The sequence below is a fragment of the Somniosus microcephalus genome, chromosome 28, assembly GCF_052327205.1.
Source record: "Somniosus microcephalus isolate GS21.2 chromosome 28, FLI_Smic_1.0, whole genome shotgun sequence".
NCBI lineage: Eukaryota > Metazoa > Chordata > Chondrichthyes > Squaliformes > Somniosidae > Somniosus > Somniosus microcephalus.
This window is the reverse complement of record NC_141014.1, coordinates 38599347-38743525: the sequence shown is the minus strand read 5'-3', so window position 1 is coordinate 38743525 and position 144179 is coordinate 38599347. Positions and strand designations below refer to the sequence as shown.

Genomic DNA, 144179 nt, shown 5'->3' with positions numbered 1-144179 from the left:
CGCTCCCTCAGTACTGCCCCTCCGACAGTGCGGCGCTCCCTCAGTACTGCCCCTCCGACAGTGCGGCACTCCCTCAGTACTGCCCCTCCGACAGTGCGGCGCTCTCTCAGTACTGCCCCTCCGACAGTGCGGCGCTCCTTCAGTACTGCCCCTCCGACAATGCGGTGGTCCCTCAGTACTGACCCTCCAACAGTGCTGCCCTCCCTCAGTACTGCCCCTCCGACAACGCGGTGGTCCCTCAGTACTGCCCCTCTGACAGTGCGGTGCTCCCTCAGTACTGCCCCTCCGACAGTGCGGCGCTCCCTCAGTACTGCCCCTCCCACAGTGCGGCGCTCCCTCAGTACTGCCCCTCCAACAATGCGGCGCTCCCTCAGTACTGCCCCTCCGACAGTGCGGCGCTCCCTCAGTACGGCCCCTCCGACAATGTGGCGCTCCCTCAGTACTGCCCCTCCAACAGTGCGGCACTCCCTCAGTACTGCCCCTCCGACAGTGCGGCACTCCCTCAGTACTGCCCCTCCGACAGTGTGGCGCTCCCTCAGTACTGCCCCTCCGACAGTGCGGCGCTCCCTCAGTACTACCCCTCCGACAGTGCGGCGCTCCCTCAGTACTGCCCCTCCGACAGTGCGGCGCTCCCTCGGTACTGCCCCTCCGACAGTGCGGCGCTCCCTCAGTACTGCCCCTCCGACAGTGCGGCGCTCCCTCAGTACTGCCCCTCCGACAATGCGGCGCTCCCTCAGTACTGCCCCTCCGACAGTGCTGCCCTCCCTCAGTACTGACCCTCCAACAGTGCTGCCCTCCCTCAGTACTGCCCCTCCGACAGTGCTGCCCTCCCTCAGTACTGACCCTCCAACAGTGCTGCCCTCCCTCAGCGCTGCCCCTCTGACAGTGCTGCCCTCCCTCAGTACTGCCCCTCCGACAGTGCTGCCCTCCCTCAGTACTGACCCTCCAACAGTGCTGCCCTCCCTCAGTACTGCCCCTCCGACAGTGCTGCCCTCCCTCAGTACTGACCCTCCAACAGTGCTGCCCTCCCTCAGCGCTGCCCCTCTGACAGTGCGGCACTCCCTCAGTACTGCCCCTCTGACAGTGTGGCACTCCTTCAGTACTGCCCCTCCGACAGTGCGGCGCTCCCTCAGTACTGCCCCTTCGACACTGCGGTGCTCCCTCAGTACTGCCCCTCCGACAGTGCGGTGCTCCCTCAGTACTGCCCCTCTGACAGTGTGGCACTCCCTCAGTACTGCCCCTCCGACAGTGCGGCGCTCCCTCAGTACTGCCCCTCCGACAGTGCAGCACTCCCTCAGTACTGCCCCTCCGACAGTGCGGCGCTCCCTCAGTACTGCCCCTCCGACAGTGCGGCGCTCCCTCAGTACTGCCCCTCCGACAGTGCGGCGCTCCCTCAGTACTGCCCCTCCGACAGTGCGGCGCTCCCTCAGTACTGCCCCTCCGACAGTGCGGCGCTCCCTCAGTACTGCCCCTCCGACAGTGCGGCACTCCCTCAGTACTGCCCCTCCGACAGTGCGGCGCTCTCTCAGTACTGCCCCTCCGACAGTGCGGCGCTCCCTCAGTACTGCCCCTCCGACAATGCGGTGGTCCCTCAGTACTGACCCTCCAACAGTGCTGCCCTCCCTCAGTACTGCCCCTCCGACAACGCGGTGGTCCCTCAGTACTGCCCCTCTGACAGTGCGGCGCTCCCTCAGTACTGCCCCTCCGACAGTGCGGCACTCCCTCAGTACTGCCCCTCCCACAGTGCGGCGCTCCCTCAGTACTGCCCCTCCAACAATGCGGCGCTCCCTCAGTACTGCCCCTCCGACAGTGCGGCGCTCCCTCAGTACTGCCCCTCCGACAATGCGGCGCTCCCTCAGTACTGCCCCTCCAACAGTGCGGCGCTCCCTCAGTACTGCCCCTCCGACAGTGCGGCACTCCCTCAGTACTGCCCCTCCGACAGTGTGGCGCTCCCTCAGTACTGCCCCTCCGACAGTGCGGCGCTCCCTCAGTACTACCCCTCCGACAGTGCGGCGCTCCCTCAGTACTGCCCCTCCGACAGTGCGGCGCTCCCTCAGTACTGCCCCTCCGACAATGCGGCGCTCCCTCAGTACTGCCCCTCCGACAGTGCTGCCCTCCCTCAGTACTGACCCTCCAACAGTGCTGCCCTCCCTCAGTACTGCCCCTCCGACAGTGCTGCCCTCCCTCAGTACTGACCCTCCAGCAGTGCTGCCCTCCCTCAGCGCTGCCCCTCTGACAGTGCTGCCCTCCCTCAGTACTGCCCCTCTGACAGTGCTGCCCTCCCTCAGTACTGACCCTCCAACAGTGCTGCCCTCCCTCAGTACTGCCCCTCCGACAGTGCTGCCCTCCCTCAGTACTGACCCTCCAACAGTGCTGCCCTCCCTCAGCGCTGCCCCTCTGACAGTGCGGCACTCCCTCAGCACTGCCCCTCTGACAGTGTGGCACTCCTTCAGTACTGCCCCTCCGACAGTGCGGCGCTCCCTCAGTACTGCCCCTTCGACACTGCGGTGCTCCCTCAGTACTGCCCCTCCGACAGTGCGGCGCTCCCTCAGTACTGCCCCTCTGACAGTGTGGCACTCCCTCAGTACTGCCCCTCCGACAGTGCGGCGCTCCCTCAGTACTGCCCCTCCGACAGTGCGGCGCTCCCTCAGTACTGCCCCTCCGACAGTGCAGCACTCCCTCAGTACTGCCCCTCCGACAGTGCGGCGCTCCCTCAGTACTGCCCCTCCGACAGTGCGGCGCTCCCTCAGTACTGCCCCTCCGACAGTGCGGCACTCCCTCAGTACTGCCCCTCCGACAGTGCAGCACTCCCTCAGTACTGCCCCTCCGACAGTGCGGCGCTCCCTCAGTACTGCCCCTCCGACAGTGCGGCGCTCCCTCAGTACTGCCCCTCCGACAGTGCGGCGCTCCCTCAGTACTGCGCTGGAGTGTCAGCCTAGATTTTTGTGCTCAAGTCTCTGGAGTGGGACCTGAACCCACAACATTCTGACTCAGAGACAAGACTACGACCCACTGAGCCATGGCTGACACTCTTAAGAACAATAGGAGAGAAGATGAATTAAATGAAGTGTTTCAGTGACACCAAATGTTTATTTGAACAGCCTGTTGGAAGATTGAGGGAGGTTTGGGATCCCGGGAAGGAAAGATTTAGATGCTGGAATTAACCTTGATCTCAACATAGTGAAGAGAACAAGAACAAAGGTATAGAGGAACGTGATGTCTATGGTACTTGCATATTGCTAACTGAACACTAGATGTTCACACCATCCTGACTTGGAAATATATCGGCCGTTCCTTCATCGTCGCTGGGTCAAAATCCTGGAACTCCCTCCCTAACAGCACTGTGGGAGCACCTTCACCACACGGACTGCAGCGGTTCAAGGCGGCGGCTCACCACCACCTTCTGAAGGGCAACTAGGGATGGGCAATAAATGCTGGGCCTCGCCAGCGACGCCCACATTCCGTGACTCAATAAAAGATCTCGATGGCCTCCTGATCAGGGTAAGCACGTTGCAGCAACGACACACCAAGGTCTCTCTTGTGGTGCCTTTGTTATTCTCTTATGGAGAGGGTCTGGAAATTGAAAAAAAGCAGCTAGTTATTACCACACAAATTCGAGTGTTTATTCAGATGTAACAGAAAGCTCAGACGAGCAGTGACTTCAGTACAATTGACAAGAGAGTGAGAGAGACTGTAATTGAGGGAGAGGCTGGAGACCAGAAATGAGAGAGGAATCAACTATCAGACGATGAGCTTTTCCTTGTAATTGATGATAACACAAAGGGGGGGAGGGGAATCGCTGGGGGGGAGGAGAGCAGGTTTGTCAAATGCTCAGAATTAAAATTTAAGATTGTCTGTCACAAAACAGCATTGGAATCAAGAGCATCTTGCATCTCTCTCTCTCTTAGGCAGTCCCTCGGAACCGAGGATGACTTGCTTCCACATTAAAAATGAGTTCTCAGGTGACTGATGAGTCCAATGCGGGACCTACAGTCTCTGTCACAGGTGGGGCAGACGGTGGTTGAAGGGACAGGTGGGTGGGATGCTTGGGTTGACGTGCGCTCCTTCCGCTGTTTGCGCTTGGCTTCCGCTTGCTCCCGGCGAAGAGACTCGAGGTGTTCGGCGCCTTCCCGGATGCTTCTCCTCCACTTTGTGCGGTCTTGGGCCAGGGATTCCCAGGTGTCGGTGGGGATGTTGCACTTTTTCAAGGAGGTTTTGAGGGTGTCCTTGAAGCGTTTCCTCTGCCCACCTGGGGCTCTCCTGCCGTGCATTTATATAGCGCCTTTAACGTAGTAAAACGTCCCAAGGTGCTTCACAGGAGCGATTATCAAATAAAAATTGACACCGAGCCACATAAGGAGATATTAGGGCAGATGGCCAAAAGCTTGGGCAAAGAGGTAGGTTTTAAGGAGCGTCTTAAAGGAGGAGAGAGAGAGGCGGAGAGGTTTAGGGAGGGAATTCCAGAGCTTAGGGCCTCGGCAGCTGAAGGCACGGCCGCCAATGGCGGAGCGATGGAAATCGGGGATTCGAAGAAGTCAGAATCGGAGGAGCGCAGAGATCTCGGGGTGGGGGGCTGGAGGAGGTTACAGAGATAGGGAAGAGGTGAGGCCACAGAGGGATTTGAAAACAAAGATGAGAATTTTTTAATCCAAGGCGTTACCGGACCGGGAGTCAGCGAGCATGGGGAGGGGGGGGTGGTGATGGGTGAACGGGACTCGGTGCGAGTTAGGACACAGGCAGCCGAGTTTTGATTGAGCTGAAGTGTGGAAGCTCATAATGTGCTTAATGACGAAAGTGAAGATATCGATCTACCTACAGCCGTGCCTGTAGCGTGCACTTCAGGAAAGCATCACACTTACTTCCTGTCACATTTTAGCCGTCACTCCCTCCCATATCCTCTGGCTCACTATGAGCAGAGTTTACTTTACTCACTGCACCAACGAGTTAACAGTCAAGTGCCTCTGACTCCTCTAAGCATCAACGCTTGAGAAAGACAAAGCACGTTTCCCAGACACCGTCATTAGAGACACCGCATTAATTACACAGCACCAACATCCCCAGCCCAGCCTATTAACTCTGACTTTACCCCAAAACCTCTCAGACAATCAGCTGCTGAATTATTTAAACTTTAATCTTTACAATCCCCGAGATATAATATGCTCAGGCAGTTAAATATAACAAGTGTAATTATGATTCTCTGACTTTCTTTCCAGCGCTGATCAAAGATTATCCATTTTTAGTGAATCCTTCTTTCATTTAAGGGGAATAGAGTTGAGCTGCGCTGCCTCTGCAATGACCTGTAGCTGCCTCATAAAGCTGGCACATATTTTTCTCAGTGAACTCTATGTTGTACTCATCGGGTTTATGGGATGTTAGCGCTAAGCAATGTCAGGTCATGTTATGATAGCAAAATACTGCGGATGCTGGAAACCTGAAATAACAACAGAAAATGCTGGAAAAACTCAGCAGGCCAGGCAACATCCGTGGAGAGAGAAACAGAGTTAACGTTTCGGGTCGAAACCCTTCGTCAGAACTGAGGAAAAAAAGGCAGGAAATGAAAAGATTAAAAGGCAGTTTGGGGGCTGGGAAATGGGGGAGGGGATGAAAGAACAAAGGGGAGGTCTGAGAGGTGAAGAGACATTAAGAGATATTCAAGGCGAGACGAGATGGTAATAGGACAGGTAAAGAGACAAAGGATGGCTCTAGATGAAGTGTGAAATGCACTGGCAGAGTGAGAGACAGCTGCCATGTGGGAGAGAGAAAAAAAAAGGAAAAGGCACAAACTAAAAGTGTGGATAAAAAATATAAAAATATAATTGGGGCCGAGGTTATGATCTGAAATTGTTAGTATGCAGGTGCAGCAGGTGATCAGGAAGGCCAATGGAATCTTGGCTTTTATTGCAAGGGGGATGGAGTATAAAAGCAGGGAAGTCTTGCTTCAGTTATACAGGGTATTGGTGAGGCCACACCTGGAATACTGCGTGCAGTTTTGGTTTCCATATTTAAGAAAAGATATACTTGCTCTCGAGGCAGTTCAGAGAAGGTTCACTCGGTTGATTCCGGAGATGAGGGGGTTGACGTATGAGGAAAGGTTGAGTAGGTTGGGCCTCTACTCATTGGAATTCAGAAGAATGAGAGGCGATCTTATCGAAACATATAAGATTGTGAGGGGGCTTGATCGGGTGGATGCAGTGAGGATGTTTCCACTGATGGGTGAGACTAGAACTAGGGGGCATAATCTAAGAATAAGGGGCTGCCCTTTCAAAACTCAGATGAGGAGAAACTTCTTCACTCAGAGGGTAGTAAATCTATGGAATTTGCTACCTCAGAGAGCTGTGGAAGCTGCAACATTAAATAGATTTAAAATGGAGATAGACAGTTTCCTAGCAGATAAGGGAATTAGGGGTTACGGGGAGCGGTCATGGGAAGTGGATGTGAGTCTAGATTCAGATCAGCCATGATCCTGTTGAATGGCGGAGCAGGCCCGAGGGGCCGTATGGCCTACTCCTGCTCCTACTTCTTATGTTCTTATGTTCTTATTAACTCGATATCACTATCTCGTCTCACCTTCTCAGAACCCACGGGGCTAAGGGAAGCTGCAAGTCTTGCTCACACCGCTCTCTTGTGCAATCGCTGTAACTGTAGGCAGGTCACAGTATTGATTATTGATCTGTTCTCGGGATATCGGCGAGGCTGGCATGGCGCATCGCGCCCCCCACCCCCTGGTCACCCTGAGATGGCGGTGGTGAGTTGCCACCTTGTGTGTGCAACTGGGTGACTTGCTCGACCACTTCCGTGCGTATTAAGGTCGGTCACTTATTGTTGGCCAGACTCTTGGTCTGGGCGGCAGGTTCCCTCCCCTGAAGGACACCAATCAACCAGTTGGGCATTTACGACAGTTCAGTAAATGGGTGAGAGCACCAGTAAAAGGGGGAATTAGAGGAGGGGATCAGTAAATGGGGGAATTAGAGGAGGGGATCAGTAAATGGGGGAATTAGAGGAGGGGACCAATAAACGAGCTCTTTGCTCTAGCAAAGAGAAGACAGGTGACCTGAGAGGTGTTTCAAATGAAAGGGTTTGACAGGGTAGATGTAGAGAAGATTGTGGGGGGAGTCCAATCACTAATAAATCCAATAGGGAATTCAGGAGAAACTCCTATACCCAGAGAGTTGCTAAAATGTGGACCTTATTACCACAGGGAGTGGTTGAGGCGAATTGCGTAGATGCATTTAAGGGGAAGTTCGATTATATGAGGGAGAAAGGAATAGAAGGATATGTTGACGGGGTGAGATGAAGAGGGGTGGGAGGAGGCTCGTGTGGAGCATAAACACTGGCACGGACCAGTTGGGCCGAATGGCCTGTTTCTGTGCTGTTCTATGCAATTCAGGCCCCAGTGACATCGCCAACCTATACAGTAGTGTAGTGAGTATGTTACTGGACTAATAATCCATAGAAGTTCAATTTCCACCATGTCAGTTTGTGAATTTTAATTCAGTTTAAAAATATCTGGAAATATAAAGCAGTATCAGTGTCTGTCGGATTGTAAAAACCAAACTGGTTCACTAATGTCCTTCAGGGAAGGAAATCTACCGTCCTTACCCAGTCTGGCCTATATGTGACTCCAAATGTGGTTGACTCTTAACTTTATTTTTTATTCATTCATGGGATGTGGGTGTCGCTGGCAAGGCTGGCATTTATTGCCCATCCCGAGTCGCCCTTGAGAAGGTGGCGGTGAGCCGCCTTCTTGAACCGCTGCAGTCCGTGTGGTGAAGGTGCTCCCACAGTGCTGTTGGGGAGGGAGTTCCAGGATTGTGACCCAGCGACGATGAAGGATCGGCGATATACTTCCAAGTCAGGACGGCGTGTGACTTGGGGGGGAACTTGGATGGGGAAACCGCCCTCTAAAGTGGCCGAGCAAGCCTCTCAGTTATAGGAAACTGCTATCAATGGATGAAGAAGAAGGCCCACCATCACCATCAAGGGCAATTAGGGAATGGGCAGTAAATGTCGGCCTTGCCAGCGACGCCCACATTCTGAGAACGAATTTTTAAAAGCTCCCAGATCAGGCAGGTGTAGCGCGATGCTCCCTCTACTCTACCCCCAAAGTAGATGTTATGAATCTTATCATGATTCATGAAGTAACACTGGGCAGCCAGCTGGTGGCGCCGTCCAAGGAGTATAAATACTCGGGCATGGGCCCAGCTTGCTCAGGATGTTTCTGTAACCAGGAACTAGTGATGTAACTAGAATCTCATGGTTGTGAAACAGTTGATTAAAGCCTTGTTTTATACTCAAACCAAGCACTCAGTAGTCTTTTTACATCAGATGTCTTAGCTGCAACCTCAGAGCAACGTCCTGACTGCACCTGCCTGAAGCTTCCACTGCCCACACCAGCCAGTCTTGTAGCCTCTCTGGGTGAAGCTGCCAATTTGACCCAGTTTCTAAGCTATGGGCTCATCAGGAACTGTGGGCTAGGGCTGTCTAAACTCACTTGATTCGATGGGGGTGGATAGAAACTATTTCCTCTGGTGGGGGGGAGTCCAGAACAAGGGGGGACATCACCTTAAAATTAGAGCCAGGCCGTTCAGGGGTGATGTCCGGAAGCACCTCTTCACACAAAGGGTAGTGGGAATCAGGAACTCTCTCCCCCAAAAAGCTGGGGGGGTCAATTGAAAATGTCAAAACTGAGATTGATTGATTTTGTTGGGTCAGGGTATTAAAGGTTACGGAACCAAGACGAGTAGATGGAGTTAAGGTGTATTTCAGCCATTGAATGGCGGAACAGGCTCGAGGAGGGCTGAATGGATTCCTCCTGTTCCTATGCTCCTGAACTCACCAGTCATTCCCTCACCAATTGCTACAGATTATTCACCACAGCTTAGAAAAGCCATCACATTTCATTACACTAAGTGTGATCTTGCCTTATTAATCAAACGTTGTAATATGTAATATAAATGGGTGTAGCAGATGGTTGAGATTGAATTACCAAAGTGTACGTAGATGCTCAGAATGCACTCCTCAAGCGCACACCAGCCACCCACCAACTCAAGACAGCATGTTACTTTTCAATGTGTTTCTCAGCTGCTGCTGTTGCCGATTTGCACTGAATCACCGGCTGTTCCTCCACTCGAGGCCCTTACTCAGGACAGGCTCAGTACTTCACCGGGATCCTTCAAATCAAACCATCAAACCCATCAGAAATATTCCCCCAAACCAAACCTGAAATACACCAGTGCCACCAAACAGAGATACACCAACAAACACAGCCCAACACAGCAGTAAACCCGCATCTAACGCAGGTGCAAATCGAACTAGACAATGTCGAGCATGACGAGTCGCTTCACCGTGTCCAGAACAGGAGATCCAGAGGACACAGCCTGCGCTCGAAGGGGGATAAACTCAAAACTGATCTATGGAAACATTATTTCGGTGAGCGAGCGGTCAGTCTATGGAACAGGCTCCCCGGGGAGACGGTGGAAGCAGTTAGTGTCGATTCATTCAAATGCAAGTGAGACACATTTCTTTCAGGAAATAACATTTTGGGACACAGTCTATGAGTAATTGGAGACATGTCGTGTGGGGAGTGCAGCGAGCTCAGGAGGAACAGGTGACTTTGGACCTCTGATTCCCCAAAGCTCTCCACCACTGGGGGTTTTCCTCGCCTCGTGTCTGGGTCTGTTCTAGACTCACTGATAGAGATCGATCGCTGTGATTAGTCAACAACTCCATTATCGTTGGATCATGGGACTACCAGGATGGGAGAAGGCGGATTGGATGGGCCCTGGTCTATTTTCATCCAGCAATTCCTATGTTGCTTATCAAAAATACTCCAGCACACCCACCCAAATATTATACTTTCCGAAATACAGGGGTGTGCGGCAGATTATAACACCCCCACTACTGCCCGAAAAATGAGTTCACTGTGTGCAGATTGGCTGCTGCAGTGACCCACATCACAATATTTCAACAGTAATTCATTTGCAGCAAAACACTTTGGAACATTTTGAGGATGTGATCAGACACGACCTAATTCCAAATACCTTCAGTTCTCTGAACCTGGGTTTTAATAGATTTCTTCCAACTAGCTCTGCCGCTTCGTTTAACATGAACTTTAGGTCAGTCACGACCCAGTTCCTGCTATACAACAACAACAACATCTTCATATAGCGTCTTTAATGCAGTAAAACATCACAAGGCGCTTGGATCAACAGTTCAAAATGATCCCCAATCTGCAATCAAATGGTTAATGTCATTCAGCAAGACCTTCAAGGAGGCTAGTGAGGAAAATCGAAAGATTTCTTTTGCAGTGAAGGGCTCGGCGTGAGGTATATTCTTGCCACAGTGTGGAGGGAACTTTACTCTGTATCTAACCCGTGCTGTACCTGCCCTGGGAGTGTTTGATGGGACAGTGTAGAGGGAGCTTTACTCTGTATCTAACCCGTGCTGTACCTGCCCTGGGAGTGTTTGATGGGACAGTGTAGAGGGAGCTTTACTCTGTATCTAACTCGTGCTGTACCTGCCCTGGGAGTGTTTGATGGGACAGTGTAGAGGGAGCTTTACTCTGTATCTAACCCATGCTGTACCTGCCCTGGGAGTGTTTGATGGGACAGTGTAGAGGGAGCTTTACTCTGTATCTAACCCGTGCTGTACCTGCCCTGGGAGTGTTTGATGGGACAGTGTAGAGGGAGCTTTACTCTGTATCTAACTCGTGCTGTACCTGCCCTGGGAGTGTTTGATGGGACAGTGTAGAGGGAGCTTTACTCTGTATCTAACCCGTGCTGCACCTGCCCTGGGAGTGTTTGATGGGACAGTGTAGAGGGAGCTTTACTCTGTATCTAACCCGTGCTGCACCTGCCCTGGGAGTGTTTGATGGGACAGTGTAGAGGGAGCTTTACTCTGTATCTAACCCGTGCTGTACCTGCCCTGGGAGTGTTGGATGGGACCGCCAGACAGAGTAAAAGAACTAGGAAGGTAGTGCAGGAGTCCCCTGGGTCCATCTCCCTCTCCAACAGATTTTCCGTTTTGGATACTGCTGGGGAGATGGTTTCTCAGGGGAATGCAGCAAGAGCCCAGTCCGTGGCACTACGAGTGGCTCAGCTGCACAGGAGGGGAGGAGAAAGAGTGGGAGAGCAATAGTGATAGGGGATTCTATCGTAAGGGGAACAGATAGATGTTTCTGTGGCCGCAGACGTGACTCCAGGATAGTATGTTGCCACCAGGGTCAAGGATGTCACTGAGCGGCTGCAGGACATTCTGAAGGGGGAGGGCGAACAGTCAGAGGTCGTGGTTCACATTGGTACCAACGACATGGGTACAAAGAGGGATGAGGTCCTGCAACAAGAATTTAGGGAGCTAGGTAGCAGATTAAAAAGCAGGACATCAAATGTTGTAATCTCTGGATTACTCCCGGTGCCACATGCTAGTGAGTATAGGAATAGGAGGATAGAGCAGATGAACGTGTGGCTAAAGAGTTGGTGCAGGAGGGAGGGCTTTAGTTTCCTGGATCACTGGGTCTGCTTCTGCGGAAGGTGGGACTTGTACAAGTCGGACGGGTTGCACCTGAGCCGGAAAGGGACCAACATCCTTGCGGGGAGGTTTGCTAGTACTGTTGGGGGTGTGGGGGGGTTTAAACTAACTTGCCAGGGGGATGGGATACGGAGTGGAGCTATAGTAGGGGGTGATGCACAGCCAAATATAGAGGAAAAAACAAGTCAGCCTGGAAGGCAAAGCAAATATGTAACGGCACAAGGGAGTAGGGCAAAGCTGGATGGCATTTATTTTAATGCAAAGAGTCTTGCAAGTAAGGCAGATGAATTGAAGATGTTGATGAACACATGGGAGTATGATATTGTTGCTATCAAGAGACATGGTTGAGGGAGGGGCAGGACTGGCAGCTCAATATTCCAGGGTATAGAATCTTCAGGCGAGACAGAGGGGGGTGTAAAAGAGGAGGGGGTGTCGCAATATTAATCAAGGAATCAATTACTGCTGTAAGGAGGGATGATATCGTAGCAGGTTCCTCTAATGAGGCCATATGGGTAGAACTTAAAAACAAAAAGGGGGCAAGCACTTTGCTGCGAGTGTACTATAGGCCCCCAAACAGTCAGGGGGAGATAGAGGAACAGATATATAGGAAATCTCAGAGAAGTGTAGAAATAATAGGGTAATAATAGTTGGGGATTTCAACTTCCCCAATATTAATTGGGATAGTCAGAGTGTGAAAGGCTTAGAAGGTGCAGAACTCTTAACGTGCATCCAGGAGAGCTTTTTGAGCCAGCATATAGAAAGTCCTACAAGGGAGGAGGTGGTACTGGACCTAATTCTAGAGAATGTAGCCGGGCAAGTGGTAGAAGTGTTAGTAGGTGAGCACTTTGGTGACAGTGACCATAACTCAGTGAGATTTAAGGTAGTCATGGAAAAGGACAAAGATGGACCGGAAATAAAGGTTCTAAATTGGGGGAAGGCCGATTTTAATATGATAAGGCAGGATCTGGCCAAAGTGGACTGGGATCAGCTACTTGTAGGAAAATCCACATCAGAGCAGTGGGAGTCTTTCAAAAAGGAAATAGAGAGAGTACAATGCCAACATGTTCCCATAAAGGTCAAAGGTGGGACCAACAAGCCCAGGAAACCCTGAATGTCAAGGGATATACAAGAATGGATTAGGAAAAAAAGGGAGGCTTTTGGCAGATACAAAGGACTAAAAACAGTGGAGGCCCTAGAGAAGTATAGAAAGTGCAAGGGGGTACTTAAAAAAGAAATTAGGAGAGCGAAGAGGGGGCATGAAAAAACACTGGCGGGCAAAATAAAGGAAAATCCCAAGGTGTTTTATAAGTATATTAAGGGCAAGAGTAGGGCCCATTAGGGACCAAAGTGGCAATCTGTGTGTAGAGCCGGAAGATGTAGGTGAGGTTTTAAATGAATATTTTGCATCTATGTTCACTATGGAGAAGGACGATGTAGGCATAGAAATCAGGCAGGGGGTGTGTGATATACTTGAACAAATTAGTATTGAGAGGGAGGAGGTACTAGCGGTTTTAGCGGGCTTAAAAGTGGATAAATCCCCAGGCCCAGACGAGATGTATCCCAGGCTGCTGTGTGAGGCAAGGGAGGAGATTGCAGGGGCTCTGACACACATTTTCAGAACCTCTCTGGCCACAGGGGAGGTGCCAGAGGACTGGAGAACAGCTAACATAGTACCATTATTCAAGAAGGGTAGTAGGGATAAACCAGGGAATTACGGGTCAGTGAGCCTAACATCAGTGGTAGGGAAATTATTGGAAAAAGTTCTGAGAGACAGAATTAGTCTCCACTTGGAGAGGCAAGGATTAATCAAGGATAGTCGCATGGCTTTGTCAGGGGGAGATTATGTCTAACCAATTTGATTGAATTTTTCGAGGGGGTGACTAGGTGTGTGGATGAGGGTAGTGCAGTTGATGTAGTCTACATGGACTTCCGTAAGGCTTTTGACAAAGTCCCACATGGGACACTGGTCAAAAAGGTAAGAGCCCATGGAATCCAGGGCAATTTGGCACATTGGATCCAAAATTGGCTTAATGGCAGGAGGCAGAGGGTGCTGGTCAAAGGTTGTTTTTGTGACTGGAAGCCTGTGTCCAGTGGTGTACCACAGGGATTGGTACTGGGTCCTTTGTTGATTGTAGTGTACATTAATGATTTAGATATGAATGTAGGAGGCATGATCAGTAAGTTCGCAGATGACACGAAAATTGGTGGAGTGGTAAATAGCGAGGAGGGAAGCCTCAGGCTACAGGACGATATAGTTGGTTAGATGGGCGGAACAGTGGCAAATGGAATTTAACCCCGAAAAGTGTGAGGTGATGCATTTTAGGAGGACTAACAAGGCAAGGGAATACACAATGAATGGTAGGAACCTGGGAAGGACAGAGGATCAGAGGGACCTTGGTGTGCATGTGCATAGATCCCTGAAGGCAACAGGACAGGTAGATAAGGTGGTTAAAAAGGCATATGGGATACTTGCCTTCATTAGCCGAGGCATAGAATATAAGAGCAGGGAGGTTATGATGCAGCTGTACAAAATGCTAGTTAGGCCACAGCTGGAATACTGTGTGCAGTTCTGGTCGCCACACTATAGGAAGGATGTGATTGCATTGGAGAGGGTGCAGAGAAGATTCACCAGGATGTTACCTGGACTGGAGCGTTTCAGCTATGAGGAGAGACTGGACAGGCTGGGGTTGTTTTCCTTAGAGCAGAGAAGGCTGAGGCGGAACCTGGTTGAGGTGTACAAAATGATGAGGGGCATAGATAGGGTACATAGAAAGGAACTTTTCCCCTTAGTAGAGGGGTCAATAACCAGGGGGCATAGTTTCAAGGTAAGGGGCAGGAGGTTTAGAGGGGATTTGAGGAAAAACTTTTTCACCCAGAGGGTGGTTGGAATCTGGACCTCACTGCCTGAAAGGGTGGTAGAGGCAGGAATCCTCACAACATTCAAGAAGCATTTAGATTAGCACTTCAAATGCCATAGCATACAAGGCTACGGACCAAGTGCTGGAAAATGGGATTAGAATAGACAGGGCTTGATGGCCGGCGCGGACACGATGGGCTGAAGGGCCTCTTTCTGTGCTGTATAACTCTATGGCTCTATGACCCAAGTGTAGAGGGAGCTTTACTTTGTATCTAACACCATGCTGTACCTGCCCTGGGAGTGTTTGATGGGACAGTGTAGAGGGAGCTTTACTCTGTATCTAACCCGTGCTGTACCTGCCCTGGGAGTGTTTGATGGGACAGTGTAGAGGGAGCTTTACTCTGTATCTAACCCGTGCTGTACCTGCCCTGGGAGTGTTTGATGGGACAGTGTAGAGGGAGCTTTACTCTGTATCTAACCCGTGCTGTACCTGCCCTGGGTGTAAAGTCTGTGGGTTGTGCAGTTAATAAATACACAGACTTCAGAAGTAACAAACAAAACAGGTCTTTACTATTCGAAGGTCCGGGCGAATCTGCCCCAGCAATCCTGCTACAACACTTATATACTGGTGTGGTCACTATCGGTATTACAGTATACAGAAGCCAAACAAATAGTGCCACACCAAAAGTAGTTCCATTAAAGGTGAACGGTTACATTCAATAGTTCCCTTAAAGGTAGACGGGTACATACACTACAATCCTCCCTTTTTAGCTTATTACTTACAGAGTCCCCGTTAAACATACATATCTTCAACTTCCTATAAAACAAATTACAGATATAATCTCGGTGGAGTCAATGTCATATAAAACAATTTACAAATACAATCCCGGTGGAAACAGTTCACAGGTTCAGTCTCTGCGGAAACAGTTCATAGATTCAGTCTCTGATCTTGACTCATTCCGAACAACATTTCTTTGGTGTAGCCGGTTCACCTGGCTAGCGTGACTCCTCCATAGCCTTTTTCTTGACGTAACAGCTTGAACTTTCGTCCTGTTGAACCAGCAGTGCGGACTTTTACAACCAACTGGCTGTCTTGACATTTTCCAGTTTTTCAACTAATTTAGCTCCTTTCGTAATGTCCCGCCTGGAATGGTAGAAGTGCTAATATTTTAGACAGTTATTATCTTCTGCTTCTTCTTTTTCTTTTCTGCCTTTTTGAAACTCTCGGAGCTCCTTTCTCGGCTGCCAGCTGTAGCGCCACCAACTCTCTATGTTCCTTAGACCTTAAGTGCTTCATCCGGATTTCAGCACTTTGAGAGTTTTCATCACAAGCTGGGCAGACCACATCCTCATAATATTCAGTGTCACTCAACAGGTCATGGTAATATTCAGGTTCGTCCTGAGTTAGGCCAGCGAGAGAGACTTCTTCTTCCTCCTCACCCGTCTGGACGTTAGCTGACGGTGGTTCCTTCCCTAAACATCTTTCTTGAAAAGCCTTCTTCATGCCTTCATATTCATCCCGCTCTTCCTGGGTTATCTGCCATTCCTTCACGACGGACCTCATTTGTGAGTTCAATACCTTCCTTTCCATCGGTAATTGCGTTATCAGGCTATTTAACCCTTCTACTGAAGTAACGGTTTCCACCTTCTTCTGTCCACCTTGACGTGATTCAACGTACTTTTGGCATCCTTGTAAAATTTGTGTTGCCACCTCAGCTATCTCCGTGACTTTTGAGAGCTCCGAACTCGTTCCCCCTGAAGATTGAAGCTCGTGTTCAGATTGTTCCCCTTGCAGAGTCTTGTCCTTCAGCATATGAAGGAGTTGGCCGACCGTTAACTCTTCCCTGGGAACACGGTGGATCAGAGTCTTCTCCATTTCATCCACCTCTTTCTCCAATACTTCCACCTTACGTTCCTCTTGAACTTTGGCTTTCAGCGCTCGGAAAAGTTGCGCCCTGATGCTCTCTAGTTCATGTTCAGGGACCATTCTTACAGTGTCCTGTTCTTCCACTGAAAGGATTCCCAGTTGAATCTGTTCTTCAAGTTGTTGAACCTCGGTCATTGCCGCCTCATATTTGTCTTGGGTGTCCTTCAATGTTTTTATAAGTTCTTGGACATCCTGTCTTTCATGCTCTGCCGTGATTTTCACCTCTAATTGCTCATCTATGGATGGAGCTTCTATCGATGAGTCTGTCTTGGCCTTGAGCTCATCAAGGATTTCCTGCAGCCTTTGGACTTCTTGCTCATGTTCAACCTTTAGTTGTTCATATGCTTCTACTGAAACTAGCTTTTCGGAGGCTGCCGAGTTAACCCCCTCCAAAATTGTAGCCTGGGCCTGTTCATACTGTTCTTTCAACTTCTCACACTCTGCTTGTAAGGAGTCGTAAAGAAGAACTGGAATAAAATCCTGGCTCCCTGAAGATTCCTCTTCCTTTGGTTCATTCTGTAAATATTCTAGTTCCTGAACAGCATCAGGGGAATGTGATTGGTATTTGACCATGATGGCTCTATGGTCGCTCTCTGCTTGAGTTAGCTGTCTCTGTAGTCTTTCCAGGTTCCCCCATTCGGTGTCCCAGAACTTTTCCATATTGTTCATCTCCTGTACGAGACGGTCACTCAACTGTTCTAATTGTTGTCGTACTTTGACATAAGTTTGCGTCCGAGCTCGGTGTTCTTCCGTCATGGATGAATCCTTTGCTTGAACAGGCTCAGAATTCTCTGTCAACCTGGAGTTCTGCTCTGCAGCTTTATTCTTCTTGGTACCATAAGTCCTTCTGCATGTCTTCGTTTTCTTTCCCATCGTCGGCAAGTCCCTTTTAGCCTTGTCTTCCATTTTCGACTTGGTCTTATCATCATCCATTTCAGAATCTGAGCTAATAGCTTGCACCGAGTCCTCCCTCATTATGGCTTTTAGGTAATGCCATTCCATGTCTATTTTCTTAATCCACTCCCGTCCTAGAAGTGGTGGTCCTCCCTCAGGTAATACGTACAAGCTCATTCTTGGGTGTTCTTTACCCCTATCTCTCACCTTGACTCTTATTTTCCCCACGGGGTATACGTTATGCCCCGTGTATGTCTGTAATACGAACTTGGTATTTCTTAAAGGTATGTGAGAGAATAGCCGGTGGTAGTCCCTTCGGTTGATGACTGATAGAGCTGATCCAGTGTCCAGCTCCATTCTTACTTGGACTCCAGCTATTTTTAGTATGACCCAGATGGCCTGTAGATCCGTTTCTTTACCCACATTGTGGATTCTCAGACTACCCAGCTCCTGGTTGTTTGGGTCTGAGTCTGAATTCTGTTCGTCTGAACTCTTCTCAGCCACCTTGTGTACCTTGTTGTACTTTTCTTGTGGTGGCTTCCTTTGATTATTGGTCTTTTTCCCGGACCGGCATACCTTCGTGATGTGACCGAGTTTGCCACATTTCCTACACTCTTGGTTCTTAAACCAGCATTGATTCTGGTCATGCGTGGTCTTCCCACAACGGTAGCATTTTGTTGTGCTTGAAGTAATTTGGTCCACCCCAAGTGCCGCCGCCTTTAGTTGCATTTCCGCCGTTCCTTTCGCTGCGGCTTCATGCGATGCAGCTATAAGGACAGCCCTGTCCAGTGTGAGGTCGTTCTCTTCCAGTAGTCGCTTCTGCGTCCCTTCTTTGGACAATCCGCATACGAACTTGTCCCGCAGCGCTTCTGTCAGATTCCCTCCGAACTGGCAGTATTTCACTAGCCTACGCAGTTCGACCAAGTATTCCGCATTGCTTTCGTCTTTCTTCTGCGTTCTTGCGTAGAATTTGAATCGTTCAGCCAGCATCAGCGGTGTGGGGTTCAAATGGTCCTTCAGCACAGCCACAATCTCTTCGAAGGTCTGATCCGCTTGTTTATTTGGTGCTATTAGATGCTTCAAGAGCCCGTATGTTTTTGCCCCCATCGAGTTTAGCAATGTTATCGCCTTGTCGTCTTCCTCTATTTTGTTGGCTTCGCAATAGATCTCTATGCGTTCCACGTACGTGGCCCAGTCTTCTATTTCCGAATTAAAGTCGTTACTATTCCCTCGCTTAGGCATTTTTCTTCCCTTGGGAGCAGCACCAGTATTTCTTTAAGTATTCTTATTTATTTGTTTGTTTCTAAGATGGCGGTTTTCCCGCAAAATCGGTGGTTTCCCGCTCTTTCCATCTCTCCCCGCCCACTTCAATGGCGGTATGTCAATCAAGATGGCGGTTTTCCCGCGAAAATGGCGGTTTCCCGCTCTTCCTTTCTCGCCCCGCCCACTTCAATGGCGGTTTCCCGCTTCTGGCGTCTTCTCCGCCTAATGGCGGCTTCCCGCGTTTCTTCCCGGTGGAAGGGGTACGCTTCCCCCACAGCGGACAGGTTCAGCCGCTGGCTGGCTTCCGCACAGCTCCCCTTACTCGGCTATGTCTTTTCCTCCCACCCGCACGGCCCAACCGGCGCTGGGTACACCCCGTTAACGGAGGACAGTTCAGCCGCTGGACTGGCTCTCGCGCAGTCTCTCTCTCCGTACCCAGCTCTGTCGCTCTCTCACCCGCACGTTCGGTGCTACCGGCCCTGGGTACCCCGTTGGTGGAGAACAGTTCAGCCGCTGGACTGGCTCTCGCGCAGTCTCTCACCCCGTTTTCGGCTGTGTCTCTCACCCACTCCCGCACGTTCGGTTTTGCCGGCTCTGAGCACCCCGTTGGTGGAGAACAGCTCAGCCGCTGGACTGGCTCCTCGCAGTCTCTCTCTCCGCACCCGGCTCTCACCCGCACGGTTCCCGTTCGCCTCCCCAGCCCTCTCGCAGACCGGTGTTTCCCTCCCCGGCTGCGGCTGGGTTTCTCTTCCCGCGCCTACTTGCAGGCTCAGCGCTTCGTGGCTGCGGTCGCTGCCCGGATTTTTCCCGCCGATCGTGGTCCGGCTGTCACCCGACGCCGTTGGACCCGACTTTTGGCCGGCACAGCTCCCCCTCGACCGAGGTCGAGTGCTCTGCCCTTATCCTCCGGATATTCTCTACACTTTCCCCTACTCACAGTCTCTTCGGCCGCCTTGTTCCCTGCTGATCGGCTCACTCCGCACCGTGGTAGAAGGGTAGTCAGTGCCTGTTGCTAATGGAAGCTTTTGTTGCTAAAGTCATCCACCTTTCTCCTGCTGCAGCCTCGTGTTTTCTTCCAGCAGCACGACGAGGGCGGTTGCCTCTCTTCGACGCTCTTCTTGCTTTGGTAATGTTGCCGCAGGGTACGATCGGACTCGTCGCCACTGTAAAGTCTGTGGGTTGTGCAGTTAATAAATACACAGACTTCAGAAGTAACAAACAAAACAGGTCTTTACTATTCGAAGGTCCGGGCGAATCTGCCCCAGCAATCCTGCTACAACACTTATATACTGGTGTGGTCACTATCGGTATTACAGTATACAGAAGCCAAACTAACAGTGCCACACCTAAAGTAGTTCCATTAAAGGTGAACGGTTACATTCAATAGTTCCCTTAAAGGTAGACGGGTACATACACTACACTAGGAGTGTTTGATGGGACAGCGTAGAGGGAGCTTTACTCTGTATCTAACCCGTGCTGTACCTGCCCTGGGAGTGTTTGATGGGACAGTGTAGAGGGAGCTTTACTCTGTATCTACCCCGTGCTGTACCTGCCCTGGGAGTGTTTGATGGGACAGTGCAGAGGGAGCTTTCCTCTGTATATAACCCGTGCTGTACCTGCCCTGAGAGTGTTTGATGGGACAGTGTAGAGGGAGCTTTACTCTGTATCTAACCCGTGCTGTACCTGCCCTGGGAGTGTTTGATGGGACAGTGTAGAGGGAGCTTTACTCTGTATCTAACCCGTGCTGTACCTGCCCTGGGAGTGTTTGATGGGACGGTGTACAGGGAGCTTTACTCTGTATCTACCCCGTGCTGTACCTGCCCTGGGAGTGTTTGATGGGACAGTATAGCGGGAGCGTTATTCTGTATCTAACCCATGCTGTACCTGCCTTGGGGGTGTTTGATGGGACAGTGTAGAGGGAGCTTTACTTTGTATCTAACCCATGCTGTACCTGCCCTGCGACTGTTTGATGGGACAGTGTAGAGGGAGCTTTACTCTGTAACTAACCCGTGCTGTACCTGCCCTGGCAGTGTGTGATGGGACAGTGTAGAGGGAGCTTTACCCTGTATCTAACCCGTGCTGCACCTGCCCTGGGAGTGTTTGATGGGACAGTGTAGAGGGAGCTTCACTCTGTATCTAACCCGTGCTGTACCTGCCCTGGGAGTGTTTGATGGGACAGTGTCGAGGGAGCTTTACTCTGTATCTAACCTGTGCTATACCTGCCCTGGGATGTTTGATGGGACAATGTAGAGGGAGCTTTACTCTGTATCTAACCCATGCTGTACCTGCCCTGGGAGTGCTTGATGGGACAGTGTAGAGGGAGGTTTACTCTGTATCTAACCCATGCTGTACCTGCCCTGGGAGTGTTTGATGGGACAGTGTAGAGGGAGCTTTACTCTGTATCTAACCCATGCTGTACCTGCCCTGGGATGTTTGATGGGACAGTTTACAGGGAGCTTTACTCTGTATCCACCCCGTGCTGTACCTTCCCTGGGTGTGTTTGATGGGACAGTGTAGAGGGAGCTTTATTCTGTATCTAACCCATGCTGTACCTGCCCTGGGAGTGTTTGATGGCACAGTGTAGAGGGAGCTTTACTTTGTATCTAACCCATGCTGTACCTGCCCTGTGAGTGTTTGATGGGACAGTGTAGAGGGAGCTTTACTCTGTATCTAACCCGTGCTGTACCTGCCCTGGCAGTGTTTGATGGGACAGTGTAGAGGGAGCTTTACTCTGTATCTAACCCGTGCTGTACCTGCCCTGGGAGTGTTTGATGGGACAGTGTAGAGGGGGGTTTACTCTGTATCTAACCCGTGCTGTACCTGCCCTGGCAGTGTTTGATGGGACAGTGTAGAGGGAGCTTTACTCTATATCTAACCCGTGCTGTACCTGCCCTGGGAGTGTTTGATGGGACAGTGTAGAGGGAGCTTTACTCTGTATCTATCATGTGCTCTACCTGCCCTGGGAGTGTTAGATGGGATAGTGTAGAGGGAGCTTTACTCTGTATCTAACCCGTGCTGTACCTGCCGTGGGAGTGTTTGATGGGACAGTGTAGAGGGAGCTTTACTCTGTAGCTAACCCGTGCTGTACCTGCCCTGGGAGTGTTTGATGGGACAGTGTAGAGGAAGCTTTACTCTGTATCTAACCCGTGCTGTACCTGCCCTGGGAGTGTTTGATGGGACAGTGTAGAGGGAGCTTTACACTGTATCTAACCCGTGCTGTACCTGCCCTGGGAGTGTTTGATGGGACAGTGTAGAGGGAGCTTTACTCTGTATCTAACATGTGCTCTACCTGCCCTGGGAGTTTTAGATGGGACAGTGTAGAGGGAGCTTTACTCTGTATCTAACCCGTGCTGTACCTGCCTTGGGAGTGTTTGATGGGACAGTGTAGAGGGAGCTTTACTCTGTATCTAACCCGTGCTGTACCTGCCCTGGGAGTGTTTGATGGGACAGTGTAGAGGAAGCTTTACTCTGTATATAACCCGTGCTGTACCTGCCCTGGGAGTGTTTGATGGGACAGTGTAGAGGGGGGTTTACTCTGTATCTAACCCGTGCTGTACCTGCCCTGGCAGTGTTTGATGGGACAGTGTAGAGGGAGCTTTACTCTATATCTAACCCGTGCTGTACCTGCCCTGGGAGTGTTTGATGGGACAGTGTAGAGAGAGCTTTACTCTGTATCTATCATGTGCTCTACCTGCCCTGGGAGTGTTAGATGGGATAGTGTAGATGGAGCTTTACTCTGTATCTAACCCGTGCTGTACCTGCCGTGGGAGTGTTTGATGGGACAGTGTAGAGGGAGCTTTACTCTGTAGCTAACCCGTGCTGTACCTGCCCTGGGAGTGTTTGATGGGACAGTGTAGAGGAAGCTTTACTCTGTATCTAACCCGTGCTGTACCTGCCCTGGGAGTGTTTGATGGGACAGTGTAGAGGGAGCTTTACACTGTATCTAACCCGTGCTGTACCTGCCCTGGGAGTGTTTGATGGGACAGTGTAGAGGGAGCTTTACTCTGTATCTAACATGTGCTCTACCTGCCCTGGGAGTTTTAGATGGGACAGTGTAGAGGGAGCTTTACTCTGTATCTAACCCGTGCTGTACCTGCCTTGGGAGTGTTTGATGGGACAGTGTAGAGGGAGCTTTACTCTGTATCTAACCCGTGCTGTACCTGCCCTGGGAGTGTTTGATGGGGCAGTGTAGAGGGAGCTTTACTCTGTATCTAACCCGTGCTGTACCTGCCCTGGGAGTGTTTGATGGGACAGTGTAGAGGAAGCTTTACTCTGTATATAACCCGTGCTGTACCTGCCCTGGGAGTGTTTGATGGAGCAGTGTAGAGGGAGCTTTACTCTGTCTCTAACCTGCCTGGTGGTGCCTGATACTGGCATTAGCGGTCTGAAGTGAAATGGTTGGTTTTCCAAAGCCTATTCCTTACAAAAAGTAAAACAAGAACCTTTGAAGAGACTATAAATACCGACAGTGGTATCATTTTTCCAGGTCAGTAACAGCGTGTTCCCTCACTCAGTGGAATGGGCCAGGTGATTATAATAATCAGTTTCAACGTGATTTTTTTTTTGCAACCTTGTGCACTCAACCTGTCTGTGAAGTTTCCAGCTAACTCCGGGGAAGATTCCACTGACAGTAAGACTCTAATCATCCCATTACCCATAGAATAAACATAAGAACATAAGAATTAGGAGCAGGAGTTGGCCATTCGGCCCCTCGAGCCTGCTCCGCCATTCAATAAGATCAGGGCTGATCTTCAACCTCATCTCCACTTTCCCGTCGATTCCCTTAGTGACCAAAAACCTATCGATCTCTGTCTTGAATATAATGAGAAACCACAGCCCGCTGGGCTACCCCCTCTCTCCAAACCCCATTCCCCTCTTCCCGACACCTATTCCCCTTCTCTCTGACCCCATTTCCTTTCTCCTGACCCCCAGTCTCCCTTTCTCTCCCTGACCCCATTTTCCCTCTATCTCTGACCCCATTCCCCAGTCTCCCCATCCACCGATCGCCCCCTTGCCCCTCTCTTCCCCCGAGCCGCCGGTCTCCCCGTCCAAACTCATTCTCCAGGCTTCCCTTCTTCCCCCGACTCCCGAGACTCTCAACGGCCGCTCACGCTAAACAGCACTAAAAAAATAATTAGAAGGATGCTGCAATTCCTTGTTGCCCTCCCCTCCGTCACCCATCAGAATGGCAAAATTGTAGTGTATGTACCTTTAAGAGGAACTATGTTTTTGAAGCCCCTGTATACTGTAGTACCGGTAGTGACCACTCGGGTATATAACCCTGTGTGGCGTCTTGTATAGTTAGTTCACCTCCAGACTTTGTTCAGTAAACACTTGTTAAATCAACTCCTGCATTCCGTGTCTCCATTAACACACGGATCTAACAGTGGCGACGAGTTAGAAACGAACTTACCTGCAATTCGGCAGCACCTCAAGGGGATCGATTCCTCAGACGAAGGTCGAAGCCAGAAGAAGAGAAAAACAAAACAAAACTGTGGTTTCACCAGCTAAACGGGCTGGTGGCAGGTAGTGCACTGATCCTTCCTGGGCTGCGGCGGGCTAGAGCTTGATCGGGTGGCTCTGCAATGGGGCCGGGCAGCGAGTCGGGAAGCAGAAGCAAAGAGAGAGAGAGGGTGGATCACTCAGGGCGCGGCCGGTGCTGCAAAGCAGGTCGGCGTTCGGACCGAGCAGAGGGAGGGGAAAGTCCCAGAGGGTCCGCTCCACGACGGGAACGGTTCTCCAAGTAATGGAGAAACTATTGAAGAGACATATATAAAAAAAAAATAGAAATACCACAAAAAGCTGCAGGTCGCAACGGGAACCGCGGAGAACAGTGTTGGCAGCAGCGGCAGCGGCGGGAAAGCGCGGGAGGCGCTATCTTAACTCGGCGGGGAAGAAAGAAAAGCGCGGGAGGCGCCATTTTGATCCATCGGGGACGGAGGAAAAGCGCGGGAAGCGTCATTTTAGATTTTCAAGATGCCGAAGACTGGCAATATTACTGCTTTCGATAGTGATATAGAAGATTGGACCACATATGTGGAAAGAGTGGAGATATATTGCAAGGCGAATGAAGTAGCGGATGATAAAAAGGGATCGGTACTTCTAAATCTGATGGGCGCAAGGACATATGGGCTGTTACGAAACTTGATCACTCCAGCCAAACCGATGGACAAGAATTTTAAGGAGATTGTTGATATCTTACAGGAGCACTTAAACCCAACACCGCTGCTGATAGCAGAATGATTCAAATTCTTCAGGAGGAATCAGCACAAGAATGAAAGTAACGCTGATTACCTCACCGAAGTACGAAAGCTGTCAAAGCACTGCCAATTCGGGGCAGGACTGGCAGATTCTCTACGAGACAAATTCGTCTGCGGTCTCCTAAGCGAAGGAACACAGAAAAGACTACTTTCTGAGAAAGATTTGACACTGGACAAGGCTTTCAGTGTGGCTGTATCATACGAAGCAGCAGCAAGAGGAGCTGCAGAGATACAGCAAAAGCCACAGGACTTCGGCACCCATGAAATGACACGGGGTTTCGAGAGATGTTATCGCTGCGGCAGATCCACCCATGACCAGAAGGACTGCTGGTTCAAGGACAAAGCATGCAGGCAATGCGGAAAGATGGGACACATTGCACGTGTATGCAGATCTGGAAAAAAATCCGCTGACAGTAAAAAGGTCAATAAGAAAAAGTACAGAAAGGTACAAATGATGACGGACAGTAGCTCCGAAGACCAGAAGAGCGATAGCGACTCCGGAAACAAGAGACTAAGCTGTCTCAAATTACATAATGTAATTGCCAAAGAAGATTACCAGACCATTTGGGTTACCCTCACGATAGCGGGGTCCCCAGTCAAAATGGAGCTAGATACAGGATCAGCTCTGACCGTCATGAGTCGACGGGATTACGAGCGGCTATTTCCGCATATACCTTTGAAAGACACATCCATTATCTTGAAGACATATACGGGGCAGAAAGTATACCCCAGAGGGAAAATAAGGCTGCCTGTTGTATACAACAGCAAGGAAATACAGAAGTTGTATTTATACGTTCTGCAAGATGGTGGTCCACCGTTGTTGGGACGTGAATGGATCAGAAAGATACGTTTAGACTGGCACTCCATTCAGGCACTGACGGTGACCAGTAAGAAAAAAAATGATGATGACGTCATACCTGGACGATTAAAAGAAATCTTGGCTAACGCCAAAGAAGTGTTTCAACAGGAACTAGGAACCCTGAAAGGCGCCACCGCCTCAATAAAAGTGGAAGATGCGGCAATTCCCAAGTTTTTTAAGGCAAGGCCAGTGCCATACGCAATTCGTCCAGCCATCGAGGCAGAGCTGGAGAATTTGGAAAAAGCAGGCGTGTTATCCAAGGTAGATTGGAGCGAGTGGGCAACACCCATCATCCCGGTCATGAAGAAAACATTGAATAATGATAAATCTGAAGAACAGAGAAAAATTCGCATCTGTGGGGACTTCAAGGTGACTGTAAACCCGGTCCTTCACACGGTACAGTATCCTCTTCTGAGGATAGAAGATATTTTCGCCTCACTATCCGGAGGGAAACGTTTCACCAAAATTGACTTAGCACAGGCATATCTACAGATGGAGGTTGAGGAGGCCTCTAAAAAGTATCTCACAATAAACACACACAAAGGCCTGTACCAGTACAATCGACTAGTTTTCGGAGTGGCATCAGCTCCGGCTATCTGGCAAAGAGCTATGGAGCAAGTCCTGCAAGGGATTCCGGGGACTCAATGCTACCTAGACGACATTCTTGTAACAGGAGAAAACGACAACGAGCACCTTGCCAACTTGGAGCAGGTGCTCACGAGGCTGAGAGAACGGGGCCTACGAGCAAATCGCCCGAAGTGTGAATTTTTCCAGAAACAAATATCATATTGTGGCCATGTCATTAACGAAGAAGGGTTGCATAAGTCACCTGAAAAAATTGAAGCGGTCATAAAGGCCCCAGCGCCTGAAAATGTCTCACAATTAAGGTCGTTCCTGGGATTAATAAATTACTGTCATAAATTTTTACCAAACTTGTCAACGGTTCTGCACCCTCTTAACGCACTGCTACAAACGGGAGTAGTTTGGAAATGGAGCGAAGACTGTAAACGTGCCTTCCATAAATGCAAAGGCTTGATCACGTCCAGGGAAGTGTTGGCAGTGGTGCAAGGGAGAGGGATTTAAATTCTTGAGGCATTGGAACCAGTTCTTGGGGAGGAGTGACCTGTACCAAGGGGACGGTCTACACCTGAACTGTGAGGGAGCCGATGTCCTCGGGGTAATATTTTCTAGGGCGGTTCGGGAGGATTTAAACTAATTTGGCAGGGGGATGGGAACCTAGGTAGTGGAAAAGAGGGAAGTCATATGAAGTCAGAAATAGATGGTAGAAAGGTGAGAAGCAATAAGCAAAGGAGAGAAACACAAAGGGCCAAACTAATTCATAATGAGAGTGTGAAAAAAGCAAGCCTGAAGGCTTTGTATCTTAATGCTAGAAGCATTAGGAACAAGGTGGATGAATTAGTTGTGGAAATAGAGGTAAACAAGTATGATTTGATTGGGATTACAGAAACGTGGCTGCAGGGTGGGCAAGGCTGGGAACTTAACATCCAGGGATATACAATATTTAGGAAGGATCGGCAAAAAGGTAGGGGAGGTGGGGTAGCATTGCTGGTAAAGGAGGGGATTAATGCAATGGAAAGGAAGGATATTAACTCGGATGAAACGGAATCTGTATGGGTAGAAATGAGAAATAGCAAGGGGAGGAAAACGTTAGTGGGTGTGATATATAGGCCTCCAAATAGTAATATGGAGGTGAGGGAAGGCATAAAAAGGGAAATTAGAGAAGCGTGCGATAAGAGCACAGCTGTCATCATGGGTGACTTTAATTTACATATTGATTGGACTACCCAAATTAGTAAAAATTCTGAGGAGGAGGAATTCCTGGAATGTTTTCGGGACGGTTATCTGGACCAATATGTCGAGGAGCCGACTCGAGATCAGGCCATTTTAGACTGGGTATTGTGCAATGAGAAGGGACTTATCAGCAATCTTCTTGTACGAGGCCCCTTGGGTCAGAGCGATCATAATATGATCGAGCTCTCAGTCGAGATGGAGAGTGAGGAAATTGAATCAGAGACTAAGGTCCAGAACTTAAATAAAGGGAATTACGAGGGTATGAGACGGGAATTGGGTAAGATTGATTGGGTGGTGTTTCTGGGGGGATTGACAGTGGATAGACAATGGCAAGCATTCAAAGATAGAATGGAAGAATTCCAGAACATGTTTATACCGGTTTGGCATAAAAATAAACCTAAAAAGGTGACTCAACCGTGGATAACGAGGGAAATTAGGGACAGCATAAAATCAAAAAAAAGGGCATATCAACTGGCAAAAAAAAGCACCAGACCGGAAGATTGGGGGCAGTACAGGATACAGCAAAAGAGGACAAAGGGATTAATCAGGAAGGGGAAAATAGAATACGAAAGTAAACTTGCAGCAAACATAAAGACAGACTGCAAAAGCTTTTATCGGTATATCAGGAGGAAAAGACTGGTAAAATCCCAAGTCGGTCCCTTGCAGTCCGATTCGGGAGAATATATAATGGAGAATAAGGAAATGGCAGACCAATTAAACTCATACTTTGGTTCTGTATTCACAAAGGAGGACACAAATAACCTCCCAGGAATATCGGCAAACATAGGGACTAATGAGAGGGAGGAGCTGACAGAAATTAGTATCTCTAGGGATATGGTGTTGGGTAAGTTGAGGGGACTGAAGGCCGACAAATCCCCGGGGCCTGATAAACTACATCCTAGGGTACTTAAGGAGGTGACCCTGGAGATAGCAGATGCTCTAAGGATCATCTTCCGGAACTCCATTGACTCGGGAACAGTACCCGTGGATTGGAGGGTAGCTAATGTTACCCCAATATTTAAAAAGGGGGGTAGAGAGAAAGCAGGGAATTATAGACCAGTAAGCCTTACATCGGTTGTGGGCAAAATGCTAGAGTCCATTATTAAGGATAAAATAGCGGAGCACTTGACAAATGGGGAAAGGATCGGACAGAGTCAACATGGATTTACAAAGGGTAAATCGTGTTTGACTAATCTGCTGGAATTTTTTGAGGAAGTAACTGGTAAAATAGATGGGGGAGAGCCAGTGGATGTGGTGTACCTTGACTTCCAGAAAGCCTTCGATAAGGTTCCACACAAAAGATTATCATGCAAAATTAAGGCTCATGGGATTGGGGGCAAAGTATTAACGTGGATAGAGAACTGGCTGGCGGATAGAAAACAGAGAGTTGGAATAAACGGCTCGTTTTCGGAGTGGCAGGCAGTGGCCAGCGGGGTGCCGCAAGGATCTGTCCTGGGACCCCAGCTGTTCACAATATATATAAATGATCTGGATCAGGGAATTGGATGCAATATTTCCAAATTCGCTGACGACACTAAACTAGGAGGAGGGGTGGGCTCTGATGAGGATGTCAGGAGGCTACAGTGCGATTTGGACAGGTTGGGGGAATGGGCGGATACGTGGCAGATGCACTATAATGTGGATAAATGCGAGGTTATCCACTTTGGGGGTAAAAACAGGAGGGTAGATTATTATCTAAATGGCAATAGATTGGGAGATGGGGAAGTGCAGAGGGACCTGGGTGTTCTTGTGCACCAGTCACTGAAGGAGAGCATGCAGGTGCAACAGGCGATTAAGAAGGCAAATGGTATGTTGGCCTTCATATCAAGGGGGTTCGAGTATAGGAATAGGGATACCTTACTACAGCTGTACAAGGTGCTGGTGAGACCGCATCTGGAGTATTGTGTACAGTTTTGGTCGCCCCATCTGCGGAAGGATGTTCTTGCCATGGAAAGAGTGCAACGGCGATTCACCAGGCTGATACCTGGAATGGCGGGAATGACCTACGAAGAGAGATTAAATAGTTTGGGCTTGTACTCACTGGAGTTTAGAAGATTGAGAGGGGATCTCATCGAAACATATAAAATTATGGCAGGCCTGGACAGGCTGAATTCAGAGAGAATGTTTCCAATGGCCGGGGAGCACAGAACCAGGGGCCACAGTCTAAAAATAGCGGGCAAATCATTTAAAACAGAGATGAGGAAGAATTTCTTCACTCAAAGAGTGGTGAGCCTGTGGAATTCCCTGCCACAGAGGGTTGTGAAGGCTAATTCAATAAATATTTTCAAGAGAGAATTGGATATATTTCTGAAGGCTAAGGGGATTAAGGGTTACGGAGAAAAGGCGGGGACGGGGTACTGAACTGGTAAGATCAGCTATGATCTCAGACGAAGATCAGCCATGATCTCATTGAATGGCGGAGCAGGCTCGAAGGGCCGAATGGCCTACTCCTGTTCCTATCTCTATATTACAACCCATCATTGCCAATCAGACTGGCGTGCGATGCATCCCCTTACGGTGTGGGAGCAGTATTATCGCATAGATTCCCTGATGGCTCGGAGCGGCCGATAGCTTTTGCGTCACGCTCATTGAACTCAGCTGAGCGTAACTATGCCCAGATCGACAGGGAGGCACTCAGCCTGGTGTGGGGGGTGAAGAAATTCAACCATTATCTACACGGACAAAAATTTACCTTGTTGACTGACCATCAACCCCTCGTCTCCATATTCAACCCTAAAAAGGGCGTTCACATTATGACAGCACAAAGGCTACAGAGGTGGTCCCTTTTCCTAGGGGCACACCAATATGACATAGACTACAAAGGAACAAAACAGCATGGAAATGCTGACGGGTTATCGCGCCTACCGTTGCCAACGGTAGAAGAGGCACCTACAGTGAACCCAGTGGAGATGTTCCACTCGACCATAGTGGAATGTCTACCGGTGACAAATTCTACCATTGAAAAGGAAACGAGAAATGACCCGACTCTCTCACGAGTCTACGATTTAACGGTGAAGGGATAGCCAGCACATGGCGAACCACTGTTGCCAGCATTCTCGCAAAGAAGAGAACAGCTGTCAGTGTGCCGAGGAACCTTGATGTGTGGATCCAGAGTGGTGATTCCACCCAAACTCAAGGATAAAGTGCTAAAGGAGCTTCACGAGGGGCATCTGGGTGGAGTGAAAATGAAGAACTTAGCCAGAGCGTTTGTGTGGTGGCCAGGTATCGATGGAGACATCGAAGAAATGACCAAGAGCTAGGATGCCAGAAGGTCCAAAACGCCCCACCACAAGCCCCTCTACATCCATGGGAGTGGCCCTCATCTCCATGGCAAAGGGTACATATCGACTTTGCTGGTCCATTTATGGACTCAATGTTTTTAATCGCGATGGATGCACACTCCAAGTGGCCGGAGGTAATAAAGATGTCCTCCACCACCACGGAAAAAACCATCACAGTATTAAGGACCATATTCGCCAGGAATGGGCTGCCTGAACAGATCTGTTCTGATAATGGACCGCAATTTGTATCCGAAGAATTCAGGAAGTTCTTAAAAAACAATGGGGTTAAGCACTACACGTCCGCCCCATACCATCCTGCCACCAATGGATTAGCTGAAAGGTTTGTCCAGACCTTCAAGAAGGCCATTAGGCCATGGGTAATGAAGACATAAATCTACAACATAAGGTAGATAACTTCTTGTTTGCGTACAGGAATGCAACACATGTGGTTACAAACCAAACCCCCGCCATGATGTTTTTCAATAGAAGACTAAGATGCCGGCTGGATTTGGTCAAGCCAAACGTCAGAAGGGACGTAGAGAACCGGCAATTTCAAAGCATGAATGAAAGGCCAACTAGAACCTTCCAAATAGGTCAACCAGTTTAGGCCCGGGACTACCGTACCGAGAAATGGCAGCCTGGAACTATTTGCACACGACTAGGACCGCTGATGTATACCGTGGACATTGGAGAAAGCATAATAAGGCGCCATGCTGACCAGATCATAGAGTCATCCGAAAAAGGACAACCTACACCACAACTCTATATGCCTAGTGATGAAGCAGAGATACCCATAGTATCTACCTCCGATCCGGTGATACTGGAACCAGATGAACCCGACACTGGCATGGAAGCCGAATCGACCTTGCCAAAAGAACCTACTACACCACCGAAACCTACTACACCACCGAGGCGTTATGCGGACCGAGTCAGGAAGCCTCCAGAGAGACTGAATTTGTAATTGATTAACTTCAGCAAATGTGTAGATTATTGTTCTTGAAAAAATGTTATTTAATGATTACTTAAAATGTTATGTACTATTTATCTAAAAGGGGAGGAATTGTAGTGTATGCACCTTTAAGAGGAACTATGTTTTTGAAGCCCCTGTATACTGTAGTACCGGTAGTGACCACTCGGGTATATAAGCCTGTGTGGCGTCTTGTGTAGTTAGTTCACCTCCAGACTTTGTTCAGTAAACACTTGTTAAATCAACTCCTGCATTCTGTGTCTCCATTAACACACGGATCTAACAAAAATGTAGATACCTGGCCTACGATTCCCTGAGTTTCTCAATCTCAACCTTTTGGGGAGGGGAGGGGAGGAAATACAATAAAAGTGAAGACAGAGAGTTCTCATACTGTGTCAGCTTGGCTCAGTGGGCAGCACTCTCACCCCGCACTGTCGGAGGGGCAGTACTGAGGGAGCTCTGCACTGTCTGAGGAGCAGTACTGAGGGAGAGCCGCACTGTCGGAGGGGCAGTACTGAGGGAGCGCCGCACTGTCAGAGGGGCAGTACTGAGGGAGCGCCGCACTGTCGGAGGGGCAGTACTGAGGGAGCACCGCACTGCCGGAGGTGTTGTCTTTCAGATGAGATGATAAACCGAGGCCCCGTCTGCTCTCTCAGATGATAACCAACATACGAAGAAACAACAGGAAAATACCAGCTGGTCCATCAAGCCTGCCCCACATGATGCTTGAAGCATCCTCCCTTCATCTCACCCTATCAACATATCCTTCTATTCCTTTCTCCCTCGTGTGTTTATCCAGCTTCCCCTTAAATGTATCTATACTATTCACCTCAACCACTCCCTGTGGTAGCGAGTTCCACATTCTCACCACTCTCTGGGTAAAGAACTTTCTCCTGAATTCCCTATTGGATTTATCAGTGACTATCTTATAGTGATGGCCCCTAGTTCTGGTCTCCCCCACAAGTGGAAACATCTTCTCTACCTCTACGATATCGAATTCTTTCCTAATTTTAAAGCCCTCGATCAGTTCACTCCCTCAGCCTTCTCTTTTCCAGAGAAAAGAGCTCCCGCCTGTTCAGTCTTTCTTGATAGTTATAACCTCTCAGTTCTGCTATCATCCTAGTAAATCTTTTTTTGATATGAAGTTCTTCCATTACATGCTGAGGTCGAGCCCTCAGAGACTAGTTTATCATCAAAGCTCTCAACCCGTGAAGGGAGTTCGCCCCGAAGTGAGGAAAAAGGTAAGAAAAATTAAATTAAAGCTACAGGAACAAATAATGTATTTGCTGCAAGATAAACAATTTTTTGATTAGTCTTGGGGTCTCCCTCAGGAAATCAGTCTTGGCGAGATCACTAGACCTTTGTAATTTAAATTACATTAACCACTTGCCTGCAATAATACATGATGTTCATTAATGTTAGCTTTTGTATTAATATTAACTGTCACTCTGTACAAGGGACTCTGAGGGATTCGCGCCCTCCTCTCCAGACCCTGGTTGGAGGGTTGCAAACATCGACGGGTCGGGGCAGACTGAGGGAAGGGGCCAGAGGATGCGTTGGGAGCTCGGGTGCTCGAAGCTGATGAAATGGGGATCCAGTCGCCACTTTTCCAAGAGCCAGGCTGTGAGAGGTGGAATTTCCTCTCCAGTATCAGGGTCAAAGGGATTGGTCAGAGCAGAAACCTGTATCGCAAGAAACAGGCGTAAATAACTCACAATTTACCGCCACTCTCTCAAACCTTTTTTAAAAATCGGAAAGTGCTTTTAGGAGATCGCAGCCTTGTTAACAATAACAACTTACATTTATAGAGTGCCTTTAAAGTAGTAAAACATCCCAAGGCACATCACAGGAGCATAATCAGTCAAAGTAATTGACACCGAGCCACATAAGGAGGTATTAGGACAGGTGATCAAAAGCTGGGTCACAGTGGTCGGTTTTAAGGAGCGTCTTAACAGAGGAGAGAGAGGCGGAGAGGTTTAGGGAGGGAATTCCAGGGCTCAGGGCCCAGGCAGCTGAAGGCACGGCCGCCAATGATGGAGTAATGAAATCGGGGATGCGCAAGAGGCCAGAATTGGAGGAGCGCAGAGGATTGTAGGGCTGGAGGGGGTTACAGAGATAGGGAGGGGGGGCGAGGCCATGGTGGGACTTAAAACAAGGATGAGATTTTTAAAATCGTGGTGTTGCTGGACCAGGAGCCAATATAGCGCATGGGGTGATGGGTGAACGGGATTTGGTGCGAGTTAGGATAAGGTCAGCAGAGTTTTGGACGAGCTCAAGTTTACGTAGGGTGGAATGTGGGAGGCCGGCCCAGGGGAGCGTTGGAATAGTCGCGTCTGGAGGTGACTAGGGCATGGATGAGGGTTTCAGCAGCAGATGAGCTGAGGCAGGGATTGGAGACGGGCGCTCAGGCCAGACTCAAGCTTGGATGTGATGCCAGCCAACTCCCAAAGAATGGATGAGGCAGACTGGAGGGTTCCAACACCCGAGGGAGCCTTACAGGAACCAGAACTTGCCCCTTCGTGGCTGGAGGTTGGGGGGGGGGGGGGCGGTGGGGGAATCAGTGGGGCGGGGAAGAGAAGAGAAAAATTCTCCAATATCACGGTTAAAGTTATTCAGAGAACCTTCAGTGATGAGATCAGAGTAGGTTCAACAAACCTAATCATCTCGGTGGAATGGAAAGGATGTCAGTAATTTAAAAGTGTGAAGTGTGGCAGTTACTGTAAACTAGGTCAATAGAGAGAGCTCGGTCCAATAGAGCAGATAGACTGCAGTTTACTGCTCATCCACCTCTATCACAGAATCTCAGCACTGATCGTCTCACCCCTATTAAAGAAAGGATCTAGCCATCAGAATCCTTCCACTCTTCCACCCCTCCCTGTCCTGGACGCACTGACTTAAGCTAGGCTGTAGTTCCATGGATGCCACGCACCCATCAGGTCCCACCCGTCCCCCTTCAAGTGGTCGCCAACCCACCAGGATTGGCCCTAGAGTCTCCAGGAACGGAGGATTAATCTCCGGGATAACAACAGGAAACGCTGGAAACACTCAGCAGGCCCGGGCAGCACCGGTGGAGAGAGAAACAGAGTTAACGTTTCAGGTCAATGACCTTTCGTCAGAACTGGGAAAGAAGCAGGAAATGTAAAGCAAGTTTAGGGGCTGGGAAAAGGGGGAGGGGATAAAAGAACAAAAGCGAAGGTCAGTGATAGGATAGAAAGCAGGAGAGGTTAAGAGACATTGCTGCGAGCGACACCCTGGAGAAAAATCACAGGGGTGTTGAAAAAGGTGTGTTTTGAATTTCTTAGTTATAAAAATATTGGAGATGGGGCGGGGGGGAAAAAAGGCTGTTTGACCGACAATCCAGATTAATGCAATTGGGTAGCGAACAAATCTGTTCGCTTTCCAATTGTCCGTGGGGAGGCGGGGCGCCTGGTGGACGGGCCAATGGTGGGAGTGTGGGGGCGGGGCAGGGCGGTACGAGGTGGGAGGTCATGTGATGGAACCTCCAGGACTATGTCCGACCAGAGCTGGTGACCCGAGCGCTGACAGGCCAGTCAACCTCAGGAGAGCCCAGCTGAATTCTGTCACCACCCAACATCGAGAATCACCCACTTTCCAGTGAAGGTCACTGGATAGCGATCAGGAGGAGGAACTCTGGTAATCTTTGATGCGCTATCGATTCTAACAAAAGGCTGAGCAGAGTTCAGAACAACAGGCTTTTATTAACTACTGAATGCAACCACAAACAGATCAGGACTATGCCTCTAGTGGACGACCGAATGGCAGAGAGCTGCCGTGCAGCCGTCCTTATACCAGGTAGCCAAGGGCGGAGTCAGCTGAGGCATAGTCAGGTATAACAGTGAAACAAGAGTGAACGACAACAACAACAACAACAACAACAATAGTGAACACAGTGAACGACAGTGGTTTACCACAATCTTATTCTCCCTAGCCCAGTGAGACAGGCCCCAATCATTCCTCCCCAACTGGCGCTCTGGCTGGGATGGACTATCTCCGCCCAGAGCTCTCGATTTGGATGGTTCAGTACAACACTGTTAACCTCTGCATGATGGAAGGAGCTTCAGATCCCTGTAAATAGCGGATCTCCACACTCAACATCCCTTTAAACCCTTTCAACCGGTTCACGGAAACTCCAACAACAACTGGCATTTATAAAGCGCCTTTAATGCGGTAAAACCCCCCAAGGCGCTTCACAGGAGCGATTATCAAACAAAATTTGACACCGAGCCACAGAAGGAGGTATTAGGGACAGCTAACCAAAGACTCGGTCAAAGAGGTCGGTTTTAAGGAGCGTCTTAAAGGAAGAGAGAGCGAGGCGGAGAGGTTTAGGGAGGGAATTCCACAGCTTCGGGCCCAGGCAGCTGAAGACACGGCCGCCAATGGTGGAGCGATTAAAATCAGGGGATGCTCAAGAGGCCAGAATTGGAGGAGCGCAGAGATCTCGGAGGGTTGTGGGGCTGGGGGAGATTTTGGTCATAAGTCAACTGGATTTGCTTGTTTTTGGATTCGCCATCATAACACAGAAACATTACAGTGATGAAGAGATTAAAACAACAGCAACAGATTCATTACAGATTATAAGCCCCATTGAACATCTGCAAAACAGCCTTAAGTTAGACATATTTTTAGGTGCTTGTTGACCAGCACACCGGGGATAACTCCCCTGCTCTTCTTCGAAATAGTGGCAACGGGATCTTTTACGTCCAGCCGAGAGGGCAGAGGGGCCTCGGTTTAACGTCTCATCCATAAGACGGCACCTCCGACAGTGCGGTGCTCCCTCAGTATTAGCCCTCCGACAGTGCGGCGCTCCCTCAGTACTGCCCCTCCGACAGTGCAGCGCTCCCTCAGTACTGCCCCTCCGACAGTGCGGTGCTCCCTCAGTACTGCCCCTCCGACAGTGCAGCGCTCCCTCAGTACTGCCCCTCCGACAGTGCGGCGCTCCCTCAGTACTACCCCTCCGACAGTGCGGCGCTCCCTCAGTACTGCCCCTCTGACAGAGTAGTGCTCCCTCAGTATTGCCCCTCTGACAGTGCAGCGCTCCCTCAGTACTGCCCCTCCAACAGTGAGGCGCTCCCTCAGTACTGCCCCTCTGACAGAGTAGCGCTCCCTCAGTATTGCCCCTCCGACAGTGCAGCACTCCCTCAGTACTGCTCCTCCGACACTGTAGTGCACCCTCAGTACTGCCCTTCCAACAGTGCAGCGCTCCCTCAGTAATGCCCCTCCGACAATGCAGCGTTCCCTCAGTACTGCCCCTTCGACAGTGCAGCGCTCCCTCAGCACTGCCACTCTGACAGTGCGGCGCTCCCTCAGTACTGCCCCTCCGACAGTGCGGCACTCCCTCAGTACTGCCGCTCCGACAGTGCGGCGCTCCCTCAGTACTGCCCCTCCGACAGTGCGGCGCTCCCTCAGTACTGCCCCTCCAACAGTGCAGCACTCCCTCAGTACTGCCCCTCCAACAGTGCAGCACTCCCTCAGTACTGCACCTCCGAGAGTGCAACTCTCCCTCAGTACTGCCCCTCCAACAGTGCAGTGCTCCCTCAGTACTGCCCTCCGACAATGCAGCGCTCCCTCAGTACTGTCCCTTCGACAGTGCAGAGCTCCCTCTGTACGGCCCCTCCGACAGTGCGACGCTCCCTCAGTACTGCCCCTCCGACAGTGCGGCGCTCCCTCAGTACCGCCCCTTCAACAGTGCGGCACTCCTTCAGTACTGCCCCTCCGACAGTGCGGCACTCCTTCAGTACTGCCCCTCCGACAGGGCGGCTCTCCCTCAGTACTGCCCCTCCGACAGTGCAGCGCTCCCTCGGTACTGCCCCCCCAACAGTGCAGCGCTCCCTCAGTACTGCCCCTCCGACAGTGCGGCGCTCCCTCAGTACTGCCCCTCCGACAGTGCGGCGCTCCCTCAGTACTGCACTTCCGACAGTGCGGCGCTCCCTCAGTACTGCCCCTCCGACAGTGCGGCGCTCCCTCAGTACTGCCCCTCCGACAGTGTGGCGCTCCCACAGTACTGCCCCTCTGACAGTGCAGCGCTCCCTCAGTACTGCCCCTCCGAAAGTGCAGCACTCCCTCAGTACTGCCCCTCCGACAGTGCGGCACTCCCTCACTAATGCCCTTCCGACAGTGCGGCGTTCCCTCAGCATTGCCCCTTTGACAGTGCGGCGCTCCCTCAGTACTGCCCCTCCGACAGTGCAGCACTCCCTCAGTACTGCCCCTCCGACAGTGTGGCGCTCCCTCAGTACTGCCCCTCCGACAGTGCAGCGCTCCCTCAGCATTGCCCCTCCGACAGTGCAGCGCTCCCTCAGCATTGCCCCTCCGACAGTGTGGCGCTCCCTCAGTACTGCCCCTCCGACAGTGCAGCACTCCCTCAGTACTGCCCCTCCGACAGTGCGGCGCTTCCTCAGTACTGCCCCTCCGACAGTGCAGCACTCCCTCAATACTGCCCCTCCGACAGTGCGGCACTCCCTCAGTACTGCCCCTCCGACAGTGCGGCACTCCCTCAGTACTGCCCCTCCGACAGTGCGGCGCTCCCTCAGTACTGCCCCTCCGACAGTGCGGCGCTCCCTCAGTACTGGCACTGAGAGTGTCGACCTAGATTATGTGCTCAAATCTCTGGAGTGGGACTTGAACCCACAACCTTCTGATGGAGGCGAGAGAGAGTGTGACCCACTGAGCCAGGGCTCACACGATACAGAACAGTAGCTCATCACCTCAAACACACAGTAACTCCCCTGTGCGTAACCTCCGCACTGGCCTTTTTTTTTACAAAGATTAATATTTCCCTTCAAATTTGCTGCACCCCCCAACCCCATCTGTCCGTCAAGAGCCAAGCGTTTGGAATATCAACACCAATATAATGACTTTATAATGGGACTTGTCTCCTTTGCATTGTCAGTCTACAGATCTGATCCTACAAAGGAGCCTGGGCTGTGATTTAATACAAGAAGATGTCAGGACTGAATTGGATATCTAAATGAAATTCAAAATGAGTTTCACTTTCCCTGTTAAAGGACACACTGTGCATTGGTCCTCGACCACCTGAGCACCTTCAATCTATTTCCAAACCATATCTCACAGTCAGTAGTCATTCTAGTGAGGTTTACGGTATAAAGTGCTTTTGTATTGCTTGACAGTCAACAAGATATTCCATTTCTCTTGTGTAAATTGTCCTGGTTTCGCTGTATGATAATTCAGCTTTAAGAATAATCAATCCTGTATTTTAGATGAACTGGCTGCTTCCGATTCTTAAGAAATGTGTTACGAGCGGAATGGATGTTAATTGGTTTTTTTGATAAATTCATTCCACGCTTCAATGTTGGGCTAAAATCACACGGGGAAAACGCACTCGGAAGCTGCTGAGCGAGGTTATTGTGCGGGCACTCAACGCTCCTCTCTTCGCTATTGAGCTGTCAGCCGTGGTTCAGCGGGCAGCACTCTAGCCTCTGATTCAGAAGGTCGTGGGTTCGTAGAACCCCCCTCCAGCTACAACATCCAGGCTGACGCTCCCAGTGCAGTACTGAGGGAGCGCCGCACTGTCAGAGGGGCAGTACTGAGGGAGCGCCACACTGTCGGAGGGGCAGTGCTGAGGGAGCGCCGCACTGTCGGAGGGCAGTGCTGAGGGAGCGCTGCAGTGTCGGAGGGGCAGTACTGAGGGAGTGCCGCACTGTCGGAGGGGCAGTACTGAGGGAGCGCCGCACTGTCGGAGGGGCAGTGCTGAGGGAGCGCCGCACTGTCAGAAGGGCAGTACTGAGAGAGCGCCGCACTGTCGGAGAGGCAGTACTGAGGGAGCGCCGCACTGTCGGAGGGGCAGTACTGAGGGAGCGCCGCACTGTCGGAGGGGCAGTATTGAGGGAGCGCCGCATTGTCGGAGGGGCAGTACTGAGGGAGTGCCGCACTGTCGGAGGGGCAGTACTGAGGGAGCGCCGCACTGTCGGAGGGGCAGTGCTGAGGGATCGCCGCACTGTCAGAGGGGCAGTACTGAGGGAGTGCCACACTGTCGGAGGGGCAGTACTGAGGGAGCGCCACACTGTCGGAGGGGCAGTACTGAGGGAGCGCCGCACTGTCGGAAGGACAGTACTGAGGGAGCGCCGCACTGTCAGAGGGGCAGTACTGAGGGAGCGCCGCACTGTCAGAGGGGCAGTACAGAGGGTGTGCTGCACTGTCGGAGGGGCAGTACTGAGGGAGTGCTGCACTGTCGGAGGGGCAATGCTGAGGGAGCGCTGCACTGTCAGAGGGGCAGTCCTGAGGGAGTGCTGCACTGTCGGAGGGGCAGTACTGAGGGAGTGCCGCACTGTCGGAGGGGCAGTGCTGAGGGAGCGCCACACTGTCGGAGGGGCAGTATTGAGGGAGCGCTGCACTGTCAAGAGGGGCAGTACTGAGGGAGCGCCGCACTGTCGGAAGGACAGTACTGAGGGAGCGCCGCACTGTCGGAGGGACAGTACAGAGGGAGTGCTGCACTGTCGGAGGGGCAGCACTGAGGGAGTGCTGCACTGTCGGAGGGGCAGTACTGAGGGAGCGCCGCACTGTTGGAGGGGCAATGCTGAGGGAGCGCCGCACTGTCGGAGGGGCAATGCTGAGGGAGCGCTGCACTGTCGGAGGGGCAGTACTGAGGGAGCGCCACACTGTCGGAGGAGCAGTACTGAGGGAGTGCTGCACTGTCGGAGGGGCAGTGCTGAGGGAGCGCCGCACTGTCGGAGGGGCAATGCTGCGGCAGCGTCGCACTGTCGGAGGGCAATGCTGAGGGAGCGCCGCACTGTCGGAGGGGCAGTACTGAGGGAGTGCCGCACTGTCGGAGGGACAGTACTGAGGGAGTGCTGCACTGTCCGAGGGGCAGTACTGATGGAGCGCTGCACTGTCGGAGGGGCAGTACTGAGGGAGCGCCACACTGTCGGATGGGCCGTGCTGAGGGAGCGCCGCACTGTCGGAGGGGCAATGCTGAGGGAGCGCCGCACTGTCGGAGGGGCAGTACTGAGGGAGCGCCGCACTGTCAGAGGGGCAGTACAGAGGGAGTGCTGCACTGTCAGAGGGGCAGTACTGAGGGAGTGCTGCACTGTCGGAGCGGCAGTACTGAGGGAGCGCCGCACTGTTGGAGGCGCAGTACTGAGGGAGTGCTGCACTGTCGCAGGGGCAGTACTGAGGGCGTGCCGCACTGTCAGAGGGGCAGTACTGAGGGAGTGCCACACTGTCGGAGGGGCAGTACTGAAGGAGCGCCGCACTGTGGGAGGGGCAGTACTGAGGGAGCACCGCACTGTCGGAGGGGCAGTACTGAGGGAGCGCCGCACTGTCGGAGGGGCAGTACTGAGGGAGCGCCGCACTGTCGGAGGGTCAGTACTGAGGGAGCGCCGCACTGTCGGAGGGGCAGTACTGAGGGAGCCCCGCACTGTCGGAGGGGCAGTACTGAGGGTGCGCCGCACTGTCGAAGGGGCAGTACTGAGGGAGCGCCGCACTGTCGGAGGGGCAGTACAGAGGGAGCGCTGCACTGTCGGAGGGGCAGTACTGAGGGCGCGCCAACCTATTGGAGGGGCAGTACTGAGGGAGCGCCGCATTGTCGGGGGGGCAGTACCGAGGGAGCGCCACACTGTCGGAGGGGCAGTACTGAGGGAACGCTGCACTGTCGGAGGGGCAGTACTGAGGGAACGCTGCACTGTCGAAGGGGCAGTACTGAGGGAGCGCTGCACTGTCAGAGGGGCAGTACTGAGGGAACGCTGCACTGTCGGAGGGGCAGTACTGAGGGAGTGCTGCACTGTCAGAGGGGCAGTACTGAGGGAGCGCCACACTGTCGGAGGGGCAGTACTGAGGGAGCGCTGCACTGTTGGAGGGGCAGTACTGATAGAGCGCCGCACTGTCGGAGGGGCAGTACTGAGGGAGTGATGCTCAGTCGAAGGGGCAGTACTGAGAGAGTGCCGCACTGTCGGAGGGGCAGTACTGAGGGAGCGCTGCACTGTCGGAGGGTCAGTACTGAGGGAGCGCCGCACTGTCGGAGGGTCAGTACTGAGGGAGCGCCACACTATTGGAGGGGCAGTACTGAGGGAGCGCCGCATTGTCGGAGGGGCAGTACTGAGGGAGTGATGCTCTGTCGAAGGGGCAGTACTGAGAGAGTGATGCTCTGTCGAAGGGGCAGTACTGAGGGAGCGCTGCACTGTCGGAGGGTCAGTACTGAGGGAGCGCCGCACTGTCGGAGGGTCAGTACTGAGGGAGCGCCACACTATTGGAGGGGCAGTACTGAGGGAGCGCCGCATTGTCGGAGGGGCATTACTGAGGGAGCGCTGCAGTGTCGGAGGGGCAGTACTGAGGGAGTGATGCTCTGTCGAAGGGGCAGTACTGAGGGAGCGCCGCACTGTCGGTGGGTCAGTACTGAGGGAGCGCCACACTATTGGAGGGGCAGTACTGAGGGAGCGCTGCACTGTCGGAGGGGCAGTACTGAGGGAGCGCCACACTATTGGAGGTGCCGTCTTTCAGGTGAGACGTTAAACCGAGGCCCCGTCTGCTCTCTCAGGTGGATGTAAAAGATCCCATGGCCACTATTTTGAAGAAGAGCAGGGGGAGTTCTCCCCGGTGTCCTGGGCCAATATTTATCCCCCAACCAACATCACTAAAACAGATTATCTGGTCATTATCACATTGCTGTTTGTGGGAGCTTGCTGTGTGCAAATTGGCTGCCGCGTTTCCTACATTACAACAGTGACTACATTTCAAAAGTACTTCATTAAAATAAAAGAAAGACTTGCATTTCTATCGCGCTTTTCACGACCACTGAACAACCCAAAGCGCTTTACAGCCAACAAAGCACTTTTTGAAGCACTACTGGAGCTAAATTGGAAATTGGATTGCAGCAGATAAAATACATGTACATACAGTCAGGCCAATCTGTGGAGCGCAAGTACAGTCTCGGAACCAACAAACATCTGCATGTGCGTCTAATTTGTTCCCTACCAATATTTTAAAGACAATTTTTAAAATTTTGCATATAATAGGTTTTTTTTTTAATGTGCACGTGAGCAGCTATCTGTAAAGAAGACTAATTGTAGAACGATCCAATGGTCATATGACAAGAGTACAGAGAAATAATTCAAACATGCATAGTGTGAGCTATATAAATTTATTTATTTACATCTTAAACCTAACCAAAAAAAAACTTTGAAATTCTGCACGGACTGAGATTATCTTGATATTTTCATATAACTGCTGAGTCGCTGTAACCTTGAGCAGTATTGTTGTTTTTCTTCAGTCCTTTGAATTTTGAATGTAAATTATATTTTTCATTTCAGTAATAGCGTATATAATGCATTTTCACAGTCATCCTTTACAATATACAGTGCTGAAAATGAGCAGTTCTTTTTGATATGTTATGCAAAAGAAAATTTGCACTTGATGAGGTAACAGAGAGGGTTGATGAGGGAACTGTGGTTGATGTAATGTACATAGACTTCCCAAAGGCATTCAACAAAGTGCCACATAATAGGCTTGCCAGCAAAGTTGAAGCCCATGGAATAAAAGGGACAGTGGCAGCATGGATACGGAATTGGCTAAGTGACAGGAAACAGAGAGTAGTGGTGAACGGTTGTTTTTCAGACTGGAGGAAGGTGTACAGTGGTGTTCCCCAGGGGCCGGTACTAGGACCACTGCTTTTTTTGATATATATTAATGACTTGGATATGGGCGTACAGGGCACAATTTCAAAATTTGCAGATGACACAAAACTTGGAGGTATAGTGAACAGTGAGGAGGAGAGCGATAGACTTCAAGAGGACATAGACAGGCTGGTGGAATGGGCGGACACATGGCAGATGAAATTTAATGCAGAAAAGTGCAAAGTGATACATTTTGGTAGGAAGAATGAGGAAAGGCGATATAAATTAAAGGGGACAATCCTAAAGGGGGTGCATGAACAGAGACCTGGGGGTATATGTGCACAAATCGTTGAAGGTGGCAGGGCAGGTTGAGAAAGTGATTAAAAAGCAAACGGGATCCTGGGCTTCATAAATAGAGGCATGGGGCTAGAAATTCAGTTTGGGCCCGCCAGCTCGCTTGCGCCCAGAAGTTACCGCTGCGCGCGGAGCCACTTGTGCCCGCCGGAAATTCAGTTTCAGCGCCCCAAGTCGAAGCCGGCCACTATTCAAGGGTGTGGCCGCCCCCGCTTGGGGCGCTGAAACTGAATTTCGGCGCGCTAGGTGCCGCAGCGCCACCCGCTGCGGAGCGGCAGGCTGCGGTACTGCAGGCCTTCCTCCCTCTCTTAAGGGGGAGGTGCCTGCAACAGCGAGATCGCCGCTCGCTAGTGCCGGCAAATGAGCCCGGCACCACGGAGAAGTGCCGGCTCCCGGAAAACAGCCGGCAATGCCGCGGGGGGGGGGGTGGTGGAGGAGGCCGGGGAAGGAGGTGCGGGCAGGCGGTCGCCGAAAAAGCGGCCGGCCGCACCTCCGCCTTAACTCGCCCCACTAAGGCTGCAGGACGGCCCCGTTTTCAGATCGCTGTTTGCGGCCACTGCGGAAGAGGCGGCCGCAACTAAATATGGCGGTCGGGCCGGTAGCGGGGCGGTAGCGGGGCACTGCGCACACCGATGATGTCATCGGTGGCGGCGCAGCACTACTGGCTAACGCCGCCATTACCGCAGCGCTGAATATCGGCGCAATCTCAGCAAGTGGCGCAAAAGCCCTCTTTGGGCGAAAACTGGGCGCAAAGCCTACTGAATTTCTAGCCCATAGAGTCCAAAAGCAAGGAAGTTATGATGAACCTTTATAAAACACTGGAGTATTGTGTCCAATTCTGGGCACCGCACTTTAGGAAGGATGTGAAGGCCTTAGAGAGGGTGCAGAAAAGATTTACGAGAATGATTCCAGGGATGAGGGACTTCAGTTACGTGAGAGACTGGAGAAGCTGGGGTTGTTCTCCTTGGAGCAGAGAAGGTTGAGAGGAGATTTGATAGAGGTGTTCAAAATCATGAGGGGTTTGGACAGAGTAGAGAGAGAGAAACTGTTCCCATTGGTGGAAGGGTCAAGAACCAGAGGACACAGATTTAAGGTGATTGGCAGAAGAACCAAAGGCGAGATGAGGAAAAACGTCTTTTACGCAGCGAGTGGTTAGGATCTGGAATTCACTGCCTGAAAGGGTGGTGGAGGCAGATTCAATCGCGGCTTTCAAAAGGGAGTTGGATAAGTACCTGAAGGAAAAAAATTTGCAGGGCTGCGGGGAAAGGGCGGGGGAGTGGGACTAGCTGAAGGGCTCTTGCAGAGAGCCGGCACGGGCTCGAGGGGCCGAATGGCCTCCTTTCTGTGCTGTCACCATTCTTTGATTCTATAAGCCTCTGGAGGGGGACTGGAACCCACAACCTTCTGACTCAGAGGCGGCGAAGCGCTTTGGGACGTCCTGTGGTCATGAAAGGCCGCGGTATAAACGCAGGACCGCCTTTCCGCCAGACTTGCGCCGCCCTTTCCCCTGCGAAGGTGGCGGCTGTACCTCCGGCGGCCGCGGGGAGGCGGTGCCCGACCGTTCTTGTCAATGGCTTTGAAAGTGACGAACCCAGCAGTCTGTGTCATTGAGGAATGCGGAAAAGCGACTCTTGCAGTCTGTGTCTCACTCACCTCGCCTGCTACTTCCGACAATCCCAGTTTTTATTGCACACCATTATTTTGCTAAAGTAATTGTTCCTGTCCTGCAGGGAAGGCGAACTTCCCAATCCCAGAGAGGGGCAGAAACAACCCAACAGAGCGAGGTCCGCCAGGCATCTTATGTGTTCACTCGGATCGTCATAGCAGGTGGTCGCTTAAAGGGACTCTCTCTTATTTAAGCTTCGTTCTCAGCTTGCAGTTGAAAGAAAAGTTATGTCTGCAGAAAAGGAAAGGATTTTCAGAGCTCTTAGGGATGTTGTGCAGAAGCCTGGGAATGGGATCTGCGCTGACTGTGGGTTGCCAGGTAAGTTACATTTTACGATTGCAAAAATCAGACTTACCTGTGTATATAATGAGGGAGTTACAAGGCGAGTGCTCTCTCTCTCTCTCAGTGAGACAGTCACAAGTGGGCAGCATGCTCAGTTTCAAACTTTATTAGAAAGTTTTTCCGCAACAGTAGTTTGTACCCAGGGGATTCAGACACTGAGCTGGGGGCGGGGGGGACAGATTTAGGAGTGTTGGGTCATTGCAATGAGCAAGCTCCTGAACAGAAGAATGGTAAGCAATAAGAGCAGGAGCAGGCCATACGGCCCCTCGAGCCTGCTCCGCCACTGAAGAGGAGGCGAGGTCCAGGAGGAGGATTCCAGAGGGAGGTAGAACGCAGGCCAAGTCAGAACGCTTGTGGGTACGAGCCCCCACTCCCAAGACTTGAGCCCGTAATCCAGGCCGACACTCCCAGCGCCAGTACTGAGGGAGCACTGCACTGCCGGAGGGGCCGTCTTTCGGATGAGACGTTTAACCGTCTGCTCTCTCAGGTGGATGTAAAAGATCCCACGGTCACTATTTCGAAGAAGAGCAGGGGGGAGTTCTCCCCGGTGTCCTGGGGCCAATATTTGTCCCTCAACCAACATCACTAAAAAACAGATGATCTGGCACTATATAAATGCAACTTGTTGTTGAACCAGGCTGGGTAGTCCTGCCCAACAGCAACTTGCATTTCTATAGCGCCTTTAACATAGCAAACCGTGCCAAGGCGCTCCAGGAGCGTAGTCAGACAAAATTTCACTCCGAACCATGTAAGGAGATATTAGGACATGTGACCAAAAGCTTGGGTCAAAGAGGTCGGTTTTAAGAAGCGTCTTAAAGGAGGAGAGAGAGGCGGAGAGGTTTAGGGAGGGAATTCCAGAGCTTCGTGTCCAGGCAGCTGAAGGCACGGCTGCTATTGTGTGCAGTTTTGGTCGCCTTATCTGAGGAAGGATGTTCTTGCCATGGAGGGAGTGCAGCGAAGATTCACCAGGCTGATACCTGGGATGGCAGGAATGACGTATGAGGAGAGATTGGGTCGATTGGGCTTATACTCGCTGGAATTTAGAAGAATGAGAGGGGATCTCATTGAAACTTATAAAATTCTAACAGGACTAGACAGACTAGATGCAGGAAGGATGTTCCCTATGGCGGGGGAGTCCAGAACCAGGGGTCACAGTCTAAGGATAAGGGGTAAGCCATTTAGGACAGAGATGAGGAGGAATTTCTTCACCCAGAGAGTGGCGAACCTGTGGAATTCTCTACCGCAGAAGGCAGTGGAGGCCAATTCATTAAATATATTCAAAAAGGAGTTGGATATATTTCTTAAGGCTAAAGGGATCAAGGGATATGGGGAGAAGGCAGGGACAGGGTACTGAATTTGGATGATCAGCCGTGATCTCATTGAATGGCGGAGCAGGCTCGAGGGGCCGAATGGCCTACTCCTGCTCCTATCTTCTATGTTTCTATGTTTCTAATCAGGGGATGCACAGGAGGTTCAGGTATCAGTAAATCAGGTATATCGGGCAGCGTTTTAGAACGTAATTATTATTTTCTTGCATTAAAAAATATTCCTCGATATATTTGAGAGCGGTAACCTGGAGCAGTTTGATTAATACGGCTCAAACTGGGTTTATCACCAAAAAAATAATCATTATTAATCAGTGTCTCGTCCACCAACTGTGAGTAACCCGACTTCAAATCACGCAAAATAACTTTAAACATTTTTGCAGAACCATTTACCAGTTTCATTAGTGTACAGTGGTCAGTTTCTTAGTAAATGATGTATGTTTTATTAATTATTTAAAAGGTGCCTATTGGCGCTGGCAAACGGCCAAATTTGCTGAAACTCACCGCGGTGATTCATTCGATCTGGGGTCATGGCCGGTTTGGAGGGTGGGTCTGGTTTCCAGCGGGATTTTTTTTTAAACCAGCTCAAAAGATCGCGGAAACTCGGTATGCGCTGGAGGTAACTTGCACTTGAGAATCCTCGGTCCGCGCTGGTTTGGCCAATTTTGGGCGAATTGCACTGGAGAAACCGGCGCGGCCGAGCGGAAACTCGAGTACAGCCTGAAGCCAACTTGTTCCCGAAGTGACCCCATTGGACCCCGCCGCCACCCCCCCTGCCTTCCCCCATACACAGGAGGTTAGTCACTACTTGACCATTGGAGAACTGCAACAAGACCGACATTTACCTCCAGCAATCTGTCATTGAGCATTAGCCTTCTCCTCATTCAACTTTCAAGTGCCTTCCAGACCAGCCCCTGCACGGACTCCAGTGGGCACAGGTCCAGGGCACAACGCTGCCCGACTGCGACGGAGCATCACTTTGGCTCAGCACTCTCGCCTCTGAGTCAGAAGGTCGTGGGTTCAAGTCCCACTCCGGGACATAATCCATGACGACACTCCCAGTGCAGTACTTCAGGGAGCGCCGCACTGTCAGAGGGTCAGTACTGAGAGAGCACCGCACTGTCAGAGGGGCAGTACTGAGGGAGCACCGCACTGTCAGAGGGTCAGTACTGAGAGAGCACCGCACTGTCGGAGGGGCAGTACTGAGGGAGCACCGCACTGTCAGAGGGGCAGTACTGAGGGAGCACCGCACTGTCAGAGGGGCAGTACTGAGGGAGTGCCGCACTGTCAGAGGGGCAGTACTGAGGGAGCGCCACACTGTCGGAGGGTCAGTACTGAGGGAGCGCCACACTGTCAGAGGGTCAGTACTGAGGGAGCGCCGCACTGTCAGAGGGGCAGTACTGAGGGAGCGCCGCACTGTCGGAGGGGCAGTACTGAGGGAGCGCCGCACTGTCGGAGGGGCAGTACTGAGGGAGCGCCGCACTGTCGGAGGGGCAGTACTGAGGGAGTGCTGCACTGTCGGAGGGGCAGTACTGAGGGAGCGCCACACTGTCGGAGGGTCAGTACAGAGGGAGCGCCGCACTGTCAGAGGGTCAGTACTGAGGGAGCGCCGCACTGTCAGAGGGGCAGTACTGAGGGAGCGCCACACTGTCGGAGGGTCAGTACAGAGGGAGCGCCACACTGTCAGAGGGTCAGTACTGAGGGAGCACCGCACTGTCAGAGGGGCAGTACTGAGGGAGCGCCACACTGTCGGAGGGTCAGTACAGAGGGAGCGCCGCACTGTCGGAGGGGCAGTACTGGGGGAGGGCCGCACTGTTGGAGGGGCAGTACTGAGGGAGCGCCGCACTGTCGGAGGGGCAGTACTGAGGGAGCGCCGCACTGTCGGAGGGGCAGTACTGAGGGAGCGCCGCACTGTCGGAGGGGCAGTACTGAGGGAGCGCTGCACTGTCGGAGGGGCAGTACTGAGGGAGTGCCGCACTGTCAGAGGGGCAGTACTGAGGGAGCGCCGCACTGTCAGAGGGGCAGTACTGAGGGAGCGCCGCACTGTCGGAGGGGCAGTACAGAGGGAGCGCCGCACTGTCGGAGGGGCAGTACTGAGGGAGCGCTGCACTGTCGGAGGGGCAGTACTGGGGGAGCGCTGCACTGTCGGAGGGGCAGTACTGAGGGAGCGCTGCACTGTCGGAGGGGCAGTACTGAGGGAGCGCCGCACTGTTGGAGGGGCAGTACTGAGGGAGCGCCGCACTGTCGGAGGGGCAGTACTGAGGGAGCGCCGCACTGTCGGAGGGGCAGTACAGAGGGAGCACCGCACTGGCGGAGGTGCCGTCTTTCGGATGAGACGTTAAACCGAGGCCCCGTCTGCCCTCTCAGGTGGACGAAAAAGTTCCCAAGGCGCTTATTCGAAGAACAGCAGGGGAGTTCTTTCCCGATGTCCTGGCCAATATTGTTCCTCAACCAACACCATCAAAACAGATTAACTCAACAGTGATCTCATTGCTGTTCCTTAGGCTTGGAGCAAAATTTAAGACTAGGCCGTGAGAAAATTGTCTGCCATGTTTGCCGACAAGGCAGCAGAGATTACACTTCAGCAAGTAGTTCACGAGCTGTGAAGCTCTTTCGGACGGCTTGAAGAGCTAAAAGGCTCTTTTCTAGAGACAAGTTCTTTTTTAGTACTGTGCACTCATACTGAGAGAGAACTGTGTTCAAAATAACTGCTGACTGTGAAAGACCTCTGGCCAGCGATGCTGCACCGTGTGGATCAGTGAGCAATGCAAACCACAGCATACCGACACCGAACTGAGCTGTTTAATTTGGGCGCACGGTTTCTTGCAAGGTCATTAGGTGAGAGGTGTGACACCAGCCTCAGTAGTTCTTTGAGCCAAATTTAAACTTCCGTATTTAATGTGGCAGAGAGTCATAGAAACATAGACGATAGGAGCAGGTGTAGGCCATTTGGCCCCTGGAGCCTGCTCTGCCATTCAATGCGATCATGGTTGACCATCCAAATTCAGTACCCTGTCCCTGCTTTCTCCCCATATCCCTTGATCCCTTTAGCCTTAAGAAATGTATCTAACTCCTTCTTGAATATATTTAATGAATTGGCCTCAACTGCCTTCTGTGGTAGAGAATTCCACAGGTTCACCACTCTCTGGGTGAAGAAATTCCTCCTCATCTCAGTCCTAAATGGCTTACCCCTTATCCTTATGTAAGAAGTCACACGACACCAGGTTATAGTCCAACAGCTTTATTTGAAATCACAAGCTTTCGGAGCGCTGCTCCTTCTTCAGGTGAAGTGGAGAAATGCATAAAGACACAGCTTATATAGTCAGAGAATCATGTCAGATGTTTACAAGTAACCTTTCCAACTGCCATTTATCACACCTCGGCAGAGAGATAATCACAGCAGTCAAAGGTGTGAATGGTGTCCAAACAGGTCAGTCAGGGAAACATTACATCAAAGAACAATGAGGTGGGGTCACAAGGGGTCAAATACTGCAATATTTGACCCCTTGTGACCCCACCTCATTGTTCTTTGATGTAACGTTTCCCTGACTGACCTGTTTAGACACCATTCACACCTTTGACTGCTGTGATTATCTCTCTGCCGAGGTGTGATAAATGGCAGTTGGAAAGGTTACCTGTAAACATCTGACATGATTCTCTGACTATATAAGCTGTGTCTTTATGCATTTCTCCACTTCACCTGAAGAAGGAGCAGCGCTCCGAAAGCTTGTGATTTCAAATAAAGCTGTTGGACTATAACCTGGTGTCATGTGACTTCTTACATTTGTCCACCCCAGTCCAACTCCGGCATCTCCACACCATGGCCCTTATCCTTAGACTGTGACCCCTGGTTCTGGACTCCTCCGCCATCGGGAACATCCTTCCTGCATCTAGTCTGTCTAGTCCTGTTAGAATTTTATAAGTTTCAATGAGATCCCCTCTCATTCTTCTAAACTCCCGCGAATATAAGCCCAATCGACCCAATCTCTCACGAGCCCTGTCAGCTCCCTCCGACATCAAAACCATAACCCGCATTTGGATGAGAGTTGTGTGTCACCCATCTGTATTTTTATGGCCTGTTGTTCCATTTTTGTAGCATGCTTTAACGTTAGCCGGCCATCAAAGTATGGTCTTCATTTGGTTTTCCAACCCATACAGAAACACTTTACATTTATATAGCGCCTTTAACACAGTAAAACGTTCCCAAGGTGCTTCACAAGAGCGATTATCAGACAAAACTTGACACCGAGCCACATAAGGAGATATTAGGGCAGGTGACCAAAAGCTTGGTCAAAGAGGTCGGTTTTAAGGAGCCTCTTAAAGGAGGAGAGAGAGGCGGAGAGGTTTAGGGAGGGAATTCCAGAGCTCAGGGCCCAGGCAGCTGAAGGCACGGCCGCCAATGGTGGAGCGATGGGAATCGAGGATGCGCAAGAGGCCAGAATTGGAGGAGCGCAGAGATCTGGGAGGGTTGTGGGGCTGGGGGAGGTCACAGAGATAGGGAGGGGCGAGGCCATTGGTTGTCTTAGCGCAGAGAGCTCGATCTTAGGAGGAGGTCGATGTATTACAGCATTGGCAACCCCACCCCCTCTTCCTGACGGCACTACCTTCTCCACCTCTGGTGTCAGCCGTGGCTCAGTGGGTCACACTCTCGCCTCTGAGTGAGAAGATCGTGGGTTCAAGGTCCCACTCCAGAGACTTGAGCTCATAATCCAGGCTGACACTCCACTGCTGAGGGAGCGCCGCACTGTCGGAGGGTCAGTACTGAGGGAGCGCCGCACTGTCGGAGGGGCAGTACTGAGGGAGCGCCGCACTGTCGGAGGGGCAGTACTGAGGGAGCGCCGCACTGTCGGAGGGGCAGTACTGAGGGAGCGCCGCACTGTCAGAGGGGCAGTACTGAGGGAGCGCCGCACTGTCGGAGGGGCAGTACTGAGGGAGCGCCGCACTGTCGGAGGGGCAGTACTGAGGGAGCGCCGCACTGTCGGAGGGGCAGTACTGAGGGAGCGCCGCACTGTCGGAGGGGCAGTACTGAGGGAGCGCCGCACTGTTGGAGGGGCAGTACTGAGGGAGCGCCGCACTGTCGGAGGGGCAGTACTGAGGGAGCGCCGCACTGTCGGAGGGGCAGTACTGAGGGAGCGCCGCACTGTCGGAGGGGCAGTACTGAGGGAGCGCCGCACTGTCGGAGGGGCAGTACTGAGGGAGCGCCGCACTGTCGGAGGGGCAGTACTGAGGGAGCGCTGCACTGTCGGAGGGACAGTACTGAGGGAGCGCTGCACTGTCGGAGGTGCCGTCTTTCGAATGAGACGTTAAACTGAGGCCCCGTCTGCCCTCTCAGGTGGACGTAACAGATCCCATTGCGAAGAGGAGCAGGGGAGTTATCCCCGGTGTCCTGGCCAATATTTATCCCTCAATGGATTACTTCTGAGCCCCTGGGCAGGGGGAAATTAAAAAAACTCTGGCTCCTGATTGCTATCCAGTTACCCCTTACATGAAAGTGAGAGTGTGAAAACGTTAGGTGAGGTCAAGTTCAGGTGCAGCTGTTGTGAAAATGCCAAAGGAAATGAGTTCTTGGGAGTCTGTAAAATTAAGCTCCACCTTGTCTGAGTTGACACATGTAGAGATACCAGAGAGCAGACTACAGTTGGTGGAACTCTGCCCAAACAAGACACAGCACAGAGGGAGAATGAAATAGAATGACAGAGCAATGCCTGAACTCACGTAGGGACCAGAAGGAGACCGTTCAGCCCCTCAAGCCTCTTCCACCATTCAATGAGATCATGGCTGAGCTGTATCTTAACTCCATTTTCCCGCCTTGGTTCCGTATCCCTTAGCAGGTCAGAGGCTAGGTATTCTGCGGCAAGGGTCTCACCTCCTGACTCCCCAAAGCCTTTCCACCATCTACAAGGCACAAGTAAAGGGTGTGATGGAATACTCTCCACTTGCCTGGATGAGTGCAGCTCCAACAACACTCAAGAAGCTCGACACCATCCAGGACAAAGCAGCCCACTTAATCGGCACCCCATCCACCACCTTAAACATTCACTCCCTCCACCACCGGCGTACCGTGGCTGCAGTGTGTACCATCTACAAGATGCACTGCAGCAACTCGCCAAGGCTTCTTCGGCAGCACCTCCCAAACCCGCCACCTCGTCCACCTAGAAGGACAAAGGGCAGCAGGTGCATGGGAACACCGCCACCTCCAAGTTCCCCTCCAAGTCACACACCATCCTGACTTGGAAGTATATCGGCCATTCCTTCATCGTCGCTGGGTCAAAATCCTGGAACTCCCTCCCTAACAGCGCTGTGGGAGCACCTTCACCACACGGACTGCAGCGGTTCAAGAAGGCGGCTCACCACCACCTTCTCAAGGGCAACTAGGGATGGGCAATAAATGCCGGCCTTGCCAGCGATGCCCACATCCCAGGAACGAATTTTAAAAAAATACCCTTACCCAACAAAAATCTATCAATCTCAGTTTTGAAATTTTCAGCCTCAATAGCCTTTTTGGGGGAGAGAGTTCCAGATTTCCACCACCCTTTGTGTGAAGAGGTGCTTCCTGACATCACCCCTGAACGGCCTGGCTCTAATTTTAAGGTGTGGAGATGCCGGAGTTGGACTGGGGTGGACAAATGTAAGAAATCACACAACACCAGGTTATAGTCCAACAGCTTTATTTGAAATCACAAGCTTTCGGAGCGCTGCTCCTTCTTCAGGTGAAGTGGAGAAATGCATAAAGACACAGCTTATATAGTCAGAGAATCATGTCAGATGTTTACAGGTAACCTTTCCAACTGCCATTTATCACACCTCGGCAGAGAGATAATCACAGCAGTCAAAGGTGTGAATGGTGTCCAAACAGGTCAGTCTGACTATATAAGCTGTGTCTTTATGCATTTCTCCACTTCACCTGAAGAAGGAGCAGCGCTCCAAAAGCTTGTGATTTCAAATAAAGCTGTTGGACTATAACCTGGTGTTGTGTGATCTCTAATTTTAAGGTTATGCCCCCTTGTTCTGGACTCCCCCCCACCAGTGGATGGCCTAAAGAAAGAAAGAGTTGCATTTCTATCGCGCCTTTCACGACCTCAGGACGTCCCAAAGTGCTTCACAGCCAATGAAGTACTTTCGAAGTGTAGTCACTGTCGTAATGTAGGAAAGTGGCCCAGCTCTGAAGCAAAGGTGCTTCTAGGCGGCTCACACAAGTTACAGGACCGAGAACATATCACTGGATTAATTTGATGCCTCGAGGGAGGAGATACTTTGTAAAGTGTCAGTAATGCTTATCATTCCTTCGCTTTATGCAGCGAGATGGATTTGGGCTTGAGCAACCCAGGCTCACCCACTTGCCCGGACACGCCAGTAGTTCTCATGTGGCAATCAGGTGAGGGCGGGAGGGGCCCACTCGTCTATACTCACACAGGTACTCGTTTCAACCCAGCACCAGCTGCAAAAGCAGCTCCCAGTGAATCATCGCTCCGCTGGTTTAAGGTGCCCCTGCTGAAGGGTGATAATTCCAAGTCCCCCCACGCCCCCCCACTGTTGCCATCGTTACTTGTTCCTGGAACGGGTTTGCCATTGTGGTTTTGGGCGTGTTCCATGGCGTCTTCAAAGTGTATGGTAAACAATAAACAGTGAATTATGGTGTTCATCAAAGTGGTAGAAATTAAAGCTCGGGAATATAAAGTTTACCCTTTTCAGGAACCTAGTGTCAGCATTTCTGTCCCATCAAACACTCCCAGGGCAGGTACAGTACGGGTTAGATACAGAATAAAGCTCCCTCTACACTGTCCCATCAAACACTCCCAGGGCAGGTACAGCACGGGTTAGATACAGAGTAAAGCTCCCTCTACACTGTCCCATCAAACACTCCCGGGGCAGGTACAGCACGGGGTTAGATACAGAGTAAAGCTCCCTCTACACTGCCCCATCAAACACTCCCGGGGCAGGTACAGCACGGGGTTAGATACAGAGTAAAGCTCCCTCTACACTGTCCTTACAAGCTCAGAGTACCGCCCCCTACTGCACCAGCCTGTCAATTAGTGCCAACTGCAGTCGGCTGTGCCTTGTGGCTCAATGCCCACATGAAAGTGATCCCAGATTGTCCACACTCAGTTCATGTAGGACCTTCACGGTCAAAAGTGAGGAGACTTTCAGTCCATCAGTGTGAACTGGATTGAGGGGATGCATTAGGGGATATAAAAGGACCCATCTCCCAGACTGTGGCAGTCAAGTGAGTTAGCAAATTGCACTCGGCAGTTAGATACGGGGTTCTGATCCCCATCCCCCTCGCCACAGATGGTGTGAGCAGGCGGTATAGCGCGTCGGTCCCCTCGTGGATGGCTGTACAAATAGTTTGGGGCCTTCAAGAGGGGGAGTCTCTTGAAGCCACCACCTCGTAAAATTATTTAGCTTCTGCTGTGTGTTCATTGTGGCTTCTTTCTCTCAGAACCTGAGTGGGCCTCAACCTCGCTTGGAATCTTCATATGTGTCAACTGCTCGGGGATTCATCGGAACATTCCGGATGTGAGCAAAGTCAAATCTCTACTCCTGGACCCCTGGGATGATTCCCAAATTCAGGTAAAGGCCAACTGGGTAATGCTCATGACATCATCTGACACCCAATCCTTCCCTCACATCGTTTATTCATTCCTGGGATGTGGGCGTCGCTGGCGAGGCCCAGCATTTATTGCCCATCCCCTAGTCGTCCCTTGAGAAGGTGGTGGTGAGCCGCCTTCTTGAACCGCTGCAGTCCGTGTGGTGAAGGTGCTCCCACAGTGCTGTTAGGGAGGGAGTTCCAGGATTTTGACCCAGCGACGATGAAGGTATTGGCGATATACTACCAAATCCCAGTGTACCATCTACAAGATGCACTGCCGCGACTCGCCAAGGCTTCTTCGGCAGCACCTCCCAAACCCGCGACCTCTTCCACCTAGAAGGACAAGGGCAGCAGGCGCATGGAAACACCACCACCTCCAAGTTCCCCTCCAAGTCACACACCATCCCGACTTGGAAATATATTGGCCGTTCCTTCATCGTCACTGGGTCAAAATCCTGGAACTCCCTCCCTAACAGCACTGTGGGAGCACCTTCACCACACGGACTGCAGCGGTTCAAGAAGGCGGCTCACCACCACCTTCTCAAGGGGCAACTCGGGATGGGCAATAAATGCCGGCCTTGGTAACAATGCCCACATCCCATAAATTCATTAAAAGTCAGAATGGTGTGTGACTTGGAGGGGAACTTGGAGGTGGTGGTGTTCCCATGCGTCTGCTGCCCTTGTCCTTCTAGGTGGGAGAGGTCGTGGGTTTGGGAGGTGCTGCCGAAGAAGCCTTGGCGAGTTGCTGCAGTGCATCTTGTAGATGGTACACACTGCAGCCACGGTGCGCCGATGGTGGAGGGAGTGAATGTTTAAGGTGGTGGACGGGGTGCCAATCAAGCGGGCTGCTTTGTCCTGGATGGTTTCGAGTTTCTTGAGTGTTGTTAGAGCTGCACTCATCCAGGCAAGTGGAGCATATTCCAAAAACTTTCTTGATCCTCTCTGTGGCCTTCTATTAACTTTCCTCTCTTCACCCTCCTAAATTGGAAACCGCACATCCTTCCACTCTTCCTCCTCCCTGTAGCCTCACTGCTTTAAAATCAAGATCGTCGCACTACTAGTACTCTCGGGGAAATATTCGGTTGCTTTGCGCCATCGTTAGCGCCCTAAGAGGGCGCTAAAGGGACGCAAAGCAACTAGCGCCCGGGCGAGGCTCCGCTAATGCCTCCCGCGAAATTCAGCGGGAGGTTAGCAGCAGCGCTAACCGTTAACACCCCACGGCGCCAGCGTCCCGCTCCCACTCCGGCCGCGATCTTCGGTAGCACCCCCCGACTTACCGCCGGACACTATGTAGCTTCCAGTAGCAGCCCGCTTCCCTCTTGGTGCACGACCGATGAATTTCGGCTGCAGGGGACGAAGTTAGCGCCCAAACGGGTCACGACTCAATTTTTCCCCCTCAGTCTCTCTTTCCCAGGACCTCAAAGTTATGGAACTCCTCACTACCCTTCCTTCTACAATCTGCAGGATTTTAAAGTTACGGTGTGAGCCGTGGCTCAGTGGGCAGCGCTGTCGCCTCTGAGTAAGAAAGACGTGGGTTCAAGCCCCACTCCAGAGACTTGAGCATAAAAATCCTGGCTGACTCTCCCAGCACAGTACTGAGGGAGCGCTGCACTGTCAGAGGGGCAGTACTGAGGGAGCGCTGCACTGTCAGAGGGGCAGTACTGAGGGAGAGCCACACTGTCGGCGGGGCAGTACTGAGGGAGTGCCGCACTGTCGGAGGGGCAGCACTGAGGGAGCGCCGCACTGTCAGAGGGGCAGTACTGAGGGAGCGCCGCACTGTCGGAAGGGCAGTACTGAGGGAGCGCCGCACTGTCGGAGGGGCATTACTGAGGGAGCGCTGCACTGTCGGAGGGGCAGTGCTGAGGGAGCGCCGCACTGTCGGAGGGGCAGTACTGAGGGAGCGCCGCACTGTCGGAGGGGCAGTACTGAGGGAGCGCCGCACTGTCGGAAGGGCAGTACTGAGGGAGAGCCGCACTGTCGGAGGGGCAGTACTGAGGGAGCGCCGCACTGTCGGAGGGGCAGTACTGAGGGAGCGTCGCACTGTCGGAGGGGCAGTACTGAGGGAGCGCCGCACTGTCGGAAGGGCAGTACTGAGGGAGAGCCGCACTGTCGGAGGGGCAGTACTGAGGGAGCGCCGCACTGTCGGAGGGGCAGTACTGAGGGAGCGCTGCACTGTCGGAGGGGCAGCACTGAGGGAGCGCCGCACTGTCGGAGGGGCAGTACTGAGGGAGCGCCGCACTGTCGGATGGGCAGTACTGAGGGAGCGCCGCACTGTCAGAAGGGCAGTACTGAGGGAGTGCCGCACTGTCGGAAGGGAAGTACTGAGGGAGCGCCGCACTGTCGGAGGGGCAGTACTGAGGGAACACCTCACTGTCGGAGGGGCAGTACTGAGGGAGTGCCGCACTGTCAGAGGGGCAGTACTGAGGGAGCGCCGCACTGTCGGAGGGGCAGTACTGAGGGAGCGCCGCACTGTCGGAGGGGCATTACTGAGGGAGTGCCGCACTGTCAGAGGGGCAGTACTGAGGGAGCACTGCACTGTCGGAGGGGCGGTACTGAGGGAGCACTGCACTGTCGGAGGGGCGGTACTGAGGGAGCGCCGCACTGTAGGAGGTGCTGTATTTTAGATGAGACATTAAACTGAGGCCCCGTCTGCTCTCTCAGGTGGATGTAAAAGATCCCACGGCCACTATTTCATAGAAGAACAGGGGAGTTCTCCCCGGTGTCCTGGGCCAATATTTATCCCTCAACCAACATCACTAAAAACAGATGATCTGGTCATTATCACATTGCTGTTTGTGGGAGCTTGCTGTGCGCAAATTGGCTGCTGCATTTCCTACATTACAACAGTGACTACACCTCAAAAGTACTTCATTGGCTGTTAAGTCTTTGGGAGATCCTGAGGTCGTGAAAGGCGCTGGAGAAAGTCAAGTCTTTTCTATCTTTTAGCTTTTTATCAAAAATACTTCTCTTAAAAGTGTCAGGCATTGTTGTCCATCTCCAGATACCAACAAATGCCCCTCTGGACGAGTAAATCCGTCTGTGGCACATTGCGGTGAAACCGCAGGCCAAGATTTGGTATCAGTGATCTGTCAGGAGGGATCCAAGTATCTAACACTTCCTCACGCCGCACTATCTGGTCAGCACACGCCTCTCGCACACTCCTCACACACCACAGCTCAGGACCGCACGCCTCTCACACACTCCTCACACACCACAGCCCAGGAGCACACACCTCTCGCACACTCCTCACACAACACAGCTCAGGACCGCAGGCCTCTCGCACACTCCTCACACAACACAGCTCAGGACCACATGCCTCTCGCACACTCCTCACACACCACAGCTCAGGACCGCAGGCCTCTCGCACACTCCTCACACAACACAGCTCAGGACCGCATGCCTCTCGCACACTCCTCACACAACACAGCTCAGGACCGCACGCCTCTCGCACACTCCTCACACACCACAGCTCAGGACCGCAGGCCTCTCGCACACTCCTCACACACCACAGCCCAGGAGCACACACCTCTCGCACACTCCTCACACAACACAGCTCAGGACCGCATGCCTCTCGCACACTGCTCACACAACACAGCTCAGGACCACATGCCTCTCGCACACTCCTCACACACCACAGCTCAGGATCACAGGCCTCTCGCACACTCCTCACACACCACAGCTCAGGATCACAGGCCTCTCGCACACTCCTCACACACCACAGCTCAGGATCACAGGCCTCTCGCACACTCCTCACACACCACAGCTCAGGATCACAGGCCTCTCCCACACTCCTCACACACCACAGCTCAGGACCGCATGCCTCTCGCACACTCCTCACACAACACAGCCCAGGAGCACACACCTCTCGCACACTCCTCACACACCACAGCTCAGGATCACAGGCCTCTCGCACACTCCTCACACACCACAGCTCAGGACCACATGCCTCTCGCATACTCCTCACACACCACAGCTCAGGATCACAGGCCTCTCGCACACTCCTCACACAACACAGCTCAGGATCACAGGCCTCTCGCACACTCCTCACACAACACAGCTCAGGATCACAGGCCTCTCGCACACTCCTCACACACCACAGCTCAGGACCACATGCCTCTCGCATACTCCTCACACACCACAGCTCAGGATTACAGGCCTCTCGCACACTCCTCACACAGCACGGCTCAGGACCACAGGCTTCTCGCACACTCCTCACACAACACAGCTCAGGACCACATGCCTCTCGCATACTCCTCACACACCACAGCTCAGGATTACAGGCCTCTCGCACACTCCTCACACAGCACGGCTCAGGACCGCAGGCCTCTCCCACACTCCTCACACAACACAGCTCAGGACCACATGCCTCTTGCACACTCCTCACACAACACAGCTGAGGACCGCACGCCTCTCGCACATTCCTCACACACCACAGCTCAGGACCGCACGCCTCTCGCACACTCCTCACACACCACAGCTCAGGATCACAGGCCTCTCGCACACTCCTCACACAACACAGCTCAGGATCACAGGCCTCTCGCACACTCCTCACACAGCACGGCTCAGGACCACAGGCCTCTCCCACACTCCTCACACACCACAGCTCAGGATCACAGGCCTCTCCCACACTCCTCACACACCACAGCTCAGGACCGCACGGCTCTCGGACATTCCTCACACAACACAGCTCAGGACCGCACGCCTCTCGCACATTCCTCACACACCACAGCTCAGGACCGCACGCCTCTCGCACACTCCTCACACACCACAGCTCAGGATCACAGGCCTCTCGCACACTCCTCACACAACACAGCTCAGGACCGCACGCCTCTCGCACATTCCTCACACACCACAGCTCAGGACCGCACGCCTCTCGCACACTCCTCACACACCACAGCTCAGGATCACACGCCTCTCGCACACTCCTCACACAACACAGCTCAGGACCGCATGCCTCTCGCACACTCCTCACACACCACAGCTCAGGATCACAGGCCTCTCGCACACTCCTCACACAGCACGGCTCAGGACCGCATGCCTCTCGCACACGCCTCACACACCACAGCTCAGGACCGCATGCCTCTCGCACACTCCTCACACACCACAGCTCAGGATCACAGGCCTCTCGCACACTCCTCACACAGCACGGCTCAGGACCGCATGCCTCTCGCACACTCCTCACACACCACAGCTCAGGATCACAGGCCTCTCGCATACTCCTCACACACCACAGCTCAGGATCACAGGCCTCTCACACACTCCTCACACAACACAGCTCAGGACCGCACGCCTCTCGCACACTCCTCACACACCACAGCTCAGGATCACAGGCCTCTCGCACACTCCTCACACAACACAGCTCAGGACCGCACGCCTCTCGCACACTCCTCACACAGCACGGCTCAGGACCACAGGCCTCTCCCACACTCCTCACACAACACAGCTCAGGACCGCACGCCTCTCGCACACTCCTCACACAACACAGCTCAGGACCGCACGCCTCTCGCACACTCCTCACACAACACAGCTCAGGACCGCACGCCTCTCGCACACTCCTCACACAACACAGCTCAGGACCACAGGCCTTTCGCATACTCCTCACACACCACAGCTCAGGACCGCACGCCTCTCGCACACTCCTCACACACCACAGCTCAGGACCGCACGCCTCTCGCACACTCCTCACACAACACAGCTCAGGATCACAGGCCTCTCGCACACTCCTCACACACCACAGCTCAGGACCACAGGTCTCTCGCATACTCCTCACACAACACAGCTCAGGATCGCACGCCTCTCGCACACTCCTCACACAGCACGGCTCAGGACCACAGGTCTCTCGCATACTCCTCACACACCACAGCTCAGGACCGCACGCCTCTCGCACACTCCTCACACAGCACGGCTCAGGATCACAGGCCTCTCGCACACTCCTCACACACCACAGTTCAGGACCACATGCCTCTCGCATACTCCTCACACACCACAGCTCAGGACCGCACGCCTCTCGCACACTCCTCACACAGCACGGCTCAGGACCACAGGCAGGAGCTTCAAATGTTTTTGAATCTCCTTTGAATGCACTCACTCTGTAACTGTCTCTCTCTCTCTCTCTCTCTCACTCTATCTCTCTCTCTCGCTCTGTAACACTCTCTCTCTCGCTCTGTAACTCTCTCTCTCTCGCTCTGTAACACTCTCTCTCTCGCGCTGTAACTCTCTCTCTCTCGCTCTGTAACACTCTCTCTCTCACTCTCTCTCTCGCCCTGTAACTCTCTCTCTCTCGCTCTGTAACACTCTCTCTCTCGCGCTGTAACTCTCTCTCTCTCGCTCTGTAACACTCTCTCTCTCTCAATTCAATTCAAATCGCTTTATTGGCATGACAAGGTACATCTTATGTTGCCAAAGCATCGAAAAACATTCATGGTTGTACACAAAAATACAGATCTATCCATACAGTGTACAAACAGATATATCCCTGAGTGTATAAATATACATTCATATAATTTGTATATACTCTTTTCTTATATTTAGTGGTTGTCCCTCTGTTTATGGCAAGCTGTAATGTAGTGTGCCGCTAAGGTTACACAATTTCTCTCTTCCCCTAGTAGGTATGGGAGTTTTTGGTCGTTATTCAAATTTCTGAATTCCGGGCATATTTTTGTGAATTTTGGGTAGATATTCTCCCTTATGCCCTGATATTTTCTACAAGCTGTGAGGAAGTGCATCTCTGTCTCCACCACTCCCTGACTGCAGTGAGAGCATATCCTGTCCTCTCTTGGTAGCCGGGTCTGCCTGTGTCTACCTTTTTCGATCGCCAGGCTATGCTCATTAAGTCTGTACATTGTCAAGGTTTTTCTCAGTTTGCTATCCTTTACCCTGGTCAGGTAATCAGCCATGTTGTATTGTCTGTTTAGGGCCAAGTAGCATTTGAGTTTGCTTTGGGTTTTTGTTGTTTCTGCCCAACATGACAGATATTTTTCCTTTTGCTTAGCGACGATTGTGTTGGGTCGAATTCTTTGTGTTATGCTGTCACTGTCCTGGGGCTGGTTATTGTTAGTAGTGTTAGTAGTTACTTCACTGAGTCCCAGGACTAGTTGACTGAGGGTATTCTTCTTTATGGTCCTCTCTTGGCATTTCAGGGCTTCGTAATGATAGCATTGGGGGTTGCTCATTTCTAGGTGTTTCCAAAATTTGGTGGCTCTTTTTTGGATAGTGATTACTAATGGATATTGGCCTAGTTCTGCCCTGCATGCATTGTTTACGGTTTTCCTTTGAGTCCGGAGGATACTTTTACAGAATTCTGCATGTAGGATCTCAATTGGATGTTTGTCCCATTTTGCAAATTCTTGTTGTGTTAGCGGTCCCCACACCTCACTGCCATAGAGTGCAATTGGTTCAATTATTGATTTGAAAATTTTGAGCCAAATGCTAATTGGGATTTCTATTTGGATTGATTTTTAATGGCATAGAAAGCCCTTCTTGCTTTCTCTTTCAGTTCATTCACAGCCAGATGAAAATTTCCCGTAGAACTGATTTTTAAGCCCAAGTATGTGTAGTTAGTGGTTTGATCAATTTTGGTTGTTCCTAGTGTGAAATTTATTTTGGGTCCCTGATGTCTGGATCTTTGCTGGAACACAAGGACTTTGGTTTTTTGGGGATTTATTGTCAGGGCCCAGGTCTGGCAGAACGACTCCAGCAGATCCAGGTTCTGCTGTAGACCCTCCTTAGTTGGTGACAGCAGAACCAGGTCATCTGCATAGAGGAGGAATTTAACCTTGGATTCATATAGGGTGAGGCCGGGTGCTGTAGATTGTTCAAGTAGTTTTGCCAATTCATTTATGTAAATATTAAAGAGTGTCGGTGAGATGGGCGAGCCCTGCGTCACCCCCCGCCCCTGTGGGAAGTATTTTGTTTGTTTGTCTCCAATTTTAACTGCACATTTGTTGTTTGTATACATTGATTTAACTACATCATATGTTTTTCCCCCTACCCCGCTTTCGCTAAGTTTCAGGAATAAACCGTCGTGCCAGATGGAATCGAAAGCCTTCTGGAAATCTATAAAGCATGCGTAGATTTTGCTTTTGTTTTGATGAACGTGTTTGTCAATTAGGGTCTGTAGGGTGAAGATATGATCTGATGTTCTATAGTTTGGCAGGAATCCAATTTGGCTTTTACTCAAGACATTGTGCTCCTCAAGGAAGTTTATAAGTCTTTCTCTGTCTCTCTTTCTGTCTCTCTGTCTCTCTCACACTCTCTCTCGCTCTGTAACTCTCTCTCTCTCTGTCTCTCTCTCTGTCTCTGTCTCTCTCTCTGTTTCTCTGTCTGTCTCTCTCTCTCTCTGTCTCTCTCTCTCTGTCACTCTCGCTCTCTCTCTCGCTCTGTAATTCTCCCTGTCTCTCTCTCGCTCTCTGTCTCCCTGTCTCTCTCTTTCTCTGTGTCTGTCTCTCTCTGTCTCTCTCTGTTGCTCTGTCTGTCTCTCTCTCTCTCTCTCTCTCTCTCTCTCTCTCTCTGTCTCTCTCTCTCTGTCTCTCTCTCTCTGTCTCTCTGTCTCTCTCTCTCTCTCTCTCTGTCTCTCTTTCTCTCTGTCTCTCTCACTGTCTCTCTCTGTCTCTCTCTTTCTGTCTCTCTCTCTCTGTCTCCCTGTCTCCCTCTCTCTCTCTCTCTCTCTCTCTCTCTGTCTCTCTCTCTGTCTGTCTCTCTCTCTGTCTCTCTCTCTGTCTCTCTCTCTCTCTCTGTCTCTCTCTCTCTGTCTCTCTCTCTCAGTTTTCAGTTCAAATGCTTTATTGGCATGAAAGTTTACAGAGAACCATATTGCCAAAGCTTACATAGCAAAAAGGTACAGTTTTCCAACATTCTGTAGGTGTCAATCGATTTGACATTTGTTGGGTACATACAATATTACTTTTAAACAATATTAATTTTAAACAGTCTTTCTACTTCATTTGGTACGTTCAATATTAATTTTAAACAGTCTTACTTTTAAACAGTCCTCAGGTTGTGACATGTCTCTCTCTCTCTCTCTCTCTCTGTCTCTCTCCGTCTCTCTCTCTCTCTGTCTCTCTCCCTGTCTCTGTCTCTCTCTCTCTCTGTTTCAATCTCACTCTCTCTCTCTCTCTCTCTGTTTCAGTCGCACTCTCACTCTCTCTCTCTCGCTCTCTGTTTCAATCTCACTCTCGCTCTCTGTTTCAATCTCACTCTCACTCTCTCTCTCTCTGTTTCTGTCTCCCTCTCACTCTCCCTCTCTGTCTCTATCTCTCTGTCTCTCTCTCTCTCTCTCTGTCCCTCTCACTCAATTCAATTCAATTCAATTCAAATCGCTTTATTGGCATGATAAGGTACATCTTATGTTGCCAAAGCATCGAAAAACATTTATGGTTGAACACATAAACGCAGGTTTATTCATACAGTGTATAAACAGATATATCCCTGAGTGTATAAATATACATTCGTATAATTTGTATATAGTCTTTTCTTAGGTTTACTGGTTGTCCCTCTGTTTATGGCAAGCTGTAACATAGTGTGCTGCTAAGGTTACACAGTTTCTCTGTTCCCCTAGTAGGTATGGGAGTTTTTGGTCGTCATTCAAATTTCTGAATTCAGGGCATATTTGTGTGAATTTTTGGTAGAAATTCTCCCTGATGCCCTGATATTTTCCACAAGCTGTGAGGAAGTGCATCTCTGTCTCCACCACTCCCTGACTGCAGTGAGAGCATATCCTGTCCTCTCTTGGCAGCCGGGTCTGTCTGTGTCTGCCTTTTTCGATGGCCAGGCTATGTTCACTAAGTCTGTACCTTGTCAAGGTTTTTCTCAGTTTGCTATCCTTTACCATGGTCAGGTATTCAGCCATGTTGTATTGTCTGTTTAGAGCCAAGCAGCAATTGAGTTTGTTTTGGGTTTTTGTTGTTTCTGCCCAATATGACAGGTATTTTTCCTTTTGCTTAGTGACAATTGTGTTGGGTCGAATTCTCTGTGCTACGATGTCACTGTCCTGGGGCTGGTTATTGTTAGTAGTGTTAGTAGTTACTTCAGTGAGTCCCAGGACTAGTTGACTGAGGGTATTCTTCTTTATGGTCCTCTCTTGGCATTTCAGGGCTTCGTAATGATAGCAGTGGGGGTTGCTCATTTTTAGGTGTTTCCAAAATTTGGTGGCTCTTTTTTGGATAGTAATTATTAATGGATATTGGCCTAGTTCTGCCCTGCATGCATTGTTTACGGTTTTCCTTTGAGTCCGGAGGATACTTTTACAGAATTCTGCATGCAGGATCTCAATTGGGTGTTTGTCCCATTTTGCAAATTCTTGTTGTGTTAGCGGTCCCCACACCTCACTTCCATAGAGTGCAATTCGTTCAATTACTGATTTAAAAATTTTGAGCCAAATGCTAATTGGGATTTCTATTTGGATTGATCTTTTAATGGCATAGAAAGCCCTTCTAGCTTTCTCTTTCAGTTCATTCACAGCCAGATGAAAATTTCCCGTAGAACTGATTTTTAAGCCCAAGTATGTGTAGTTAGTGGTTTGTTCAATTTTAGTTGTTCCTAGTGTGAAATTTATTCTGGGTCCCTGATGTCTGGATCTTTGCTGGAACACAAGGACTTTGGTTTTTTGGTGGTTTATTGTCAGGGCCCAGGCCTGACAGAATGACTCCAGCAGACCCAGGTTCTGCTGTAGACCCTCCTTAGTTGGTGACAGCAGAACCAGGTCATCTGCATAGAGGAGGAATTTAACCTTGGATTCATATAGGGTGAGGCCGGGTGCTGTAGATTGTTCAAGTAGTTTTGCCAATTCATTTATGTAAATATTAAAGAGTGTCGGTGAGATGGGCGAGCCCTGCGTCACACCCCGCCCCTGTGGGAAGTATTTTGTTTGTTTGTCTCCAATTTTAACTGCACATTTATTGTTTGTATACATTGATTTAATTACATCATATGTTTTTCCCCCTACACCACTTTCCATAAGTTTCAAGAATAGACCGTCGTGCCAGATGGAATTGAAAGCCTTCTGGAAATCTATAAAGCAGGTGATGCGCTATCGATTCTAATAAAAGGCCGAGTAGAGTTCAGAACAACAGGCTTTTATTAACTACTGAATGCAACTACAAACAGATCAGGACTATGCCTCTAGTGGACGACCGAATGGCAGAGAGCTGCCGTGCAGCCGTCCTTATACCAGGTAGCCAAGGGCGGAGTCAGCTGAGGCATAGTCAGGTATAACAGTGAAACAAGAGTGAACGACAACAACAACAACAACAACAACAGTGAACACAGCGAACGACAGTGGTTTACCACATTCACCCCTCGTTTAAAATTAAGTCCGGCGGGGTGAAGTGTATCAAAAGTTCGAGTAGGTGAGTCTGTCGGGCGGCCTCGTTTGCCGTCGAGATCTTCGTGGCGACGGTTGAGATGGTACAGCTTCCAACGACGCGTCTTGAACGGGATCGAGCACCGGCGTATCGTCCCCTTTGGTGTTGGGTGGGCGAGTGGACTCCGGCGGGTCCTGGGGTCGCGGCATGCCATCTACTGGGGTGGAATGGACAGGGGTGAGAATTGGGTCTACTGAATTTTGGGCCGTGTCGAAGGGGGTCGTGGTGGAGGGCAATGGTGACGGGTCAGTGGACCCCGAGGGTGCCAGATCTCTAATGGAAACTGTATCCTCCCGCCCGTCCGAGTATGCCACGTAGGCGTACTGGGGGTTGGCATGGAGGAGGTGAACCTTCTCTACCAGGGGAGCCGTTTTGTGGGACCTTACATGCTTCCTCAGCAGGGCGGGCCCTGGGGACGTCAGCCAGTGTGATAGTGAGGTACCGGATGTGGACCTCCGGGGAAAAATGAACATTCGCTCATGGGGGGTGGCGTTGGTGGCAGTACACAGCAGTGACCGGATGGAGTGGAGCGCATCAGGTAGGACATCCTGCCAACGGGAGGTCGGAAGGCCCCTAGATTTTAAGGCTAGGAGGGCCGCCTTCCAGACCATCGCGTTCTCTCTTTCAACCTGTCCGTTCCCCCGGGGGTTGTAGCTGGTGGTCCGGCTTGAGGCAATACCTCTCATGAGCAGGTACTGACGGAGTTCGTCGCTCATGAAGGACGAGCCCCGGTCGCTATGAATATAGCTGGGAAAACCGAACAAAGCAAAGAGGTTGTGCAGGCATTTAATGACCGTAGCGGTGGTCATGTCCGGGCAGGGGATGGCGAAAGGGAAACGGGAGTACTCATCAACTATGTTGAGGAAGTACACATTACGGTCAGAGGAGGGGAGGGGCCCTTTAAAGTCGACACTCAGGCACTCAAAGGGGCGGGTGGCCTTGATCAGGTTTGCTCTGTCAGGCATATAGAAGCGTGGCTTGCACTCTGCACAGACTGGGCAGCTCCTGGTCATGGTCCTGACCTCCTCGATGGAGTAAGGCAGGTTGCGGGCCTTGATGAAGTGGAAGAACCTGGTGACCCCCCGGGTGGCAGAGGTCGTTGTGGAGGCCCCGTAGTCTATCGATCTGCGCATTGGCACATGTGCCTCGCGATAGAGCATCTGAGGGTTCGTTGAGTTTCCCGGGCCGGTACAAGATGTCGTAATTGTAGGTGGAAAGTTCAATTCTCCACCTCAAAATCTTGTCATTTTTGATTTTGCCCCTCTGCTTATTATTGAACATAAAAGCAACTGAACGCTGGTCAGTAAGCAGGGTAAATCGTTTTCCAGCCAGGTAGTGCCGCCAGTGGCGCACCGCCTCCACAATGGCCTGGGCCTCCTTTTCCACAGAGGAGTGTCTGAGTTCGGAGCCCTGGAGGGTTCGTGAAAAGAAGGCCACGGGTCTTCCCGCCTGGTTAAGGGTAGCGGCCAGGGCAAAGTCGGGTGCATCGCTCTCCACCTGGAAGGGGATGGACTCGTCCACCGAGTGCATGGTGGCCTTGGCAATGTCATCTTTTATACGGTGAAAGGCTGAGCGGGCCTCCGCCGTCAGGGGAAAGGAAGTGGACTTGATAAGTGGACGGGCTTTGTCCGCATAATGAGGGACCCACTGGGCGTAATAGGAAAAGAAGCCCAGGCACCTTTTGAGGGCCTTGAGACAGTGGGGCAGGGGAAGTTCCATCAGGGGGCGCATCCGGTCAGGGTCAGGACCGATGACTCCGTGTTCCACCACGCAGCCAAGGATAGCGAGGCGGGTTGTGCAGAATATGCACTTTTCCTTGTTGTCCATGAGGTTTAGGAGTTGGGCCGTGTGAAGGAACTTATCAATGTTGGCGTCATGGTCCTGCAGGTCATGCCGCAGATGGTCACGTTGTCCAGGTAGGGAAACGTGGCCTGTAACGCATTCTCCTCAACCATCCGGTCCATCTCCCTCTGGAAGACGGAGACACCGTTGGTGACGCCGAAAGGAACCCTGAGGAAGTGAAAAAGACGGCCGTTTGCCTCGAAAACTGTGTACTGGCGGTCCTCAGGGCAGATAGGGATTTGGTGGTATGCTGCCTTGAGGTCAATGGTCGAGAAAACGCGATATTGCGCTATCTTATTAACCATGTCGGCTATGCGGGGGAGAGGGTATGCGTCCAACTGGGTGTACTTGTTGATTGTCTGGCTGTAGTCGATGACCAGGCGCTGCTTGTTGCCGGTCTTAACGACTACCACCTGAGCTCGCCAGGGGCTGGTACTACCCTCAATAATCCCCTCCTTCAGGAGCCGCGTCACCTCAGATCTTATAAAGGATCTGTCCCCGGTGCTGTATCGCCTGCTCTTTGTGGCGATAGGCTTGCAGTCGCGGGTGAGGTTAGCGAACAGGGGGGGGGTGTGATTTTGAGGGTGGAGAGACTACAGGTGGGGCGCGGTGGGCAATTTAAAAACTGCTGGTTGCAGACAGTGAGTGGGGGAAAAGGTCCACCGTATGTCAAGGTGACACTCTTAAAGTGACAATGAAAGTCCAACCCCAGCAGAACGGCAGCGCAGAGATGTGGCAGGACGAAGAGCTTTACATTTTTATAAACGGAGCCCCTCACCGAAAGGGTAACTACGCAGTAGCTGCTGACGTCTGCTGAGTGAGATTTTGAGGCCATGGAGATCCGATGGCGCGCTGGCAGGACCGAGAGGGAATAATGCCGTACCGTATCAGGGTGTATGAAGCTCTCCGTGCTCCCGGAATCAAAAAGGCAAGTTGTGGCGCGGCCATTTACCTGGATGTCCATCGTGGACCTGGCTAGCTGATGGGGTCTGGATTGATCCAGCGTAATGGAGGCCGCTGTGGAGTCGGGAGCGTCGCTGTAAAACCCCGGTGAGGCGGTGGGTGAGTCAGGGGCCCGTTGGCAAAATGGCGGACAAAATGGCGTCGTCGGAGAAGAAGGACAAAATGGCGGCGCCCATGACGATCCCGATCCCCACGAGGCTGGAGGAAGGCAAGATGGCCGCTCCCACGAATCGCAAGCGGCGCTGCTGAAGGTAGGGGTCTTCTGACTTCTGCAGACGCCAGCGTAGTGTCCCTTCTTACCGCAGGCAGAGCAGACAGCGTTTTTCGCCGGGCAGCGCGCCCTGGGGTGTTTGGTTTGGCCACAGAAATAACATTTCTGACTCGGGCGGGACATCGCTGCAGCAGTTGGGGCCGGGGCCCGGGGCGGCGCCACGTCCCAAGATGGCGGCGGCCGCGACATCCACGAGGCGGCCGCACGGTCCGGGGAGTAGGCCTCCATGTTCCGATGGGCTACGTCCAACGAAAGGGTGAGTGAAATCGCCTTCTTCAGGTCGAGCTCGCTACTTTCCAGCAGTCGCTGCCGTGTGTGAGTGGACCTGAGGCCCGCAACGAGGGCGTCCCGGATGAGCTCCTCCGTATGTTCCGTGGCTGATACTTGCTTGCATTCGCAGGCTCGGCCGAGTTCCTTCAGCGCCCGTATGTATGCTTCTGTGGGTTCCCCGGGCTGTTGTTTGCGGGACCCCAGGAGATGTCTTGCGTAAACATAGTTGACCGGGCGTGCATATTGTTCCTTTAAAATGTCGATATCCCCCTGGTAGCTCGTAGCGTCCCGGATAAGGGCAAAAGCTCGGTGGTTTACTTTCGAATTCAGCACCCTGAGCTTGTCGGCGTCGGTGGTGACGGTCTCGCCGGATGCAGCCAGAAAAGACTCAAAACAGTTCAACCAGTGTGAGAACTTAGCAGGCGAGTCCGGTTCTTGCGGGTCGAGTTCCAGGCACTTGATCTTAAGTATCTGCAGCATCGTTATTTTTTTTATTTTTTTTTCAGTAGTTAATAAAATTGATGTGCTTTCGATTCTAATAAAAGGCCGAGTAGAGTTCAGAGCAACAGGCTTTTATTAACTACTGAATGCAACTACAAACAGATCAGGACTATGCCTCTAGTGGACGACCGAATGGCAGAGAGCTGCCGTGCAGCCGTCCTTATACCAGGTAGCCAAGGGCGGAGTCGGCTGAGGCATAGTCAGGTATAACAGTGAAACAAGAGTGAATGACAACAACAACAACAACAATAGTGAACACAGTGAACGACAGTGGTTTACCACGGCAGGCAAAAATTTTGCTTTTGTTTTGATGAACATGTTTGTCAATTAGGGTCTGTAGGGTGAAGATATAATCTGATGTTCTATAGTTTGGTAGGAATCCAATTTGGCTTTTACTCAAGACATTGTGCTCCTCAAGGAAGTTTATAAGTCTTTTGTTTATGATACTACAGAAAACCTTCCCCAGGTTACTGTTTACACAGATGCCTCGATAGTTATTTGGGTCAACTTTGTCCCCACTTTTGTATATGGGCGTTATGAGTCCTTTGTTCCAGATATCAGGGAAGTAACCGACACTCAGAACCAAGTTGAAGAGTTTCAGTATAGCCAATTTCATTTTATCGTCCGTGTGTTTAATCATCTCGCTTAGGATGCCATCTGCACCGCAAGCTTTTCCTGGTCGCAGGTCCTTGAGTTTTTCAATTAGCTCTTTTTCAGATATTATGGGGTCTATCGGGTTTTGGTTATCTTTTATGGCAAATTCAAGCTTTGCCAGTTTTTCACATATTTGGTATTGCTCTGGGCTTAGTGTGTTTTTCTGGTATAATTTTTCAAAATGGTTTTCCCATGTGTCTCCGTTTTGAATGGCCAATTCGTCGTGTTGTTTTTTGTGTAATGTATTCCAGTTGTCCCAGAAACAATTGGAATCAATGGATTCCTCAATGGAGATGAGTGTATTCTTAATATACTGCTCTTTCTTGGTTCTGAGTGTGTTTTTGTATTGTGTTAGTGCCTGACAATAAGTAAGGCGTAATTCCTCATTTTCTGGTTGTCTGTGTTTTTGGTTTGATATTTTTCTGAGTTTTTTCCTCATGTTCTGGCAATCGGAGTCAAACCATTTTTCGTAGTTTTTTGTTTTGGGTTTGTTCTTGCGAACTTTCAAGTTTGACATTGATGCCAAATTATCAAAAATATTATTTAGGTTATTCACTGCCCGGTTTACGCCTTCTTTATTGTGTGTGTATGTATTTTCCAGAAAGGTGTCCAAGAGAGCTTGAGTTGTTTGATTGCTAATTGCTTTCTGGTATTTTTCCGTGCTGTTTTTGGCCCATCTGTAAGATTTTTTAATGTTGTACAGCTTACTGGGTTGTGTTTCTGTGTTGGTTGTTTCTGTCCTTTCAAGATATGCAGTAATTTGACTGTGATCTGACAGTTTGTGGTTTGACTGTGAATGTTCTGAAAGAGGATGGGTCCAGATCCGTAATCATATAGTCTACGGTGCTGAAGCCAAGAGGTGAACAATAGGTGGATCTTCCTAGGAAGTCTCCCAATAACCTACCATTGACAATGTACAGACCCAGGCTTCGACAGAGCTGCAGGAGCTGTTTTCCATTAGCATTTGTCTGTTTGTCGCAGTTATGCCTGTGTGGATGGGAAGGGAGATCAAAGTGGTTATTCCCAAATATGTAATTATTCCCATGATTATTGGTGAAGTCTGGTTCTTCGCCAGTTCTTGAGTTGAGGTCCCCACAGATCAACACATTTCCCTGGGCCTGGAATTGGATAATCTCCCTCTCTATGTTGGAGAAGGTGTCCTCTTTGAAGTACGGGGATTCTGTCGGGGGGATATAGAGTGTGCAAATGAAAACATCTTTCATGCTAGAGATGATGCCCCTCTTGATTTTGAGCCATAAGTGGTTTTCGCCCTTTTTTATAAATTTAATGTAATTCCTAAGCTCTGCTTTAATCCAAATCAGTATGCCTCCAGATTCTCTGCCCTGGGTTACTCCTGGCAATTTATTGGAGGGGACCACCAGCTCTGTGTACCCAATGGGACAGCCAGTGTGCACTTCTCCTCTACACCAGGTTTCCTGTAAAAAGATAATATCTAGATCTTTAATCTCATCTAGGAACTCTGGGGTCCCACACTTCATGCCAAGCATAGAAGAGCGTAGACCTTGGATATTCCAGGTTGAGATATATAAGGATTTCATGCTAAAATTGATCTTTTACTGTGATGGGTTAAAATATGATAAATAGTGATATGTGTTTGTCGTGTCTAAATGGGGAAAAAAGAACATTTCAATTGTCTATAAATGCTGAGGATAATTGGTTACAACTTTTTCTAACAACTAGTCCTTATTTTTTCGGATCCATAAGGCGGGAGTGGATGCTGCTGATCGCCTGCATTATGTCTCTTAATGGATTGTCTCTGCCTGTGGTATTGCGTACGCCCTGAGCACCTCTCCCTCTGCCTGGCTGGGGGTGGTCCTGTTCCCCTGTAGGACAGGAGTGGTGCAGGTCCGACATTGTTGTTGTGCGTGGGGATCCTCTCTGGTCCCGGTTGGTGTGGTGGTGGTCTCTGTAGTAGTCCTGGTCTGTATCCCGTTGGTCTTTGGTGATCGGGGGGGGGTCCTTTTGGGATCTGGGTGTGGACCCGGTTAAAAGCGACGTCCTTCAGGTCCTTCGCAAAGACCGACATTCGATTCCTGTGGATATGGACTTGGTCGTAAAGACATTCCACATCGAGGGTGGAGTGCTGGGCCAGGGGCACGTTATGTTTTAATTCACAGTCTCTTGCTATGCTTGCATTTATCTCGTGGATTATTTTGTTGTTGAAGTCTCTTCTCGGCAATAGTGTGGAAACAGTGATTCTAGTGTTTGGGAAGGTGTCGCTTGCCTTCTCAATCACTGATCCGGCACTCTCTCTCTCTGTTTCAGTCTCTCTCTCTCTCTCTCTCTCTCTCTGTTTCAGTCTCTCTCACTCACTCTCTCTCTCTCTGTTTCAGTCTCACTCTCTCTCTCTCTCTCTCTCTGTTTCAGTCTCTCTCACTCACTCTCTCTCTCTCTGTTTCAGTCTCTCTCACTCACTCTCTCTCTGTTTCAGTCTCTCTCTCTCTCTCACTCTCTCTCTCTCTGTTTCAGTCTCTCTCTCTCTCTGTTTCAGTCTCTCTCACTCACTCTCTCTCTCTCTGTTTCAGTCTCACTCTCTCTCTCTGTTTCAGTCTCTCTCACTCACTCTCTCTCTCTCTGTTTCAGTCCTACTCTCTCACTCTCTCTCTCTCTCTGTTTCAGTCTCTCTCTCTCACTCACTCTCTCTCTCTCTCTGTTTCAGTCTCACTCTCTCTCTCTGTTTCAGTCTCACTCACTCTCTCTCTCTCTCACTCTGTTTCACTCTCTCTCTCTCTCTCTCACTGTTTCACTCTCTCTCTCTCTCTCACTCTGTTTCACTCTCTCTCTGTTTCAGTCTCACTCACTCTCACTCTGTTTCACTCTCTCTCTGTTTCAGTCTCTCTCTCACTCACTCTCTCTCTCTCTGTTTCAGTCTCACTCTCTCTGTTTCAGTCTCTCTCTCACTCTCTCTCTGTTTCAGTCTCTCTCACTCACTCTCTGTTTCAGTCTCACTCTCTCTCTCTCTCTCTCTCTCTGTTTCAGTCTCACTCACTCTCTCTCTCTCTCACTCTGTTTCACTCTCTCTCTGTTTCAGTCTCTCTCTCTCTCACTCACTCTCTCTCTCTCTGTTTCAGTCTCTCTCACTCACTCAATTCAATTCAATTTCAATTCAAATGCTTTATTGGCATGAAGATTTACAGGGAACCATATTGCCAAAGCTTACATAACAAAAAGTACAGTTTTCCAACATTCTGTAGGTGTCAAACAATTCTGACCTTCGTTGGGTACATACAATATTACTTTAAACAATATTAATTTAAACAGTCTTTGTACATCAGTGGGTACATTCAGTATTAATTTTAAACAGTCCTCAGGTTGTGACATGTTGTTACATATTTGGCACCAAGGTATGGTCTGTCTCCTTCTCCCAGGACTAATCTTAATTTTGACAGGTCATCCAATTCCTTGAAATCTGGGGTTGTTTGGCTGAGCTTGTCAAATAATATGTTTCTTGATGTGTTGAATTTTTTGCATTTTAGGAGGAAATGCATCTCTGTCTCAACCTCGCCGGCCAGACATTGATCACATATTCTATTCTCTCTAGGCTGCCGGGATTTCTTGTATCTTCCTTTTTCAATTGCCAGTTGGTGGTCGCTTAGTCTGTACCTGGTGAGGGTCTGTCTCTGTTTTGTGTCTCTGATGGTCGAGAGATAGTCTGCCAGTTTATATTCTCTTTTTAAGGCCCGGTAACATTCTAATCTGCTTTGGCTTTTGGTTATTTTGTTCCAATGTTCCAGGTAGGTTTCTTTGCTTTGTTTAATGATTTGGTTCACTCGGATTGGTGTTTGGATGGCAGTGTTGGCCTGGGACTGGTCAGGGTCCGGCTGAGTAGGAGTACTTAGTTTCAGTAGCAGCTGACTCAGGGGACTCTTTTCTGGGTTTAGCTCTTGGGTCTGGAAGGCTTTAAAATGAAGGGTGTCTGGGGAGCTAGATTTGAGGTGATTTAGGAAGTTTAGTGCTCGTTTTTGGATGTTTATTATCAGTGGGTATCTACCTAGTTCGGCTCTGCATGCATTTGTTGGTGTTTTCCTTTGGGTGCGAAGGATGCTTCAGCAAAATTCTGCATGTAGGGCTTTTATTGTGTGTTTTTCCCATTTAGTGTAGCTATGGTGATTGAGCGGGCCCCATACTTCACTACCGTACAGCGCAATCAGCAGGATTACGCTGTCAAATATTTTTAGCCAGATTTTGATTGGGATTTGGATGTTGTAGAATTTTCTTTTTATTGCATAAAGAGCTCTTCGGGCTTTTTCTTTTAGTGCATTCACTGCTATGCTGAAGCTCCCTGATGCTGTAATGGTTAGACCAAGGTAAGTGTAGCTCATAGTGTGTCCTATGATGGTATCACTGAGAGTAAACTGGTATTTGTTTTCCTGACACTTGGGCCTTTTTTGAAAAATCATGATGTTGGTTTTCTTTAGATTTACTGTTAGGGCCCAATTTTGGCAGTATTTGTCGAGTAGGTCTAGTTGTTGTTGTAATCCCTGTTCTGTGGGAGACAGCAGAACCAGGTCGTCCGCATAGAACAGGGATTTCACTTCTCCATCCAGGAGACATAGACCCGGTGACTCGCTTTGCTCCAGCATGTCTGCTAGTTCATTTATGTATATGTTGAACAGGGTCGGGCTCAAATTGCAGCCCTGCCGGACGCCTCTTCTCTGGGTGAAGAAACAGGTGCATTTGTCTCCAATTTTGACACCGCATTTATTTTTCAGATACATCGATTTAATAAGGTCATAGACTTTGCCCCCTATTCCACACTGAAGAAGTTTGTAATAGAGCCCTTCATGCCAGATAGAGTCAAAGGCTTTCTTGAAGTCAATGAAACAAGCGAATATTTTCCCATTTTTTGTTTGGTGTACATGCTTTTCAATGAGAGTGTGAAGGGTATAGATATGGTCGGTGGTGCGGTGTTTTGGAAGAAAGCCTATTTGATTTTTTCTAAGGATCTTATGTTTGTTAAGAAAATCCAGTAATCTACTATTTAGAATACTGCAGAATAACTTCCCTAGACAACTGTTGACACAGATGCCGCGGTAGTTATTTGGGTCTGATTTGTTTCCACTTTTATATATGGGAGAGATGAGTCCTTGGCACCAGATATCGGGAAAACAGCCTGAACGTAATATGATGTTGAATAACTTGAGTACCGCACCCTGCATCTCCATGTTGCTGAACTTGAGCATTTCATTTTTGATGTTGTCTGGACCACAGGCTTTCTTTAGGTGGAGAGATTTTGTTTTTGTGGCCAGTTCTTTCCATGTGATTGGGGAGTCTAGAGGGTTTTGGTTGTCTTTAATTGTTGCTTCTAATGTGTGGAGTTTTTCTGTGACATGATGTTGACTTGGGTTTGTTTCGTTTATTGGGATGTCTTTGTAGAGGTTTTCAAAATGTGTTCTCCAGATGTCGCCATCTTGGATTGGTAATGCTTGCAATTGTGTTGTACTCAGGTTATTCCACATTTCCCAGAATTGATTTGGATTAATGGAGTTTTCAATTTCTTCGAGTATTTTGTGGGTATAATTTTGTGTTTTGTTCCTAATGGTGTGTTTATATCTTTTGAGGGTCTCATTGTATCTAGTACGTAGGTCTGGATTGTTTGGTTGGCGATGTTTTTGGTTTGATATTTTTCTCAGGTCTTTTCTGGCATTTTTGCATTCGTGGTCAAACCATTTCTCATTTTTATTGTGTCTTTTGTAACTTTTCCTCTTCTGTTTCACAAGGTCGGCTTTTACAGCTGCCTCATGGAAGATCATATTTATATCATCTATGGCCATGTTTACACCGTCTCTGGTGATCTCATATAGATTTTCTTTAAATTTTGATATTTTACTTGTGAGATCAGGTGAGTTTAGTGCTGTGATGAATTTGTCTCCACTGTCTGGGGCCCATCTGTATGTCTGGTTTATTTTATGGAGCTTACTGGGTTCCTTTTTTGTGTCTGTAGTTTGGGCAGAAAGTTTAAGGTACACATTTATTTGGTTATGGTCTGAGAGGGGGGATTGCTGCCTGACAGTGAATGCGTTGATATCGCAGGGGTCCAGGTCAGTGATTGTATAATCCACCACACTAGACCCAAGAGTTGAGGAATATGTGAGTCTCCCTAAGGAGTCCCCTCTGAACCTACCGTTAACTATGTACAGGCCTAAGGCTCGGCAGAGTTGCACTACCTCCCTACCGCTTTTATTTATTTCACAATCAAGGTTGTTCCGATTTGCGATGGCTGGTGTGACATATAAAGGGGTCTGGCCAAACACATGGTTGTTGCCCTGTGGGTCTATGAAGTCAGGTTCACATCGGTCCTTGCATTTAGGTCCCCACATAGTAGCACCTTTCCTTGGGCCTGGAAATGGCTGATTTCCATGTGGAGAGTGTCAAATATCTCCTCTTCAAAATATGGCGATTCTATTGGAGGTATGTAGATCGCACATAAGTAAACATCTTTTTTTGCTATTCCTATATTTTTATCTAATTTTAGCCATACGTGTGATTTTCCCTGTTTTATCGGTGAGATGTGTTTGTCCAGTTCTCCTTTATACCACACCAAGATTCCCCCGGAGGTTCTGCCCTTGCGTGTCTTAGTGTTCTTTACTGAGGGCACAATGATTTCATGGTACATTGGAGGACAGTGGGTGGGCACGTCCTTTTGGTACCATGTTTCTGTTAACACAATTATATCAATGTCTTTTATAGCTTTTAGGAATTCAGGGTCTGTACTCTTAATCCCAAAAGTTGAGGAGCGGAGACCCTGGATATTCCAGCAGCTTATGTGGAAAGAACGCATTTATATAATTCAAAAAACGAAATAAAATGGACCTATTTTGTGGGATGAGTGTGAAAACACTAGTTTCTATAATGCTAAATGACGATTTAGTATAAATTTAATGAGGCATGCACATACTGATATCTAATAATAGTAATAGTAATGATAAAATAACAATACTGATAATGATAAAGTAACAATATTAATAATTTAGTGCATTCCTCTCCGGCTTTCTATCAGGGTGTTCATCATCATCATGATCTTTCTCAGTTCTTGGTCTACAGTCTGTGGTCTGGAGGGGGGTCTGGGGTCAGCTACAAAAGCACGGTTCTGTTGTTGGTTTTGTATAGGGGGGTGGTCTCACTCTCTCTCTCTCTCTCTCTCTCACTCTGTTTCACTCTCTCTCTCTCTCTCACTCACTCTCTCTCTCTCTGTTTCAGTCTCTCTCACTCACTCTCTCTCTCTGTTTCAGTCTCACTCTCTCTCTCTCTGTTTCAGTCTCTCTCACTCACTCTCTCTCTCTCTGTTTCAGTCTCACTCTCTCTCTCTCTGTTTCAGTCTCACTCACTCTCTCTCTCTCACTCTGTTTCACTCTCTCTCTGTTTCAGTCTCGCTCTCTCACTCACTCTCTCTCTCTGTTTCAGTCTCACTCTCTCTCTCTGTTTCAGTCTCTCTCACTCACTCTCTCTGTTTCAGTCTCTCTCACTCACTCTCTCTCTCTGTTTCAGTCTCACTCTCTCTCTCTCTCTCTCTCACTCTGTTTCACTCTCTCTCTCTGTTTCAGTCTCTCTCTCTCACTCACTCTCTCTCTCTGTTTCAGTCTCTCTCTCTCTCTGTTTCAGTCTCACTCTCTCTCTCTCTCTCTGTTTCAGTCTCACTCACTCTCTCTCTCTCACTCTGTTTCACTTTCTCTCTCTCTCTCTGTTTCAGTCTCTCTCTCTCTCTCTCTCTGTTTCACTCTCCCTCACTCTCTCTCTGTTTCACTCTCCCTCACTCTCTCTCTCTGTCTCACTCTCACTCTCTCTCTCTCTCTCTGTTTCTGTCTCACTCTCACTCTCTCTCTCTCTGTTTAACTCTCCCTCACTCTCTCTCTCTCTCTCTGTTTCACTCTCCCTCACTCTCTCTCTCTCTCTGTTTCACTCTCCCTCACTCTCTCTCTCTCTCTGTTTCAGTCTCACTCTCACTCTCTCTGTCTCACTCTCTCTCTCTGTCTCACTCTCACTCTCTCTCTCTGTTTCTGTCTCACTCTCACTCTCTCTCTCTCTCTGTTTCACTCTCCCTCACTCTCTCTCTCTCTCTGTTTCAGTCTCACTCTCTCTCTGTTTCACTCTCTCTCTCTCACTCTTTCTCTCTCACTCTCTCTCAATTTTTTTTTCAATTCAATTCAAATGCTTTATTGGCATGAAAGTTTACAGGGAACCATATTGCCAAAGCTTACATAACAAAAAGTACAGTTTTCCAATATTCTGTAGGTGTCAAACAATTTTGACCTTCGTTGGGTACATACAATATTAGTTTAAACAATATTAATTTAAAGTCGTTGAACATCGTTGGGTACATTCAGTATTAATTTTAAACAGTCCTCAGGTTGTGACATGTTGTTACATATTTGGCACCAAGGTATGGTCTGTCTCCTTCTCCCAGGACTAATCTTAATTTTGACAGGTCATCCAATTCTTTGAAATCTGGGGTTGTTTGGCTGAGCTTGTCAAATAATATGTTTCTTGTTGTGTTGAATTTTTTGCATTTTAGGAGGAAATGCATCTCTGTCTCAACCTCGCCGGCCAGACATTGATCACATATTCTATTCTCTCTAGGCTGCCAGGATTTCTTGTATCTTCCTTTTTCAATTGCCAGTTGGTGGTCGCTTAGTCTGTACCTGGTGAGGGTCTGTCTCTGTTTTGTGTCTCTGATGGTCGAGAGATAGTCTGCCAGTTTATATTCTCTTTTTAGGGCCCGGTAACATTCTAATCTGCTTTGGCTTTTGGTTATTTTGTTCCAATGTTCCAGGTAGGTTTCTTTGCTTTGTTTAATGATTTGGTTCACTCGGATTGGTGTTTGGATGGCAGTGTTGGCCTGGGACTGGTCAGGGTCCGGCTGAGTAGGAGTACTTAGTTTCAGTAGCAGCTGACTCAGGGGACTCTTTTCTGGGTTTAGCTCTTGGGTCTGGAAGGCTTTAAAATGAAGGGTGTCTGGGGAGCTAGATTTGAGGTGATTTAGGAAGTTTAGTGCTCGTTTTTGGATGTTTATTATCAGTGGGTATCTACCTAGTTCGGCTCTGCATGCATTTGTTGGTGTTTTCCTTTGGGTGCGAAGGATGCTTCAGCAAAATTCTGCATGTAGGGCTTTTATTGTGTGTTTTTCCCATTTAGTGTAGCTATGGTGATTGAGCGGGCCCCATACTTCACTACCGTACAGCGCAATCGGCAGGATTATGCTGTCAAATATTTTGAGCCAGATTTTGATTGGGATTTGGATGTTGTAGAATTTTCTTTTTATTGCATATAGGGCTCTTCGGGCTTTTTCTTTTAGTGCATTCACTGCTATGTTGAAGCTCCCTGATGCTGTAATGGTTAGACCAAGGTAAGTGTAGCTCATAGTGTGTCCTATGATGGTATCACTGAGAGTAAACTGGTATTTGTTTTCCTGACATTTGGGCCTTTTTTGAAAAATCATGATGTTGGTTTTCTTTAGATTTACTGTTAGGGCCCAATTTTGGCAGTATTTGTCGAGTAGGTCTAGTTGTTGCTGTAATCCTTGTTCTGTGGGAGACAGCAGAACCAGGTCGTCCGCATAGAACAGGGATTTCACTTCTCCATCCAGAAGACAGAGACCCGGTGACTCGCTTTTCTCCAGCATGTCTGCTAATTCATTTATGTATATGTTGAACAGGGTCGGGCTCAAATTGCAGCCCTGCCGGACGCCTCTTCTCTGGGTGAAGAAACCGGTGCGTTTGTCTCCAGTTTTGACACCGCATTTATTTTTCAGATACATCGATTTAATAAGGTCATAGACTTTGCCCCCTATTCCACTCTGTCTCTCTCTCTCTCTCTCTCTCTCACACTCTCTCTCTCTCTCTCACTCTCTCTCTCCCTCTCACTCTCTCTGTCTCTGTCTCCCTCTCATCTCTCACTTTTTCTCATCTCTCTCTCTCTCCTCCACTCCCTGTACCTTGAAATCCCCCAGCGCCGCGTGATCGAGTCTGAAACCATCCTTTGCGTGTTCTGTAAATAAACCCAGCAGCCCTGGACAGACCAGATGTAACCACAGGCTGGGCATGGAGCCACGCAGAGCGGGGACATTTTACATTACTTCTGCTGTTTTAAAGTTCTTTTCTCAGCAGAAGACAGAACAAGTCAAACAGCTCGATGTCTGGGCAGCTCGATCAAATCAAATCAAATCAACTTTTATTGTCATTGTTAGTGCACAAGTGCAGTACAACGAAATGTAGGCTTGCGGCTCCCGAGAGTGTACATTTAGATTAAGACATTTAAACATTCCACATTCATTTGGCTTGTAATACATTAACATAAACATAACCCTAATAAAGTGCATTGGCAGATGTGCAGGCTTTAGAGTTTATTTGTGGAGTTCATACAGTTCGTCAGGATGCTCTCTATTGTGCAGCGGTAAAAGTTAGAGAGGATCAGGGGTGACAGGTTACATCCCTTCAGCCTCCTTAGGAAATATAGGCGCTGCTGGGCCTTCTTCACCAGATAGGAGTTATTGAGGGACCAGAGAGGTCTTCCGTGATGTGGACTCCGAGGAACTTAAATCTGTCCACCCTTTCCACCACAGCCCCATTGATGTGAATGGGGGTGTGACTTCCGCCTTTAGACTTCCTGAAGTCCACAATAATTTCTTTGGTTTTCTTGATGTTAAGGGCCAGGTTGTTATCGGCGCACCACTTCACGAGATGCTGGACCTCCTCCCTGTAGGCTGACTCATCGTTGTTGGTGATCTGGCCTACTACCGTGGTATTATCCGCAAACTTGATGATGGTGTTGGAACCATGAACAGCCACACAGTCGTGGGTGAAGAGGGAGTAGAGGAGGGGGCTCAGCACACATCCTTGTGGGGCCCCCGTGTTCAGGGTCGGGGGGGGAGGTGTGGTTACCTAATTTGACAGACTGGGGTCTGTTTGTTAGGAAGTCCAGGGTCCAGTTGCAGAGGGAAGTGTTCAGGCCAAGAGTTTGGAGTTTGGTGCCCAGCTTGTTGGGGACGATAGTGTTGAATGCTGAGCTGTAGTCTATGAACAACATTCTGATGTAGGTCTCCTTACCATCTAAGTGATTTAGTGCCGAGTGTAGAGCAGTTGTGATTGCATCCTCTGTTGATCTGTTTGCATGATAGGCAAACTGGTGTTGGTCAAGAGAGGCGGGAACACTGGCTTTGATGTGAGCCAGGACCAGTCTCTCGAAACACTTCATTATGATGGGTGTGAGTGCGACAGGTCGATAGTCGTTTAGGCACGTCACAGCCGTTTGTTTTGGCACAGGAATAATGGTAGCGGTCTTGAAGCATGTAGGGACTACTGCCTGGGCCAATGACAGATTGAAGATGGCGGTGAAGACGTCAGCCAGCTGATCAGCACATTCCTTGAGTACCCGTCCAGGGATGCTATCCGGTCCAGCAGCCTTTCGTGTGTTCACTCCGCGTAGAACACCCCTTACGTCGGAGGTCGACAGAGTGAGCACCTGGTCTTCCGGGGGTGGCAAGGCTTTGGTAGCCGGCTCCCTGTTGTCCCTGTCGAAGCGAGCGTAGAAGTTGTTAAGCTCCTCCGGAAGGGAGGGATGTCTAGGGCAGCTCGATGTCTAGGACAGCTCGATGTCTAGGGCAGCTCGAGGTCTAGGACAGCTCGATGTCTGGGGCAGCTCGATGTCTAGGACAGCTCGAGGTCTAGGACAGCTCGATGTCTGGGGCAGCTCGATGTCTAGGACAGCTCGATGGCTAGGACAGCTCGAGGTCTGGGGCAGCTCAAGGTCTGAGACAGCTCGATGTCTGAGACAGCTCAATGTCTGGGGCAGCTCGATGTCTGGGGCAGCTCGATGTCTGAGACAGCTCGAGGTCTGGGGCAGCTCGAGGTCTGGGGCAGCTCGATGTCTGGGGCAGTTCGAGGTCTGGGGCAGCTCGATGTCTGGGGTAGCTCGATGTCTGGGGCAGCTCGAGGTCTGGGGCAGCTCGAGGTCTGGGGTAGCTCGATGTCTGGGGCAGCTCGATGTCTGGGGTAGCTCGAGGTCTGGGACAGCTCGAGGTCTGAGATAGCTCGATGTCTGGGGCAGCTCGATGTCTAGGACAGCTCAAGGTCTGAGACAGCTCGATGTCTGGGGCAGCTCGATGTCTGGGGCAGCTCGAGGTCTGAGACAGCTCAATGTCTAGGGCAGCGCGATGTCTGGGGCAGCGCGATGTCTGGGGCAGCGCAATGTCTGGAGCAGCTCGAGGTCTAGGGCAGCTCGATGTCTGGGGCAGCTCAATGTCTGGGGCAGCGCGATGTCTGGGGCAGCACGATGTCTGGGGCAGCACGATGTCTGGGGCAGCGCAATGTCTGGGGCAGCGCAATGTCTGGGGCAGCGCGATGTCTAGGGCAGCTCGATGTCTGGGGCAGCGCGATGTCTGGGGCAGCGCGATGTCTGGGGCAGCTCGATGTCTGGGGCAGCGCGATGTCTGGGGCAGCGCGATGTCTGAGACAGCTCGAGGACTGGGGCAGCTCGATGTCTGGGGCAGTTCGAGGTCTGGGGCAGCTCAACGTCTGGGGTAGCTCGATGTCTGGGGCAGCTCGAGGTCTGGGGTAGCTCGATGTCTGGGGCAGCTCGATGTCTGGGGTAGCTCGAGGTCTGAGACAGCTCGATGTCTGGGGCAGCTCGAGGTCTAGGGCAGCTCAAGGTCTGAGACAGCTCGAGGTCTCGGGCAGCTCGATGTCTAGGGCAGCTCGATGTCTGAGACAGCTCGATGTCTGGGGCAGCTCAATGTCTGGAGCAGCTCGAGGTCTGGGGCAGCTCGAGGTCTAGGGCAGCTCGATGTCTGGGGCAGCTCAATGTCTGGGGCTGCGCGATGTCTGGGGCGGCGCGATGTCTGGGGCAGCACGATGTCTGGGGCAGCGCGATGTCTGGGGCAGCACAATGTCTGGGGCAACGCGAGGTCCAGGGCAGCACGATGTCTGGGGCAGCTCGAGGTCTAGGGCAGCTCAATGTCTGGGGCAGCGCGATGTCTGGGGCAGCGCGATGTCTGGGGCAGCGCGATGTCTGGGGCAGCACAATGTCTGGGGCAGCGCGAGGTCCAGGGCAGCTCGAGGTCTGGGGCAGCTCGACGTCTGGGGTAGCTCGATGTCTGGGGCAGCTCGAGGTCCAGGGCAGCTCAATGTCTGGGGCTGCGCGATGTCTGGGGCAGCTCGAGGTCTAGGGCAGCTCAAGGTCTGAGACAGCTCGAGGTCTAGGGCAGCTCGATGTCTAGGGCAGCTCAATGTCTGGGGCTGCGCGATGTCTGGGGCAGCTCGAGGTCTAGGGCAGCTCAATGTCTGGGGCAGCTCGATGTCTAGGGCAGCTCGATGTCTAGGGCAGCTCAATGTCTGGGGCAGCGCGATGTCTAGGGCAGCGCGATGTCTAGGGCAGCTCAATGTCTGGGGCAGCGTGATGTCTGGGGCAGCGCGATGTCTAGGGCAGCTCGAGGTCTAGGGCAGCTCGATGCCTGGGGCAGCGCGAGGTCTGGGGCAACGTGATGTCTAGGGCAGCTCCAGTCTCAAACAGTTTCAACCATGTGCAAAATGCAAGTTGCTTGGCAGTTTTTCCCAGTCGTGTAGTTGTTTCTTTAAACATTTTCATTTTTTTAGTTGTACAAATATTGGAGAGGGAGGAAAAAGGCTGTTTGATGGATGAATGCAATTGGGTAACAAAGTGTGCTCGCTTTCTGATTGGCCATGGGAAGGCGGTAGGTCAGGAGGATGTGCCAATGGCGGGAGTGTGGGGGCGGGGCAGTTCGAGGCGTGAGGTCATGTGATGTTGGCAAACCTACCTCCCAGTCACACACCGTCCCGACTTGGAAATACATCGGCCGTACCTTCATCGTCGCTGGGTCAGAATCCTGGAACTCCCTCCCTAACAGCGCTGTGGGAGCACCTTCACCACACGGACTGCAGCGGCTCAAGAAGGCGGCTCACCACCACCTTCTCAAGGGGCAACTTGCCAGCGACACCCACATCCCATGAATGAATGAAAAGAGAAGAGTCCAGTGTCCTGTCCTCCGAGACTCCGCTTCCAGGTGTTGAGCAGACTCTGTGGACCCTCTGTCATAAACTTGCCCTTCAGAACCTTACCCTGCACCCGCTCGTCGTGCTGTCCGTCTGTACTGGAAATTATTGCCCCCTGTTTATTTTCTCTACCTTGGGGGGAAAAATTCAGTATCGCCCCTTTTGGTGCGCCATTATTGGCCGTGTGCAAAGTTTAGCGCCTGGCGCTAATTATCGCCTCTGACGGCACACTTGGCTTTTATCGCCCCTGGAGGTGATTGGAGCGCTAAATCAGGCGCTTCACACCTCTCTTAAGGCGCAAAGGCCGAGGAGCGAGGCGCTACCTCAGAGCGCTGGCGAAGCGAGGAAGGGCAAATCAAAATGAACCTGCAAAGTGCTGCTCAGTACCCAAAACTCCTTCACACAGCGTTGAATCTCTCCAGAAGTCTCTCTCTCTCTCTCTCAGAATACGTGGTGCAAAAATGTCACCGACAAAAAAAGGCAGGAAGCGGTCGCCTTTAAATAGCGCTCCCCCAGTCCCTTTCTGACTGCAAAACGCTCCCCTCAACCTGTCGTTGCTAGCGGCAGGCGGTAAGGCAGGGGGCGCCACTCAATATCCGGTCCGGGGCGCTACCGGGGCGTTGCGCACTCGACTGACGTCACGATCTGCCGGCGCAGGAGATCGTGGCGGTAGTGTTTAGCGCCGCCACAAAATGCCTAGTTAATTTCGTGAGCGGCGCAAACATCGCCGCGCCCGGGCGCCAGTTGCTTTGCGCCCCATTAGCGCCCTCTTAAGGCGCGAACAGGAGGCGCAAACAGCTGAATTTTTCCTCCCTTAAATCCCTTTATAAAGGACCACCTGTACGTTTGAGGTGGAAGAGGCTGCAGTTGATCAAGTCCCTCCGCGTTGCTCTTCCTACTGATGCCAGTGGTCAACTCCACTGTGGTCCAGCAGTGGCTTGATGTCCACACACCCTTCCTGGACTTACCCATGGGAGTGTGAGTGAGGCGCTGAGCTTACATAAGAACATAAGAAATAGGAGCAGGAGTCGGCCATTCGGCCCCTCGAGCCTGCTCCGCCATTCAATAAGATCATGGCTGATCTGATCTTGGCCTCAACTCCACTTCCCTGCCCACTCCCCATAACCCTCGACTCCCTTATCGTTCAAAAATCTGTCTATCTCCACCTTAAATATATTCAATGACCCGGCCTCCACAGCTCTCTGGGGAAGAGAATTCCAAAGATTCACGACCCTCTGAGAGAAGAAATTCCTCATTTCCATTTTAAATGGGCGCCCCCTTATTCTGAAATTATGCCCCCTCGTTCTAGATTCCCCCATGAGGGGAAACATCCTCTCTGCATTTACCCTGTCGAGCCCCTTCAGAATCTTATGTGTTTCAATAAGATCCCCTCTCATTCTTCTAAACTCCAATGAGTATAGGCCCAACCTGCTCAACCTTTCCTCATAAGACAACCCCTTCATCTCCGGAATCAACCTCGTGAACCTTCTCTGAACTGCCTCCAATGCAAGTATATCCTTCCTTAAATAAAGAGACCAAAACTGTACGTAGTATTCCAGGACTTCCCTACTTTTATACTCCAACCCCTTTGCAATAAAGGCCAACACTCCATTTGCCTTCCTAATTACTTGCTGTACCTGCATGCTAACTTTTTGTGATTCATGTACGAGGACACCCAGACCCCTCTGTACCTCAGCTTGAAGGTTGATGAGGGGACGGGGAGAGAAGGGTCAAACATTTCCCCCACAGTATTCTTGTGGGCTCCCTGGAGTCTGGCTGAAGATCTGCACTAGCAGCTTCCTGACGGCGGGAGAAAGATGAAGGTGGAAGTTGCGCGCCCACAGACCTCCTCCCCCCGCCTTGGCCTATAACGGCTTATCTCTCTTGCAGCATATGGCCCAACGTGGAAACGAAGCAGCCAAAGACAAGTACGAAGCATTTGTGCCCGCATATTACTACATACCGACCTACATGGACTGCCAGTGAGTACAGTACACCACCTAACGCGGCTTCTGCCTGTCTATCTATTGGGTTTAAGAACAACAGGAGACTGTCATTAGGAAAGACTTTTGAGACGTCCATACCAGTTCATCTAGGACATTTATTGGCAATGTTATGCTGCTTTACTCTCCTCCTTTCTTTTGTTTTATCCGTGCACTGCACGGCATCAGTCACACCATAAACTGGGCTACTGGGTCACACACTGGGCTACTGGGTCACACACTGGGCTACTGGGTCACACACTGGGCTACTGGGTCACGCACTGGGCTACCAGGGTCACACACTGGGCTACTGGGTCACACACTGGGCTACTGGGTCACACCATAAACTGGGCTACCAGGGTCACACACTGGGCTACTGGGTCACACACTGGGCTACCAGGGTCACACACTGGGCTACTGGGTCACACACTGGGCTACTGGGTCACACACTGGGCTACTGGGTCACACACTGGGCTGCTGGGTCACACACTGGGCTACTGGGTCACACACTGGGCTACTGGGTCACACACTGGGCTACTGGGGTCACACACTGGGCTACTGGGTCACACACTGGGCTACTGGGTCACACACTGGGCTACTGGGTCACACCATAAACTGGGCTACTGGGGTCACACACTGGGCTACTGGGTCACACACTGGGCTACTGGGTCACACACTGGGCTACCAGTGTCACACACTGGGCTACCAGGGTCACACACTGGGCCAATGGGTCACACACTGGGATACTGGGGTCACACACTGGGCTACTGGGTCACACACTGGGCTACTGGGTCACACTGGGCTACTGGGGTCACACACTGGGCTACTGGGTCACACACTGGGCTACTGGGTCACACACTGGGCTACTGGGTCACACACTGGGCTACTGGTCCACACACTGGGCTACTGGGTCACACAATGGGCTACTGGGTCACACACTGGGCTACTGGGGTCACACACTGGGCTACTGGGGTCACACACTGGGCTACTGGTTCACACACTGGGCTACTGGGTCACACACTGGGCTACTGGGGTCACACACTGGGCTACTGGGGTCACACACTGGGCTACTGGGTCACACACTGGGCTACTGGGGTCACACACTGGGCTACTGGGTCACACACTGGGCTACTGGGTCACACAATGGGCTACTGGGTCACACACTGGGCTACTGGGGTCACACACTGGGCTACTGGGTCACACACTGGGCTACTGGTTCACACACTGGGCTACTGGGTCACACACTGGGCTACTGGGGTCACACACTGGGCTACTGGGTCACACACTGGGCTACTGGGGTCACACACTGGGCTACTGGGTCACACACTGGGCTACTGGGGTCACACACTGGGCTACTGGGTCACAAACTGGGCTACTGGGTCACACACTGGGCTACTGGGGTCACACACTGGGCTAATGGGGTCACACACTGGGCTACTGGGGTCACACACTGGGCTACTGGGTCACACACTGGGCTACTGGGGTCACACACTGGGCTACTGGGGCTACTGGGTCACACACTGGGCTACTGGGGTCGCACACTGGGCTACTGGGTCACACACTGGGCTACTGGGGTCACACACTGGGCTACTGGGTTCACACACTGGGCTACTGGGACACACACTGGGCTACTGGGTCACACACTGGGCTACTGGGTCACACACTGGGCTACTGGGTCACACACTGGGCTACTGGGGTCACACACTGGGCTACCAGGGTCACACACTGGGCTACTGGGTCACACACTGGGCTACTGGGTCACACACTGGGCTACTGGGGTCACACACTGGGCTACTGGGTCACACACTGGGCTACTGGGGTCACACACTGGGCTACCAGGGTCACACACTGGGCTACTGGGTCACACACTGGGCTACTGGGTCACACACTGGGTTACTGGGCTACTGGGTCACACACTGGGCTACTGGGTCACACACTGGGCTACTGGGTCACACACTGGGCTACTGGGGTCACACACTGGGCTACTGGGGTCACACACTGGGCTAGTGGGTCACACACTGGGCTACTGGGGTCACACACTGGGCTACTGGGGTCACACACTGGGCTAATGGGGTCACACACTGGGCTACTGGGTCACACACTGGGCTACTGGGGTCACACACTGGGCTACTCGGGTCACACACTGGGCTACTGGGTCACACACTGGGCTACCGGGGTCACACACTGGGCTACTGGGTCACACACTGGGCTACTGGGTCACACACTGGGCTACTGGGTCACACACTGGGCTACTGGGGTCACACACTGGGCTAATGGGGTCACACACTGGGCTACTGGGTCACACACTGGGCTACCGGGTCACACACTGGGATACTGGGTCACACACTGGGCTACTGGGGTCACACACTGGGCTACTGGGTCACACACTGGGCTACTGGGTCACACACTGGGCTACTGGGTCACACACTGGGCTACTGGGTCACACACTGGGCTACTGGGGTCACACACTGGGCTACTGGGGTCACACACTGGGCTACTGGGTCACACACTGGGCTACTGGGTCACACACTGGGCTACTGGGGTCACACACTGGGCTACTGGGGTCACACACTGGGCTACTGGGTCACACACTGGGCTACTGGGTCACACACTGGGCTACTGGGTCACACACTGGGCTACTGGTTCACACACTGGGCTACTGGGTCACACACTGGGCTATTGGGTCACACACTGGGCTACTGGGTCACACACTGGGCTACTGGGTCACACACTGGGCTACTGGGGTCACACACTGGGCTAATGGGGTCACACACTGGGCTACCGGGTCACACACTGGGATACCGGGTCACACACTGGGATACTGGGTCACACACTGGGCTACTGGGTCACACACTGGGCTACTGGGTCACACACTGGGCTACTGGGTCACACACTGGGCTACTGGGTCACACACTGGGCTACCGGGTCACACACTGGGCTACTGGGTCACACACTGGGCTACTGGGTCACACACTGGGCTACTGGGGTCACACACTGGGCTACTGGGTCACACACTGGGCTACTGGGTCACACACTGGGCTACTGGGTCACACACTGGGCTACTGGGTCACACACTGGGCTACTGGGTCACACACTGGGCTACTGGGGTCACACACTGTGCTACTGGGGTCACACACTGGGCTACTGGGTAACACACTGGGCTACTGGGTCACACACTGGGCTACTGGGTCACACACTGGGCTACTGGGTCACACACTGGGCTACTGGGTCACACACTGGGCTACTGGGGTCACACACTGGGCTAATGAGGTCACACACTGGGCTACCGGGTCACACACTGGGATACCGGGTCACACACTGGGCTACTGGGTCACACACTGGGGACTGGGTCACACACTGGGCTACTGGGTCACACACTGGGCTACTGGGTCACACACTGGGCTACCGGGTCACACACTGGGCTACTGGGTCACACACTGGGATACTGGGTCACACACTGGGCTACTGGGTCACACACTGGGCTACTGGGTCACACACTGGGCTACTGGGGTCACACACTGGGCTACTGGGTCACACACTGCGCTACTGGGTCACACACTGGGCTACCGGGTCACACACTGGGATACTGGGTCACACACTGGGCTACTGGGTCACACACTGGGCTACTGGGTCACACACTGGGCTACTGGGACACACACCGGGCTACTGGGGTCACACACTGGGCTACTGGGGTCACACACTGGGCTACTGGGTCACACACTGGGCTACTGGGGTCACACACTGGGCTACTGGGGTCACACACTGGGCTACTGGGTCACACACTGGGCTACTGGGACACACACTGGGCTACTGGGGTCACACACTGGGCTACTGGGGTCACACACTGGGCTACTGGGTCACACACTGGGCTACTGGATCACACACTGGGCTACTGGGGTCACACACTGGGCTACTGGGTCACACACTGGGCTACTGGGTCACACACTGGGCTACCGGTGTCACACACTGGGCTACTGGGGTCACACACTGGGCTACTGGGGTCACACACTGGGCTACTGGGTCACACACTGGGCTACTGGGTCACACACTGGGCTACTGGGGTCACACACTGGGCTACTGGGGTCACACACTGGGCTACTGGGGTCACACACTGGGCTACTGGGGTCACACACTGGGCTACTGGGGTCACACACTGCGCTACTGGGTCACACACTGGGCTACTGGGTCACACACTGGGCCAATGGGTCACACACTGGGCTACTGAGCCACACACTGGGCTACTGGGGTCACACACTGGGCTACTGGGTCACACACTGGGCTACTGGGGTCACACACTGGGCTACTGGGGTCACACACTGGGCTACTGGGGTCACACACTGCGCTACTGGGTCACACACTGGGCTACTGGGTCACACACTGGGCTACTGGGTCACACACTGGGCTACTGGGTCACACACTGGGCTACTGGGGTCACACACTGGGCTACTGGGGTCACACACTGGGCTACTGGGTCACACACTGGGCTACTGGGGTCACACACTGGGCTAATGGGGTCACACACTGGGCTACTGGGTCACACACTGGGCTACTGGGGTCACACACTGGGCTACTGGGGTCACACACTGGGCTACTGGGTCACACACTGGGCTACTGGGTCACACACTGGGCTACTGGGGTCACACACTGGGCTAATGGGGTCACACACTGGGCTACTGGGTCACACACTGGGCTACTGGGTCACACACTGGGCTACCGGGTCACACACTGGGATACTGGGTCACACAATGGGCTACTGGGTCACACACTGGGCTACTGGGTCACACTCTCGGCTACTGGGTCACACACTGGGCTACTGGGGTCACACACTGGGCTACTGGGTCACACACTGGGCTACTGGGTCACACACTGGGCTACTGGGTCACACACTGGGCTACTGGGTCACACACTGGGCTACTGGGGTCACACACTGGGCTAATGGGGTCACACACTGGGCTACTGGGTCACACACTGGGCTACCGGGTCACACACTGGGCTACTGGGTCACACACTGGGCTACTGGGTCACACACTGGGATACTGGGTCACACACTGGGCTACTGGGTCACACACTGGGCTACTGGGTCACACACTGGGCTACTGGGGTCACACACTGCGCTACTGGGTCACACACTGGGCTACTGGGTCACACACTGGGCCAATGGGTCACACACTGGGCTACTGAGCCACACACTGGGCTACTGGGGTCACACACTGGGCTACTGGGTCACGCACAGGGCTTCTGGGGTCACACACTGGGCTACTGGGGTCACACACTGGGCTACTGGGGTCACACACTGCGCTACTGGGTCACACACTGGGCTACTGGGTCACACACTGGGCTACTGGGTCACACACTGGGCTACTGGGGTCACACACTGGGCTACTGGAGTCACACACTGGGCTACTGGGTCACACACTGGGCTACTGGGGTCACACACTGGGCTAATGGGGTCACACACTGGGCTACTGGGTCACACACTGGGCTACCGGGGTCACACACTGGGCTACCGGGGTCACACACTGGGCTACTGGGTCACACACTGGGCTACTGGGTCACACACTGGGCTACTGGGGTCACACACTGGGCTAATGGGGTCACACACTGGGCTACTGGGTCACACACTGGGCTACTGGGTCACACACTGGGCTACCGGGTCACACACTGGGATACTGGGTCACACAATGGGCTACTGGGTCACACACTGGGCTACTGGGTCACACACTGGGCTACTGGGTCACACACTGGGCTACTGGGGTCACACACTGGGCTACTGGGTCACACACTGGGCTACTGGGTCACACACTGGGCTCCTGGGTCACACACTGGGCTACTGGGTCACACACTGGGCTACTGGGTCACACACTGGGCTACTGGGTCACACACTGGGCTACTGGGGTCACACACTGGGCTAATGGGGTCACACACTGGGCTACCGGGTCACACACTGGGCTACCGGGTCACACACTGGGCTACTGGGTCACACACTGGGCTACTGGGTCACACACTGGGATACTGGGTCACACACTGGGCTACTGGGTCACACACTGGGCTACTGGGTCACACACTGGGCTACTGGGACACACACTGGGCTACTGGGGTCACACACTGGGCTACTGGGGTCACACACTGGGCTACTGGGTCACACACTGGGCTACTGGGGTCACACACTGGGCTACTGGGGTCACACACTGGGCTACTGGGTCACACACTGGGCTACTGGGGTCACACACTGGGCTGCTGGGGTCACACACTGGGCTACTGGGGTCACACACTGGGCTACTGGGGTCACACACTGGGCTACTGGGACACACACTGGGCTACTGGGGTCACACACTGGGCTACTGGGGTCACACACTGGGCTACTGGGGTCACACACTGGGCCACTGGGGTCACACACTGGGCTACTGGGTCACACACTGGGCTACTGTGTCACACACTGGGCTACTGGGGTCACACACTGGGCTACTGGGGTCACACACTGGGCTACTGGGTCACACACTGGGCTACTGGGTCACACACTGGGCTACCGGGGTCACACACTGGGCTACTGGGTCACACACTGGGCTACTGGGGTCACACACTGGGCTACTGGGTCACACACTGGGCTACTGGGTCACACACTGGGCTACTGGGTCACACACTGGGCTACTGGGTCACACACTGGGCTACTGGGTCACACACTGGGCTACTGGGTCACACACTAGGCTACTGGGTCACACACTGGGCTACTGGGTCACACACTGGGCTACTGGGTCACACACTGGGCTACTGGGGTCACACACTGGGCTACTGGGTCACACACTGGGCTACTGGGGTCACACACTGGGCTACTGGGTCACACACTGGGCTACCAGTGTCACAGACTGGGCTACCGGGGTCACACACTGGGCTACCGGGGTCACACACTGGGCTACCGGGGTCACACACTGGGCTACTGGGGTCACACACTGGGCTACTGGGGTCACACACTGGGCTACTGGGTCACACACTGGGCTACCGGGGTCACACACAGGGCTACTGGGGTCACACACTGGGCTACTGGGGTCACACACTGGGCTACTGGGTCACACACTGGGCTACTGGGGTCACACACTGGGTTACTGGGTCACACACTGGGCTACCGGGGTCACACACTGGGCTACTGGGGTCACACACTGGGCTACTGGGTCACACACTGGGCTACTGGGTCACACACTGGGCTACTGTGTCACACACTGGGCTACTGGGGTCACACACTGGGCTACTGGGGTCACACACTGGGCTACTGGGTCACACACTGGGCTACTGGGTCACACACTGGGCTACCGGGGTCACACACTGGGCTACTGGGTCACACACTGGGCTACTGGGGTCACACACTGGGCTACTGGGTCACACACTGGGCTACTGGGTCACACACTGGGCTACTGGGTCACACACTGGGCTACTGGGTCACACACTGGGCTACTGGGTCACACACTGGGCTACTGGGTCACACACTAGGCTACTGGGTCACACACTGGGCTACTGGGTCACACACTGGGCTACTGGGTCACACACTGGGCTACTGGGGTCACACACTGGGCTACTGGGTCACACACTGGGCTACTGGGGTCACACACTGGGCTACTGGGTCACACACTGGGCTACCAGTGTCACAGACTGGGCTACCGGGGTCACACACTGGGCTACCGGGGTCACACACTGGGCTACCGGGGTCACACACTGGGCTACTGGGGTCACACACTGGGCTACTGGGGTCACACACTGGGCTACTGGGTCACACACTGGGCTACCGGGGTCACACACAGGGCTACTGGGGTCACACACTGGGCTACTGGGGTCACACACTGGGCTACTGGGTCACACACTGGGCTACTGGGGTCACACACTGGGTTACTGGGTCACACACTGGGCTACCGGGGTCACACACTGGGCTACTGGGGTCACACACTGGGCTACTGGGTCACACACTGGGCTACTGGGTCACACACTGAGCTACTGGGGTCGCACACTGGGCTACTGGGTCACACACTGGGCTACTGGGTCACACACTGGGCTACTGGGTCACACACTGGGCTACTGGAGTCACACACTGGGCTACTGGGTCACACACTGGGCTACTGGGGTCACACACTGGGCTACTGGGTCACACACTGGGCTACTGGATCACACACTGGGCTACTGCGGTCACACACTGGGCTACTGGGTCACACACTGGGCTACTGGGTCACACACTGGGCTACTGGGTCACACACTGGGCTACCGGTGTCACACACTGGGCTACTGGGTCACACACTGGGCTACTGGGTCACACACTGGGCTACTGGGGTCACACACTGGGCTACTGGGGTCACACACTGGGCTACTGGGGTCACACACTGCGCTACTGGGTCACACACTGGGCTACTGGGTCACACACTGGGCTACCGGTGTCACACACTGGGCTACTGGGTCACACACTGGGCTACTGGGGTCACACACTGGGCTACTGGGGTCACACACTGGGCTACTGGGGTCACACACTGGGCTACTGGGTCACACACTGGGCTACTGGGGTCACACACTGGGCTACTGGGGTCACACACTGGGCTACTGGGGTCACGCACTGCGCTACTGGGTCACACACTGGGATACTGGGTCACACACTGGGCCAATGGGTCACACACTGGGCTACTGGGTCACACACTGGGCTACTGGGGTCACACACTGGGCTACTGGGTCACACACTGGGCTACTGGGTCACACACTGGGCTACTGGGTCACACACTGTGCTACTGGGTCACACACTGGGCTACCGTGTCACACACTGGGCTACCGGGTCACACACTGGGCCAATGGGTCACACACTGGGCTACTGGGTCACACACTGGGCTACTGGGTCACACACTGGGCTACTGGGGTCACACACTGGGCTACTGGGGTCACACACTGCGCTACTGCGTCACACACTGGGCTGCTGGGTCACACACTGGGCTACTGGGTCACACACTGGGCTACTGGGTCACACACTGGGCTACTGGGTCACACACTGGGCTACTGGGGTCACACACTGGGCTACTGGGGTCACACACTGGGCTACTGATCCACACACTGGGCTACTGGGGTCACACACTGGGCTACTGGGGTCACACACTGGGCTACTGGGTCACACACTGGGCTACCAAGAGGAGGGGAATAGAGAGTGCAGGAGAAAGTTAAAGGTGGGATAGAGAACGGAGAGAGTGGAATGTGGACAGGAGAGGATGTGAATGGAGAATGAGAAAGAGAATGGAGAGAGTAATATTGGAAAAGGGGATGGGGTATCATGGGTATGATGGGGAAGTGGGACGGAGGACGGTTTGGACAGGAGGATGAGAATTGCTGATACCGATCTCCTTTGGGTGCTGCAGAGTCCTGCGAGAGCAGTGGATCCGATCGAAGTACGAACGCAAGGACTTCATCGACGCCAATAAACCGCTGGCATACGCTACTGGTAAGTGCGACGGTTTGACCCATCTCTTCATATTCCCCCCTCCCCAAAAGGTGTTGACTCATGCTGTGCTGGACTTCCATGGGGGCCCCAATACCTGGAGCAGGCGATCTTCAGGTGCTAGAGTTTTGGTAGAAGTAGAATTACATGGGATATACGGCACAGAAACAGGCCATTCGGCCCAACCAGTCCATGTCGGCGTTTATGCTCCACTCGAGCCTCCTCCCGTCTTTCCTCATCTCACTCTATCAGCGTAACCCTCTATTCCCTTCTCCCTCATGTGCTTGTCTAGCCTCCCCTTAAATGCATCGCTACTATTCGCTTCAACCACTCCCTGTGGCAGCGAGTTCCACATTCTCCCCACTCTCTGGGTAAAGAAGTTTCTCCTGAATTCCCGCTTGGATTTCTTGGTGACTATATTATATTGATGGCCTCTAGTTATGCTCTTCCCCACAAGTGGAAACACTCTCTCTGTAGCCACTCTATCAAAACCTTTCATCATTTTAAAGACCTCTGTTGGGTCACCCCTCAGCCTTCATATTTCAAGAGAAAAGAGACCCAGCCTGTTCATCCTTTCCTGATATGTAGACCCTCGCATTTCTGGTATCATCCTTGTAAATCTTCTCTGCACCCTCTCCCGTGCCTCTATATCCTTTTTTATAATATGGCGACCAGAACTGTTCACAGTGCTCCAAGTGTGGTCTAACCAAGGTTCTATATAAGTTTAACATAACTTCTCTAATTTTCAATTCTATCCTTCTGGAAATAAACCCCAGTGCTTGGTTTGGTTTTTTTATGGCCTTGCTAACCTGCGTCACAACTTTTAGTGATTTGTGTGTATGTACTCCCAGATCCCTTTGCTCGTCCACCCCATTTAGTTCTAGAGATTTGGTAAGCTATTTGGCCATGAAGGGCATCGGAACCAAGTCTGTTCCTGTCTTGGCCCACCATCCACATGACAGGGGTCACCGGATAGCAATTGGGTGCAGGAACCCTGGCTTGCTTTCCTTCTCCCTATTGACCACGGTACCCCTACTATGGCATGGGGTACGGTAGTGTAGTGGCTTATGTTACTAGACTAATAATCCAGAGATCGTGAGTTCACATCCCGCCATGGGCAGTTTGAGAACTTGAATCCATTTTTTTTTTAATCCAGAAATAAACAGCTGCTCTCAATAAAACTGACCATGAAGCTGTTGTAAAAACCCAACTGGTTCACTAAAGTCCCCGTAGGGAAGGAAATCTGCCGTCCTTACCCGGTCTGGCTGATGTGCCAAATAACTGCCTGAATCCATGAGGTTAAAGATTAAAACTAAAGGCTTTTATTAAGTAAGAACATGGCATCAAGTTAACACAGGGCAACCATCATTCATCACCGACCCAGCCCTTGGTAGAACATTCCAGAAGAGGGGCGGGGCTAGGGAGGAGCATTAGTGGTTACACTGGTGGAACATTCCAGACATTAACAAGTACAACAACAACAACAATACAAATGCCAGAACACAGAGTTATTTCATCACACTGGCCTACATGTGACTCCAGTCCCACTCCAACCTGGTTGACTTTTACCTGCCTTCTGAAATGGGCCCAGCGAGCCCCTCAGTTGTAGCAAACCGCTACACCAGCGGTTCAAGAAGAATGCCCACCAGCACCTTCTCAGGGCGGCCAGGGGATGGGCAATAAATGCCGGCCTGTCCAGCGACGCCCACATCCCGAGAATGAAAAACGGAAATAAAAGAAGATTAGCTCACCCAGCGTAGAGCAGGGATCCAACATGGGGGAAATCCAGAACGAGGGGGCATAGTTTCAGAATAAGGGGTCGCCCATTTAAGACAGAGATGAGGAGGAATTTCTTCCCTCAGAGGGTCATGAATCTTTGGAATTCTCGACCCCAGAGAGCTGTGGAGGCGGAGTCATTGAATATATTCAAGGCGGAGATTGACAGACATTTGGACTACAGGGGAGTCAAGGGTTATGGGGAGAGAGCGGGAAAGTGGAGTTGAGGCCAAGATCAGATCAGCCATGATCCGATTGAATGGCGGAGCAGGCTCGAGGGGCCGAATGGCCAGGACTCCTGCTCCTATTTCTTATGCTCTTAACCCTCTTCTCTGATTGGCTCAATGGAACGCTGGCTGCAGCAACTCACCCATCTGTGGAGCCTGAGCAAAGAGGCCTGTAAGGGTTTTAGGACCCAGAAGAGTGCGAGCAAGCCACTGTTGTGTTTTTGTGATTAAAAACCAAAAACGCTGGAAACACTCAGCAGGTCAGGCAGCATCTGTGAAGAGAGAAACAGAGTTAACGTTTCAGGTCGATGACCTTTCGTCAGAACTGGAAAAAAGCAGGAAATGGAACAGATTCTTAAGCAAGTTTAGGGGCTGGGAAATGGGGGAGGGGATGAAAGAACAAAAGGGAAGGTCTGGGATAGGATAGAAAGCAGGAGAGAGTAAGAGACATTAAGAGATATTCAAGGCAAAAGGAGATGGTAATGGGACAGGTTAAGGAACAAAGGATGGCTCTAAAGGATCTCCTATTGCCTTGAATATCTGTCCATTTTTATTTAGCGTTTTGAGCCACAGTCTTATCAGATAACCAGGCTGCCGAACAATATTACTAAAATTAGTACAGTTTTCGTAAAGAGGAACTGCATTCATCAAAATTACCACATCAAATTTAGAAAGGCCTGTTATCTCTGCACTGCTTACTGTCTCTCAGTGCCCCGCCCATGAGGAGGGGTTGGTTGGACTTGTTTTTCTTGTCCCTGTCACCGAGTCTCCAAACCAAACTAGTGAGAAGTCCGCACTCTCGCTCTCTCTCTCGGGATAAGCCCCTCTTACCCAAGACAAGAGGGTGTGGACGCAGTTTGGCCCAGCTAAGGTTTAGAGACTCTCACCCCACAAAGTGAGCGAAGGTTATCACTTGCGTTTAACCAGCTGAAACCATGCCTTTCACCAGACCAGATCACTGGTTAAACCACCCCCCACCCCACAGTTTGACCAGTCAGGACCACCAGCACGTTAGGGCACCAGTTTAAAAAAGAAAGTCTTGCTTTTCTACAGCGCCTTCCACCAACTCAGGACGTCCCAAAGCACTTTACAGCCAATGAAGTACTTTTTGAAGTCTGGTCACTGATGTACTGTAGGAAACGCGGCAGCCAATTTGTGCACAGCAAGCTCCCACTAACAGCAATGTGATAATGGCCAGATAATCTGTTTTAGTGATGTTGGTTGAAGGATAAATATTGGCCCCAGGACACTGGGGAGAACTCTCCTGCTCTTCTTTGAAATAATGGCCATGGGATCTTTTACGTCCACCTGAGAGGGCCTCCGTTTAATGTCTCAGCCAAAAGACGGCACCTCCGACAGTGCAGCACTCCCTCAGTACTGCCCCTCCGACAGTGCGGCGCTCCCTCAGTACTACCCCTCCGACAGTGCGGCGCTCCCTCAGTACTGCCCCTCCGACAGTGCGGTGCTCCCTCAGTACTGACCCTCCGACAGTGCGGCGCTCCCTCAGTACTGCCCCTCCGACAGTGCGGCGCTCCCTCAGTACTGCCCTTCCGACAGTGCGGCGCTCCCTCAGTACTGCCCTTCCGACAGTGCGGCGCTCCCTCAGTACTGCCCCTCCGACAGTGCGGCGCTCCCTCAGTACCGCCGCTCCGACAGTGCGGCGCTCCCTCAGTACCGCCCCTCCGACAGTGCGGTGCTCCCTCAGTACTGCCCCTCCGACAGTGCGGCGCTCCCTCAATTCTGCCCCTCCGACAGTGCGGCGCTCCCTCAGCACTGCCCCTCCGACAGTGCGGCACTCCCTCAGTACTGCCCCTCCGACAGTGCGGCACTCCCTCAGTACTGCCCCTCCGACAGTGCGGCGCTCCCTCAGTACTGCCCCTCCGACAGTGCGGCGCTCCCTCAGTACTGCCCCTCCGACAGTGCGGAGCTCCCTCAGTACTGCCCCTCTGACAGTGCAGCGCTCCCTCAGTATTGCCCCTCCAACAGTGCGGCGCTCCCTCAGTACTGCTCCTCCGACACGACAGCACTCCTTCATCACTGCCCCTCCAACAGTGCGGCGCTCCCTCAGTACTGCCCCTCCGACAGTGCAGAGCTCCCTCAGTACTGCCCCACGACAGTGCAGCGCTCCCTCAGTACTGCCCCTCCGACAGTGCAGCGCTCCCTCAGTACTGCCCCTCCCACAGTGCGGCGCTCCCTCAGTACTGCCCCTTCGACACTGCGGCGCTCCCTCAGTACTGCCCCTCTGACAGTGCAGCACTCCCTCAGTACTGCCCCTCCCACAGTGCAGCACTCCCTCAGTACTGCCCCTCCGACAGTGCAGCGCTCCCTCAGTACTACACCGAGAGTGTCAGTCTCTGGAGTGGGACGTTAACCCTTAACCTCCTGACTCAGAGGCAAGAGTGCTGCCCACTGAGCCACGGCTGATCCTAAGGTTTATCTGGGAGACAATTGTAAAGGATCCCAACTCCCAGTGACAGGTCGACTGTGAATCACCAGCAGTGCCCGGGAGTATTGCTTGGTTGGCATCAGATTATTGAGTCTGCCACAGAGGGCCAACATGATTCCAACCTCCCAAGGCAAAGCCTTGCATTCTGGAGCCACTTCAGCCTTTTAGTCCCTTTCCTGCTGTACAAGTGAAGAAATGGAAGAGTACACCTGCAGCTTATTTTATGGTAAGCCCATGTCCCACTGCAGTCTCGGTGTAACTACATATCGCAGGTCTATATTCAGGCAACTTTTGGGTTGGCGCCATTTCTGGTGCCCTTGCCTATTTCCAGGTTGGCATCTATGTGTTTCTCTCAGTCCCTCTCTCTCAGGGAGATATCTGTACACTGACTGGTGTCTCTCAGTCCCTCTCTCTCAGGGAGATATCTGTACACTGACTGGTGTCTCTCAGTCCCTCTCTCTCAGGGAGATATCTGTACACTGACTGGTGTCTCTCAGCCCTTCGCTCTCAGGGAGGTATCTGTACATGGACTGGTGTCGCTCAGTGCCTCTCAATTCAATTCAATTCAATTCAAATCGCTTTATTGGCATGACAAGTTACATCTTATGTTGCCAAAGCATCGAAAAACATTCATGTTTGTTCACAAAAATACAGATCTATCCATACAGCGTATAAACAGATATATCCCTGAGTGTATAAATATACTTTCATATAATTTATATATACTCTTTTCTTATATTTAGTGGTTGTCCCTCTGTTTATGGCATACTGTAACATGGTGTGCCGCTAGTGTTACACAATTTCTCTCTTCCCCTAGTAGGTATGGGAGTTTTTGGTCGTCATTCAAATTTCTGAAATCCGGGCATATTTTTGTGAATTTTGGGTAGAAATTCTCCCTTATGCCCTGATATTTTCCACAAGCTGTGAGGAAGTGCATCTCTGTCTCCACCACTCCCTGACTGCAGTGAGAGCATATCCTGTCCTCTCTTGGTAGCCGGGTCTGCCTGTGTCTACCTTTTTCGATCGCCAGGTTATGTTCACTAAGTCTGTACATTGTCAAAGTTTTTCTCAGTTTGCTATCCTTTACCATGGTCAGGTAATCAGCCATGTTGTATTGTCTGTTTAGGGCCAAGTAGCAATTGAGTTTGCTTTGGGTTTTTGTTGTTTCTGCCCAATATGACAGATATTTTTCCTTTTGCTTAGCGACGATTGTGTTGGGTCGAATTCTTTGTGTTACGCTGTCACTGTCCTGGGGCTGGTTATTGTTAGTAGTGTTAGTAGTTACTTCACTGAGTCCCAGGACTAGTTGACTGAGGGTATTCTTCTTTATGGTCCTCTCTTGGCATTTCAGGGCTTCGTAATGATAGCATTGGGGGTTGCTCATTTCTAGGTGTTTCCAAAATTTGGTGGCTCTTTTTTGGATAGTGATTATTAATGGATATTGGCCTAGTTCTGCCCTGCATGCATTGTTTACGGTTTTCCTTTGAGTCCGGAGGATACTTTTACAGAATTCTGCATGTAGGATCTCAATTGGGTGTTTGTCCCATTTTGCAAATTCTTGTTGTGTTAGCGGTCCCCACACCTCACTGCCATAGAGTGCAATTGGTTCAATTACTGATTTGAAAATTTTGAGCCAAATGCTAATTGGGATTTCTATTTGGATTGATTTTTTAATGGCATAGAAAGCCCTTCTTGCTTTCTCTTTCAGTTCATTCACAGCCAGTTTGAAATTTCCCGTAGAACTGATTTTTAAGCCCAAGTATGTGTAGTTAGTGGTTTGTTCAATTTTGGTTGTTCCTAGTGTGAAATTTATTTTGGGTCCCTGATGTCTGGATCTTTGCTGGAACACAAGGACTTTGGTTTTTTGGGGATTTATTGTCAGGGCCCAAGTCTGGCAGTACGACTCCAGCAGATCCAGGTTCTGCTGTAGACCCTCCTTAGTTGGTGACAGCAGAACCAGGTCGTCTGCATAGAGGAGGAATTTAACCTTGGATTCATATAGGGTGAGGCCGGGTGCTGTAGGTTGTTCAAGTAGTTTTGCCAATTCATTTATGTAAATATTAAAGAGTGTCGGTGAGATTGGCGAGCCCTGCGTCACCCCCCACCCCTGTGGGAAGTATTTTGTTTGTTTGTCTCCAATTTTAACTGCACATTTGTTGTTTGTATACATTGATTTAATTACATCATATGTTTTTCCCCCTACCCCACTTTCGATAAGTTTCAGGAATAAACCGTCATGCCAGATGGAATCGAAAGCCTTCTGGAAATCTATAAAGCATGCGTCGATTTTGCTTTTGTTTTGATGAACGTGTTTGTCAATTAGGGTCTGTAGGGTGAAGATATGATCTGATGTTCTATAGTTTGGCAGGAATCCAATTTGGCTTTTACTCAAGACATTGTGCTCCTCAAGGAAGTTTATAAGTCTTTTGTTTATGATACTACAGAATACCTTCCCCAGGTTACTGTTTACACAGATGCCTCGATAGTTATTTGGGTCGGCTTTGTGCCCACTTTTGTATATGGGCATTATGAGTCCTTTGTTCCAGATATCAGGGAAGTAACCGACACTCAGAACCAAGTTGAAGAGTTTTAGGATAGCCAGTTTCATTTTATCGTCTGTGTGTTTAATCATCTCGCTTAGTATGCCGTCTGCCCCGCAAGCTTTTCCTGGTCGCAGGTCCTTGAGTTTTTCAAAAAGTTCTTTTCCTGTTATTATGGAGTCTAGCGGGTTTTGGTTATCTTTTATGGCCATTTCGAGCTTTTCCAGTTTTTTGCATATTTGGTGTTGCTCTGGCCTTAGTGTGTTTTTCTGGTATAATTTTTCAAAGTGGTTTTCCCATGTGTCTCCATTTTGAATGGCCAATTCGTCGTGTTGTTTTTTGTGTAATGTATTCCAGTTGTCCCAGAAACAATTGGAATCAATGGATTCCTCAATGGAGCTGAGTGTATTCTTAATATATTGCTCTTTTTTGGTTCTGAGTGTGTTTCTGTATTGTGTTAGTGTCTGACAATAAGTAAGGCGTAATTCCTCGTTTTCTGGATGTCTGTGTTTTTGGTTTGATATTTTTCTAAGTTTTTTCCTCATGTTATGGCAATCTGGGTCAAACCATTTTTCATAGTTTTTTGTTTTGGGTTTGTTCTTGCGAGCTTTCAAGTTTGACCTTGTTGCCAAATTATCAAAAATATTGTTTAGGTTATTCACTGCCCGGTTTACGCCTTCTTTATTGTGAGTGTATATGTTATCCAGAAAGGTGTCCAAGAGAGCTTGAGTTGATTCATTGCTAATTGCTTTCTGGTATTTTTCCGTGTCGTTTTTGGCCCATCTGTACGATTTTTTGGTGTTGTACAGTTTACTGGGTTGTGTTTCTGTGTTGTTTGTTTCTGTCTTTTTAAGATACATAGTAATTTGACTGTGATCTGACAGTGTTGTTTGTGGTTTGACTATGAATGCTCTGAAAGAGGATGGGTCCAAATCCGTAATCATATAGTCTACGGTGCTGCAGCCAGGGAGATATCTGTACATGAACTGGTGTTTCTGAGTCCCTCTCTCTCAGGGAGATATCTGTACACTGACTGGTGTCTCTCAGCCCCTCTCTCTCAGGGAGATATCTGTACACTGACTGGTGTCTCTCAGTCCCTCTCTCACAGGGAGATATCTGTACACTGACTGGTGTCTCTCAGTCCCTCTCTCTCAGGGAGGTATCTGTACACTGACTGGAGTCTCTCAGTCCCCTCTCTCTCAGGGAGATATCTGTACACTGACTGGTGTCTCTCAGTTCCTCTCCCTCAGGGAGATATCTGTACACTGACTGGTGTCTCTCAGTTCCTCTCCCTCAGGGAGATATCTGTACACTGACTGGTGTCTCTCAGGCCCTCTCTCTCAGGGAGATATCTGTACACTGACTGGTGTCTCTCAGTTCCTCTCCCTCAGGGAGATATCTGTACACTGACTGGTGTCTCTCAGTCCCTCTCTCACAGGGAGATATCTGTACACTGACTGGTGTCTCTCAGTCCCTCTCCCTCAGGGAGATATCTGTACACTGACTGGTGTCTCTCAGTCCCTCTCTCTCAGGGAGATATCTGTACACTGACTGGTGTCTCTCAGTCCCTCTCTCACAGGGAGATATCTGTACACTGACTGGTGTCTCTCAGTCCCTCTCTCTCAGGGAGGTATCTGTACACTGACTGGAGTCTCTCAGTCCCCTCTCTCTCAGGGAGATATCTGTACACTGACTGGTGTCTCTCAGTCCCTCTCTCTCAGGGAGATATCTGTACACTGACTGGTGTCTCTCAGTCCCTCTCTCACAGGGAGGTATCTGTACACTGACTGGAGTCTCTCAGTTCCCTCTCTCTCAGGGAGATATCTGTACACTGACTGGTGTCTCTCAGTCCCTCTCTCTCAGGGAGATATCTGTACACTGACTGGTGTCTCTCAGTTCCTCTCCCTCAGGGAGATATCTGTACACTGACTGGTGTCTTTCAGTCCCTCTCCCTCAGGGAGATATCTGTACACTGACTGGAGTCTCTCAGTCCCTCTCTCTCAGGGAGGTATCTGTACACTGACTGGAGTCTCTCAGTCCCTCTCTCTCAGGGAGGTATCTGTACACTGACTGGAGTCTCTCAGTCCCCTCTCTCTCAGGGAGATATCTGTACACTGACTGGTGTCTCTCAGTCCCTCTCTCTCAGGGAGGTATCTGTACACTGACTGGAGTCTCTCAGTCCCCTCTCTCTCAGGGAGATATCTGTACACTGACTGGTGTCTCTCAGTCCCTCTCTCTCAGGGAGATATCTGTACACTGACTGGTGTCTTTCAGTCCCTCTCCCTCAGGGAGATATCTGTACACTGACTGGTGTCTCTCAGCCCTTCGCTCTCAGGGAGATATCTTTACAGTCTCTCAACCTTCATGGTTTGGTTTGGTCTGGTGGGACAAGGATACAAAGAGGAAATAAGTGAAGGATGGAGAAGAATCAAAACCCTTGAAGTAGCAACAAGTTGTAAGAGGTTACTGGAGTGGAGATATTTTAATCAGAAGCCCTGCCCAGGGAACCAATCAGGGCCACCAGTTCTTAGTGACTGAATGGGATTTGGGGGGTTTGACCAGTGTTTTGGGGATTTCTTTACGCTATTCTGTTCAGTTTTGAATTAAAACTGCAAAGCAGTGACCCTGGGTCAAAATGAAATCAAATTGGATGCTGAGAGCAAATCATTCCTTTCCAACCTAAACACCCTTTAGGCGACATGTTCCAGACAACACCCACTCACCAAACCCTATCAGCAGGCTCAGGGTGTGGCAAAGTCATCCCAAAGTTCAGTTCCTTTTTTCAAAAAAAAGAAGGTTTGTTAGTGTTCTTATCGAGTTTTATCTGGTTCCAACCATAAATTAGAGGCAGCAGTTTATACAGATCTAAAGTTAAGGGTGGGTTCACTACGACTTGTACTGGGTGAAAGACTGGACATGAAGGAGGTGCCGAGGAGCCCACACAAGCCTCATCGCCACGTGGCCCAGTTGGATTAGAGTGTCTATCTGAATCCAACAGGTTCAAACCCTGGTCAGTGCTGAATCAGTGGGAACACCAACACCTCCAAGTTCCCCTCCATGTCACACGCCATCCCGACTAGGACATCTATCACACGTTCCTTCATCGTCACTGGGCCAAAACCCTGGGACTCTCTACTCGACCACATAGTGGGAGCAACATCGCCACGCGGTCTGCACCGGTTCAAGAAGAAGGCCCACCAGCACCTTCTCTGGGCAACTAGAGATGGGCGATAAATGCTGGCCCTGCCGGCAACGCAACAATCACATCCCAAGAATACACGTTAAAGCAATCAGCTACAGCACGGGTTAGATACAGAGTAAAGCTCCCTCTACACTGTCCCATCAAACACTCCCAGGAAAGGTACAGCACGGGTTAGATAAAGAGTAATGCTCCCTCTACACTGTCCCAACAAACACTCCCAGGGCAGGTACAACACGGGTTAGATACAGAGTAAAGCTCCCTCTACACTGTCCCATCAAACACTCCCAGGGCAGGTACAGCACGGGTTAGATACAGAGTAAAGCTCCCTCCACACTGTCCCATCAAACACTCCCAGGGCAGGTACAGCACGGGTTAGATACAGAGTAAAGCTCCCTCTACACTGCCCCATCAAACACTCCCAGGACAGGTACGGCACGGGTTAGATACAGAGTAAAGCTCCCTCTACACTGCCCCATCAAACACTCCCAGGGCAGGTACAGCACGGGTTAGATACAGAGTAAAGCTCCCTCTACACTGTCCCATCAAACACTGCCAGGGCAGGTACAGCACGGGTTAGATACAGAGTAAAGCTCCCTCTACACTGTCCCATCAAACACTCCCAGGGCAGGTACAGCACGGGTTAGATACACAGTAAACCTCCCTCTACACTGTCCCATCAAACACTCCCAGGGCAGGTACAGCACGGGTTAGATACAGAGTAAAGCTCCCCCTACACTGTCCCATCAAACACTCCCAGGGCAGGTACAGCACGGGTTAGATACAGAGTAAAGCTCCCCCTACACTGTCCCATCAAACACTCCCAGGGCAGGTACAGCACGGGTTAGATACAGAGTAAAGCTCCCTCTACACTGTCCCATCAAACACTCCCAGGGCAGGTACAGCACGGGTTAGATACAGAGTAAAGCTCCCTCTACACTGTCCCATCAAACACTCCCAGGGCAGGTACAGCACGGGTTAGATACAGAGTAAAGCTCCCTCTACACTGTCCCATCAAACACTCCCAGGGCAGGTACAGCACGGGTTAGATACAGAGTAAAGCTCCCTCTACACTGTCCCATCAAACACTCCCAGGGCAGGTACAGCACGGGTTAGATACAGAGTAAAGCTCCCCCTACACTGTCCCATCAAACACTCCCAGGGCAGGTACAGCACGGGTTAGATACAGAGTAAAGCTCCCTCTACACTGTCCCATCAAACACTCCCAGGGCAGGTACAGCACGGGTTAGATACAGAGTAAAGCTCCCTCTACACTGTCCCATCAAACACTCCCAGGGCAGGTACAGCACGGGTTAGATACAGAGTAAAGCTCCCTCTACACTGTCCCATCAAACACTCCCAGGGCAGGTACAGCACGGGTTAGATACAGAGTAAAGCTCCCTCCACACTGTCCCATCAAACACTCCCAGGGCAGGTACAGCACGGGTTAGATACAGAGTAAAGCTCCCTCTACACTGTCCCATCAAACACTCCCAGGGCAGGTACAGCACGGGTTAGATACAGAGTAAAGCTCCCTCTACACTGTCCCATCAAACACTCCCAGGGCAGGTACAGCACAGGTTAGATACAGAGTAAAGCTCCCTCTACACTGTCCCATCAAACACTCCCAGGGCAGGTACAGCACGGGTTAGATACAGAGTAAAGCTCCCTCTACACTGTCCCATCAAACACTCCCAGGGCAGGTACAGCACGGGTTAGATACAGAGTAAAGCTCCCTCTACACTGTCCCATCAAACACTCCCAGGGCAGGTACAGCACGGGTTAGATACAGAGTAAAGCTCCCTCTGCACTGTCCCATCAAACACTCCCAGGGCAGGTACAGCACGGGTTAGATACAGAGTAAAGCAGTAAGGGTCCTATGTGAAATGAATGAGGCAGTCCCAGCCCAGTTGTTGTTGGGCATGCGACTATATCACCAAACAGTCTCTAATTCAGTATTAGATGGCATTCTCAGTCAGAGAGGCGACAGAATGGCTGGTGTAGGAAGTGGAAAACAAATGCCACATTGGGGCAGTAGGGGGCACCTTCTGAGGTTAGGGTTCAGAATCATACACACGTGTGCACGTTTAAACACACGCCCACACATACATACAGACATGCACAAACACACGCGTGCACACGAACACGCACACACGTCCACATAAACACGCGCACGTACACATGCATGCACACGTGCGCGCACCATACCCGTACTCACGCGCATGTACACATTTCCCAGCTGCAGTCACAGGATAGCAATCAGGAGGAGGAACCCTGGCTTATTCACCTCCCTGTCCAGGGCACAGAGACTAGATTTAGCACCTCTACTGATGCCCCAGACAAGAGTGCAAACTGCAAAATGAACCCAGAAACTTTTAGCCTGTTCCCCAATGATTTCCCCTCATCGATAAAGCTTCTACAGAAAATCCTACACCTTAAAGAGATCACAAAGCATGTCTCTTGTGGAGGGAGCATAATTTTACACACTAGTAATGCAACGCCCCTTTAAAAGGAAATAAACTTTCATTTATATAGCGCCTTTCATGACCTGATGCCTGGCTGAGTGCAGCTGCAACAACATTCAAGAAGCTCGACACCATCCAGGACAAAGTAGCCCGTTTGATTGGCACCCCATCCACCACCTTAAACATCCACTCCCTCCACCACCGGCGCACCGTGGCTGCAGTGTGTACCACCTACAAGATGCACTGCAGCAACTCACCAAGGCTTCTTCGGCAGCACCTCCCAAACCCACGACCTCTTCCACCTAGAAGGACAAGGGCAGCAGGCGCATGGGAACACCACCACCTCCAAGTTCCCCTCCAAGTCACACATCACCCTGACTTAGAAATATATCGGCCGATCCTTCATCGCCGCTGGGTCAAAATCCTGGAACTCCCTCCCTAACAGCACTGTGGGAGTACCTTCACCACACGGACTGCAGCGGTTCAAGAAGGCGGCTCGCCACCACCTTCTCAAGGGCGATTAGGGATGGGCAATAAATGCTGGGCCTCGCCAGCGACACTCACATCCCATGAATGTAAAAATAAAACTAAAAGGTCGTCCCAAAGCGCTTTACAGCCAATGAAGTATTTTTAAAGTGTAATCACTGTTGGAATATTGGTTTGCTGTCACGTGAACTAATACTCCTGTTGCCATATGTTTTCTGCCACAGGTTACAGAGAAGGGTTTCTATGGAAACGCGGCCGGGACAATGGACAGTTCCTGAATCGGAAGTTTGTTCTGTCAGAGGCCGATGGAATGCTGAAGTACTTTGCAAAGATCGACGTAGGTTTAGCCTTGTTAAAGGGTTTCATCCTGACTGAATTATCCAGCCTGGGGGAGGGGGCGGGGGGCTGGCAGGGACTGTGACACAATGTGGAGGAGCCCAATAGAACCCGTCCGAGGGTCTGTTGTTCCATGCATGGTGCGGGTTTCATTAACGGGGGTAACACATTCATTGCTCACATCACACAGAATAATTTCAGCACAAAAGTCGTGAGCAAAAGAACTTCCATTTGTACCGCACCCCTCACGACCTCAGGACATTCCACACTCACCTCTCAGTCAGAAGGTTGTGGGTTCATAGTCCCCACTCCAGAGACTTTAGCACAAAAATCTAGGCTGACACTCCCAGTGCAGTACTGAGGGAGCGCTGCACTGTCGGAGGGGCAGTACTGAGGGAGCGCTGCACTGTCGGAGGGGCAGTACTGAGGGAGCGCTGCACTGTCAGAGGGTCAGTACTGAGGGAGCGTTGCACTGTCGGAAGGGCAGTACTGAGGGAGTGCTGCACTGTCGGAGGGGCAGTACTGAGGGAGCGCCGCACTGTCGGAGGGGCAGTACTGAGGGAGCGTTGCACTGTCGGAAGGGCAGTACTGAGGGAGCGCTGCACTGTTGGAGGGGCAGTACTGAGGGAGCGCTGCACTGTCAGAGGGTCAGTACTGAGGGAGCGTTGCACTGTCGGAGGGGCAGTACTGAGGGAGCGCCGCACTGTCGGAGGGGCAGTACTGAGGGAGCGTTGCACTGTCGGAAGGGCAGTACTGAGGGAGCGCTGCACTGTTGGAGGGGCAGTACAGAGGGAGCGCCGCACTGTCGGAGGGGCAGTACTGAGGGAGCGCCGCACTGTCGGAGGGGCAGTACTGAGGGAGCGCCGCACTGTCAGAGGGGCAGTACTGAGGGAGCGCCGCACTGTCGGAGGGGCAGTACTGAGGGAGTGCCGCACTGTCGGAGGGGCAGTACTGAGGGAGCGCTGCACTGTCGGAGGGGCAGTACTGAGGGAGTGTTGCACTGTCGGAAGGGCAGTACTGAGGGAGCGCTGCACTGTCGGAGGGGCAGTACTGAGGGAGTGCTGCACTGTCGGAGGGGCAGTACTGAGGGAGCGCCGCACTGTCGGAGGGGCAGTACTGAGGGAGCGTTGCACTGTCGGAAGGGCAGTACTGAGGGAGCGCCGCACTGTCAGAGGGTCAGTACTGAGGGAGCGCTGCACTGTCGGAGGGGCAGTACTGAGGGAGCGCCGCACTGTCGGAGGGGCAGTACTGAGGGAGTGCCGCACTGTCGGAAGGGCAGTACTGAGGGAGCGCTGCACTGTCGGAAGGGCAGTACTGAGGGAGCGCCGCACTGTCGGAGGGGCAGTACTGAGGGAGCGCTGCACTGTCGGAGGGGCAGTACTGAGGGAGCGCTGCACTGTCGGAGGGGCAGTACTGAGGGAGCGCCGCACTGTCGGAGGGGCAGTACTGAGGGAGCGCCGCACTGTCGGAGGGGCAGTACTGAGGGAGCGCCGCACTGTCGGAGGGGCAGTACTGAGGGAGCACTGCACTGTCGGAGGGGCAGTACTGAGGGAGCGCTGCACTGTCGGAGGGGCAGTACTGAGGGAGCGCTGCACTGTCGGAGGGACCGTCTTTAGAATGAGGCGTTAAACCGAGGCCCCGTCTGCTCTCTCGGGTGGGCGTAAAAGATCCCATGGCATTATTTCAAAGTAGGGCTGGGGCGGCCTGGGGCCAATATTTATCCCTCAGCCAGCATCACTAAAAACAGATGATCTGGTCATTTATCACATTGCTGTTTGTGGGAGCTTGCTGTGCGCATATTGGTTGCCGCGCTTCCTACATTACAACAGTGACGACACTTCAAAAAGTACTTCATTGCCCGGAAAACGCTTTGAGACATCCTGAGGTTGTGAAAGGCGCTGTGGAAATGCAAGTTCTTTCTTCCTGAATTATTTCGAAGATGATGTAGCCTTTACTTCCCTCATTACTTAAAAAGAAAATAGTTGAGTCATAGTTCCTTGAACAGAAGAATGAATGAGAACGGCATACAGGAACTGACAACACGATGGTCCAATTATAGCCGCTGTTACTGGCATTGTCCCACACTTATCATTCTCTCCGTCCTCCTGCCCTTAAGGCACCGCCTTACTCTTCCTTGGGCACAACAACAACTTATATTTGCATAGCCTTTAAAGTAGTAAAACGTCCCCAAGATGAAATATTGATACCACATAAGGAGGTATTAGGACAGATGACCAAACGCTTGGTCAAAGAGGTAAGTTTTAAGGAGCATCTTAAAGGAGGAGAGGGAGGTTTAGGGAGGGAATTCCAGAGTTTAGGGCCCAGGCAACATAAGGCAAGGCCGCCAATGGTGGAGCGAAGGGAGTGCGGGATGCACAAGAGGCCAGAATTGGAGGAGCGCAGAGATCTCCGAGGGTTGTAGGGCAGGAGGAGGTTACGGAGATTGGGAGGACCATTCTGTATGTAATGAATTAGTGGCCCATCCTTGAACTTGTACATTGTGACATGAATCTTGTCATTCACGTGGAAATGGCTTATGAAGTAATACTGGGCGGCCTGCTGGTGGCGCTGTCCAGGGAGAGTATAAATACTCGGGCATGGGCCCAGCTTGCTCAGGACATTCTTTAACAGGAACTAGTGAAGGACACAATTAGACCGCCATGTTGAAAAACAGTTGATTAAAGCCTTGTTCAATAGTCAGACCAAGTGCCCAGTAGTTTTCTCGCATCACATTGTGCTTCTGATAAATGCATCCTTTGCATCTTTGGTTAGCATTGATTTGGCAATAAAATGGAGAGTCACGTTCCCCCTGCTTCTCTCCATAGGCTAAAGAGCCCAAGGCTGTGATTAAAGTGGACAACATCAACGCTACTTTCCAACCAACCAAGATCGGGAACCCCAATGGCCTTCAGCTCACGTACCTGAAGGACAACAGCACGCGGAATATTTTTGTCTACCATGAAGAAGGAAAGGTGAGCCAGACGGATGAGCAGATAGTGATGCGGCCCCAACACTGTGCGGAGGTTTACCGTGCGGCTGCCAGTTTCACTTCAGATATCGAGCTGGTGCTCCCGTTGTACGTTTTGAGTACCCGTTGCGCGAGCGTGGGTGGGAGATATTCATTGATGAGTTAAGGTGGGTATGATTTGCCAACCGTACAACAACGTGCATTTATATAGCACCTTAACCATCCCAAGGCGCTTCACAGAGGCGCAATCAGACAAAACTGGGCTCCGAGCCAATGAAGGAGATATCAGAACAGCTATCCAAAAAGCTTGGGCAAAGAGGTGAGTTTTAAGGAGCGTCTTAACAGACTGATACCTGGGATGGCAGGAATGACATATGAGGAGAGATTGGGTCGATTAGGCTTATATTCGCTGGAGTTTAGAAGAATGAGAGGGGATCTCATTGAAACTTATAAAATTCTAACAGGACTAGACAGACTAGATGCAGGAAGGATGTTCCCGATGGTCGGGGAGTCCAGAACCAGGGGTCACAGTCTAAAGATAAGGGGTAAGCCATTTAGGACTGAGATGAGGAGGAATTTCTTCACCCAGAGAGTGGTGAACCTGTGGAATTCTCTACCACAGAAGGCAGTTGAGGCCAATTCATTAAATATATTCAAGAAGGAGTTGGATATATTTCTTAAGGCTAAAGGGATCAAGGGATATGGGGAGAAGGCAGGGACAGGGTACTGAGTTTGGATGATCAGTCATGATCTCATTAAATGGCGGAGCAGGCTCGAGGGGCCGAATGGCCTACTCCTGCTCCTATCTTCTATGTTTCCAGGAGAGAGAGGCGAAGAAACAGAGAGGGAATTCCAGAGCTTAGGGCCCAGACGGCTGAAGACACGGCCACCAATGGTCAGGCAAAAGGGAAGGGAGAAGGCACAACAGGCCAGAATCTGAAGAATAAAGAGTTCTGTCGGGCGGGAGGAGGTTACAGATCAGGAGGGGGACGGCAATGTCGAGACGTAAACTCAAGGATGAACATTTTTTATTTGGAGACATTGGAAGCCAACGTAGATCAGCAAGGACGGGAGTGATGGGTGAGTTGGGATAGGATTCAGGCAGCAGAGGCTTGGATGAGCTGAGGTTCAGCAGAGATAGTTCTCTAGATTCCTTGGTGAATTTAAAAACAAAACGTAAGTTGTAAGACTTGAAATATTTATTGGGAATTTGTGCTAATTGGACTCAATTTATATCAACAAATTAGGCCCATTAGAAAGCAGAGTTAAAGGCTGCAAGTCAGATCAACCCTACCTGAGGGAATAAGATGCTTTATTAAAGAGATTGACTAATTCATCCCACATAGTCCTAATTTAATGAATTTCCTATGCCTCTTAGTTTCCCTGCAATTAAAATTAATCACATTTCCCTCTCTCTCTCTCTCCATCTATATCTATCCTTAAATACATATACTCACATTATATTATATTATACACTTACATATGAGAGGAGACTGCTGTGGAGTATAAACATCAGCACAGACTAGTTAAGATTATAAGAACATAAGAATTAGGAGCAGGAGTCGGCCATTCGGCCCCTCGAGCCTGCTCCGCCATTCAATAAGATCATGGCTGATCTTCGACCTCAACTCCACTTTCCCGCCCAATCCCCATATCCCTCGATTCCCCTGGAGTCTAAAAATCTATCGATCTCAGCCTTGAATATACTCAATGACTGAGCCTCCACAGCCCTCTGGGGCAGAGAATTCCAAAGATTCACCGCCCTCTGAGTGAAGAAATTTCTCCTCATCTCAGTCCTAAATGGCCGACCCCTTATCCTGAGACTGTGACCCCTGGTTCTAGACTCTCCAGCCAGGGGGAAACATCCTCTCAGCATCTACCCTGTCAATCCCCCTCAGAATCTTGTATGTTCCAATGAGATCACCTCTGATTCTTCTAAACTCCAGAGAGTATCGGCGCAATCTACTTAGTTGGGCCGAATGGTCTGTTTCTATGCTGTATATTCTATGCAATATGTACATTCACATATCTAATATGTGTCTGCCAAGTTTCAAAGGTATTAAAATGCTTAACCATTTCCCGCTGGGGATTTTTGATCTTGCTATTACCTGACCTCACTCCAAGGGCAGGAGCTGGGGGTTTTACCCTGCCAATCCAGGGAAATTTCCTTTAGAAGTTCATTCCAAAGTCACCATTCTCCTTCAGACACAACTCCATCTGGGCACTGAACCGTGCTCCAGACCCGAGACTACTCCTGAGGTACGACACGGGAGACCAACTAGTATAGTGGCCAAAGTATAGGGACCTTTCACATTGGAAGGTCTCAATGCAGTTCACACAATGAGTTAGAATCACAGAATCATAGAATGGTTACAGCATGGAAGAAGGCCATTCGGCCCATCAAGCCCGTGCCGGCTCTCTACAAGAGCACTTCAGCTAGTCCCACTCACCCCGCCCTTTCCCCATAGCCCTGCAAATTTTTTCCTTCAGGTACTTATCCAACTCCCTTTTGAAAGTCGTGATTGAATCTGCCTCCAGATCCTAACCACTCGCTGAGTAAAAAACATTTTCCTCATGTCGCCTTTGATTCTTCTGCCAATCACCTTAAATCTGTGTCCTCTGGTTCTCGACCCTTCTGCCAATGGGAACAGTTTCTCTCTCTCTACTCTGTCCAGACCCCTCATGATTTTGAACACCTCTATCAAATCTCTCAACCTTCTCTGCTCCAAGGAGAACAACCCCAGCTTCTCCAGTCTATCCACGTAACTGAAGTCCCTCATCCCTGGAATCATTCTCGCAAATCTTTTCCGCACCCTCTCTAAGGCCTTCACATCCTTCCTAAAGTGCGGTGCCCAGAATTGGACACATTACTCCAGTTGGGGTCGAACCAGTGTTTTATACAGGTTCATCATAATTTCCACACTTTTGTACTCTATGTCTCTATTCATGAAGCCCAGGATCCCATAAGTCTTTTTAACCGCTTTCTCAACCTGCCCTGCACCTTCAATGATTTGTGCACATATACCCCCAGGTCTCTCTGTTCATGCTCTTTAGGATTGTACCCTTTAGTTTATATTGCCTCTCCTCATTCTTTCTACCGAAATGGATCACTTCGCACTTTTCTGCATTAATTTCATTTGCCACGTGTCCGCCCATTTCACCAGCCTGTCTATGTCTTCTTGAAGTCTATCACTATCCTCCTCACTGTTCACTATACTTCCAAGTTTTGTGTCATCTGCAGATTTTGAAATTGTGCCCTGTACACCCACGTCCAAGTCATTAATATATATCAAGAAAAGCAGTGGTCCTAGAACCGACCCCTGGGGAACACCACTGTACACCTTCCTCCAGTCCAAAAAACAACCGTTCACCACTACTCTCTGTTTCCTGTCACTTAGCCAATTCCGTATCCATGCTGCCACTGTCCCTTTTATTCCATGGGCTTCAACTTTGCTGGCAAGCCTATTATGTGGCACTTTATCAAACGCCTTTTGGAAATCCATGTACACCACAAATTAGTTTTTGGATTGTAGTCATGGTCATGAAGGCAGACTTGGTAGTTACTCTAAGTAAGGGATGTCCACCAACAATGATACCCGAGGGGTTTGGAGAGGAACTTCAGGAGATTCCTCCTCACCTTATTGGCTCTTAGTATTTCTCTGTTTTTTTTGCCTGTCCCAGGAGATTACATGGCTGGGGTGATGCTCGGGCCATCATGAGAGTGGGGCAGGCTTAATGGACCAGCTGGTCTTTTACTGCCTGTTAATTTTGTATGTTCGTAATAGCAATGAGATGACCGAACAATTTATTCATAAAGTTGTTTGGTTGAAGGACAGGAGAATTTTAGCTATGAGGAAAGACTGGATAGGCTGGGGTTGTTTTCTTTGGAACAGAGGAGGCTGAGGGGAGATTTAATTGAGGTGTATAAATTATGAGGGGCCTAGATAGAGTGGATAGGAAGGATCTATTTCCCTCAGCAGAGAGGTCAATAACCAGGGGGCAGAGATTTAAAGTAATTGGTAGAAGGATTAGAGGGGAGTTGAGGAGAACTTTTTTCACCCAGAGGGTGGTGGGGGTCTGGAACTCACTGCCTGAAAGGGTGGGAGAGGCAGAAACCCTATTCACATTTAAAAAGTACCTGGATGTGCGCTTGAAGTGCCGGAACCTACGGGGCTACAGACCAAGAGCTGGAAAGTGGGATTAGGGTGGGAGAGCTTATTTTCAGCCGGCACAGACACGATGGGCCAAATGGCCTCCTTCTGTGCCGTAAATGTCTATGATTCTATGAGGAGTGTTGGCCAGGAGACCGGGACAACTCTTTACTCTTCTTCAAACAGTGTCAAAGGGATCTTGAACACTCAGCTGAGTTACCAGGAGAGGACATCAGGGAGAACTCCCCTGCTCTTCTTCAAAGTAGTGCACTGGGATCTTTTATGTCCACCTGAGAGAGCAGACGGGGCCTCGGTTTAACGTCTCATCTGAAAGACGGCACCTCCGACAGTGCGGTGCTCCCTCAGTACTGCCCCTCCGACAGTGCGGCGCTCCCTCAGTACTGCCCCTCCCACAGTGCGGCGCTCCCTCAGTACTGCCCCTCTGACAGTGCGGTGCTCCCTCAGTACTGCCCCTCCGACAGTGCGGAGCTCCCTCAGTACTGCCCCTCCGACAGTGCGGCGCTCCCTCAGTACTGCCCCTCCGACAGTGCGGCGCTCCCTCAGTACTGCCCCTCCGACAGTGTGGCGCTCCCTCAGTACCGCCCCTCCGACAGTGCGGCGCTCCCTCAGTACTGCCCCTCCGACAATGCGGTGCTCCCTCAGTACTGCCCCTCCGACAGTGCGGCGCTCCCTCAGTACTGCCCCTCCGACAGTGCGGCGCTCCCTCAGTACTGCCCCTCCGACAGTGCGGCGCTCCCTCAGTACTGCCCCTCCGACAATGCGGTGCTCCCTCAGTACTGCCCCTCCGACGGTGCGGTGCTCCCTCAGTACTGCCCCTCCGACAGTGTGGCGCTCCCTCAGTACTGCCCCTCCGACAGTGCAGCGCTCCCTCAGTACTGCCCCTCCGACAGTGTGGCGCTCCCTCAGTACCGCCCCTCCGACAGTGCAGCGCTCCCTCAGTACTGCCCCTCCGACATTGCGGTGCTCCCTCAGTACTGCCCCTCCGACAGTGCGGCGCTCCCTCAGTACTGCCCCTCCGACAGTGCGGCGCTCCCTCAGTACTGCCCCTCCGACAGTGCGGCGCTCCCTCAGTACTGCCCCTCTGACAGTGCAGCGCTCCCTCAGTACTGCCCCTCCGACAGTGCGGCGCTCCCTCTACTACACTGGGAGTGTCAGCGTCGATTTTTGTGCTCAAGTCTCTGGAGTGGAGCTCGAACCCACAACCTAGAAGCATAGGAATTTCTAAATGAAGTGAGACCACGGCCCATCCAATCCGCCTTCTCCCATCCTGGGAGTCCCATGATACAACGATAATGGAGTTGTTGACCAATCACAGCGATCGATCTCTATCAGTGGGTCTACAACAGACCCAGACACGAGGTGAAGAAACCCCCAGTGGTGGAGAGCTTTGGGGAACCAGAGGTCCAAAGTCACCTGTTCCTCCCAAGCACGCTGCACTCCCCACACGGCATGTCTCCAATTACTCAGACACTGGAGAACAAAATGTTATTTCCTGAAAGAAATCTTTCTCATTTGCGTTTGAATGAATCGACGCTAACTGCTTCCACCGTCTCCCCGGGGAGCCTGTTCCACAGATTGACCGCTCGCTCACTGAAATAATGTTTCCGCAGATCAGTTTTGAATTCCACCCCCTTCGAGCGCAGGCCGTGTCCTCTGGTTCCGCTGTTCCGGACACGGTGGAACAGCTCGTCACGGTCGACATTAGCCAGTCGTTTTAAAATCCTAAAATACAGCAATCATATCGCATCTCAACCTTCTCTTTTCCAGTGGGAACATGCCCAATTTACATAATCACTGCTCGAAAACTGTGTCTCACACACTGTTTAAATTAGTCCGTCTGAACTGGAGATATAATTCCTGCAGTGTGCCGCAGACAGTTAGAGCAGGATTCGACTTGTTTGATAGAGAAATCTGTAATTACAGGTTCTTTCATTCGAGTCAGTACAAAGCCCTCCCAGGTAGATAGAATGGAAAAGTAGTTTAAAGTTCATTCAGAAAGTTGCACTAGTCAGGCAGTGTGCATAACAGAACTGAGCCATAGGGTCCAGGAAGCTCAAGGTTAGACCCCTGATCCGTGCTGCATTATTCCTCATCCATTTCTTTGTTACCTCCAGGCTCGACTATTCCAATGCTCTCCTGGCCAGCCTTCCAGCTTCCACCCTGGAAGTCATAGAGTCATAACAGCACAGGAGGAGGCCATTCGGCCCATCGAGTCCGTGCCGGCCCTCTGCAGAGCAATCCAGTCAGACCCACTCCCCCGCTCTATCCCCGTAGCCCTGCAAGTTTATTTCCCTCAAGTGCCTATCCAGTCTCCCGTTGAAAACATTGAGTGTCTCCGCTTCCACCACTTCCGTCGGCAGCGAGTTCCAGGTCCTCACCACTCGCTGTGTAAAAAAGTTTTTCCTCACGTCCCCCCCGTATCTCTGGCCCAAAACCTTAAATCTGTGCCCCCTAGTCCTTGTACCATCAACTAGTGGGAACAGCCTTTCCCCGTCTAGCCTATCCAAACCCGTCATAATCTTGTACACCTCTATCAAATCACCCCTCAACCCCCTTTGCTCTAATGAAAACAAAAGTGTAGGAGTGACAGCTGTGGCTCAGTGGGTATCTAGGCTGTCACTCCCAGGGGCAGTACTGAGGGAGTGCTGCACTGTCGGAGGGACAGTACTGAGGGAGTGCTGCACTGTGGGAGGGGCAGTACTGAGGGAGCGCTGCACTGTCGGCGGGGCAGTACTGAGGGAGCGCCGCACTGTCGGAGGGGCAGTACTGAGGGAGTGCTGCACTGTGGGAGGGGCAGTACTGAGGGAGCGCTGCACTGTGGGAGGGGCAGTACTGAGGGAGCGCCGCACTGTCGGCGGGGCAGTACTGAGGGAGCGCCACACTGTCGGAGGGGCAGTACTGAGGGAGCGCCGCACTGTCGGCGGGGCAGTACTGAGGGAGCGCCGCACTGTCGGAGGAGCAGTACTGAGGGAGCGCCGCACTGTCGGCGGGGCAGTACTGAGGGAGCGCCGCACTGCCGGAGGGGCAGTACTGAGGGAGTGCTGCACTGTCGGAGGGACAGTACTGAGGGAGCGCCGCACTGTCGGAGGGGCAGTACTGAGGGAGCGCTGCACTGTCGGAGGGGCAGTACTGAGGGAGCGCCGCACTGGGAGGGGCAGTACTGAGGGAGCACCGCACTGTGGGAGGGGCAGTACTGAGGGAGCGCCGCACTGTCGAAGGGGCAGTACTGAGGGAGTGCCGCACTGTCAGAGGGGCAGTACTGAGGGAGCACCGCACTGTCAGAGGGGCAGTACTGAGGGAGCGCCGCACTGTCGAAGGGGCAGCACTGAGGGAGCGCCGCACTGTTGGAGGGGCAGTACTGAGGGAGCGCCGCACTGTCGAAGGGGCAGCACTGAGGGAGCGCCGCACTGTGGGAGGGGCAGTACTGAGGGAGCGCCGCACTGTCGGAGGGGCGGTACTGAGGGAGCGCCGCACTGTCGGAACGGCTCTACTGAGGGAGCGCCGCACTGTCGGAGCTGCCGTCTTTTGGATGAGTCGTTAAACCGAGGCCCCGTCTGCTCTCTCAGGTGGATGTAAAAGATCCCGCGGCACTATTTTGAAGAAGAGCAGGGGAGTTCTCCCCAGTGTCCTAGGGCCAATATTTATCCCTCAATCAACATCACTAAAAGCAGATTATCCGGTCATTTATCACATTGCTGTTTGTGGGAGCTTGCTGTGCGCAAATTGGCTGCCGTGTTTCCTACATTACAACAGTGACTACACTTCAAAAAAGTACTTCATTGGTTGTAAAGTGCTTTGGGACGTTCAGTGGTCCTGAAAGGCGCTATACAAATGCAAATCTTTCTCCATAAACTTGAGTTCCATCCAAAACTCTGCTGCCCGTATCTTAACCTGTACCCAGTCCCGTTCACCCATCGCCCCGTTCACCCATCGCCCGCTGTGCTCATTGACCTACACTGGCTCCCGGTCCGGCAACGGATTGAATTTAAAGTTCCCATTCTTGTGTTCTCTCCGTGGCCTCCTCGCCCCTCCTCATCCCTGTAACCTCCTCCAGCCCCACACCCCTCCAAGATCTCTGCGCTCCTCCAATTCTGGCCTCTTGCACATCCCCACGACTTCCATCGCTCCACCATTGGCGGCCGTGCTTTCAGCTGCCTGGGCCCTGAGCTCTGGAATTCCCTCCCTAAACCTCTCCGCCTCTCTCTCCTCCTTTAAGACGCTCCTTAAAACTGACCTCTTTGACCCAAGCTTTTGGTCACCTGCCCTAATATCTCCTTCTGTGGCTCAGCGTCACTTTATGCGGAAACACCTCGAGTCTCTTCGCCGGGAGCAAGCGGAAGCCAAGCGCAGGCAGCGCAAGGAGCGCACGTCAACCCAAGCACCCCACCCACCCGCCCCTTCAACCACCGTCTGCCCCACCTGTGACAGAGACTGTAGGTCCCGCACTGGACTCATCAGTCACCTGAGAACTCATTTTTAATGTGGAAGCAAGTCATCCTCGGTTCCGAGGGACTGCCTAAGAAGATGATGCCTGATTAACGCTCCTGTGAAGCGCCTTGGGACATTTTGCCGCCTTTTAAAGGCGCTATATAAATGCAAGTTGATCTCAACTTAGCGGCAACCGGGTTGCAACACTTGGGCTCGGTGTCCGCCCTGCCCCGGCCGGGGAGGGGACGGGGCGGGATTTCCACTCCTGCTCTGGTGACCTGTTCAGGGAACAGCTCGTGGGTGTGGGCGTCGAGCGAGGATGAGGTCGGGATTGGCTGTGAGGCTTTACCCAATGTGTAGTGTCCAGCACTTGGGGAAGGAACTGGACAGCAGCTGCCACAATGGAGCAGCCTTCAGGTGACGAGTGGAGAAAACTGAGGGGATGGACAACCGGGTTCTGTTCTCGCAATGACTTATAGTTACACTGAATTCACGTCAAGCCATTTAATACCCAGTGCTAGACTAAACTGCTTAATGAGTACATTTCTGTGCTATGCAAAGCATCCCAATTTGTTCCTAATAAGCTCATTACAATCCACAACCATCCTCCATCAAACTCTCACCAGCGGAACAAAGCACATCCACAGAGGAGCAGCACAGACAGTTCTTGACAAAATATTCCATTTCAGCAGAGAGGCTGTTACAGGTTCGGCTTTTTGTCAATAACTTTTTCCTCACGGAAATTATCTAAAAGCTTCTGGAGTGGACGAACTGAACTCAAGGCGGTACTGAATAAGGACAAACGAATCCAATCTGTTAAATATTTTGCACCGCTTTCCGAGACCGTGACACCCCTTTCAGTGTCAGCCGTGGCTCAGTGGGTCGCACTCTCTCTCTCGCCTCGGAGTCAGGAGGTCGTGGGTTCAAGTCCCAATCCAGAGACTTGAGCACAAAATTCAGGCTGACGCTCCCAGTGCATTACTGAGAGAGCGCCACACTGTCGGAGGGGCAGTACTGAGGGAGCACCGCACTGTCGGAGGGGCAGTACTGAGGGAGCGCCGCACTGTCGGAGGGGCAGTACTGAGGGAGCGCCGCACTGTCGGAGGGGCAGTACTGAGGGAGCACCGCACTGTCGGAGGGGCAGTACTGAGGGAGCGCCGCACTGTCGGAGGGGCAGTACTGAGGGAGCGCCGCACTGTCGGAGGGGCAGTACTGAGGGAGCACCGCACTGTCGGAGGGGCAGTACTGAGGGAGCACCGCACTGTCGGAGGGGCAGTACTGAGGGAGCGCCGCACTGTCGGAGGGGCAGTACTGAGGGAGTGCAGCACTGTCGGAGGGGCAGTACTGAGGGAGCGTCGCACTGTCGGAGGGGCAGTACTGAGGGAGTGCCGCACTGTCGGAGGGTCAGTACAGAGGGAGTGCCGCACTGTCGAAGGGGCAGTACTGAGGGAGCGCCGCACTGTCGGAGGGGCAGTACTGAGGGAGCGCCGCACTGTCAAAGGGGCAGTACTGAGGGGGCGCTGCACTGTCGGAGGGTCAGTACTGAGTGAGCGCCGCACTGTCGGAGGGGCAGTACTGAGGGAGCGCCATACTGTCGGAGGGGCAGTACTGAGGGAGCGCCGCACTTTCGGAGGGGCAGTACTGAGGGAGCACCGCACTGTCGGAGGGGCAGTACTGAGGGAGCGCCGCACTGTCAGAGGGGTGGTACTGAGGGAATGCTGCACTGTCGGAGGGGCAGTACTGAGGGAGTGCCGCACTGTCGGAGGGGCAGTACTGAGGGAGCGCTGCAATTTCGGAGGGGCAGTACTGAGGGAGCGCCGCACTGTCGAAGGGGCAGTACTGAGGGAGCGCCGCACTTTCGGAGGGGCAGTACTGAGGGAGCGCCGCACTGTCGAAGGGGCAGTACTGAGGGAGCGCCGCACTTTCGGAGGGGCAGTACTGAGGGAGCGCCGCACTGTTCAAAGCCTGAGTCCTGCTCTCACTATACCTATTTTTTGTTTCCCCCCCACCCCACAGGAAATAGTTGACTGGTTCAATGCCATTCGTTCTATACAGTTCCATTATTTAAAAGTCGCTTTCCCAGGGGCGAGTGACCGTGAGGTAAGTCAGAACCACTCCGCTAACCTAGCGTCTGAGGGCTGAAACATCAACCCAGAATGTTAGGATTCCCGCTCGGGGCCTTAGTGAGCTTATCGTGGCCCGCAAGAGAAACACTTCCCTCCCTCGGCCTCTCGGGAGACAAGCTCATTATCGTGTGTGTCAACGTTCCCTGTAGGCTGCGTTTTGTTCCGCGGGGCCTGTGTTTTTTTTAATGCGCGGTCCCTTTAAATTTCTGTGCCTGCGCGGTTTCTGCAACGGGAAACCGGTGAGCGGCCTGCGCGGGATGTTTCCCATTACTGCGCGGCCGCGCAGCTTAGAGGGAACATTGATGCATGTATATATGCGTGTGTGTGCGAATATGCATGCTCATGTGAGTGTGCCCAGGGAGTGGTGAGCATGTGGAATTCGTGGAGTGGTTGAAGCTGAGCACATTAATGCATTTAAGGGGAGGCTTGATGCATACATGAGGGATAAAGGAATAGAGGGATAGGGGGCAGGGTGGGGAGAGGTGATCTGAGTGGGAGGAGACACGTGTGGGGTAAACACACCAGCATTGGCCAGTTTTTAAAATTTGTTCCTGGGATGTGGGCGTCGCTGGCAAGGCCAGCATTTATTGCCCATCCCAAGTTGCCCCTTGAGAAGGTGGTGGTGAGCCGCCTTCTTGAACCGCTGCAGTCCGTGTGGTGAAGGTGCTCCCACAGTGCTGTTAGGGAGGGAGTTCCTGGATTTTGACCCAGCGACGATGAAGGGACGGCCGATATATTTCTAAGTCAGGATGGTGTGTGGCTTGGAGGGGAAGTTGGAGGTGGTGGTGTTCCCATGCGCCTGCTGCCCTTGTCCTTCTAGGTGGAAGAGGTCGCGGGTTTGGGAGGTGCTGCCGAAGGAGCCTTGGCGAGTTGCTGCAGTGCATCTTGTAGATGGTACACACTGCAGCCACGGTGCGACAGTGGTGGAGGGAGTGAATGTTTAAGGTGGTGGATGGGGTGCCAATCAAGCGGGCTGCTTTGTCCTGGATGGTGTTGAGCTTCTCGAGTGTTGTTGGAGCTGCACTCATCCAGGCAAGTGGAGAGTATTCCATCACACTCCTTACTTGTGCCTTGTAGATGGTGGAAAGACATTTGGGGAGTCAGGAGGTGAGACGCTCGCCGCAGAATACCCAGCCTCTGACCTGCTCTTGTTGCCACAGTATTTATGTTGCTCTGAATGCCCTGTTTCTGTGCTCTAGATTCTCTGTATGTAGGCTGATTCAGCCCGAGGCAGTGGCCAGGGGGTGTAACATTTTGACAGAGATATTAAAATCAGATATACTTTTCAGCACATACGACGGGTCTGAGTGTCTGCTGCCTGTTAATATTTGATTAATTTATTACTTGCTCGTTCACAGCTAAAGCACAAACTGACCAGGAACTTCCTGAAGGAAGGTTACATGGAGAAGACAGGACCCAAGGTGAGAGGCCCGCATTTCGTCTTCATTCAAAGCCACAGCAGCAATTTGGCTCTGAGCTATCACACGCACATCCTGCCTAGCAACAGGAGGGCAGAACATGGCCGCCATCAGTGCACGCAGAGACGCCAATTATTCTGATTGGTTTTAATTCACATTTACTATTTCGATTGGAAGCAGAGCTTTTCCTTTGGAAATTCACAGTAACTGGGGTTACTCCCTGTCACCAGTGGGGACACTTCCTGTCACCAGTGGGGACACTTCCTGTCACCAGTGGGGACAATTCCTGTCACCAGTGGGGTCACTTCCTGTCACCAGTGGGGACACTTCCTGTCACCAGTGGGGTCACATCCTGTCACCAGTGGAGACACTTCCTGTCACCAGTGGGGTCACATCCTGTCACCAGTGGGGACACTTCCTGTCACCAGTGGAGACACTTCCTGTCACCAGTGGAGTCACATCCTGTCACCAGTGGAGACACTTCCTGTCACCAGTGGGGACACTTCCTGTCACCAGTGGGGACACTTCCTGTCACCAGTGGGGTCACATCCTGTCACCAGTGGGGACACTTCCTGTCACCAGTGGGGTCACATCCTGTCACCAGTGGAGACACTTCCTGTCACCAGTGGGGACACTTCCTGTCACCAGTGGGGTCACATCCTGTCACCAGTGGGGACACTTCCTGTCACCACCCACAGCTGCCTTCTGCCCATTGGAGAAGACCTATCAGATCCAATGGCACTATTGGAAGAGCAGGGAGCTTTCCTGGGATCCTGACCACCATTCCTTCCACAGCCAACACCACCAAAAAAAAAGTCAACCGCGCATTCGTCACGTTGCTGTTTCTGAGATTTGGTGTGCGCAAAATGGCTGCCGCGTTCTACGTAACAATAGTCACCGCTCTTCAAAGCCGTTCATCGAGTGAAGCGTTTAGCATTGATTAAGAGACGTGCCAAGGGGCTGCATAACTTCAACTATGTTTAACAATTTTTTTTTATCAAACCGTACCCCTTCTCCAGGGGCCAGGGTTAGATGGCCCTCTGGTCAGAGGTTGGGTCAGGTATTACATTGTGTTGGAGCACACTGAGGCTGGGAGCTCGACAGTCAATGAATAGGCCTCGCTCACACACCTGGTGTTGTTGGTTGGTGAAATTAGAAAGATACACTTATAGAAACATACGTAAAAACATAGAAGATAGGAGCAGGAGTAGGCCATTCGGCCCCTCGAGCCATTTAATGAGATCATGGCTGATCATCCAAACTCAGTACCCTGTCCCTGCCTTCTCCCCATATCCCTTGATCCCTTTAGCCTTAAGAAATATATCCAACTCCTTTTTGAATATATTTAATGAATTGGCCTCTATTGCCTTCTGTGGTAGAGAATTCCACAGGTTCACCACTCTCTGGGTGAAGAAATTCCTCCTCATCTCAGTCCTAAATGGCTTACCCCTTATCCTTAGACTGTGACCCCTGGTTCTGGACTCCCCCACCATCGGGAACATCCTTCCTGCATCTAGTCTGTCTAGTCCTGTCAGAATTTTATAAGTTTCAATGAGATCCCCTCTCATTCTTCTAAACTCCAGCGAGTATAAGCCCAATCGACCCAATCTCTCCTCATACGTCATTCCTGCCATCCCAGGTATTAGTCTGGTGAACATAAGCTTGCACAACTATTGGTGAAAATAGCAGATTGATACAGATTCACACACACACTGGGTGTGGTATAGTGCATTAGGTGCTGAAGAAAATTCCTTTCAGTTCAGCATATTTTTGACTTGTTCACAGGCCACTTACTCCATGAATGCCCTCCGAGACTAGCTCCCCCTGCTAGGTGCATATGCAACTACACAACATACAAGCTTAAAACATTGCAGTTAACGCGCTGGATTTTACACGACACACAATTGTGCCGCAAGTTCTAGAAGCAAAGAAAGGCAGATCTTTCATTTCTATAGCGCCTTTCACGACCTCACGCCATCCCAAAGTAGCTCTATCACCAATGAAGCACTTTAGAAAAGAAAGACTTGTATTTCTATAGCGTTGGTCAGGACCTCAGGACGTCCCAAAGCATTTTACAGCCAATGAAGTACTTTTTGAAGTGTAGTCACTGTTGTAATGTGGGAAACGCGGCAGCCAATTTGCGCACAGCAAGATCCCACAATTTTTTTTTAGTGATGTTGATTCAGGGATAAATATTGGCCAGGACACCGTGCAGAACTCCCCTGCTCTTCTTTGAAATAGTGGCCGTGGGATCTTTATGTCCACCTGACAGGGCAGACGGGGTCTCGGTTTAACATCTCCTCGGAAAGACGGCACCTCCGACAGTGCGGCACTCCCTCAGTACTGCCCCTCCGACAGTGCGGCACTCCCTCAGTACTGCCCCTCCGACAGTGCGGCACTCCCTCAGTACTGCCCCTCCGACCATGCGCCGCTCTCGCAGCACTGCCCCCCCGACAGTGCGGCGCTCCCTCAGTGCTGCCCCTCCGACAGTGCGCCGCTCCCTCAGTACTGCCCCTCCGACAGTGCGGCGCTCCCTCAGTACTGCCCCTCCGACAGTGCAGCGCTCCCTCAGTACTGCCCCTCCGACAGTGCGCCGCTCCCTCAGTACTGCCCCCCCGACAGTGCGCCGCTCCCTCAGTACTGCCCCTCCGACAGTGCGGCGCTCCCTCAGTACTGCCCCTCCGACAGTGCGGCGCTCCCTCAGTACTGCCCCTCCGACAGTGCGCCGCTCCCTCAGTACTGCCCCTCCGACAGTGCAACGCTCCCTCAGTACTGCCCCTCCGACAGTGCGGCGCTCCCTCAGTACTGCCCCGGGAGTGTCAGCCTAGATTATGGGCTTATGTTCTTATGTTCTTATGTTCTTATTATGGGCTCAAATCTCTGGAGTGGGGACTTGAACCCATGACCTTCAGTCTCAGAATCTGGAGTAATTTTCTCTGTTGGGACCAAGAAGCTATTTCCCCTTGCCCTCCTAACCCTGACCCACAAGCCTGTCGCACCGATATCAGCAGAGTCACTCCACCAGTCTGTGGGACTGTAAGTCCTACAGCTCCACCAACCTGTGTCAGACACTGATAATAAATGAAGTTACTAAACTGAAGCACTCACTCGCTTTCTCTTGCCCAAAGCAAACCGAAGGGTTCAGGAAACGATGGTTTACACTGGATCACCGGCGCCTGATGTACTACAAGGACCCCCTGGTACGTACACTGAACACTGGGGCTCAAACTAGCCCTGGGCGGCAGGAAGAAGGTCCTCTTTCTCTCTCTCACTCTCTTTCACACTCTCTCGCTCTTTCTCCCTCACACTCTCTCTCGCTCTCACACACACATTCTCACACTCTCGCTCTCTCGCTCTCTCGCTCTCACACACACATTCTCACACTCTCTCGCTCTCGCTCTCTCGCTCTCACACACATTCTCACACTCTCTCGCTCTCGCTCTCACACACATTCTCACACTCTCTCGCTCTCTCGCTCTCACACACATTCTCACACTCTCTTGCTCTCGCTCTCTCGCTCTCACATACATTCTCACACTCTCTCACTCTCTCTCTCGCTCTCACACACACATTCTCACACTCTCTCGCTCTCTCGCTCTCACACACATTCTCACACTCTCTCGCTCTCACACACATTCTCACACTCTCTCGCTCTCTCGCTCTCACACTCTCTCGCTCTCTCTCTCTCGCTCTCACACACACATTCTCACTCTCTCTCGCTCGCGCACTCTCACACACACATTCTCACTCTCTCTCGCTCTCTCACTCTCACACACACATTCTCACACTCTCGCTTTCTCTCGCTCTCACAGTCTTTCATTCACAGTCTCTTTCACTATCACACTCTCTCTCACACACACTCTCTCTCACCCTCACTCTTTCTCACACTCTCTTTCTCGCTCTCACACTCTCTCGCACACTCTCTCACATTCTCTCGCTCTTTCTCTCTCGCACTCACACTCACTCTCTTTCCCTTTTCACACACTCTTTCTCTCTCACATACTCTCTCTCACATTCTCTCGCTCTCTATCTTTCTCTCACTCCCTCACACCCTTTGTCTCACTCTCTCTTGCACTCTGCTCTCTCTCACACTTTCTCTCTCTCTCGCTCTCTCTCTCTCACACTCCGGATTATAAAGGTCCTGTGTGAAAGATTTTGAAACGCTCTCAATTCCGTTCTCAGTGGGTATGGACCCACTGCGCAAATCAATAATCTGGCACTAACGTGGGTAACTCACTCAGGGAGGTCACCAGATGGCTGGTGCGGGAAGCGAGTCGGCGCAGTGGAGGGCAGTTCTTTTCGAGATTCGGCCATGTTGTTGGGACGGCCTAGAGGGATGTGGGAGCAGACTGGGAAGAGGTAGTTAGAGTGGGAGGAGGCTCATGTGGTGTATAAACACCGGCACAGACCAGTCGGGCCGAATGGCCTGTTTCTGGGCTATAGATACTCTATGTAAGTGACCAAATTGAGAAACTGACCGAGTTTTTACGGTAATTTGAATGGTGAGGCAGGCCAACACTGAGCTCGAGGCTGGGGTTTGGTTCCTGTATGAAAGAGGATGTTGCGTAGTTTTCCTGTGTTGTGTATTTTGGCTCAGATTGCAGAAGCTTCCATGTCTTGTGCTGTGATCCCACTGAGGAACCAGTCTAATATTGGAGTATTGTGGTCAATTCTTGGAGAGGGTGCGGAGGAGATTTACTGGAATGGTCCCAGGGGATGGGGGACTTCAGTGATGTGGAGAGACTGGAGAAGCTGGGGTTGTTCTCCTTCGAGCACAGAAGGTCAAGGAGAGATTTAATAGAGGTGTTTTAAAATTATGGGGGGTTTGGTAGAGCAGATAAGGAGAAACTTTCCACTGGCAGGAGGGTCGAACACAAATTTAAGATTATTGACAAAAGAACCAGAGGGGGAGATGAGGAGAATGTTTTTACGCAGCGAGTTGTTGTGATCTGGAATGCGCCGCCTGAAAGGGTGGTGGAAGCAGATTCAATAGTAACTTTCAAAAGGGAATTGGATAAATACTCGAAGGGGAAAAATTTGCAGGGCTCTGGGGAAAGAGCAGGGCGGGGTGGGACTAATTGGAGAGCTCGTTCAAAGATCATGTGCTAACTCCTGAACCCCACCCCCTCCCTGGACACCGCCGTTGGGAAGCATTAAAGGACCGCTGTGCATGTTGTCTCCACAGGATGCGTTCGCCAAAGGCGAAGTCTTCATTGGCAGCAGTGACAATGGCTACCTGGTCAAAGAGGGACTTCCCCCTGGCGCCCAGGGCAACTGGAACTGGCAGTACGGCGTCACCATAGTAACACCGGACAGGGAGTTCCTGTTCACGTGCGAGACCGAAATCGAGCAGCGGGATTGGATGACCGTGTTCAATGGAGTGATGAGTCAACAGATGTCACCCCAGGAATACACAAGTAGGTCTCTCTCTCTCTCTCTCCCTTTCTTCCTCTCCCTCTCTCTCTCTCCCTTTCTTCCTCTCCCTCTCTCTCTCTCTCTCCCTCTCTCTCCCTCTCTCTTTCTTTCCCTCTCTCTTTCTCTCCCTCTCTCTTTCTCTCCCTCTCTCTTCCTCTCCCACTTTCTCTCTCACTCCCTCTTTCTCTCTCACTCTCTCTTTCTATCACACTCTCTTTCCCTCTCGCTCTCTTTCTCTTTCACTCTTCCCCCAGCTTGAGTTGACCATGAATTAATTTCTATGGCTTTGGGGATCTATTCTCTATCTTACGAATGCTATTGGAGCTCCATCACTGACCATTACAGTCACACAGAACAGGAAGATCCCAAGATCAATACTAGAGTCTGCGCTGAGTTAGCAAGTCACGCAGTCAGTCCAACTGTTGGAGCGTTACACCTGCCCTCAGCACCTCTGGACAACAGTGGCGCTGGGAGGGGCGGAAAATCAGCCAGGGCTCCTGTTCCTGATCAGTGTCTGGCCCTTGGCAAACATGGGCTTGGCTGTGATGCCCTCCTTGGTGGAATAGCCTTCCAACCTACACTAATCTCGCACAGGAAGAATGGTCATTTGGTGGAACCCATAATCAAGCAAGAGTCAGGAGAGGGGGGGAGGAGCTACCCTAGGGGAGGGGCTCCATTCTGTGGGAGGGGCTACATTGGGGAGGAGCTACATGGGGCTGAGCTACCCTGGGTGGGAGGGGCTGCACAGGGGGAGGGGCTTCACTGGGGAGGAGCTGCACTGGGTGGAGGCGTTATGTTGTGTGGGAGGGGCTACACTGGAGGGGAGGAGTTACACAAAGGAAAAAAAATCATCACCTTTAGCAGATGATGTTAAGACTCTGCCTTTTTTCTACAGCATTGCCACTATTTGCCTTTATGTTGGTTGCCCCATCACACCCCGGGCCCCCACACCCTGAGCCCCCCACCACACCCTGAGCCCCCCCACCCTGAGCCCCCACACCACAACATCAACATCACTAAATCAGATGATCTGGTCATTATCACATTGCTGTTTGTGGGAGCTTGCTGTGCGCTAATTGGCTGCCGCGTTTCCTACATTACAACAGTGACTACACTTCAAAAAAGTTCTTTGTTGGCTATAAAGCACTTTGGGATGTCCAGTGGTGTGAAAGGCGCTATAGAAATGCAAGTCTTTTTTCTTTCACACCACACCCTCGTCCCAACACCAGCCTCACATCATCGGTGCGGTTTCACCGATTGAATGGGCAGCCTCAAATCCTTCAACGTTGCTCTGTCCGGATGGAGACTGGCCATCCGTTGCCTTGGCTTGGTGTTGGGGGCGCGAGGCCGAGTTCCCTTCAATGGGCTGAATGTCTCTGCCTGCGTCACTTGTGACTAAACGAGATCGAACATGAGATCGAACATAAGAACATAAGAAATAGGAGCAGGAATAGGACCCTTGGCCCCTCGAGCCTGCTCCGCCATTCAATAAGATCATGGCTGATCTTGGGCTCAAAGCCACTTCCCCGCCCGCTCCCCATAACCCTTCACTCCCTTATCTTGCAAAAATCTGTCCATCTCCACCTTAAATGTATTTAATGACCCAGCCTCCACGGCTCTCTGGGGCAGAGAATTCCACAGATTTACGACCCTCTGAGAGAAGAAATTCCTCCTCATCTCAGTTCTGAAAGGACGACCCTTTATTCTAAAACTGTGCCCCCGAGTTCTAGATTTCCCCACGAGGGGAAACATCCTCTCTGCATCTACCTTGTCGAGCCCCCTCATTATCTTATATGTTCCAATAAGATCCCCTCTCATTCTTCTAAACTCCAATGAGTATAGGCCCAGCCTGCTCAACCTTTCCTCATAAGTCAAAACCCCTCATCTCATGAATCAACCGAGATGTTAACTTAGGACGTGCTGATGTCATCACAGCCCCTCCCTTCCCTCCCCAGGCCCAGAGAGTCGGAGAAGCTCTGTGTTCAGACCAACACGTCTCTAATTTAATCTGAGTCGCTGAGGAAGTCACTGATTCTGCCCCCCCCGCCACATGTCAGCCAGAATGTGCGACACTTCATTCCACAGAGTGTTCCCAAAATATCTTCTTGCGTTTCCTGTTGAGGGGGTCAGGCAGCGCCGTAAACTCCGAGAGTGAACTGTACAAGATCACAAGACTGCTACGGACGCGGAAGGGCAGAAAGACCCAACAGTCCAAACCCCCCCCATTGTAACATCTCAGTGTTTCTGTTAAATAATTCCAGGGACTTTTGCCGCCGTTGCTAAAGTCCATTTCCAAGCGATATTTTTCTGTGTGAGGAAGAATTTCCGAAAATCAGTCTTCAATTGACCTTTCACCCGTTTGCAACTGTGCCCCCTGCACTGAGCCACGGGACACCCCGCTCAGTAACCCCCCCCACCCCCCCGTTCTCCCCGCACCCCCCACCCCCCACAATCCCGCCATAATTGCTCGAATGAGTTTTCTATCTTTTAACCAATTTCTTATCCATTCCCAAGATTTACCCTAAATCCCCACAGCTTTGGGTTTACAAAGTAATTACAGCGCAGAAACAGGCCATTCGGCCCAGCTGGTCCGTGCCGGTGTTTATGCTCCACACGAGCCTCCTCCCACCCCTCTTCATCTCACCCCATCAGCATATCCTTCTGTCCCTTTCTCCCTCGCGTGTTTATCTAGCTTCCCCTAAAATGCATATATACTATTCGCCTCAACCACTCCCTGTGGTACCGAGTTCCACATTCTCCCCACTCTCTGGGTAGAGAAGTTTCTCCTGAATTCCCGATTGGATTTATTGGTGACTACCTTATATTGATGGCCCCTAGTTCTGGTCTCCCCCACAGTTGAAAATATCTTCTCTACGCCTACTCTATCGAACCCCTTCATAATCTTACAGACCTCGATCAGGTCACCCCTCAGCCTTCTCTTTTCTAGAGAAAAGAGCCCCCGCCTGTTCAATCTTTCCCGATGGGTATAACCTCTCAGTTCTGGTATCATCCTTGTAAATCTTTTTTGCATCTTCTTCCATGCCTCCACATCCTTTTGATTTTTTTATTAACAGTTAAGTAAACAGACTTTCATTTTTTAAAATTAATTCATGGATGTGGGCGTCGCTGGCAAGGCCGGCATTTATTGCCCATCCCGAGTTGCCCCTTGAGAAGGTGGCGGTGAGCCGCCTTCTTGAACCGCTGCAGTCCGTGTGGTGAAGGTGCTCCCACAGCGCTGTTAGGGAGGGAGTTCCAGGATTTTGACCCAGCGACGATGAAGGAACGACTGATATATTTCCAAGTCAGGATGGTGTGTGATTTGGAGGGGAACTTGGAGGTGGTGGTGTTCCCATGCGCCTGCTGCCCTTGTCCTTCTAGGTGGAAGAGGTCGCCGGTTTGGGAGGTGCTGCCTTAGAAGGAGCCTTGGCGAGTTGCTGCAGTGCATCTTGTAGATGTGGAACTTTATCGGAAGCCATGCGTCACGTGGCTTCCCAGAGTCCACTTAGGTTGTCGCGTCCTCAAGGAAGCCGCAGAGGAGATAGGACGGAGAGGGGAGAAGGAAAATAGAAACAACAACATTATTTGCAGCTCTACTGACTGCCCTGGGTACTTTCCTCCTGGATTTAGTTAATTATTTTCTTTTCTCTTTCAGTGGAAGCCTATTTCAAGCACAAACGATAAACTGCCACCAAGCTGACCACCACCTCTGACCTCTGACCTCGCCTTTACAGATAAATGTGACACAATGCCACAGAGACGCTGGTGAAAGGCATAACAGACCCACCCCCCCACCGCCCCCAATCCCACCCCACCCTCCGCTCACCCATTACTTCTGATGAAAGCGGGAGCCATTTTCGCCCGGGGTCACGGCTCCGTAAGCTAGTGGCTTTGCCTTTGAGAACGTTCTAGAACAGAAGCAGGACACGAGTCGTCAGGCCATATCAAGCGGGTGCTGAAGGTTTTCATATCACCGACTCACCAGCTGGGTTTGAAGTGGCCGCTCAGTAATCAGCAGATTGTACAGATCCACATTGCTGGTGAGCAGTTTCAGGTGCTGGGACTGCGGAAATCCAAGCACTGAGATCAGCAAGCCCAGTAGAATTTTTTTCTCCAGTGAGATTAATTAAAGAATATAATGGAGTGGGAAATGGAAATATGTCGTACCTGAATAATAAAGGGGCATTCCCTGGAACCTGGAGCTGAGGCACATTGACGGGGCAGTGTAGAGGGAGCTTTATTCTGTATCTAACCCATGTTGTACCTGCCCGGGGAGTGTTTGACGGGACAGTGTAGAGGGAGCTTTACTCTGTATCTACCCCGTGCTGTACCTGCCCTGGGAGTGTTTGATGGGACAGTGTAGAGGGAGCTTTACTCTGTATCTAACCCGTGCTGTACCTGCCCGGGAAGTGTTTGACGGGACAGTGTAGAGGGAGCTTTACTCTGTATCTAACCCGTGCTGTACCTGCCCTGGGAGTGTTTGACGGGACAGTGTAGAGGGAGCGTTACTCTGTATCTAACCCGTGCTGTACCTGTCCTGGGAGTGTTTGATGGGACAGTGTAGAGGGAGCTTTACTCTGTATCTAACCCGTGCTGTACCTGCCCTGGGAGTGTTTGATGGGACAGTGTAGAGGGAGCTTTACTCTGTATCTAACCCGTGCTGTACCTGCCCTGGGAGTGTTTGATGGGACAGTGTAGAGGGAGCTTTACTCTGTATCTAACCCGTGCTGTACCTGCCCTGGGAGTGTTTGATGGGACAGTGTAGAGGGAGCTTTACTCTGTATCTAACCCGTGCTGTACCTGCCCTGGGAGTGTTTGATGGGACAGTGTAGAGGGAGCTTTACTCTGTATCTAACCCGTGCTGTACCTGACCTGGGAGTGTTTGATGGGACAGTGTAGAGGGAGCTTTACTCTGTATCTAAACCATGCTGTACCTGCCCTGGGAGTGTTTGATGGGACAGTGTAGAGGGAGCTTTACTCTGTATCTAACCCGTGCTGTACCTGCCCTGGGAGTGTTTGATGGGACAGTGTAGAGGGAGCGTTACTCTGTATCTAACCCGTGCTGTACCTGCCCTGGGAGTGTTTGATGGGACAGTGTAGAGGGAGCGTTACTCTGTATCTAACCCATGCTGTACCTGCCCTGGGAGTGTTTGATGGGACAGTGTAGAGGGAGCTTTACTCTGTATCTAACCCGTGCTGTACCTGCCCTGGGAGTGTTTGATGGGGACAGTGTAGAGGGAGCTTTACTCTGTATCTAACCCGTGCTATACCTGCCCTGGGAGTGTTTGATTTGATGGGGACAGTGTAGAGGGAGCTTTGCTCTGTATCTAACCCGTGCTGTACCTGCCCTGGGAGTGTTTGATGGGACATTGTAGAGGGAGCGTTACTCTGTATCTAACTGTATTCTACCCACCTGGGAAGTGCAAACAATGGGTGCCTGTAAAAGCAAAGTGTTCGATTCCCCAGCACTGACGTCCCTCACCTTGATCAGCAACAACATATGCTGAAAGCAAAGCAAATGATAATTCCCGTTTCTGTTGGAGATTGGTGCCGCCCTGGAAACAGGAGAGGTCCTTCAGGCAGATATGTTGACATCTCTCGGTTGATCCTGCCGCGGTCTGCGGGCTTGTGTCAAGTCACAGGGAGGCCGCAGTCAGGGGAAATGCTGCTCTCTGGCTGCTCAGTGGATGGTGAACACTCTTCATTAAAATATTAACCACTTCACCAGAATCATTCAAACGTTCAATAAAAAAAAAATGGAATGAGAATCGTTTTTTGTTTATAAAGTGATAGCGGCAACGCGGCAAATCGTCACGCTCCAATATAAAACGTCGCTGAGGTCAAAAACTCGGGGCAACAACGACGTGTATTTATATAGCGCCTTTAACGTAGTAAAATGTCCCAAGGCACTTTCTGTTTGATCAGGCTCCCGTGAAGCGCGTTGGGACATTTTACTACATTAAAGGGCTATATAAATGTAAGTTGACACAACAAAACTCACGACGCACTTGGTTGGAGCATAAAGCAAGGCTTTAATCAACTTGTTTCAGAACATGGAGGTCTAGTTGTACTTCACTAGTTCTTTGTCTTACAAAATGTCCTGGGTAAACTGGGCCCACGCCCGAGTATTTATACTCCTTGGACGGTGCCACCAGCTGGCCGTCCAGTGTTATTTCATGAGTAGTTTCTTTATGATGATGAGATTTATAACATTAGTTGTTGGTGTTTACACTTTTTATTCGTTCCTGGGATGTGGGCGTCGCTGGCAAGCCCGGCATTTATTGCCCATCCCGAGTTGCCCCTCGAGAGGGTGGTGGTGAGCCGCCCTCTTGAACCGCTGCAGTCCGTGTGGTGAAGGTGCTCCCACAGTGCTGTTAGGGAGGGAGTTCCAGGATTTTGACCCAGCGACGATGAAGGATCGGCGACATATTTCCAAGTCAGGATGGTGTGTGACGTGGAGGGGAACTTGGAGGTGGTGTTGTTCCCATGCGCCTGCTGCCCTTGTCCTTCTAGGTGGTAGAGGTCGCGGGTTTGGGAGGTGCTGCCGAAGGAGCCTTGGCGAGTTGCTGCAGTGCATCTTGTAGATGGTACACACTGCAGCCACGGTACGCCGGTGGTGGAGGGAGTGAATGTTTAAGGTGGTGGATGGGGTGCCAATCAAGCAGGCTGCTTTGTCCTGGAAAAGATGGTGCAGTCACACAGCAAGAAGTAAAACGCCCTCAATCACCCACTCTCGCAAATATCTCTCCAAATCTTTCTTGAATTTTCCCACACTACCTCCTTGGAAAGCCCATTCCACGTGCTGACCTCACTCTGCATACAGCAGTCAAACTAAACTGTCAGTTACCCGCTCCCCCTTTCACCTTCTACACTGGAGACCCTGCCTGTGGTTCCAGAGTTAGTGGCGGTCTCTAACGTATCATCAGGGTTCAATTTATTGATCCCCTCGAGCGTCTTGAACACTCTCTACACATAGCTTTTCTCGACTCCAGACTAAACAATCCCGGGCACTTCAGCTGTCGCTCAGTGGGCAGCACTCTCGCCTCTGTGTCAAAAGGTTGTGGGTTCAAGTCCCCACCCCAGAGACTTGAGCACAAAAATCTAGGCTGACACTCAGTAATACTGAGGGAGCGCCGCACTGTCGGAGGGGCAGTACTGAGGGAGCGCCGCACTGTCGGAGGGGCAGTACTGAGGGAGCCCTGCACTGTCGGAGGGGCAGTACTGAGGGAGCGTCGCACTGTTGGAGGGGCAGTACTGAGGGAGCGCCGCACTGTCGGAGGGGCAGTACTGAGGGCGCGCCGCACTGTCGGAGGGGCAGTACAGAGGGAGCCCTGCACTGTCGGAGGGGCAGTACTGAGGGAGCCCTGCACTGTCGGAGGGGCAGTACTGAGAGAGTGCTGCACTGTCGGAGGGGCATTACTGAGGGAGCGCCGCACTGTCGGAGGGGCAGTACTGAGGGAGCGCTGCACTGTCAGAGGGGCAGTACTGAGGGAGTGCTGCACTGTCGAAGGAGCAGTACTGAGGGAGCGCCGCACTGTCGGAGGGGCAGTACTGAGGGAGCGCCGCACTGGGAGGGCAGTACTGAAGGAGCGCCGCACTGTCAGAGGGGCAGTACGGAGGGAGCACTGCACTGTCGGAGGGGCAGTACTGAGGGAGCGCCGCACTGTCGGAGGGGCAGTACTGATGGAGCGCCGCACTGTCGGAGGGGCAGTACTGAGGGAGTGCTGCACTGTCAGAGGGGCAGTACTGAGGGAGCGCCGCACTGTCGGAGGGGCCGTCTTTCGGATCAGCCATTAAACCGAGGCCCTTTCTATCTCTTCTTGGCTCAGCAGCTGTAAACAAGGCATCGGTTTAGTTGCCTTTCCTGCACTCCCTCCAATACCTGGTAGAACAGTTCTACCGATTAGAAAGACACTGAAATGGTTGTGATCGGAGACGAGCTCCCCAACAGACCGACTGACAAGGTATCAAAGGGTTAGTCTGAAGTTGTGCAGATCAGAAATTGCTGGGAGCAGGCTGTGCGGCGTTTGTTGTTGTAAGTCGGATGGGGACAAGATCAGGCTCTCCACAGTCGAGTGACTTTCCAGAACTCAACATCTAGGGTTGGAATTGAGGATTGGCCATTCGGTCATCGTAGTACAGCCCTACAGCTGCAAGCAACAACAACACCCCAAGGCACTTCACAGGAGCGATTATCAAACAAAATTTGACACCGAGCCACATAATTAGGGCAGGTGACCAAAAGCTTGGTCAAAGAGGTCGGTTTTAAGGAGTGCCTTAAAGGAGGAGAGAGAGGCGGAGAGGTTTAGGGAGGGAATTCCAGAGCTCGGGGCCCAGGCAGCTGAAGGCACGGCCGCCAATGGTGGAGCGATGAAAATCGGGGGATGCTCAAGAGGGCAGAATTGGAGGAGCTTCTTCTTCTTCGGCAGTCCCTCGGAACCGAGGATGACTTGTTTCCACATTAAAAATGGGTTCTCAGGTGACTGATGAGTCCAATGCGGGACCTACAGTCTCTGTCACAGGTGGGGTAGATGGTGGTTGAAGGGGTGGGTGGGTAGGGTGCTTGGGTTGACGTGCGCTGCCTGCGCTTGGCTTCCGCTTGCTCCCGGCGAAGAGACTCGAGGTGTTCGCCGCCTTCCCGGATGCTTCTCCTCCACTTTGTGCGGCCTTGGGCCAGGGATTCCCAGGTGTCGGTGGGGATGTTGCACTTTTTCAAGGAGGCTTTGAGGGAGGAGCACGTGTCACTTGACCTGGGCGCACTCGATGTCGGCCCTGGGTGTCTGGGATGGAAAGCTTTCGATTCCCTCACCTCGATGAGCAGGAAAATTAACAGCGATTTTTTAAAAAAAATCCTTTTCGAAACACTACGGCAGCTTAAAGCGTTCAATAGCAGCCTGCTGTGATATGTGATGCTGAAGCTTGAAGTCAGGGCCAGCGTAGTTATTGGCAACAGAGTCATACCGAGAGGGAGTGGATCAGAAATCACAAAGTGACGAGATGCAAGTTAATCGATTAAACTCAAAACAGAGGAATACGTGGCAGGGGGTTGGGGAGGGAGGGGCGTCACTTCACGACATGCTTCAGGTCAGTCAGCTGTCAGTCATCGCAAATCAAAGATCCAAAAGGAAGTATGGACATTTCTCTCAAAGCAGTGCGATGGAGAGGGTTTAAGAAAGAAAGACTTGCATTTCTATAGCGCCTTTCACGACCTCAGGGCATCCCAAAGCGCTTCACAGCCAATTAAGTACTTTTTGAAGTGGAGTCACTGTTGTAATGTAGGAAACACGGCAGCCAATTTGTGCACAGCAAGCTCCCACAAACAGTAATGTGATAATGACCAGATCGTCTGTTTTAGTGATGTTGGTTGAGGGATAAATATTGGCCCCACACCCAAGGCTTGAGCACATAATCCAGGCCGACACTCCCAGTGCAGTACTGAGGGAGCGCTACACTGTCAGAAGGGCAGTACTGAGGGAGCGCTACACTGTCAGAAGGGCAGTACTGAGGGAGCGCCGCACTGTTGGAAGGGCAGTACTGAGGGAGGGCTGCACTGTCAGAGGGGCAGTACTGAGGGAGCGCCGCACTGTCGGAGGGGCAGTACTGAGGGAGCGCCGCACTGTCGGAGGGGCAGTACTGAGGGAGCGCCGCACTGTCAGAGGGGCAGTACTGAGGGAGCGCCGCACTGTCGGAGGGGCAGTACTGAGGGAGTGCCGCACTGTCAGAGGGGCAGTACTGAGGGATCCCTGCACTGTCGGAGGGGCAGTACTGAGGGAGCGCCGCACTGTCGGAGGGGCAGTACTGAGGGAGTGCCGCACTGTCGGAGGGGCAGTACTGAGGGAGCGCCGCACTGTCGGAGGGGCAGTACTGAGGGAGTGCCGCACTGTCGGAGGGGCAGTACTGAGGGATCCCTGCACTGTCGGAGGGGCAGTACTGAGGGAGTGCCGCACTGTCGGAGGGACAGTACTGAGGGAGTGCCGCACTGTCGGAGGGGCAGTACTGAGGGAGCGCCGCACTGTCAGAGGGGCAGTACTGAGGGAGCGCAGCACTGTCGGAGGGGCAGTACTGAGGGAGCGCCGCACTGTCGGAGGGGCAATACTGAGGGAGTGCTGCACCATCGGAGGGGCAGTACTGAGGGAGCGCTGCACTGTTGGAGGTGCTGTCTTTCGGATGAGACATTAAACCGAGGCCCCGTCTGCCCTCTCAGGTGGATGTAAAAGATCCCACGGCCATTATTTCGAAGAAGAGCAGGGGAGTTCTCCCCGGTGTACTGGGCCAATATTAATCCCTCAATCTACATCACTAAAAACAGATCATTATTACATTGCTGTTTGTGGGAGCTTGCTGTGCGCAAATTGGCTGCTGCGTTTCCCACATTACAACAGTGACGACACTTCAAAACTACTGTAAAGCACTTTGGGACATCCTGAGGTTGTGAAAGGCGCTGTAGAAAAACAAGTCTTTCTATATTCGTTCCTTGCTGTCCAAAGCTTCATAAGTAAACACACCACATCATCAAACACAAGAGGATGTGGGGGAAAGATGGAGTTTGAATTTAAACTGTCTGCTTCTGCCATCCAGCTTAGACAAACCACAGAAAAACCAGACAGCCCAGAACACAAATAAATACATGGCAACCCTATTTATAAAATCACTTTGAAGTATTCCTGTAACTCAAGTCACCGTCAACTAGATTAGCCTAATCACCTAAGCAACAGAAGGCACGGCCACTGATGGTGGAGCGATTATAATCAGGGGTGCTCAAGAGGGCAGAATTAGAGGAGCGCAGATGTCTCGGGGGGGGTTGTGGGGCTGAAGGCGGTTACAGAGATAGGGAGGGGGCGAGGCCATGGAGAGATTTGAAAACAAGGATGAGAATTTTGAAATCGAGGCGCTGCTTAACCGGGAGACAATGTAGGTCAGCGAGCACAGGGGGTGATGGGCGAACAGGACTCGGTGCGAGTTAGGACACGGGCAGCCGAGTTTTGGATGACCTCAAGTTACGTAGGGTGGAATGTGGGAGGCCGGCCAGGAGTGCGTTGGAATAGTCAAGTCTAGAGGTAACAAAGGCAGGGATGAGGGTTTCAGCAGCGGATGAGCTGAGGCAGAGGCGGAGACGGGCGATGTTACGGAGGTGGAAACAGGCAGTCTTAGTTATGGTGCGGATTTGTGGTCGGAAGCTCATTTCAGTGTCAAATATGACACCTAGGTTGTGAACCGTGTGGTTCAGCCTCAGACAGATGTTAGGGAGAGGGATGGAGTCAGTGGCTCGGGAATGGAGTTTGTGGCGGCGACCGAAAACAATAGCTTCGGTCTTCCCGATATTTAGTTGGAGAAAATTTCTGCTCATCCAGAACTGGATGTCGGACAAGCAGTCGGATAATTTAGAGACCGTGGAGGGGTCGAGAGAAGAGGTAGTGAGGTAGAGCTGGGTGTCGTCAGCGTACACGTGGAAACTGAGGCTGTGTTTTCAGATGATGTCGTCAAGGGGCAGCATGGAGATGAGAAATAGGAGGGGTCAAGGATAGATCCTTGGGGGACACCAGAGGTAACGATGCGGGAGCGGGAAGAGAAGCCGTTGCAGGTGATTCTCTGGCTACGATTAGAATGGAACCAGGCGAGTGCAGTCCCACCCAGCTGGACAACGGTGGAGAGGCGTTGGAGAAGGATGGAGTGGTCAACCATGGCTAAGGCTGCAGACAAGTTAAGAAGGACGAGGAGGGCTAGATTATCTTAGTCACAGTCACAAAGGATGCCATTTGTGACTTTGATGAGAGCCGTTTCGGTCTTGTGGCAGGGGCGGAAACCTGATTGGAGGGATTCAAACATGGAGTTCTGGGAAAGATGGGCACAGATTTGGGAGGCGACAGCACGTTCAAGGACTTTGGAGAGGAAAGGGAGGTTGGAGATGGGGCGGTAGTTTACAAGGACGGAGGGGTCAAGGGTTGTTTTTTGAGGAAAGGGGTGATGACGGCAGATTTGAGGGAGAGGGGGACAGTACCTGAGGAGAGAGAACCGTTAACATGGGAGCCAGAAAAGGAAGTTGGGTGGTCAGCAGTTTGGTGGGAATAGGGCCAAGGGAGCTGGAAGTGGGTCTCATGGGCAAGATGAGCTTGGAGAGGTCATAAGGGGAGATCGGAGAGAAACTGGAGAAACATGGATATTCAGGGCTAGGGCAGGGGGGAACCTTAGGGGAAGTTTGGCCCGGTGGGCTAGAGGAAGGAAGGGAAGTGGCAGAGGCAGCTGATCGGATGGTCTCAATCTTGGAGACAAAAAAGTTCATGAGCTCCTCACACTTGTTGTTGGAGGTGAGGATGGCGGAGACAGGGGAGGGTGGCGGAGACAGGGGAGGGTGGCGGAGACAGAGGAGGGTGGCGGAGACAGGGGAGGGTGGCGGAGACAGGGGAGGGTGGCGGAGACAGGGGAGGGTGGCGGAGACAGGGGAGGGTGGCGGAGACAGGGGAGGGTGGCGGAGACAGGGGAGTGGGGTTTCAGAAGACGGTTAGCAGTAGAAAATAGGAGCCGGGGTTTATCTTTGCATTCCAGAATGATTCTGGAATAGTGAGCAGTTTTGGCAGACAAGAGCAGGACCCGATAATATTCAAGAAGGAGTTGGATATATTTCTTAAGGCTAAAGGGATCAAGGGATATGGAGAGAAAGCAGGGACAGGGGTACTGAGTTTGGATGATCAGCCATGATCGCATTGAATGGCGGAGCAGGCTCGAGGGGCCGAATGGCCTACTCTCTTCTATGTTTCTATGTTTCTATGTTAATGCTTTATGTGGTCCAGCCAGATCTGGCGGTGAATAGCTAAACCAGTTGTCCGCCATATCCGGTCAAGTCTGCGTCCCTTGGACTTAAGGGAGCGAAGATGAGGGCCGTACCAGGGGGAATGGCCAGGGTGAGAGAGAGTAATGGTTTTAATGGGGACTAGGGCATCAATGGTGGTGGTGAGGGTGTGGTTGAGCAGATCAGTAGCTGCAGAAATGTCGTGGTGAATGGAGGGCCAAAGGCTGGACAGTTGGGATTTCATAATTGCAGTTTTAAGAGAGTTGGGAGAGAGTTTTTTCCAGGGGCGGACACAGAAGGAAGTAGGGTTGTGGGGGAGGGGGGTGGAAGGGGGAATGTGGGTGGAGCGCGATACGAGGAAGTGGTCAGAGATGGCCTTATCTGCGATTGACACGATGGGAGTAGCGAGGCCACGAGAGATGGCAAGGTCGAGGGTAAGGGTTGGGGACTTTACATCGAGGCAACCCCTATTACCTAGCTTTCTTCCGAGAGAGTTGGCGCATCCTTCAACAACAACAACTTGCATTTATATAGCGCATGTCATATGATAAAAACATCCCAAGATGCTTC

The 144179-nt window shown here is 51.5% G+C and overlaps 1 protein-coding gene across 1 annotated transcript; it reads left to right on the top strand.

Annotated features, from left to right (window-relative positions):
• The first annotated feature begins 45135 nt into the window (after positions 1 to 45135).
• LOC147099630 (arf-GAP with dual PH domain-containing protein 1) lies at positions 45136 to 135433 on the top strand. The gene is made up of 11 exons (XM_085969892.1): positions 45136 to 45566; positions 55356 to 55486; positions 87281 to 87372; positions 96744 to 96826; positions 110187 to 110299; positions 113124 to 113270; positions 123883 to 123966; positions 125351 to 125413; positions 128539 to 128610; positions 130596 to 130827; positions 134478 to 135433. The coding sequence occupies exons 1-11, from the start codon at positions 45476 to 45478 to the stop codon at positions 134504 to 134506; spliced, it is 1137 nt and encodes a 378-aa protein (XP_085826018.1). The 5' UTR covers positions 45136 to 45475; the 3' UTR covers positions 134507 to 135433.
• The last annotated feature ends 8746 nt before the right edge of the window (positions 135434 to 144179 follow it).

What these genes read in the sequence shown, in the direction of transcription:
- LOC147099630 (XM_085969892.1), top strand. Translation starts at nt 45,476, where the DNA reads ATGTCTGCAGAAAAGGAAAGGATTTTCAGAGCTCTTAGGGATGTTGTG. An exon ending in AGTACTTTGCAAAGATCGAC is followed by an intron (nt 110,300 to 113,123) that starts GTAGGTTTAGCC and finishes TTCTCTCCATAG; the next exon opens with GCTAAAGAGCCCAAGGCTGT. An exon ending in TCTACCATGAAGAAGGAAAG is followed by an intron (nt 113,271 to 123,882) that starts GTGAGCCAGACG and finishes CCCACCCCACAG; the next exon opens with GAAATAGTTGACTGGTTCAA.